This window comes from Sminthopsis crassicaudata, chromosome 3, assembly GCF_048593235.1.
Source record: "Sminthopsis crassicaudata isolate SCR6 chromosome 3, ASM4859323v1, whole genome shotgun sequence".
Classification (NCBI taxonomy): domain Eukaryota; kingdom Metazoa; phylum Chordata; class Mammalia; order Dasyuromorphia; family Dasyuridae; genus Sminthopsis; species Sminthopsis crassicaudata.
In genome coordinates, this window is record NC_133619.1 from 625,049,464 (window position 1) to 625,190,030 (window position 140,567).

The 140,567-nt window shown below is 46.1% G+C and overlaps 6 protein-coding genes across 13 annotated transcripts in view; 3 read left to right on the top strand and 3 right to left on the bottom strand.

Moving 5' to 3' along the window:
- Positions 1 to 9,090: 9,090 nt before the first annotated feature.
- On the bottom strand, positions 9,091 to 15,946 carry PHF13 (PHD finger protein 13). 2 transcript variants are annotated; one of them, XM_074306389.1, is made up of 4 exons: positions 15,573 to 15,946; positions 12,338 to 12,439; positions 10,346 to 10,880; positions 9,091 to 9,749 (listed from the first exon to the last, which is right to left on the bottom strand). In XM_074306389.1, exons 1-4 carry the CDS (start codon positions 15,609 to 15,611, stop codon positions 9,523 to 9,525), a joined length of 903 nt encoding a protein of 300 aa, XP_074162490.1. In that variant the 5' UTR covers positions 15,612 to 15,946; the 3' UTR covers positions 9,091 to 9,522. The 2 variants fall into 2 exon arrangements, with proteins under 2 accessions (XP_074162490.1, XP_074162489.1); XM_074306388.1 differs by lacking the exon at positions 15,573 to 15,946 and adding an exon at positions 14,487 to 14,897.
- An 812-nt stretch (positions 15,947 to 16,758) lies between these two features.
- On the top strand, positions 16,759 to 43,780 carry KLHL21 (kelch like family member 21). 2 transcript variants are annotated; one of them, XM_074306385.1, is made up of 5 exons: positions 16,759 to 16,845; positions 26,650 to 27,720; positions 31,345 to 31,750; positions 40,462 to 40,534; positions 41,298 to 43,780. In XM_074306385.1, exons 2-5 carry the CDS (start codon positions 26,700 to 26,702, stop codon positions 41,595 to 41,597), a joined length of 1,800 nt encoding a protein of 599 aa, XP_074162486.1. In that variant the 5' UTR covers positions 16,759 to 16,845; positions 26,650 to 26,699; the 3' UTR covers positions 41,598 to 43,780. The 2 variants fall into 2 exon arrangements, with proteins under 2 accessions (XP_074162486.1, XP_074162487.1); XM_074306386.1 differs by lacking the exon at positions 16,759 to 16,845 and adding an exon at positions 26,309 to 26,360.
- A 14,237-nt stretch (positions 43,781 to 58,017) lies between these two features.
- Positions 58,018 to 69,136, bottom strand: ZBTB48 (zinc finger and BTB domain containing 48). Of its 4 annotated transcripts, none has more exons than XM_074306394.1 (12): positions 69,000 to 69,132; positions 68,163 to 68,228; positions 65,429 to 66,115; positions 64,658 to 64,899; positions 63,343 to 63,454; positions 60,935 to 61,027; positions 60,632 to 60,718; positions 60,258 to 60,412; positions 59,139 to 59,275; positions 58,815 to 58,979; positions 58,461 to 58,549; positions 58,018 to 58,369 (listed from the first exon to the last, which is right to left on the bottom strand). In XM_074306394.1, exons 2-12 carry the CDS (start codon positions 68,214 to 68,216, stop codon positions 58,073 to 58,075), a joined length of 2,118 nt encoding a protein of 705 aa, XP_074162495.1. In that variant the 5' UTR covers positions 68,217 to 68,228; positions 69,000 to 69,132; the 3' UTR covers positions 58,018 to 58,072. The 4 variants fall into 4 exon arrangements, with proteins under 4 accessions (XP_074162495.1, XP_074162493.1, XP_074162494.1 ...); XM_074306392.1 differs by having other exon boundaries at positions 68,163 to 68,273; XM_074306393.1 differs by lacking the exon at positions 69,000 to 69,132 and adding an exon at positions 68,699 to 68,858 and having other exon boundaries at positions 68,163 to 68,273.
- A 1,189-nt stretch (positions 69,137 to 70,325) lies between these two features.
- Positions 70,326 to 82,715, bottom strand: TAS1R1 (taste 1 receptor member 1). 2 transcript variants are annotated; one of them, XM_074306391.1, is made up of 7 exons: positions 82,526 to 82,715; positions 79,972 to 80,097; positions 78,237 to 78,543; positions 75,322 to 76,080; positions 74,595 to 74,807; positions 74,145 to 74,265; positions 70,326 to 73,001 (listed from the first exon to the last, which is right to left on the bottom strand). In XM_074306391.1, exons 2-7 carry the CDS (start codon positions 80,061 to 80,063, stop codon positions 72,070 to 72,072), a joined length of 2,424 nt encoding a protein of 807 aa, XP_074162492.1. In that variant the 5' UTR covers positions 80,064 to 80,097; positions 82,526 to 82,715; the 3' UTR covers positions 70,326 to 72,069. The 2 variants fall into 2 exon arrangements, with proteins under 2 accessions (XP_074162492.1, XP_074162491.1); XM_074306390.1 differs by having other exon boundaries at positions 82,198 to 82,715.
- On the top strand, positions 82,184 to 106,012 carry NOL9 (nucleolar protein 9). Its single transcript, XM_074302570.1, has 13 exons — positions 82,184 to 82,258; positions 82,652 to 83,602; positions 85,779 to 85,998; positions 86,586 to 86,713; positions 91,399 to 91,540; positions 91,676 to 91,772; positions 93,878 to 93,975; positions 95,926 to 96,087; positions 96,225 to 96,513; positions 99,340 to 99,451; positions 100,610 to 100,787; positions 104,117 to 104,250; positions 104,642 to 106,012. The coding sequence occupies exons 1-13, from the start codon at positions 82,184 to 82,186 to the stop codon at positions 104,750 to 104,752; spliced, it is 2,697 nt and encodes an 898-aa protein (XP_074158671.1). The 3' UTR covers positions 104,753 to 106,012.
- A 7,360-nt stretch (positions 106,013 to 113,372) lies between these two features.
- The window catches only part of PLEKHG5 (pleckstrin homology and RhoGEF domain containing G5), a 123,861-nt gene continuing 96,666 nt past the window's right edge, over positions 113,373 to 140,567 (top strand). Inside the window, exon 1 of one of the 2 annotated variants that reach the window (XM_074306398.1) lies at positions 113,373 to 114,256. In XM_074306398.1, coding sequence (XP_074162499.1) covers positions 114,190 to 114,256 — 67 coding nt within the window. In that variant the 5' untranslated portion in view covers positions 113,373 to 114,189. The remainder of the gene's footprint in view (positions 114,257 to 140,567) is intronic. The other variant, XM_074306397.1, reaches the window with a different exon arrangement.

Below are 140,567 nucleotides of genomic sequence, written 5' to 3' on the forward strand. Positions count from 1 at the left end.
TAACTTAATTACTTTATGGACATTTTTTTTTTCATGTAAATCTCACCTCTGACATCAGTTATTGTTTCGTTTTACAATTTTTTCCTTAATTTTCAATAGTGCTTTATTTTTCCAAATACACGTAAAGATAGTTTTCAGTATTCATTTTTGTTAGACTTTGTATTCCAAATGTTTTCCCTTCTCCCTTATCTCCCTCTTCCCCAAGGCAGCAAGCAGGCTGACACAGGCTGAACATGTGCAAGTCTTCCAAACATTTCCATAGTTGTCATTTTGTGTGAGAAAAATCAGACCAAAAGGGGAAAAACCACAAGAAAAAAAAGGGGGGCTTTGGTCCACATTCAGGCCTCTTCGTTTTCTCTTTGGACCGAGATGGCGTTTTCCATCCGGGTCTGTTGGAACTGCCATCAATCACCACATTGTTGAGAAGCGCTAAGTCTGTCATAGAGGATCACTGCATAATCCTATTACTGAGTACAGTTTCTCCAGGTCCTGCTCCTTTCACTCAGCATCAGTTCATGTAAATCTCTCCAGGCCTTTCTGAAATCCTCCTGCTGATCATTTCTTACAGAACAATAATATTCCCTAACATTCAGATAGCACAATATATTCACCATTCTCCAGCTGATGGGCATCCCTCAATTTCCAGTTCCCTGCCACAAGCATTTGTGCACGTCTGGGTCCTTTTCCCTCTTTTATGATTTCCTTGGGACACAGGCCCAGGAGAGACACTGCTGGACCCAAGGATAAGGACCTAGTCCCAAAACGCTCTCCAGAATGGTTGGATCAGTTCACGACTCCCATGTGGACAATTCTCTTGTCTCCCTTTCCTGCTCCAGTCTTTCTACCAATCTTCAAATCCTGCCTCTGCCTTTCAGGTAACTGGAAGTCCAGACATCTTAAATTCAGTGCCTCCAAAGCAGACCTCGTTTCCTCCAAAACTCTCCCTTCCCCTCCTCATTTCTCTCTTATTGTAGAAAGCAATACGCCCTTCTAGTCACCTAGACTCCCCTCCTGGACCCCTCAGTGTCTCGACCACACACACATCGAAGCTGTTGCCAGAGCCTGTGGAGGTCACCTCTGCAGTATCTCTTCAACGTGCCCTCCTCCCTCTTAAGGCCTGCACCACTCTGGGGAGACCCTCAGCACCTCATACCTGGATTACTGCAGTGTCTGCCGGCCTCCAGCCTCTCCCCAATGCACTCCATCCTCCATTTAGCCAAAGGGATATTCCTAAAGTGCAGATCCAGTCAAGTCACACATACTCCTCCCCACCCACTCAGGAAACTCCAGTGGCTCAAACGCAAAATACTCTGGTTGGTATTCAATGCCCCCTCCTATTTTTCCAGGCTCTTTATACCTGACTCCCCAACTCATATTCTGTGATCCCAAGGACACCAGCATCCTGGCTGTTTTTCCAGCTGTCCCCCAGGCCTAGAATATTCTCCCTCCTCATCTCACTTCCAGACTTCCCAGGCTTTCTTTAAATCCCAACTATAATCTCTTCATTTACAGAAAGCTTTCTTCAATTCTTAAATTCTAGCGTCTTCCCCCTGCTACTTATTTCCTTTTTATCCTCCTTGTTTATCCATTCATTGCTTGTGGTTTCCTCCTTTAGCTTGTGAACTCCTTGAGGGCAGGGACTGATTTTTTTTCTGGATCTCCACCAATTAACATCTAGGAGCTTAATGTTTAATGATTGATTGATTGATCGACAATGCTAGCTTAGTAAAGGTACTAGAGTCAGATTCTGGCTCTGGGTGATGTGGGGCAAGTGACTCAGCTTCTCCTACCCTCGGTTTTCCACCTTGTAATGGGACATCAACCTAAATTTAAAGCTGGAAGGGACATTGGAGATCCTATCCCAAATCCCTCCGGGAACAAAGCAAGCATTTATTACCCATCTCCTCTATAGTTCCTGCCTTTACTCATCTTGGCTCTGCCTCTATGTAGGTCTCAGGCACCATGCTAAGCAGCTCTGTGGGACTGATGCCAGTGCGTGCGGCTGGGTCTGCGTGTGAGACTGGATGTGGCACCTTCCACGTGGACTGCTGAGCCTCCTAGCTGCCGCCTCAGTTTCCAAAGGAGTAAGCTGGGAGCCTAAGACAGGAAAGGTTCTTCTCCATCATGACCCTCTCATGTTAACCAACTCCTAGTTCCCAGTTATAAAAAGAAGGGCTTTGATCCTATTTCTTGGAATACCATATGTTAAATGAGATTTTTATTCAATATAAGAGAGGGTGAAAGCGGCTTCAATCCCTTGGCTAGAGGAATTCCCAGAAGCTTTTTATCCAAGGAGCACTTATTAAATACCTAAAATGGGCAAAACAAAAAAAGGGCAAGACCTTGGGGGATACAGAAGCAAAAAAACAGTAAATAAAGCTTCTTAAAATTGGTTCCTAACCTCAAGGAGTTGGCACTCTGTTCTGTTTTTTCTAATCTTTAGTGTCCAAAAAGAGATAGTTCCCTCCAGGCTGCTTAGATAAGGGAACTTTGATAGGTAAGCAGGGATTTTAAATATATTAATTAAAGCTGAAAAGTATTTCTTAGTCCTTATTAGACTCTTCAAAACTCATCTTCCTCCAGAAGCTTTTCCTGCTCTCCTCTCCCCCCATTGCTGGAGCTTTGCCTGAATCATTTTTGCATATTCTTCCATATGCATGGAATGTAAACTCTTTGAGGGCAGGAATGTTTCATTTTTTGTATTATCACCTTGCATTGAGCATAGATCATTTATAAACGCTTTATAAACGTGGGGTTGACTCTAGGTGCTTAATTCTTGGTTGCATTTTACTGCTGAACTTGAATGACCCTGTAGTCAGGGGGCGGGGAAGGTCAGCCAGCTAAGGCTCCTTGGCCTGGGGCTGCAGCTGTACCCTTCTTCCCGGGGAGAGCACATTCCTGTCCCGAGCAGGAAGGCCTCAGCTCCCAGCACTCCCCCTTGGCCCTGGAGCCGCACAGCCCTTCCTTTGTTGGGCTGGGGAGGCTTCTGAAATGCCATGCGGGGTGGTCTGCCAGTCGGGATGGGGAGGAATCGTCCAGCCCAAGATTTCAGCACGTGGCAAGAACACAGCCCCACCCCAGGGCTAACCTTTGCTGGGGCAGCAGCACCTCCACTCCCCCTCCCTAGACCTCACCTGCACTCTCTTTCCAGCCACACACAAGGAGGGTGACTCCCGGGGCCCTCGGGAAACTCCCTAAACTCGTTTCTCTGCCATGAATGTATTTCCACCCCATTCCCGTGACTGTGAACCCCCCCAACGGTCATTGTTCAAACCCTGGCCTTGACCCCTCCCCCCCCCATTTCTCTTATTCCTATCTGCCCAACCACCCTCCCCTGGGATCTCTACAAGGCCGGCTCCATGAGTAACCAATTTATCTTCAGGCCAGCCTCTCTCTAGCTTTCTCACTCCCTTAATCCCTCCCCCCAAGGACGGGCTTCCAGCTTCCCAGGCCACCTTTCCAGGCCAGCTGCCTTTCACTGCACGGCAGGGGACTGAGATTAGTCTTCCTCAAGGCCACTTTGGGGTCCCCCCACTTCCTATAAGGGTCATTCAGTCCTCATCTCCCTCCTAATCAGGATTCTGGGAGCAGCTGCCTACCCACCTCCAGGGCACTCTCCTTCCTTCCTCAGTGACTGGCCTTTTCCCTCCTACCTTCATACTAGGGTGCTTCCACATATCTATTGATATTCCTGTAACCCTGAGCCCCCCAATTTCTATTTACTCATTTGCCCACCAACCTACACTGAGGAGGGGAACTTGAATGTTGACATCACCCATAAAAGCTCACAAACTCTGAGAGTTCTTTATCGGATGCCAAACTGTTAGGATTCCACTTCTCCATCTGCATGGCCATTCACCCCGACCTCCAGTGCCCCTCCCACCCCTCAGGTCTTTCCCAGGCCATCACACCTGCTCAGTCTTGACACCTGGAGAACCAGTTAAACTCTGCCTTAGCCCCCTTCTCACAGATGCCCTTGGTCTCTCACCACTTAATCCCCAACCTTGCCCTTCCAAACCCCAAACCGGGATTATGTCCACAATGCACTGCCATTAGCTGCTTCTCACACTTTAGTGACCAAAACCTAGAAAAATGTCGTGAAACCATGCTGAATGAGTCTGCTTCAAGTTTGTTACATAATCTGATCATCCAAACCAGGCCCTGGCTAAGGCAAGGCCACATTTTTTACACCTGTTTCACTGATTCACCGTATTAATAGCCACAATGGCTTTTCCAAATCTTTTCATCCCTCCTTAAGTTTCACTGCAGCTCCCCCTGCCCCCGACACCCTCAGCTGTGTCTGGAGCCTCAAGTCACTGGAAAAATACATTTGCAGAGAGCTTCCATCTTCTGCCCCTCGTCTCACATTGCTGAGAAACTTTCTGTGCCTATCTCCTCCTTCACCTGCTCACACAGGCCAAAATCTCTTTCTCACACTCCTCAGAACAGATCTGGGGGCTCTCTTTTTATTTTTGTTTTCTAGATCATCAAACGAACCAGTAGGGCCAATGATGATGGTACTAGGGGAGTATTGCTATACTTCCTATACTATATCTATTTTACATATATATATACATATACACACATATAGTATAAACACACATGTATGTATATGTACACACATATAGTATGTGTATATATACACACAAATATGGTGAACATATATATACACACATATACTAGTATAAATATACATACACATAGTACATATTTGTATACACACATATAGTATATATATACACACACATATATATACTAGTATATATGTGTGTGTGAATACACACATATACATATACATATCAGCATATATATACATACTACATATATATGTACACATATAGTATATGTGTACACATACACACATACAAATTTGATATATATATACACACAAATAGTATATTTGCACACACACACATATACATACACACATAGTATATATAAACATACAGATATACTAGTATAAATATATACAAACACATAGTATATATATATATATATATGAATACACACACACATACACACATATACTAGTATATATATATAAACACACACATACTAGTATAAATATACACACACATAGTATATAACATATACACACATATATGAATACACATACACATATATACATAAACATATAGTAGAAACACACATATACTAATATGTATATACACACATATTTGTGCACACAAATATGATATATACATACAAATAAGTATATTTACACACACATATATACATACACACATAGTATATATAAACATACAGATATAAATATACAAACACATAGTATATATATATATGAATGCACACACATATACTAGTATATATATATATAAACACATACTACTATAAATATACACACAGAGATATATGAATACACATACATATATATACATAAACATAGTAGAAACACATATATACTAGTATGTATATACACATATTTGTGCACACACAAATATGATATATACATACAAATAAGTATATTTACACACACACATATATACATAGTATATACATAATACACATATAGTGTATATATAAACACACAGATATACTAGTATAAATACATAGTATATATCTATATATGAATACACACACATATACTAGTATATATATATATACATACATAGTATATATACACAAATATTGTATATACACACATAGTATATATATATATAAATACAGACACATATCTATGTACACACATATAGTAGTATATATACACATATACATACACCCATAGTATATATATGTGCACACACATAGTACATATAGTGTATAGACACACACAGTATAGTACATATGTACAGATACATATAGTATATACACATATAGTAGTATATATAGAGACACATATAGTACATACACACACATATAGCAATATATAGATACATATACACACATAGTAATATATGTACACACATACATATATACACATAGTATATGTATATACACACATAATACACACACACACATACACACACACACACACACATGACTGGTCTTCATGAAGCATGTTGCCAGGACTTGAATTGCCTTTCCAGGTTGGTAGAATTTGTCAAAGTTTATGGTCTTTGGGCACAAAACCTCAGAGAATCCAAAGGCACTTCTATAAGAAGTTATCAGAGAAAGATTTTAGGGATTCTGGATTGACTAGAGTGAAATTTTTACCAGAATAAGGAGAAACCTGAAAACTGCTTCTCTTGGGGTTTGTTTCTGAGAATTTAACTGCGAGGATGCAAAGGGGTGCTGTGGGCATTTTCTGTCCTGTTTAAGATGAAGCCAGAGCTCAGTTTTCCATGAAATAAAGTGAAGATTTAAATGTTTACTATGTACCAGGTAAGGTGCTGGCCCACAAGAATAGACACAAAGTTTACAGGCTACCAGAGGAAACATGTCTACAATTACTTTCTAGATCCGATGTTCTACTTCTTTGGCAGTCTAGTAGAATCTACAACCTTCTCAGAATAAGGTTTTAAAATCATTTCAGAAAATGTTAAATTTTATTTAGAAGACAGTGTGATTATTTTCCTCTATAAGTTGATGGACTCCAGAATTCTAGAACAGAGTGAAGTCTTTTGAGGCTGGGAAAACCAGTTTTGTTTACTAGCAATCACTTCAGAATTTTATGCCTGAGAGTCATTTCACCTCTTTCCATGGTTATAATAAAGTGAAATGGTTGAACTCAGATGATCTCAAACGTTCTGTTCCAGCCAAAATAAATACAAATCTTTTGGAGGAAGGAAGAAGTACCAAGATATGTGTGTGAAGCATTCACATTGGATCCTGAGACGGGAGGATCGGGGACCAACGGACAAGCCCAGGAGATGCAATGCCAGGTACGGAAGTACTCATCATCCTAAAATCATGACCCCCAAGTGCAAGTTTTTTCTTCAGTAGGAAACACACCTGAGACTTAATTTGAACTTCAAAGTATCAATATATTTATTTACAAAATATACAGTTTCACAGAAACAGCTTCTCTATACACATAAACTTTATAATTACACAGAACCATGTAAACGATGTTAAGTGTCTGGCCTGGCCAAAGCCCAAGAGGGGCCCCTAACTTCTGGAGACATCCTTCCCCTTCCCCTCAACTCCCATCGGCCACCTGCCAGGAGCCCCGAGAGGGGACACACCTAATTTGCATAAAATAAGCCGATTGCAGCTGCCCCAGCTCAATCTAACACAGCAACAAACTCGCCTGGCTTTTTAGGACGCTACCCACTGGGATAGGTCTGTGGAGGGAACAGACTTGGAACCCACTGGACAAAAATCACGAGATGAACATTGTAGGCCTTCCCAAGAGACACTTCCAGACAAGAAACCCCCACGACCCCCAGCCCCCAGGGCCGATGGCCACGGCTCTCTAACTGGGGACACCAACTTGAGCTACTCAAGGTTCGTTTTTGAGCACTCCTAACACTTTGTGGAATAAAAATGTCAAACAAACAAACGAAAAGAGGATTTTGAAACTTTGGTTATTTCTCTTGGTGCAGAAAGGGGGCAGATCTTTGGCAAATGCCTCTTGAGTGTCTGGTAGATGCCATGCCCTCGTGGAAGCTGGGCGGTTTCAAAATGCACTTTTAAAATTGTAACCTATGATTTAACTTCGCGCCCTTAGGATTCTTCATATCGAACCAGGTTTCAGGAACTCAATTTCTTCTTTTTTCTGCTCAAATGGTAAAATGAACTTAAAAAAAAAAAAAAAAAAAAAAAAGCCTGCTGGGCAAGGGTATCAAAGATGCCAGACCTAAAAAGGGGCTTGGATTCAACAAAATAGGACAGCTCTTCCTTGAGAAAAGAAACCTTGATCTCAAGCCCCTACCATTAATTTAAAAAAAACTAAAACAAAAACAAAAAAAAAAAAAAAACGCCACTATGAAAGCCCATAGCACCTCTGGGGGGGAGGTTGGCTGAGCCCATTTTGGGGGGTGGGGGTGGAAATAAAACTTCTAACTTCAATCCCACTTACCCCTTCCCACGCTTTCTGAAGAACAACATTCATTCATTTACAAGGGAGGAGGAGCTTTTTGCTATTTTTTTTAATTTTTTTTTTTTTTTTTTGTTTTTTTTGTTTTTTTGTTTTTTAAAACAAGGCCTTGAACAGCGGCTACATACAGTTATTTGTCAACTTAGTCATTAAGGAGAAAAAAAGTTCAGGTTCTTCTCTTGTTAACCAAGCAGCAGAATCAGCCAGTGGTTCTGCAGTGGGGGTGACCCTGGAGCAGAGCTCCACATCCCCCAGACCTCCCATAGCCAAACACAATCAGGATCTTCCTGCTGTGGATCACATCAGGAGTTTTAAAGCTACAGAGGCAGGGGAGTGGTTAACAACAGGACCTTGCACAAATGCCACAGAATACCTGAGTGCCAGTACTCAATCAGCTCTCACCAACTGGGCTTTTTAAGTTCTCCCCTTGCTCTGAGGACGCCCAAAGGCAGACTCCTCAATCTGCCATTAGGGAAACAGGCTTTGCTCAGGACATTTCTCACTAAAATAAGACCACGACTAATCTCCAGTGATAACTGCCTATATCATGGGGAGAGTTGGTACTCTTTGGGGGAAGAAATGAGGAGGGGACCAGCCTGCTCCCACTCACTCTAAAGAGACCGCCTCCACTTTGCAGCCCAACATGTCCCAAAGACAAAGGGGAAACCAGGCAGGGAAAAGGCCAAACTCAGTTTGGCTGGATTGTGCAAAAAAAAAAAAAAAAAGAAAGAAAAAAGAAAAAAAGAAAAGAAAAAGAAGCAAGAAATTTTTTAAAAGGAGAAAAAAAAAATTTTTTTTTAAACATCGTGCAAAATGGGAACTTGTATCAAGAACTCAGGCCCCTTCATCTAAAAGAGCATCCTGGCTCTGCCCCAACAGAAGCAGCCCTGTGCTATTCCTTTCAATCTACCAGGAGAGCAGCTGAGTCCTGGAGGGGCAGTCACTGGCCTGGTCTCCTCAAAGCAAGACTGACCTAGAATGACTGACCCCCCTTCTCAGGCAGAGGCAGCAGGCTGGGGAACTGTTTGCTAAGGAAAGAGCAACGTTAGGCTACCTATACAGACACTTATGGTAAAGACTTACACTCGGGAAGCTTAACACGTATGGCTGTTCACTTATTGAATCCTTGGAAACCAGAGAGATGTCTTCCTCCCTCTGGGGAGGACTGTCCCCATCCCCACCCTCACCCCCCCAGCCCCACCCCTGCGGTCCAAAGTGGGGAAAAGACTCACAACCACCACATACCCTCATTTTGAGCTCAACACAGCGGTGCCGAGTCCGCTCTGGCTGTGGAGCCCGGGGCCCCGGCAGCAGCTTTGGCCAACAAAGATTCTACGTCATCACCGGCTATGTACAGTTTGTATGTACCTCGGACAACCCGTCCTTCTGCTTAGGCACCTCGATGTCAGAAGGGCGAGGATGGCTACATCACGCGCTCTAACAGTTCCGTGCTCAGATTCGGAAAAAGTGACCCCAAAGAACACCGGCCCTTCTAATCCTTGCTTTGAAGTCGTGCCCCGAACCAGTCAGTCCAGAAAGAGCTTCCGGGAACCCATTCGGGAGCGGTTGGAGCGGCGGATGTCAAACTTGGAGTCCCGGCACTTTTGGCAAACAAACACTTCGGGGACGTTGGATTTCCGGATTTTTGCACAGGACAGGTGGATCCAGGTGTGGCACTCGTTACATTCAATCATTGGCCGCCCGGCAAAGGGTTTCATGCAGAAACAGGTGACGAGGTCCCAGGAATCATCATCTAGTTAAAAACAGAAATGGGTAAGTAAGGAGGGAAGGCAGGAAGAATGACAATCTCCCCACCTCCTTCACTAAGGAAACTGAATTCTGCTCCTTACAGGGGCCCAGACCACAGCTCTTCCCAAAGGAACTAAGCCATCCACGGAGCCTGGCAGGGACGGTTCCCTCTCGGCTTAGGGAAGAACAGGACGTGACACAGCTGTCCTGGCCGAGGTTCATTCTGTTTTTCTCAGATGAAAGCTCTCTAATTCTCACTCCCCAAGTCTTTCTCTTCCTCACAGGGTCTTATCAGGCACCCTCAGGCTCTGTCCCATCATTAATAACAGATAATATCTACGCTAAGGTTAAGGTTCAGGTTCGTCAAGAATGTTTACCTTTTCTCTCATTTTATCCTCACAACAGTCCTTGAAGGCCTCAGGGGAGAGATCTTATGGGTCCTCATTTTACAGATAAGGAAACTGAGACAGTCAGCAGGGACCCATGTGTCTGGAGAGAGATTTGAACCCCCAGCATGAAGCTCTCTGCCCCACCTCACTATCTGGGGGGTGCTTGTTTCCTCTCATAGCCAGAAAGGGCCTTGCTTTGAGGAGCACTTACCCGAGTCCACCATGATGTCCTCATCATTCCCAGTGCTATCTTCGTCCCGGAACACCACCTGCTTGCCCTGCCGTATGACAGTCCGTTTGCCTTCTGTCTGAATCTCTTTGACCTCTTCCGGGGTGGCCGCCGCACAGGAGCCGCTGGAACGGGTGTCAGAATCCCAGCCCGAGCAGGGATCGCTGCTGGCCGCCGGGATGTCCTGCAGGTCAGGGCTGGCCGTCCTCGGGGCGTAGGTGTCGGCCGGCTCCAGCTTCAGCAAGCCGCCCATGTATTCCTCCTCCATGGGCACCTCTGCATCCCTCCGCTTGCGCTTCTTCTTCTTCTTCAGCTTGTCAGTCTTCTTTCTGTCCATGAGGAAGTTGCTGGGCTTGGCTCGCTGCAGAAGGGAGGGCTGCAAGTGGCCAAAGCATCGGTCGGCGACGGGCAGGGCCACCGAGGAGGGCAGATCTGCAAAGCTGGCATCCCAGCTGTCGCTGTCGATGGTTCCGGCCGTGCTATTGGCAGGACTGGGGCTGCTTCTCAGAGGAGGCTCCTGCAAGAGAAGAACCAAGCCTAGCTGAGCAAACTCCCTGCCGGGACCGGGCCAGACCACTCCCTGAGGCAGGAACTGCTCTAGGGCCCCAAGTCACCCAAATTACCACTCGTCTCCTTGACAGCATGTACATTATGACCCCTATTGATTACAGTCTCAGATGTAAATGGTCCAACCCAGCCTGAAGATGTCTGGGGAGAGGGACCCCATCCTCAAGGCAACCCTTGCCACCAGACAGGCAGCCTAGGGCTTCAGAGCTCACCCATTTTCTGTTTTAAAATGGATTCCCTTAAATCCTCCTACTGTATGATTTTTAAGGCCCCCAGCTCTCCTTATCTTTTTTCACCTTATAATATATACATAAAACCATTTCTTGTGAATTAAAGATTAATTTTAATTAATTCCATTTTGGAACTTTTCTGTCGGCCCCTGAGAGAATTGGAGACATCCTGGAGTTTTAGCAGAACCAAAGCTATTTATATACATGACATGTTAGAGTCAGGAAGACCCGAGTTCAAATGTGACTAGCTGTGATTGTGAGCAAGTCACTTAACTCCGAGTGCCCTGATTCACTGGAGATGGAAACGGCCAAAAGGAAATGCTAAAAACAATCCTTCCGGGGTCACAGAGGAGTCAGATGTGACTGAACCACAAAAAGTTTTGTCTCCTTGGTTCCCCATTAGAGTAGAAGCTCCTGGTAGGGAGGACATTTCCCTTTTGCATCTTTGTCCCTAAGTGTAACAATCCTTGGCCTGGAGCAAGCTCCTAACCAAAGTTTGCTAACTGATGAAAACAGTGACCTGAGCTTTGTGGCTGCTCGAGACCAGTCAGGCCTAGTCTAAAGAGCAACATCTCATTGGAACAAACACCTCACAGCCTATGGGGGGAAGAAAAGCAGAGAGATGGACTTGGCCCGAATTGTAATCAGACATTTCCAATGCCCCCTCCACATAGTCCTGCTTTTTTAAAAGCTCAAGTGGAGAAAGAGTTTGCTCCCAACCCAAAAGGAGCAAGGGAGTGCTTGTGATGCCATAGAAAAAGTCCCAGGCTAGACTTCTAGCCACTCCCCTCCCACTGCGTTGTGGTCTTGGACAGGGGCCTTCACACAACTTCCACCTCTGTAAGAGAAGGTTGGACCAGAACACCTGAAAGGTGCCACTAGGATCACTTTTGCCAAACTCACAAGTTCCTAGAAACACAAAGTGCTACCTGTATGTGTACATATACAACGATATCTATGTGTACAAGCACCTTAAATATTATTATGTTCTGAAATCCTCCCAGCTTAAATAAAGTCCTTTAAATAAAGCTTCCTCAGGAGTTTGGGTCCCAGCTTTTTAATGGCTAGGACGCACCTTGAGACACTTAAGAGAGGAAAAGGAGAAACTATGGCTCAAAACCCCCCCCCAACTTTTTTAAGGGAGATTTCTGCAGTCAGGGAAAGGGCTAGAAATTACCTCTGTTGGATAAGGGATGTAACCAGCATATGCCAAGACAAAGGTACAAAACTTGTTGAAATCCTCCACAGTTCGCCTCCTCTTGTAACTGGGGGAGTATTCCTGTTAAGATAAGAAGGAAGCACAGTTAGAAACTGCAAACTTGAATTTAGAATAAGCAACTAACCCCTCCAGGCAGCAGAGTTAAGAGAAAAACTTTGATTTTCCAGCAGGCAATCTTTATTAGTTTGTCAATTAACCCTTCCGCCTCTGATTCCTCATCTACAAAATGGGACTAGCGAGCATTGAGGTCCCAGTCAAGCCTTGCCTTTGACCCTGACCAACCACATGACCTCGGACACATCTCCCCAGGTTCTCCAAGGCTCTGCTAGGCCGGGCAGGGGCTCTCCTGAATTGGGAGAGGAGTTTCTTCACCTGAGAACTTTCTAACCTGAAGAAGCCAATCAACCTTTATTTAGCACCTACTACTCTATGCCAGGCACTGTACTAAGTGCTATTTGGTAACTATCCCTACTACATATTACTCTGCAAAATCAAATGATAATAAAGTACATTGTACATCTTGGAAAGAACACATTTCATATATGTTGTATGTGCATTTGCATTTACACACACACAGAATAGTTTCTATTCCATTCTGAAATCCATCAAAGAATCAGGAGAAACCACGTCTAAGTCAAGAGAAAATAGTGTTTTCAGATAAAAATATCCAATTGAAAGGGGACCAGCATGTACAATATACTAGGAGAAATTAGTCAAGACACAGCATAGCACTCGCTGCTTGCAACTCTACCTAGAGCATTTAAAATGGGCTTAGCTCCTGATTTGGTCATTTTCCTCTTTAAATCCCTTTCCTTCACTCACTGCAGCAGCAGCTAATGCTCACATTGCTCTTTAGGGACTCAAAAAAGGCCATTTTTGAATCCTTCTGGTTTGTGGAGACTTTCCAGAGCCATCCCAACTTCTCCTCGCAGATTTAAAGCCAGGGAAGTAACTTGTGAGCACAGAACCGCCACCCCTCCATGCCTTCAGTGTGCTGGCCCAACGCTTTCCCCCCTTGGAAAAGAGGCAGATTTTTTACCGGGTAAAACTGTCTTTAGAAGGGGTTCATTCTGCAAAATGCCCCAGGGCTTTGCCCCAGTCATCCTCCCACTTCCCTCAAATTCTGGAAGGGTCAATTGCTCTTCCATCGCAAAAGTCGGGGGAGGGAGGGAGGGCTCCTCAGGGCTCCCGACTGCGGGGTGCCCGGCGTACAGTCTCTAGCATGTCCTCCTCCCCAGCCGGAAACAGCCGGGCGCTCGGGCGTTTGCGAGGTTTCCCCACAAGTCTCACCATCTACACCGTCCCCTCCCGCCCATCCCTCAGTTTTCCCAAGCTTCGGGGCAGGCCAGGCCATCACCTGCAGGGACTGGGAGCCAGCACTGCCCACCCCCAGAAAACGAGCCCGGGGCCGCCCTCACAACTGGAGGGATGCAAAAGCCTTCCAGTCCGGGGGAAATGGAAGAAAGTAGGTCAATAAGCAGGGAAAAGTGAGAAGCGCAGAGCCCGGGAGAAGTCAGGCAAAGGTGAAGCCGAGTGCCTGCCGCTCAATCAGCCCCGGGGCTCCCGGCCGGCCGAAGGGGGCTCCCCCACAGGGACTCGCTCCGCGGACGGAGCTCCCCAGCCCGCGCCGAAGCCGCCCCTGCGCAGGATCTCCCCGCTTCTGGCTGCTTCCCCAAAAGACGCTAAACCGACTCCTCCCGACGCCCCCCAACCCGGACTCGAGCAAATTTCTGCCCCTTTTCGCAACCCCTCCCCCCAACGCCCGCAGGCCAAAGCTTGGGAAGGGGGGGGGGGCAGAAGGAGGGAAGGAGTCTCCAGGCGGGGCCGACGGACTCCGGGCAACTGGGCTTTCCCCCAGCAGCCGGGGGAAGCGCGGGGGTCGGGGAGCTCCTCTGCGGGAGAAGGGGCACTGATACGGGGCGCCAAACAGCCCCAAAGGGGGAGAGCCCGGCGCGGCCTCGTTCCCCTCCCCCACCGCCCCGGCCGGCCCGAGGATCCCGGGACCCGCCCCCGGAGACCGAGGGGCGGGGAGCTGGGGGGGGGGCGCGAGAGGGACACCCGGGACTGGGGAGAGGGGGCTGGGAGATGGGGTTCCGAGGGGCCATACCCGCGGAAGGTGCGGGAAGCCGGACGACGAGGGAACTGAAGACCCAGCGAGCGGGCGGGAGGGCGGGAGAGAAAAGGGATCGGGTCCAGAGAGGGGAGGGGAGCAAGCGCTGGAGCCCCGGAGAAGGGGGAGCAGAGGCCGAAGGGAGGGGGCCGGGGCAGGTGATCGAATCTCACCGAAGGGGGAGGGGAGTCGAGAGGCAAAAAGGGATCCAATCCCACGAGTGGAGGGGGAGGGGAGCGGAGCTGGAGGGATCGAGGCCCCCTCCCTCCTTCGGGAGAGGCCCGCGAGTGGCAGGAGGGGATGGGGGTGTCGCCCAGAGTGGCAGAAGACGATGGGGGGGGGGCTGGTTCGCCACGAGTGGCAGGAAGGAATGGAGGGGGGGGGCTTCGGCATTAGAGACTGAAGAAGATTGAGCAAAGGGGGGGGGGCCACGAGAGGCAAGACGGCCGGGGGGGGGGACGACCACGAGGGGGAGGGAAGGGTCCACGAGAGGCAGGAGAGGATTGAGCCGGGGTGGGGAGGACGGAGAGAACGCCACGAGAGGCAGGAGGGGATCGAGCCGGGGGGAGGGGGACGCCGAGAGGCAGGAGGGGATCGAGCGAGGGGGGGCGGTTCGAGAGGCTGGAAGGGATCGAGTCCTGGGAGTGGGTGGGGGGCCCATGAGTGGGAGGTGGCGCAGGAGCCTCCGGAGTGCGGGGCGGGGACGCGATGGAAGCAGGCGATCGACTCCGCGGGTGGGGGAGGGGGGTGGATCCAGACTCCAAGGGGAGCCCTGGGGTGGGGACCAGCGCGAAGGTGGTCGCGGGGGACGGGGGGCGGGAATGGCAGGAGACCGATCGCCCCAGCAGAGATGCCCAGCCTTTAAGGGGGGCGGAGGGCACCGAGAGGAGGAAGAAAAGAGGAAGGGGGTGGGGACGCGGAGGGCCGGGATGGGGGGGCGCCCGCAGGCAGGCCCCCTGGGGCGGGGGCGCGGGTCAAAGGGGGTCGAGCTGAGAGGAGAGGCCGAAGACAGGGACGCGGTCCCGAAGGGGCACCGGGCGGGCGGGCCGGGGGCCCATTGCACCCGGCGGCCGCTGCACTCACCTCGGGGTGGAAGGCGGAGGCGCACGAGTCGGCGTCCATGTTCCTCGGGGGCCGGGGGCGGAGGAGGTCCTCGGCGCGACGACGGTAGTGGGGGCTCCGGTTCGGGCCCGGGGGCTCCGGGGTTGGGCTGGGGGGCGATCGGGGGTCCCGCCCTCGGCTGCCGGCGCCCGGCACCGCTGGGTGGGCTCTGGAGGCCGGCGAGGGGGGCGTTGCAGCCCCAGTCGAGACTCTCGGTCGGCGCGGCACGGCGGGCAGGGACGCTGCGGGTGAGAGGCGGCGGCGGCGGAGAGCGGAGAGCGGGGAGCGGGAACCGGACCGGCTCCCGACCTGACGCCCAGTTCGGCTCGTGTCTCGGGAGGGCGGGCGGGAGCGCCGCTTGACCTGTCGGGAAATGTAGTCTCGGGGGCGGTGGAGCGGCCGGGGACGGGGGGAGGGGGGCAAAAAAAGGCCGCGAAGGATTCTGGGAATCGTAGTTCCCTGTCGCGCGGGATCGGCGCACAAAATCCCGCCAGGAGACTCCAGCCCCCATGAAGCTATGCGGCGCTCGGCAGCGGCGGAGGTGGAGGCGGAGGGTCTTGACGAAGGCAGGCGTCTGGAGCTGGGGGAGGGGCACTCGGGAGCGGGGGAGGGGCGGGGGCTCGCGCCGCCGACTCGGCCTGTGGGGGAGGGGCGCCGCGCCGCGAGACCCCTCCTCAGAAGCCGGACTCGGGGCGCATTTGCCCCCGAGCGGCTGCGGGACGCCGAGCTTCCCACCTGTGCCTCGGAGGTCAGGATGGAGGCGGGGTCCCTCCTTTCCCTTTTTCTTTTCTGAGCCCATCTTGTCTCCTAGTGGAGCCGAGGTCCCTCTCAGTGACTGGGGGGACCGAGTCGCCAAAGGGGATGTGGTGGGGTGACGGGGTTGTTTGTCCCGCACCTAGGATTTGGGGGCGGGGGAGCTTTCTGGGGGGGCGTTCTCTCTGTTCCTCCTGCCGACAGGCTCCTCGACACACACCCCCTTTTTGGGGGGGAAAGGCGGGTCGCCCTCTCCTGTATCCCCCCCCTCGCTTTCTCTCCCCATCCCCCCTTTTCGGGGGGACTGAAGCCGTCCTCCCTCTCCCCCCCAGCCCGCTTCCCCAGGGTGTGGGTGGGGCTCCGAGTCTCCTCCCCGGGCGGGAGGGCGGGGGCGAGGGGCCGGCGTGCGGGGTGTCGAGCTCCCAGTGCCTCGCCCAGCCTCGGGTCCCAGTCCCGGTGGGTGCCGTCTGCCGGTTGCCTTCGTCTCTCCCCGCATTTCCTGGTGAAGTTGTCTTGTTGTTCATTCCTTTGATTGGCTCTGCTCCTTCTTCTTCCCCCCTCCCAGTTCTTCTATCTCTCGGTCTCCGCGTCTCTGGCCCATCCCCCCTTCTCTCCCTCTCTCCTTTTCTCCTATTTCTCTCTTTCCTTCTCTTCCTTCTTCACTCCTGTCTTTCCTCCTCTCTCCTCTCTTTTTCCGTTTTCTCTTGCTCATTCTTTCCTTTGCCTCCCTCTCTCCCTCACCCTCCATCACTTACTTTCTCCCTGGCTTCTGTTCTCCCTCCCTCTTTCTCTTTCTCCTCTCCTCTTTTCTCTGTTTTTCTTTTTCACTATTTTCCGCTCTCTATCTCTGTGATTATCTTCTATCTCCCCCCTTCCTCACTCCTATTCTTTTTTTTTTCCTCCTCCCTCCTGTAAAATGCTGTGTTGTTTTGTTGTTGTTAAAGATTGTTCTTCAGCGTGATATTATTTGAACAACGGTAAAGGCATTTTTTCCCTTCCTTTCCACAGTCACTTCAGGTGAACTGCTTATTATGTTTTTTAAGTTTGGGTCCTCTTCCAGGAAGATGTTTACTCAGTTTATATGTGGCCCTTTCTTTAAATCATGTATTTCATTATTGTAAACTTGTACTTGGTCTGTTCTACTCGCTGATGGAATGGTTTTCTGAAAATATTTCTAAAATTGCAAAAATTAAGGGTTGAAAGAACTGAATGGTATCTTGGGCTTATTGTTTTGGTAGTTAAATTGATTTTGTTTCCTCTGGTAAGATTCCAGTGTGCACTGTGGAGTATCTCAGGACATTTTACTTAATTTAAAACTGATCTGTCATGTTAGAAATGACTACTCTTGGGCTTTAGGTTTTAGAGCTGCAAGGAACCATAAAGACCCTCTTTGATTATTCAGAGGAGAGAATGAAGGCTCAAAGAAATGAAATAACTTGCCTCCAGGATGTAAGCAAGTAAGCCTGCTTGCTTAATATTTTAGTGATCATTTGATCGAAGATTGTAAAAACCTGTTTACACAGTTTACAAATGGCAAATATGGCTTTGTAGGGGGGGAAAAAATTTTTGTAACCTTCTGCGGAGAAATAATGTAAAAAGTCTGAAGAATCAGTGTAAATGGAATCTATGTTACTAAGAAGAGCCTAGACGTTAAATTCAGCCTCCAAAGCAGCTTTTCTGAAATACTATGTTTAAAAATACACACGCAACTAACTGAAGGGTGCAAATATTTTGAACTAGGAGTGAACAGTGGGTCCTATATTGGCCAAAAAAAAAGTATGATTTGGGGGGTGATAGTTCCCTCTCTCCGACGCCTGCTACTTTCCTATTATGGACAGGGCTGGCAAGTGATTATTAAATGCTGATGGACTTGGACTCACAGAGGATAGTTACAAGTTGTCAGCCCGGGTCCCTTCTCCAGCAGGGGGCCATTATGGGGAGGGAGGCCACGGGCTGTGATCATGCTCAGTACATTAAGTGAACAAACTTGGGCCTAGCTGATTTGTTCATTTCAGCTGTTGAAACAATGTGTCCAGAAACACTTCACAATTCCCCTCCAGCAAGGGAAGGGGCCCCAAGCCTGGAGGCCAGCAGGCAGCATTCATGCCATCCTGGGACCGGTTTACCAGCTGAAAGCATGGGAAGTAAGCATCTGCAGGAAGCAGAGCCAAAAGGCATGGGATGAGGTTCTGCCAGTATCTGAAAGGGAGAAACCCCCAGAGGAGTTCTTCAGTCCTCCTGTCTTGTTACTTCTGAGGTCTTTTTAGGACTTTAAACCCATGGCTGATGGGGTGCGTTCCTTGGTGTTTGCCTCACAGGGTCATTTTGAGCAAAAAAACTGCAAGTGGAGCAGTTAAGTGCCTACTATGTGCCAGACTGGACTGAATGCTGGGCTAAAAACACACAACGAGCTGTCTCTGACTTCAAGTATCATTTACATTCTGCTGGGGGAGAATACAGCATATTTTGCCAAAGTAAATACAAGACGTATAAAAATAAGTACAGGTATTAGGAGGGGGAGACCAAAGCTTATTCAAGGAGGCAGTCCCAGAAGGGAGCCTTGAAAGGAGGTAGAGAGTCCCAGAGAAGGTTTTCCAGGCATGGAAGGACAAGCAGGAGAGAGAGGGAATATCAAGTCTGCGGGAAGAAGTCAGAGCAGGGGATTATGGAAACATTAGACCCTCCAATATTCTAATGCAAAAGGGCCTTTTTTTTTTTTTTTTTTGTTTCATGGAACTTTTTCAGAGTAATGTTTATACATACATAAAATGTATATGATTATAAATAAAAAAAATTTAAACAAATTTCTGGACCCCAATTAAAACCTGCTCCACTGTGGTAAGGGCTATGGAGCTAATCCATTTATTCCAGCACGGAGAGTTACAGTTTTGGATCTGGAAGAGATCTCTGAGGTCACGCCTTCATTTTCAGCTAGTACTAAGTAGAGAAGCTAGTTTGAACCCAGGGCCTCTGATTTTCAACATCCTATTTAGTTTTCATACCCCTCTTCCTGTAAATTTGCCCTTGGGAATCAGAATCATCCCAGACATTAGAGCTAGCAATTCAAGCCCAAATCCCTGTTTTAAAGATGAAGAAACTGAGGCTCAGACAAGTTAAGTTAATCAATCCACAGATTATAAATTAGGTGCTCTCAGCAATTCTCTGGAATCTTACAAGCTTAGCTACAAGTTAGGAAATTCAATACTGGTTAGAAAAACTCATCAGAATGATTATGGAATTGTTTTTGTATTAGAGTAGTCATGGCTCATATTTTCATGGTCTTAGCATTTTCTTCATAAATAAATAGTGCCAAGAATTTGAGGCCCCATTTTTCAAATGAGGAAACCAATGTTTACAGATAATTAGCATAGACATATTCTACAGTCATAAATCTCAGCTTTGTGAAGGCCTTCAGACTCATGACAACAGACTTTGAGGACACATTAAGATTGGATGCATGATTATTGAGGGAATTTTGTTTGATTTTATTTTGACTATGCATTTTGAAATAGATTTGATTTTTTCCCCCCTTTCTTCATAGTGGGGGGGGGAGGGGAGCAGAGTTGGCTGTTCATTTGGAAAAAAAGTTTAGTTAGAAGAAAAAAAAACCTGTGATCCAGTAAGATTTGCAATTGAACATCTAAATTTCTCTCCTCTCACCAAAAAAGGGATCTCAGACCAAGTCTACTCATTCCTGGACAGGTGTTCTCTCTATAATATACCTAGTAGTTGCTTATTCAGCCTCTGCCTGAAAAGCTCCAAGGATATGGGAACTCATCTCTATTCTAAAACAGCTCTCATTACCAAAAGCGCTTCCCCTCACTTGGAACTGAAATCTATTTCTTGCCAACTCCTGCCCAAGCTCCCTAGGATTACAATCCGACTCCCAGTTCTTGCTCTATTTGCCCTTATTAGATTGTGAGCCCCTTGAGAGTAGAGCATGCATGTCTTTTCTACTGCAATCCCCGGTGCTTTGCACATAGCCAGTATCTTATGAATGCTTTATCCTTTATTTCACTCTCCACAACAAAGGGCTGCAACTGCTTTTTGGATATTCAGTATTCTAGTGTTAATTTTGCAAATGAAAAAACTGACCCCCTGCAGGTAATGTCTAGGCCATATGAGACTGCCCCGATTTCTTTCAGTGTTTATTATTTAAAGTAAAAGCAACAATAATAATAGTTGGCATTTCATGAAACACTTTAAGAGCATTACACTGTCTTCTCAACAACCTGTGAAGTTGATTATCCCATCGTTATTTCCATGTAAAAGACAGAAAAGCAAGGGCTTATCCAGATGCAGTAGATGGAGGGCACGAGGGCCTATGGACACTCCCCTCCCAAGACTGAGAGCTTTTTTCTAGAACAGCAGATTTGGACTAAGCTCATGATTTATTAGGGGAAATGACAATTCTGAATGTGGTTCCTATCTCCTGTCAACTTATTTTAACAAGGTGCATTACTAGAAGCTAGAATCTTGAGGTTTTTCAAACAGAGGAGACCAAATATTTGTTGTTTTTATCTTCCTGTCTCCCTTCCTTCCAGTTCCTCTCTCTCCCAGCAATAACAACAACAAAATGATACCTTAGGACTTTGGTCTGATCTTTCTGTGAACTCCCTCTGAAATGTAAAACTTAGGAATGAACCAAACCATCTTTGTAAGACTTCAGGAATTTTAAAATTGGAATGCAAGATGTCCTTGGAATTTCATTTTTTTTTCTTTTCTCTCTTTCATCACAGGTGACCTGGTATATATTTTTATTATCCATGTTTCTTCTGCAGACATTTTCTCTGACTTGTTCCTCATGTTGCCCCTAGACACAAGGGATGACTCTTCCCTTAACTGAATAACTTCTGCCATAATCCCAGATACCATTTCTTGGAGTTTATTTCTTTGCTGTTTTCATTTAAAAATCTTTACCCTCTTTCAATGCCTTTTTTTTTTTTTTGAACTTGTGTGGTGATATAGAAATAAATGGTTGTTCAGTCATTCCAGTTATGTTCCACTCTGTGACCCCATTTGGGTTTTTGTTGGTGAAGATATTGGAGTGGTTTGCCATTTTTTTTTCTCTAGCTCATTTTACAGATGAGGAAACTGAAGCAAACAGAGTGAAGTGACTCAACCAGGGTCACATTGCTAGGAAGTGTCTGAGGGTATATATTTGAACTCAGAACTTCCAGATTCCATACTCTCATTCTATCCATTGCCACTCCTAGCTGCCAGGAGGAATGATAAAAGAAAAAAGAAAAGAAAAAAAAAAGTATAAATCAGCTAAGAATAACACAGTTTCTTAACTATGTTATAAAAAATTATTTTTTTATTATATATCATATCATTTTATCTTCCTAAATCTTGACTGTCTCAGTATATCATTGGAAAATGTAGCTATCTACAATTCAGTTCATTAAAGTGCCACTTAAGGGCTTTCTTCGTTCTTGGCATTGGAAACAGGCTCTGCCCTCAAAAGCTTCCAATTTACTGGTATAAGGGAATGACTTATGTACAAATTAGTATCAAATCAGGAGCAATTTGATGGGGCAAAAGACAGACAAGTACAAAGAGTTCCAAGAAAATTGAAGGAGGAAGGGGATGGCTTCACCTGAGTGAAGCATGGTAGGTATCACAAAAAAACAGAGTTGAGCTGGGGATAAAGAGATAAGGGAATGTTCCCTAAATGGAAGAGGGACTGGAGATGGCATATGGAGTTCAGGAAACCTGAATGAATCCAATCTGGCTGAAATATAATGTGAAGCAAGGCTGGAAAGACAGACTGGACACACAAAAAAGTTCTGAAGAGGATAAAGGACAATTTTGTTCTTGTTAAAAAGGATGTACATTTTTAAAAAGCCATCTTGGAGAAGTTCACTTTTTCATATACAGTTCTTCCCTTCATTGTTCTTGTTTTTGGAAATATTTGTGCTGTTACTGTCAAATTCATAATTAAAAATAAGATGTAAAATAATTTGGGGTCATATTTGGCAGGCCTCGAATACCAGCAAAGGGTTTTTTTTATTTTATCCAGGAAATAATAAGAGGGCTCTGGACAGTTGTTGATAAGGAGTGACATGGTGACAGCTTATAAGTGAATGGAGAACAGATAGAACAGATAATTTAAATGAATAAATCTGGCAACCACTTGGATATGGAGGCTTTGGAGAGGGGAAAATTGAAGGTTTTGAGCATGGATAATAAAAGAGAGGAAGGCTTTAGTAATTATTTGCTTAGGATAATTTAAAAATTGTTAATAAACTGGTTTTAATGGCCATTAGAGTAGTCAGGTGCCCTGACCAGGAAATTACCAGATAGTCAAAGGTATAAAGGGGGCAGTACAATTCCTGAGGCAAAGCAAAACTCCAAATCTAACAGACTTGGAGCCATGCCCTGGGGGAAATCTGTGGGCCACTTGGATTGTTGGAGAAATCCCTGGACCTAGAAGAAGAGCTGAGTTCAAATCCAGCTGTGTGACTCTGGGCAAGTCTTTACCACTTTGCCTCAGTTTCCTCATCTGAAAAAATAGAGATCTACCTTCCAGGGTAGTTGTGAAGATCAGATAACATCCTAAATGTTAAAGTACTTTGTAAACCTAAAATGCTACATAAACAGCGTTACTATTATTACCATTCCTACTAATGTGTGGTTCTGACCCCATGTTGCTAATAGACTCAATTCTGTCTTTTCAAAGTAAGGCCTGATTTTACCACCTCAGCCTGTTGTCTTCTCTGTCTAGAACTAAGCTCACTCACAATGGAACCATACACATTTATCATACTTATAATTCTTTCAGACATATTGTAAACAAGTTAGTCATCCCCTTTTTTAAAAATTACTTTAGGGGAGGCAAATTTTTTTTTTATTTTAGCATTTTGTTTTGTTTGGTTTCTCAGCTGAATTACTTTCCCCAAATCCAAACATCTTCTCCATAAATAATCAGCAATTTGGCAGGGTATGCTTCTGGAACTTAACCCTTTTATCAACAGAGGGACTGTAATTGTCAGCACTCCGAGTCAAGGCAAGAGACAGGATACTACTATACTAGAAGTTTCCAAGATTTAATGAAAGGAGGAATTCCTTGCAACTCTGTGGGAATAGTGCCAAGCTCCAAGAAAGGCCTGTCTTTTTTTTCTAAAAGGAATTTTACTCAATTTTTGTTAGTTTTCTTATTATCATACCGATTATCTTTGGCCTTTGGAGGATTTTAAATCCCCTTCCCTTGATTATATTTATTAGACATGCTGATCACTTAGTCAATGGAGTGCTGGGGAATCTGGAAGGGGAAAGAGTTGACCAACATACTGATTCTGTGCTTATCAAATGGACCTGCACAAGAGATAGCATTCACAAGAGTTGCCATAGCATACGTCAATTCAAATACGTATTTGAAATTCCAGACACAGCTGATAGGATGAAAGGGTTACAGTTAGACCTACACTCTCAGCTACCCCCGTTTAATGTGTTTTGGTTTCAGTCCCTAGTCTCTTAATGATGTGGACTGTTAGTCATTCAGATTACTCAAGGAAGATGAGCTGTTAAACCATGCATTTCTAATCTAGCATGACTAGTGCTTTCCCCCTAAAAATATCCTACTTCCTGGCTTTCCCTAACGGCTTTTGCAAGTTCTTGGACAGCAGGGCTCCAAACTGCTGCTGCTGCTGCTGTGAATAGCTGTGAGTAGTCCATCTATGGGCAACCACAGATTGCGAGAGAGTATACCTGGCTCCTTTCTCTGTGTCAGTGCTACAGAGGAACTCCCACAGGACCTGATAGCAAAATAAATTCTCAGGCCAAGAGATCAGAAAAAGCTCATTAGGTAGAATGAGGCCACTTGTGTCCCTTATTTTAATCAGCAATAAATGCCCACACTTTTCTCCAAATGTTAGTTCAGAAGGAGCTGAGAAATGACAAAACATTGTCCGGGCCCATACTACATTAGAATGGAAGCTTCTCCGGGGCATGGATTATTTACTTTTTCCTGTTTCCCCAGTGCCTACGCCAACTGGGTACCTTCAGAAATGTTGACTGACAAATGACAGAATCTGTAAAAATCAAGGGAGTGGACTCAGTGACTTCTGAAAGTTCAGAGAGGATTAGATTTTTTTTTTTTTTCCTTTCCTATCTTCAGCTCCTATCACAGTAGCCCACAAGCAGCAGGTACTTAATACATGCTTGTGGATTAACTATCCAAGGGTAGTATAATATACTTTTAAGTGATGTTTTCAAGTAGAAAATGTGTTATTTGTAGATATGGATCATAGGGCAGGCTAGGCCCTCTTTGAGCTGTTAAGAGGGTAGATCAGCTGAGTGTAACTAGCTTTCTCCTGGTTTATGGTGAAAGGGTTCACCATGTAACCATATCTAGGCCCTTCTACTCAAGGGAAGCTGACCTGTAGGCCTCCTATTTCACCTCCCGGAAATCGGGATGCACAATTATTTTACAGTAGCAAAGGAAGGGTTTATTTCAGAGGAGATAGGTCAAAGAACTAAAGGTTTGGGAATATGGCAACTCTTGTTGAGCCACAGCAGAAACCTTAGAACTCTGTGTTAAATATTACAGCAAGAGATTAAATGGGGCAGTTCAGCTTGAGATACTTTAGGGGAAGGAGGTTTGATTTAGAAGATACTTTTTTAATACCTGTAATTGACATATAATGAAATTAAAGGTTCTGAGTTCAAATCCCACCTCAGATATTACCTGTGTGACTATAATTGAACTGGTCCTGTTTTTTCATTTGTAAAACAGGATTGTACTAAATGGAGACTATGGTCCTTACCAGCTGTAGAGTTATGATCCTAATTATAAATAAGGAGGGGGGAGGGGGAACCTATGGATAGGGATCATTCGAATAGAACTCTCAGAACTTTCTTAGCATGTCAGCACCTTTTTGTGTCTTTTTTTTTCTAGCTCAAATTCTTTATTTTACAAATGCAGTTTGTAAGATCAAGAAATACTATAGAATTTGTCCCAAGTTCCACAGATCACACGTGGCAGAACTGGGATTTAAATCTAGACTTTTTCGTGTCTTAATTTTAGTGCATTACTGGAATTTAAACCTAGACCTTTTTGTGACTTAATCTTAGTTGTTGAGAGGATTGAACCATCTCGAAAGTGCTCGCAGCTGTTATCAATGCGTTTTTCCCGCTTCCTCTTCCTTCCTCCCCGGGGTGGCCCCTAGATTTGCCCATGGTCATGTACTCAGAGTTGATTCTAGGGTGTATACGGCTTCCATTCATTACCTCCTTGGCTAGGACACACCTGGTAGCCCCGGGAAGGAGGAAGGAATCCCTACTTTGACGGGCTCCTCCCGGAAGGGCCGGCCTGCTGCCAAGTACCCGCTTGTAACCCGGAGGACCTTTTTCTAAACCTGGTTGTTACCCTCCCCCTCCTGGCGGCCTGGTTAAACTCCGCGGGACTCGGGGTCTGTGAAGGGAGGGGGAGTGCACTCAAAGACTTCAGACGCTCCCCCCTTCCATTTCGACCTCGACTTCTATGACTAAAGCTCCTCAGTCACGCAGTCAGAAGTTACTCAGGAGGAAGTTCAGTCGTGGGGTGGGGGTGGGGCGGCCCCCTGAGGGGAAAGCCGCGCCCCGACCAGATCTATCTAGGTGCTTAGCACTTGATAGTTTGTGTTTACCGAGGAGTGGGGGGCCTGGTGGGGGGCGGGGGTAAGGGGGGGAGAGGGAGGAGGGGGAAGGGAGTACTCCCTGCCGAGGCTGGCAAATGAGGCGTTTAATTCCCCACCGCGTTTGCCCGGGCTTGTGGTTCTCGGAGCTTAGCTTCCCGCGGTACAGTAGGTTCCCTCTTCCCTGCGGGCGGTAGATTTCTCGGGGGATGAACCACTGTCCTTGGCACTGTCAGCCCGAGTCGGGGTGGAGGGTGGGGGGGCCTAAGGGAGGAGTCGGCGGGGGAGCCAGTGGAGGGAGGGCTGGTGACTCAGGCGCGAAGAAGAGAGCCAGCGGGGACAGGCCGGCCCTGCCGCACAGTATTCCTGGCTCCTCCGTGAGCTCGGGAGGAAGGGAGAGGTTGCATCATTCGTCTCGGGTTACAGCGCAGGACCGGGAGGGGGGGACGGGAGTCTCGAATCCAGCCCGGGAAGACGGCGGGAGCGTCCCGGAGCGTCCGCGGCCCAGCGGGGAGAGGGTTAAGTGGGCGGGGGCCGCGGGCTGGAAGAGGGACTCTCCGCGGGGCCCTGACGGCCACGTGGGCTGGGCAGCTCGGCCGGGGGAGGGAAAGGAAGCAGGGAAGGTATTTATAGAGGCGGCGGCGGCGGCGCCGGGGCGAGCCGAGCTGAGCTGAGCGTCTCCCCCACAGGCACGGGCATCGGCGCTGTCAGCGGCGAGCAGACGAATTTCCTACGAGGTATGGAGAGGCCGGCGCCCCTGGCCGTGCTGCCCTTCTCGGACCCGGCGCACGCCCTGAGCCTGCTCCGGGGGCTGAGCCAGCTGCGCGCCGAGCGCAAGTTCCTGGACGTGACCCTGGAAGCGGCGGGCGGGCGCGACTTCCCCGCGCACCGGGCGGTGCTGGCGGCGGCCAGCCCCTACTTCCGGGCCATGTTCGCGGGCCAGCTGCGGGAGAGCCGTGCCGAGCGGGTGCGGCTGCACGGCGTGCCTCCCGACATGCTGCAGCTGCTGCTGGACTTCAGCTACACGGGCCGGGTGGCGGTGAGCGGCGACAACGCCGAGCCGCTGCTGCGCGCCGCCGACCTGCTGCAGTTCCCGGCCGTGAAGGAGGCGTGCGGGGCCTTCCTGCAGCAGCAGCTCGACCTGACCAACTGCCTGGACATGCAGGACTTCGCCGAGGCCTTCAGCTGCGCGGGGCTGGCGGGCGCGGCGCAGCGCTTCATCCTGCGCCACGTGGGCGAGCTGGGCGCCGAGCAGCTGGAGCGCTTGCCCCTGGCGCGCCTGCTGCGCTACCTGCGCGACGACGGGCTCTGCGTGCCCAAGGAGGAGGCCGCCTACCAGTTGGCGCTGCGCTGGGTGCGAGCGGACCTGCCGCGCCGCGCCGCGCACTGGCCGCAGCTGCTGGAGGCCGTGCGCCTGCCCTTCGTGCGCCGCTTCTACCTGCTGGCGCACGTGGAGGCCGAGCCGCTCGTGGCGCGCTGCCCGCCCTGCCTGCGCCTGCTGCGCGAGGCCCGCGACTTCCAGGCGGCGCGCTACGACCGCCACGACCGCGGGCCCTGCCCCCGCATGCGCCCGCGCCCCTCCACCGGCCTCGCCGAGATCCTCGTGCTCGTGGGCGGCTGCGACCAGGACTGCGACGAGCTGGTCACCGTGGATTGCTACAACCCGCAGACCGGCCAGTGGCGCTACCTAGCCGAGTTCCCCGATCACCTGGGCGGGGGCTACAGCATCGTGGCTCTGGGCAACGACATCTACGTCACGGGTGAGGACCGGGGGAGGGGGCGGGAGAAGCAGAGCCGGGCGGGACCTGAGGGTGGACTGGGTCCTTTCGAGACCTAATGCAAACCCTCATTTTACAAAGCCGAGATCCCATTGGTGCCCGGTCCCTGATTTGTCACGGTTAGAGAATGTGGGGGTGGCCACTCCTCCCGGGAGCCAGTGAGCCCCGGGCACTCCCCCTGCCCTTCCCCATAGGGAAAGGAGCCAGTTACCAAAAAGCAAAGCGCAGGGATGGATGTGTCTCGGTGGCGGAGGGGGGTCTGGAGAGCACCTCGTGCATCCCCTCGGGCCTTTCCTAACTTGTGTCTGGCCTGTTTCCCGAGGTTGAGACTGAATCTTTCCTGGGAGAATGGTTCCCCCAGGTCCCAGGCTCTAAGCTGGACTGACACAACTGGGCCACTCCGAGTCCCCTCTGCCCACGCCTTGCTAGCACCCCTATTGTTTCCCTAGTTAATAGAGATTGACACCCAGTGGGACTCTCCCTGGCTCTCCGGGGCGGCCTCTCCCGTTTTGGGCACTGACTGGTGCCCGGTACAGCTTCCCGCCCCCGGGGCTTTCTGCAGGAAATCTTTTTTCCAGTGGGCTTGAGTCAGTCATCGCTAATGCATTTGATATATGCTTCCAATCACATGGTGTTTAGGCTGTGGTACCTCTGTGATTGTAAACATAGTCACATGGTATCTGATTTTCTTCCAGTGAACTTGGCTGCCAACCCGAGGCAATGCAGAGTCACTCTGGGTGGGTCCCGGCCAGCCCGGCTCTTGGTTCCATTTCTTTGTGTTCACGGATCCTGTTTTCCGAAAGCAGGCTCTTTTTTATGAGGCTTTATTAGGCAAGGATCCCGTGGGCTGAGTTTTGTGTTTTTAAGGCCCTTGTCTCTGAGATCGCCCCAGCCTTCCCAGTAACATGGCTGAAACCTGCTTCAGCCATACTCGGCATCTGGGGAACCAGCTTCTCTCAGTCAAATTGGATTTCCCAGCTGTGGTGTCTGAAGGACCGGGTTTAACTTGGGAATGAGGGACCATGGGAGTTTCCTAATGGGTTGGCCTCTGGGACAGTGTGATGCCTTAACTTTTCACAGCAGTTTGCTTACTGAAAGTCTGATTTTTCTGCTGACTTTGCTTATTGATCTGAGAGGTTTTTGATGCAATATTGGAGTAGTTTGGTTCTCTCCCCCTCCCCCATGCCTAGGAGCCCCATCTTGTCTACATTTTGCTTAGTAAGTGGTTAATGACTGTTGCTAGATTGGGAGACTCCTTATTGAAAAGGTGAAACCGTCCTTGCTCGTAAAGGGTAGAGAGGGAGTAGAAGGGAGACTGTACCCTCCGATTCAGGCTTTGTCACTCCCTTGACTGTGACTTTGGAAAAGCCTCTCATTTTCTCCTCAGTTCAAAAAAAAAAAAAAAAAAAGTGAGGAGGGAGGGGATTGAATCAGAAAGCGTCTTGGATCTCTTCCAGTTCTGACAGTCTGTGTATTTTCGAAGCTTGGTCTGGGAGCTCTAGGAAAAGGACTGGGTGTTCCGGGCAAAGCCTGCCTGTGTCCTGGCGGGCTTCTGGTAGATCTCTCACTCCAAGGTGTAGCCCTGGATGCAGTCACCCCGAGGACACACAGGTCACGGGCAAGGTCGGCAGCCCTGGTGACCTCAGGCTCTGCCCCTTCTGTCTGTCCTTGGAGTAGAGAACTTCCCAGAGAGGTCCAAACAGACCCCATTCCTGCAGCCTCCTTCCCTAATATAACAGCTGAGCCAACTAATCCTCTTTGTTTAGACAACTGGCCCAGGCCTCTCAAGTACAGCTGCCTGGCCGGGGATTCCGGAGGAGCAAGAATGCCGACTTCCAGAATGTCTTTTGGAAACCATTCCCATTCAGAGAACAGTGGGCGAGTGTCTGAGTCTCGACAACTGTTCCCCCCGGGCTGGGGGACCGGGCAGTAGCCTTCTGTGGGAAGGTGAGGGGGGCCCTTCCACACAAAGAGGCTTTCTGGGACACTTGTCCCAGGAACCCAGCTAGGGCAACTTAGTGTTAAGGTCAGGTGAGGAGCTTGTCTCCTCTGATGGGAGGGAGAGTTGCCTGTAAAAAGAGCCTTGAGATTTTGTCGGTGAATCTGTCTAGACCTATTTTTAAAAGTTCTTTTCCGTTCACACTGCCTCTTAAGGTAACGGAGTTGTAGCAGCTTGCTCCCTCTCATTCCACGTGGGATGTCTGGCCTGCCTCCTGAATGTGCCTCTTGGAGATTTTTTTTGGGGGGAGGGGAAATCTACTAGAAGAATCCCCAGCATTCCTGTAGTGCTTGGGAAACGGCCATTCTCTCCCCTAAGGCTCCCGGTAACCCTGTGGGGTAGGTGCTGTAGGCCCCATGGGAGAGATCAGATCAGGGATTTCATTGGTCTCGATGGAAAACTCCTGGTGAAGGCCTGCTGCCCCAGCCCTTCTTAATTCCTGGGCCTCCTGGGCCCCCTGGTCTCTAGCACTCTTCTATCTCTCCTGACTGGTACTTGGCCCCATTTTACCTATGAGGAAATGGCCTGTGAGAAGTTAGGTGACCTAATCCTTACTCTCCACTGCCCCGCCGCTAAGTTTGGATTTGGGAATCGACCCCAGCTGCCTCCTTTTAAGCCGCACCTCCCATTGTACCCCACTGCCCTGGGCTCCCCAGGACTTGGCAGACAAGGTGATTGCTGCTGTCTTTAGCCTCTGCTCCTTCCTAGGAGACAGAGCAGATGATCTGGATGGGAAGGAGGCACAGCTTCCTGCCCCCAGAGCTGTGGACTGCTGACAAGGAGAGCCTGGGAGCTCGGAGAGGAGGTGTTTGCTGGGTGTGAGGATGCCAGTTATTTGTCTGGTCAGGACAGAGGCCTTGCTTGAAAACCCAGAGAGCTTTTCTTTGTTTAGGAAGAGAGGGTCCAGGCTCTGCTTTCTGAGGCTCTCCCATTGTGGACCAGGCCCAGGGAGCTGCTGGGAGCCCGTCCCTCCAAGGCCTGTGGCCTGCAGGCGTAGCGGGTGGATCTTGTACTGTGGAGTCCGGCTTCCCAGCCTCCATCATCCACTGACTGTCCTCATCGGGCAGAGGCAGGCTGGGGCCCGGGGACCTCTAAGTAACCTTCTGTCCCTTCCCAGCACCCACACACTTTGGAATCAGGTGATGTATTTACCTGAGTGACCTTGGCCACTGCTTTCCAACTCTGGGGGCCTCCCTTGGACCACATGGCCTCTAGGTCTAGGATTCTGGGACTTCCCTGGGCCTTGGCTTCCTTATGTGTGTCTGAGGCCCCTCCCGTCAGTGAGGGAATGAACACCGAATCCACACTTGCTATGAAAGTACCCCGGCATTGGAGGCAGGGGCAGGGGCTCGAGGCAAGTTCCTTTTCCTTCCTGGTCCTCTGAGGTCCCTGATGCAACGAGGATCAGAGAGCCACTTTATGGGGGAGGAGGCTGGCCCAGAGTAGCGTCCCTCGGGTCAGACAGTTGGGGCTGGCTTTGGGGAGGGAGGGCATGAAGGCTGGAAAGTTGGGAAATGCAGCCGGCGCTTGGGAAGGGTGCCGAGGGCAGGAGTCCTGCCTCCTCTCCCGCTGGAGCCGGCCTCACGGGCCCTCTCTTCTCCCTCCAGGAGGCTCTGATGGCTCACGACTCTACGACTGCGTCTGGAGGTACAACTCGAGCGTGAACGAGTGGACCGAGGTGTCGCCCATGCTGAAGGCCCGCGAGTACCACAGCTCCTCGGTGCTGGACGGGCTTCTGTACGTCGTGGCCTCGGACAGCACGGAGCGCTACGACCACACCAGCGACACCTGGGAGGCGCTGCAGCCCATGCCCTACCCCATGGACAACTGCTCCACCACCGCCTGCCGGGGCAAGCTCTTCGCCATCGGCTCGTTGGCCGGCAAGGAGACCATGGTGATCCAGTGCTACGACCCGGACTCGGACCTCTGGTCCCTGGTCAACTGTGGGCAGCTGCCGCCCTGGTCCTTTGCGCCCAAGACTGTGACCTTGAATGGGCTCATGTACTTTGTGAGGTGAGTCCCGCCTGAGGCCCTGGCCGTTGGGGGCGCCGGGCAGCCCTCAAGCACAGCCATTGTCGAGGCCCGTTTAGGCCTCTGGGCCTCCAGGCTGCCACTCTGGGATGGGAGTCTGCAGGGAATTGGGCCTCTGGGCAGCGGCCTTCCTGGGTCTGAAAGCGCCTGCGGGGCCAGCTGGCCAGGCTTGGTGCCTGAGGGGTAGACTTAGATACTGTCTCCCTCTCAAGGCACCTCCCATCTGAGGGCACAACAGGAGTGTCATTACCCAAGCCCTGGACAGACTCAGGCAAACACTGCAGGGTAGGCTAAGCATTAATTAGGGAGCTACTGTGTGCCGGCCACTGTGTTGAGTACCTTTATGACTGTACCAGGGAGCACTCTGTTAAGGTTTTCTTTCTTAAGTCAGAGGCGGCGTGTATTAGGCGCCTGCTGTGTGCAAGATGAGATTTTGTTTGATCCTTGCCACAATCCTAGGAAGACTTTTACGAGTCTTCATCTTATAGTTGAAACTGAGGCAGGCAGTGACTATGGGACTTGTCCAGAGTCTCAGAGCTGGTAAACGTCACTGACTCTGGAGTCGAGGTCCTGAATTCAAACTCCATCTCTGCTACTTTGTGTGTGGGTGACCTTGGACTCCTTAAACTCTCTGGGCCTCAGTGTCTTCATCTGTAAAATGAAGTGATTAGGGAAGCGAGTCTCTGGTGTCTCTTTCAGCTCTAGATATATTGTCAGCAAGCATTTTTTTAAATAATAGCTTTTTATTTTCTTTTTTTTCCTTTTTTAAAAAATTAATTAATTTAATTAATTTTTACAAAAATTTTATGCATAGGTAATTTTCTAGCATTGACAATTGCAAAACCTTTTGTTTTAACTTTTCCCCTCCTTCCCACTATCCTTTCCCCCAGATGGCAGGTTGACCAATACATGTTAAATGTATAAGTTAAATTCAATATATGTATACATAACCAAACAGTTGCTTTGCTGAACAAAAAGAATCGGACTTTGAGATAGTGTACAATTAGCCTGTGAACGAAGTCAAAAATGCAGGTGGACAAAGGTTGAGGGATTGGGAATTCTATGCAGTGGTTCATTGTCGTCTCCCAGAGTTCTTTCGCTGGGTGTAGCTGGTTCAGTTCATTACTGCTCAATTGGAACTGATTTGGTTCCTCTCATTGTTGGAGAGGGCCATGACCATGAGAATTGATCTTCATACAGTATTGTTGTTGAAATACACAACGATCTCCTGGTTCTGCTCATTTCATTCAGCATCAGTTCCTGTAAATCTCTCCAGGCCTTTCTGAAATCATCCTGCTGGTCATTTCTTACAGAACAGTAATATTCTAACACATTCATATACCACAATTTATTCAGTCATTGTCCAATTGATGAGCATCCATTCAGTGTCCAGTTTCTGGCCACTACAAAGAGGGCTGCCACAAACATTCTTGTACATACAGGTCCCGTTTCCTTCTTTAAGATCTCTTTGGGGGCGCAGTGGATGGAGCACCAGCCCTGAATTCAGGAGGACCCGAGTTCAAACCTGGTCTCAGACACTTAACACTTCCTAGCTGTGTGACCCTGGGCAAAGTCACTGAACCCCAGCCTCAGGGAAAAAACAACAACAAAAAGATTTCTTTGGAATATGAGCCCAGTAGTAGCGCTGCTGGGTCAAAGGGGATACACGGTTTGACAACTTTTTGAGCATAGTTCCAAATTGCTCCCCAGAATGGCTGGATGTATTCACAGTTCCACCAAATTAGCTTTTTGTTTTCAAAATACATATAAAGAAAGTTTTTAACATTCACCCTTGCCAAACCTTACGTTCCAGATTTTTTCTCCCTCCCTTCCCCTTACCCCCTGCAACAAACAATCCAGTATTTATTAAACATGTGCAGTTCTTCTCTATGCACTTCCCCAATTATCATGCTGCACAAGAAAAAATCAGATCAAAAAGGGGGAAAATGAGAAAGAAAACCAAATGCCAGCAACCCCCACCAGAGAGTGAGGAGGCTGTGCTGTGCTCCACCTTCGGTTCCCACAGGCAGCTCTCTCCGTCACAAACGCTCTGAACCGGGTCATTGCTGGAAAGAGCCACGTCCATCGCAGCTGATCATTGCTTGATCTTGTACAGTGTTCCCCTGGTTCTGCTCACTTCCCTTAGCATCTGTTCTTGTAAGTCTCTCCAAGCCTCTGAAGTCATCCTTCAGCAAGCACTTATTAAGCACTTGCTGTATTCAAGACACTGAGCTAAGCACTTAGAACTAAAATGGCGGGGGGCAGTGGGGCGGCTTGGGGGATGGAGTACCATCCCTGCAGTCAGGAGGTCCGGCTCAGACACTTAACACTTCCTAGCCATGGGACCCTGGTAGCCCCAACTGCCTCCCCATAAAGGGAGTCGAAGGAGCCCGTTCTCATGGGAAGTGGAGTCAGCAAGTTCAAACAAGTGCACCTTGAGGTGGGAGGGGGCGGAGGGGGAGAACCGCTCTGGGAGCAAAGGCGGCGGATGGAGAGTTCTGAGGCTAGACGCGGTGTTCTGTGTCCAGAGGACGTCTGATTCGGCTTTTTCTTTGATCGTAGCCAGGGAGCACTCAGTTGAGGCTTTCCTTTCTTAAATCAGAGGCAGCGTATATTAGGCACCTGCTGTGTGCGAGATGAGAAGCCCAAGCTTCCCTGACACAGCCGGTGTCCCCGAGGCCCTGTCAGCCTGCTCCCTGCTCTTTCCAGGTGCGGGAGCTGTGGGTCATTCCCTTAAGCATCCAATCCTATGACCACAGTCCAGGGCAGAGCGTTCCAGCGAGGGGCCTGGAGATTGCTCAAGCAGCCCGGGGCCTCACCCCTCCTGATAGCATCTGCCCCGTGTGGTCCTTCCTGCAGGGGACCAGGTGGAAAGGGGGCCCTCATTCGCTGACGTCCTCCCGGCATGCTCGGGGTGGCCAGGGGGAGAGGGCGGGGCTTGCAGCTGGGAGATGGTCATTTACTGCTGGTGTGGGCCTGGCCCAGACCCCTCCCTCCCCATCTCAGTGTGCACATCTGCGGAGTGGGCCTAATAGTGGGCTGTCCCGGCCGTACTGTAGTGAGGTGCCAGCTGTTGTTCCAGCCCGTAGGGAGCCTCTGCTGTGGCTGTGCCCTATGTGTTCTAGGGCCCGGGGAGTGGGGGCCAGGAGTCAGCCCAGGCTGCCGTTTACGCGGCCTTCAGGGCCTGGGAAGCGCTTACAGAGCTCTGGTCTCTGCTTCCAGCCATCTCGAGGGGATGGAGCCCCGCTTACTGTAGGAAACTGAGGCGGGGGGGTTGTGCCAGAGGGTGCTGGGCTGGGAGTGTCTGATTTGAACTCTGGGCTCCTGGCTCCAGGATGACTCCCCTCCCCCCACTGCAGAGTGAGAAGTGAGTCACATGCCGAGGAGGTCAGGAGTCAGGAATGGAGGAACGGGCTGGGGGGGAGAGGGGGCTGCGGGTGGCGCGCCCGGCCCGAGGGCCCGCTCAGGAGGGGCCCAGGTTCGGCTTGGCACGGGAGGGATGGGCGCACTGGCAGGAGCGGGCACCGTGGGCCCTGCCAGCCAGCCTTCCTGCGGGCGCCAGAGGCCAAAACAAAGCTCGATTGTGGCCCTTCTGGTTTTCCCACGTCATTTCCCCATACCTCCACTTCTTGCTGAACCTCCCTTGCAACACAAGGGGCCCCGTGGGCCGGCCGCAGGGGCAGCTCTGCGGGGGGGAGGGGGCTGCTGCCCTTATCAGCTCTCCAGGGCTGGGTCCAGCTCCACTTCCCTTTTTCCCCTCTCCCCTTTATCGGTTTGTGTTTGTTTGGGGGGCTTCTGGGGGAGAAGAGGAGGGGAGGTCGGAGTGGGGTTAGCAGCAGTTTGTCCCCCCTCACCCCCGAGTCTGCTGGGACACACGGGGCCCGGAGAGTGCCCTTGCCCAGGCACTCCGTACCCACCTTCGCGGGCACCCTGAGCCATCTGAGGAATGTCCTGAGGTGAAGCTGCTGGCCCCGGCCCCAAGCCTGGCTCGGGAGGGCTCCTCAAATAGAAAGCTGAAGCGCTATAAATAGGGCTTCTCAGAATGCTTCCGACTTCGGTTACAGCCCCCTTCTCTCTCCGAGGGGCCACCTTCGAGAATGTTCTGTCCTGCCCTGGCCGCCCCGGGGCAAGGAGGTCTCCCGGAGGCCCAGCTCCGGCCCAGAGCCGCCTGCAAAATGGGGTTTGTGTGAACACCCCGTGGGCTTGTGAGGACCCAGCGAAGGGACATTTGTGAAGGGCTCTGGGAACCTGAAAGCTGTGAATGTGTGTGTCCGTCCATCCACATTTATGCCCTTTGAGCTAAGGGAGCGAGAGGTCCAGTGTAAAGGAGAGGACAGTTACTCTGTGTTTGCTCTGTTCAGAATCAGACTGGGGGCGGGGCGGTGGGCTTCTGGTGTCGCCCAGGCCCGCGGCCCTGCCGGCACCGCCGTGTGGCGGGGAGGGAGGCGCCAGCTCGAGGGGAGCCGCTCTCCCCCGTTTCTCCCTCCGTGTGTAGACACTTGCATCCCGTGTGAGTGCACGTTGTCAGTGGTCCAGCGCAGAACGGAGGCTCGCGTGTGAAGCCTCGAGTTTCTGAGACGTTAGAGTCTGGCAGAGGGAGAAGGGCCGCCCGGATGTGTCTCCTGCCCGTGCCCCAGGCGGCCTCTTGTCCCTGGCAGGGCAGCCGAGGCCGCCCGCGTCCTTCACCCGCCACCCTCGTGACTGGAAAGGAGGTCAAGGAGTCTGCTGGGGGCAGGGGCCGGCCGCCCGGTGACCGCCCCCCCCCCCCCAGCTGCTGCTCTGCCACCGCATGGGACCTTGTAGGAGAGGGAGTCACCGATGGCCTCCTCTTGGCCCCCAGCCCTCGGATCTCTGGCTTCTCGGTCACCTGGAAGAGCGCAGTCACTCGGACTCTGTGCCCCATCTGGGCGTTCTTGGCGGAGATCCCAGAGGGGCTCCCCATTTCCTTCTCCAGCTCGTTTTACAGATGAGGAAACTGAGGCAGACAGGGTAAGTGACCTGGTCAGTCACACAGCTAGGAAGTGTCTGGGGCCAGATTTGAACTTGGGAAGCTTCCTGATTGTTTTCACTGTGCCGCCCCTCTGCCCAAAATTTGATTTCGGAAAAAGAAGAATAGAATGGGAGGGTGGGGGGAGAGCAGCATTTATTAAACTAGGGCTGTGCCAGGTAAAAATGGTGTCTCATTCGATGAAAGTACAGAGGAGGGCAGCCCCTCTGCAGTCCCCAGCAAGTGGATGCCTTTCTTTGGTCCCCACTTGGAGGTACTCTCCCCCAAAAGGATCATAGGATTTTAAGCTAAAAGGACCTTGGAGATCATTTAGTCCAACCCAGCCATTTTGTAGATGAGGAAATTGAGGTTTAGGGATGCGGGGAGAGTCTTGCCTAAGGTTACAGGGAGTACAGGACAGGTTGGATTTGCATTCAGGTTCTGTGACTCCCAAGTCGTTCAGTATCACGTACCCTGCTCCCTCGCAGTAAGAGCCACTGTCTGGGGGTGACTTAATCACGAGAAGTTTTTCCCCTGTGGAAGTAAAATCTGCTTCTTGTTCCTTTTTATCCCACTTGTAAAATGGGAGGCTTGAATTAAAAGGCTTCTTAGTTTTACTCTAGTCTCTTTCATGTTTCCTCATCCCTGGGACAAAAGCTTCTCATGAATCACCGCACACAGGGTCTCATAAAAATAACAATAGCATCTCTCACCTAAGGTGTGTTCAGCAGTCACGTGGCAGCTCCTACCTGCGGCTTCTGCAAATCTTAAAGGACCACGGGAAACACTAGCTGCCGATCTTACCGGTAGAGATTGTGATTCCTTGCGCCCTGGATGGTTTTCATTGATGCTTTGCTTTCTTTTGCACTGTTATCACTTCCTAGTACCTCCTGCCTTACAGCAGAGAAGAGGGATGTGGGCTTCTTGGATACTGCGAGGAAGCAGATCTTTTCTCCCCGCATCTGGTGTGATTGGGTCACAGTCCTCCTTGATGGAGAAATTTGGTTCCTTTGTATTTCCCTCTCAGCATATAGTATTGGGTCTTGATTTATAGACACTTTAGTGCTGGACTCATTGATGGATGCATGAGCAGAGCATTTATTGAGCCTGTATTGTGTGCAAAGCGCTCTGCTTTTGTTCAGTTGTCCTTAGGATCTGTGTCCCCTGTGAAAGAAATCCCAGTGTCCGAACTTGTAAAAGGAAGGATTTGGACTGGGGGACTTCTGAGAAGCTCTTCTGGCTCTAGCCGGAGGCAGTTAGTGGCTAGAACTCTGGACTCGGGAGGCAGGAAGAATCCTGTTTTTGTCTTTCCCTTTACATCATTGTGTTCATTACATATGGCTCGATGTCCTTGCCTCTGTCTCAGTTTAGACAGAGATCCTTTAAATTCTTGATGTAGTCCATCTCATAGTACTGTGGTCTGTCACATGCAGGCGATGGTTTTCTCAGTCATTCTTCAATACTTACTTAGCTTCTAGCTTTTTGTTCCCACAAAAAGTACCCTTTGTGACTATATTAGGGGCAGCTAGGGGTGCAGTGGGAGAGAGTGCCAGCCCTGCCATCAGGAAGTCCCGAGTTCAAATCTACCCTCGCTACTCCCTAGCTGGGCAAGTCACTTAACCAGAAGTTGGCCCCAGTTCCTCCTTTGTAAAGTGAGCTGGAGAAGGAAATGGCCAACCTCTCCTGGATCCTGCCCCCAAAAACCCAAATAGGGCCACGGAGAGCCAGAAGTGACCGAGCAGCAGCAGCAGTAGTGATAATGAGGACTATTGGGGGGATGTGGAATCTCTTCCCTTGTCTCCCTTTGGTGAGAGCGCCTGGATCAGGGTAAAGGGGAGGGGTGTGATGTCAGTGGGGTGTATGCGTCTCCATGTACATACGGTCCCTCGTGTGGAAAGAGAAGAGACAGTGATGAAAGATTGCCCTGGGCCTTACCTGTCTGACCGTGAGTTCCCTGAACCTTCCTGGGCCTCAGTTTACTCGTAAAGTGAGAAAAATTGTAAAACGAACTCCCTCCCACTTTAGAGCGAGGATCTTGAGAGAGAGTGACTTTGTTCTTTGTCTCCTAGAGGTCATCAGCCAGGGGGCAGGGGTAAGAAGTAAAGAAGGTAATTCAGGCTTAATATGAGGAAACACTGACAGGGACGGCTCCCTCCCAGCAGAAGTGGGGGGAGCTCCTGGCAGTGGCTGGACAGCCCCTTGTTGAGTATGCTCTAGGGGGGAGGGGTCTCTTTGGGTTATAGGTTGAATCGGGTACAGTGGTGGATTGGATCCAACTTTTTTTTTATTTTTATTTTCAACAGTATTTTATCTTTCCAAATGTCTGTAAAGATAGTTTTTTGAAAGATTTTTTTCCAAGTTTTTCTCCCTCCCCCAAACAGCCACAATCTGATATAGGTTAAATACACATTTCCATATGTATCATGCTATACAAGAAAAATCTGACCAAATCGGGGGGAAAAACCTGAGGGGGGGGGAAGTGGTGGAAACACTCTGCTGTGAGCCACATTCAGTCTCCATAGTCCTCTCTCGCTGCGAATGGCATTTTCCTTCCCAAATCGATTGGCTTTTCCCTTGAATCGTCACCTTGTGGAAGAGCCACGGCCACCCCATGATCTCGTCCGTGCACTGCGATCTCCGGCTCCTGCTCCCTTCACTCGGCCCCGGTGCCTGTGCGCCGACCCTCTGAGCTGGCTGGAGCTGAATCTTCAGTGTGGGCGTTTACATCCCAGAGACGGCAGGGCAGGAGCTGGAGATCGGGACTCGATTTATTGTCCTGTTCCTTGTCCGGACGTACGTGATGGGGAGAAGTGTCAGTGATGCGGAGCAAACGTGAACGCTCTTGTGGCATAGGACTTGTGGTTAAACATTTTCCATCCCCCTCTCCCAGCTTCCTGGTACTCTGTACGGTGAGACCCTCTGTGAGACGTTTAAGGAGGGCATTCTTTATTCCCCATCAGTGCTTCCTCTTTTTATTCTAATCACATTGCTCTTGTTTGTGCAGAAGCCAAATGATCAAACTTGTCTCTAAATTATTCAGTTTAAATTAACTTTGAATTTTAAACTGAATTATAAATATTGTCTACTTTTTCCTGTCATCGATCTGTATCCCTTATTTGGTCTAGGATGCCTCTTGCCTTACATCTTAGAATCCAGCTGGTTAGGATCACCCCCTTCCTGAGGTTAAGCACCTCAAATTTCCCTGAAGATTATCCAAGGAGCACAGAGTGGGCCCTCAGGAGCTGTCCATCGGTCTTCTAACTGAACAGGAATCCCTTCTTCAGCATCCCTGGCAAGCAAGAGGCCCGGTCACCGACCCTTCACCCACAAATGCCCCCACCTCCCATTGGGCGGCTACGAATGTGCCGTTCCCCGTGCCCCCAGAACCAAATGGAGCCCATTGGGCTTTGCTGCCCCCCAAGGCCCCGGAGCTCCATCCTCCAGCTCTTGGAGCTGATTCCCAGGTAGCCCTCCTCGGATGCTCTCGGCTGCTGGGGCTGTGTTGGTCACCATGGTAACAGCAGCATCCTGCTGGTCCTGAGGAGGCTGCCCTTCTGCCTCTCCTCGGGCGGTCCAGGGCCCTGTTGTTGTAGAGATGGAGCAGCGTGCCCAAGACCAAGGGCAGAACGCTCCACTGGGGACTGGGGGTCTTCTCTTAGTGGAGACTCCCGACTTGCACTAACCAGCCCCTTTTTGTCTCTGATAGAGATGATTCTGCCGAAGTCGATGTGTATGACCCCGTCAAGAACGAATGGGATAAGATCCCTTCTATGAACCAGGTAAATTTGGAGATGGGGATTCCCTGGGCACAAAGCCTGCTCCTGTTGTGCCCTTGGGTGGGGGTCTGGGGGTCTGGGGAGAGCAGGCTTGGGTGGGGTGGGGACCATGGAGTGCAGAGGTCTTGGGGAAGGGTTATTCTGTGAAAGATTTGAGAAACCTTTTCAAACTACCTTTGTTTTTTTTTTAAAAAGTGAATTTTTATTACTTAATTTTATTTATTACTTTATTATTTTTATTACTTGTCTGGAACTTTTATTTTTACATAAAGTTTCGTTATCTTTCATGAACGTCATTTATTTTTGGGAACAACCTCTTCTAGTCTCCAGAAAAATTCACTCATTGAACAAAAATAGTGAATCCTGTGACGGTGTACAACATTCTGCCCCGGCCTCCCTCCTCTCCCTCGGGTGTTCTTAGAATTCTTTGTCCCTGTGACATTTGGTCCTGGATTTTACGCACACAGAGGTCTTGGACCATAAATTAGCTGCCAACGAAGGCCAGTCTCTTCATTTTGCACATGAAGAACCTGAGACCCCCAGAGGTCACGCTGCTGGGACCCCAGAAAGTTCTTCCCCCCTCTCCGGGAGCCTCCCATTGTATCTCTCCAGGAGGAGGGAAGCTCCTTCGCTGATTTATCTCTTGTCTTTGCATCTGTATTGGATGGGGGGGGGGGGGGTGTCCAGATGTATCCTTGGGCCTCCCTGCCTCCAGTGAGTGGTTATTGGGGGCCCGACTTCACCTGGCTTCTCCCCCGCTCTGTAGGTCCACGTGGGAGGCAGCCTGGCAGTTCTGGGGGGCAAGCTCTACGTGTCGGGGGGCTACGACAACACATTCGAGCTCTCGGACGTGGTGGAGGCCTTTGACCCGGAGACACGAGCCTGGAGTGTGGTGGGGCGCCTCCCGGAGCCCACCTTCTGGCACGGCAGCGTCAGCATCTTCCGCCAGTTCATGCCTCAGACCACGTCAAACGGACATGGCTTTGACCTGGACAATGCCAGTGACTCAAATTGGAACCGGTCCCGGCAGCGCCTCCAGAACCAGAACCTAAATGAGCTCCATTAGCCCCGGCTGCCCCTGGGTCTCCCTGAGGGACATGGTGTGGGAGGGAGGGCCCCGTGATGGGCTTGGCAAGAGCACTGAGACCCTGTTGGGGGCGCTCGCCGGGGCCTGAGTAGAGGCTGCCCAAGCACCCTTCCCTTTGACCTGGGGGAGAGCCCCCCGCCTCCACATACACCACTGGCTTCTGAGCCCCGGATCCTTGTCCTTTGTGGCTCCTTCCCCCGGAGCCTCCACCCGCAGGCAGCTGCTGCAGATGCCAGCCCAGAGGCCTCTCCTGGGGGCTCCAAGGCTGGCGCTTTCTGCATGGGCCGCCCATGCTGGGAGGGGGGGGGCGTCTCTGTTCAACTTTCAGGGCAGTGAGGCTGGGGGCTTTTTGGGAGCCCTCTCCCCATTCCTTGGATGGACCAGGGACCCCCAAGTTTTGCTCCGTGGTGGTTTAGCTCCCAGCAAGTCTGGCCAAAGCTGTTTGTGAAGTGGCTCCTCAGTCCTGGTGGGTAAAAGCATCTTGTAAAGACCTGGCCCCCCACTGGGGCACTCGAGTGTGCTCCACTCAGGCTTAGAGTAGAGGAAGATGCTCTGGATGGGGCCTGGGCAGCCCCCTTCCTCTCACTGGGGGAGGAGCCAAGCTCCGGCCCTGGGGGCTCCTCTTTGGGTTTGGAAATGCTCAGAGTGGGGGGCCGCCTGCCCCAACACCCCCTTTGTATGTGGGTCAGGGGCCTCCAAGGCCCTTCCCACCCCACCAAGAGTATGGATTGACTCTTCCCATTGGATTTATTTCACGAGTGATGCTCCTGTGGAGAGCAGCATTGACCCCCACGTAATCTAAAAGTGAGGAGAGGCCTTGGGCACGGGGCTGGTCACAGAGCCCGCGAGGCCGGGGTCTCAGTCCCCCTCAGATTCCTGCGGGCCCTGCTCTCGCTGTGCCCAGGGCGGCCTGCCTGCTCTCGTCCCCAGGAGCTCAGATGATGATGATTTAAAACCCGAACTTTTCCTGGGTGTTTTTGCCTTGGGCAGGACCCGGCTTCGCCATGCCGCGCCCTGCAGAGAACACTCCTGAGATAGACAATCAGCCTTTGAGGTTAACCTGATTTTTTTTAAGTTAAGCTAGTTCACCCCAAGTCCTGAGCCCCTCTGAGGGGCTCAGTCAGCGCTCAGAGGGCAGTGCGCTGTGTTGTGTCTTGCACTACATTACCTGGCCAGTGCCTTTGGGGCCTGCTGCACAGGATCAATAGGGACTGGCCAAGATCCCCGGTGGAGAAGGCCCCTGAGAGGACCGTGACATTTGGAGGGGACGCTTGCCATCTGCAGAGCCTTCGGAGAAAGGGGGTGACCTTGTGGGATGGTGGGGGGCAAGATGCTTGAGTTGAAATCATGAAGGCCCCTAGTCCCAGCTTTGCCCAAGCTGGGGAAGTCACTTAAGTCCCCTGTGCCTCCACATTGCTTCTCTGAAGCCCCCTGCAGCTCGAGCCAGGATTCCCGGGTGACAGTAAACGCTTCTCCCCAGGAGCCAGTGTTCCCCCTCCCCCGCTTCTGGGCTCTGAGCCCCAAATTGGGACACGTCGGTCGCTTTTTGGTATTTCCTATGCGGAGAAGCATCCATTTGGGACCCCTCCAACTCAGCTCAGCTGTCTGAACTGTTCTGGACACCAACAGTCCTGAAAGAACCAGAGACATGAGAGGACGCCCCCCCCCCCCATCACCTGTATGAGGGCTTGGCGCCTTAAAACACTGGGCTGTTCCTGCCCTGGGGGGCCCTGTTACCCCCAGGGTCACCTCTCCCACTTTGCCCCCCGCCCAAGCCCCGGCTGTAGTCACACACTTGAACCCCGAGTTTCCCTGTAACCCCGACCTGCCTCTTTCCCTTCCTGGGATTAGCACTGATGATAAGCTGGTGGTTTGTGCCTGTCAAGTGTCCGTGTGTCTCTGTGTGTGTGTGTGTGTGTGTGGTGTCGGTACTGAACTGAACTTGCCTTACAGGACAAACGCCGAATGTCGGACTTACAGAAAGTCTCTATATTTATATGGATCCTCTAGACTTGCTCGCGCCCGTGTAAAATACCAGAACCAAGGGCTGAAGTGGATTTGTGTATTTATTTTGTTTACTGGGTCGGACGTCCATGGCCCGAGTCATGGGTGAGGGATCCTTCCCGAACTTTTTTGAAATAAAGACGTTTCCTATACGTTCAGACTCCTGGTATTTGTGCTTAATTTTCACAGTGGAAGTGGAGTATGGCTAAGGGAGATGTCAGTGGGGAGACCCCATGGACAAGGGGGTGAAGGTCGTGTGTGAGAGACTTGGAGGTCGGCTGCATCTTTGGGGACCCTCGGGAGTGAGACGTGACAGCTGGAAAGTTAGGAAGGGGCTCGTGGTGCCGGAGGACTTGGACGGGAGCCGCTGGAGTTGGAAGCAGAGAAGTAACGGGTCAAAGCTGGAGAGGAGCAAGGCAGGGAGGGAGGCGCTCTCAAACCCGAGTTCTTAGTGGTTGGGGGGAGCTGTCACAATTTCAGATTTAGAAATGTTTCCAATCCAAACCACGGGATATCCTGCACACGGGATGAGTAGCAGCCGGTCTCGGAAGGCCATCACCTCCCTTTGCACTAGACAAAGGGCTGAGGGGTGTGAGGCCCCTGGCACAAGGGCTTCCCTTGGTTTGGGGCTGCTCGTCCCTTTTCCTTCATTCTCTTACCGGGGACTCCCAGTAGCCTTGTCCGGGTAAGCCACAGGCCTCAAGCCCATCGGGGGTCCTCCCGTGTAACAGACCAAGGAGAAGGTTTGTCCCGGCAGTCACAAGGGTGGCTGAGGCAGGTGCCACGGGGCCCAGTCAGAGGCCACAGACCCAAAGGGCATCTCATACACCCGAACGGTCCTGCTGTGGGCTCTCATCCCCCTTTCTCGGGGGAAGTCTGAAGCAGACACCCTCATGAGCCCTTGGCTGCTGCAGCAACTGGAAAACAGCTTGGCAGAAACTGGCATAGACCAACATCTCGCACCACGTGCAAGATCAGGACAAGGGGCTGCACGGGCTGAGCAGCAGCAAGATTGTGTGAGGATCAGTTATGTAGGCCTGGCAGTTCCTATATACCTGGAATGGAATCCAGAGAGACCGAATGCACCTTTTCCTTTCACAATATTACAAATATAGATGTTTTTTGTTAATGTGATCATATATGAGTGACCTATATCAGATTACTTGTCTTGGAAAGTGGAGAAGGAAGGGAGGAAAGGAGAAAAAAATTGTAAAGCATCTTAGAATCTTAGAAACCAAAATGAATGTGGAAAACTCTTTCATGTGTAATTGGAAAAAGAAAATACTATTGAGGGAAAAAAGCATTCTTATTTTGAATCTTCTCACCTTCTGCTCTGCTGTGCATGTGGCAGTTTTTTTTCTAAAGTTTTAAATATCAATTTTTAAAAGTGAAACATGATTTAAACACAAAAAGGTGATATAAGCAAATTAGGGGAGCATGGAATAATTTCTGTTAGATTTATGGAAAAATAAAATGCTATTAGGGAAAAAAACAACATAATGTGAAGGGTTTATTATATAGACTTTCTTGAAATTGAAACTTATTGTTTCATATTTTGAATCCTCTCGTGTTCTGCTGTGGACATGACAATTTTTCTATTTTGCTCTAAAGTTTTAAATATTTTTTAAATGGATACATGATGAAACACAAGGGGTGATATAAGCAAATTAGGGGAGTATGGGATAATTTCTGTCAGATCTATGGATAAAGGAGGGGTTTTTAAATAATATTTTTTTTCTAACTACATTTAAAGACAAATTTTAACATTCATTTACAAATTTTGATTTCCAAGTTTTCTCCCTCCCTCACCTCCCCCCTCCAAGGGAGGAATTTAGTACCAAAGAGATAGAATTATAGGATTTAAAATGGACAATTTTAATTATAAAAAATTTAAAACATAATTCCCTTAATATTGATTTCCTTAAGGAGTTCATAGTCTAATGGAGGAAACAAGCAATTATATTTTTAAAAAAAACAAAAAACTGGACAGTATAAATAGGGAGTCACTAAGATTTTTTTTTTTTTTTTTTAAGGCTGGGGTTAAGTGACTTACCCAGGGTCACACAGCTAGGAAGTGTTAAGTATCTGAGACCAGATTTGAACTTGAGTCCTCCTGACTTCAGGGCTGTTGCTCTCTCCACTGCGCCACCTAGCTGCCCCCTGAGAGTCACTAAGATTAAGAGTGATCAGGAAAGTGTTCTTCCAGCAGATGAGATTTTAGTTTGGACTTGAGAAAAACCTGCTAAGTGAGATGAAATTATGACTCTGAATGTGAATGGGATGAACTCACTCATAAAACAAAGAAAGGATTAGAAATCAGAATTAGAGGTTGTTTACAAAAAATACATTTGAAAGAGACGCACAATTAAAATAAGTAAAAAAGGCAAGGGCAGTAATCATGATGTGAAACAAAGCAAAATCAAAAATATTAAATATTAATAATAAAATTATCATTAATGTTAAAAAGTAGAAACAGACAACTATATCTTGCTGAAAGGAACCACAGACAATAAAATAGTGTCAATTATATATATATGCCCCAAATGAAAGAGAATCTAAATTCTTCATGGAAAAATTAAATGAATTAAAGGTAGAAATAGACCTTCCCCTACAAAGTTAAATAAACCTACAATGAAATAAGTAATAAGTCAAGAAGATAAATAGAATCTTAGGAAAGTTAGATATGGTAGACCTCTGGAGAAAACTAGATAGGTATAGAAAAGAATATATCTTTAACTCAGCTGTATATGGCACCTTCAAAAAACTGACCACATATTAGGATATAAACACCTCACAAGCAAATACAGAAATATTAAAAGAACCCTTCTCTAATCGCAATGCAATAAAATTACATTTAATAAAGGACCATGGAAACATACCTTAAAAATCAATTAATTGGCACTACACCCAAAGGGTTATCAAATTGTGCATACCCTTTGATCCAGCAGGATCTCTACTGGGCTTGTATCCTAAAGAGATCTTAAAGGAGGGAAGGGACCCACATGTGCAAAAATATTTGTGGCAAGAAACTGGATGCCCATAAGTTGGAAAATGGCTGAATAAATTGTGGTATGTGAATGTTATGGAATATTATTGTTCTGTAAGAAATGATCAACAGGAAGATTTCAAAGAGGTCTGGAGAGACTTACATGAACTGATGCTGATTGAAAGGAGCAGAGCCAGTTGCCCACGACAACAAGATTATTAGATGATCAATTCTGATGGACCCATATGGATCTCTTCAACAATGAGATGATTCAGGCCAGTTCCAATGGAATTGTGATAGAGAAAACCATCTACACCTAGAAAGCCATCTACACACATCTCTGTGGGGACTAATGTGGATTACAACATAGCATTTTCACCTTTGTGGTGGTGGTGTTCTCATTTGCTTGTTTGTTTTTTTCCCCCTTCATTCCCCCCCCCCAGTTTTATCTGATTTTTCTTGTGCAACATGATAAATGTGGAAATATATTTAGAAGAATTGCACATGCTTAACCTATATTGGATTACTTGCTGTGTAGGGAAGGGAGGAAGAAAAATATGCAACACAAGGTTTTGAAAAGGTGAATGTTGAAAATTATCTTTGCATGTTATTTTGAAAAATAAAAAAGCTATTATAAAAAAAGTTAATTGTAAAGTAAACAATGTAATCCTAAAAAATGAATGGATCAAAAAACAAATCATAGAAATAATAAATGATTTCATTTAAGAAAATAGCATTCAAAGATTTGTGAGCTGAATCAAAAGCAGAACTTAGGAGAAATTTTATATCTCTAAATGCATACATTCATAAAAGAAAAAGCAGATCAATGAGTTGGGCATTCAATTAAAAATAAAAAATTAGAAAAATGACAATTTTAAATTTCCATTTAAATACCAAAATGTAATCCTGAAAATCAAAGGTGAAATTAATAAAATTGAATGTAAGAAACCATTGAACTAATAAAATTACAACCTGGTTTTTTGAAAAAAAAATTAGATAAGCCATTGGTTAATTTGATTTAAAAAAAGAAAGAAGAAAACCAAATAATCAGTATTAAAAATTAGAACGATGAATACACTACCAAAAAGATGAGACTAAAACAATATTAGGAGTTATTTTGCCTAATGTGCCAGTAAAACTAACAATACAAGTGAAATGGATGAATATCTACAAAAACTGTCCAGATTAACAAAAGAGGAAACAGAATACTTAAATAATCCTATATCCAAAAAAAAAAAAAAAAAAAATTGAACAAACTATCAGTGAGCTACCTAAGAAAAAATCCCCAAGACCAGAGACTTTCAACTGACTTCTATCAAACATTTAGGGAACAATTAATTCCAATACTATAAAAACTATTTGAAAAGAAAATAGGTGAATGAGATTTACCAAATTCCCTTTTTTGACACAAATATAATTTTGATAACTAAATTAGGGAAAGCAAAGAAAATCACAGACAATTTCTTTAATGAATACTGATGCAAATTTTTAAAATAAAATGCTGGAAAGAAGATTACATCAAAAAGTCATGACCATATATGATTTATACCAGGAATGTAGGGCTGGTTCGAAATTAGGAAAACTATCAGTATAACTGACCAAATGAATAACAAAAATTACACAGTAATTATATAAATAAATGCAAAAAAATTGAAAAAACACAATATCTATTCCCATTAAAAAACATTAGTAAGCATAGGAATCAGTGGAACCTTTCTTAAAATGATAAGCAATATCTATCTAAAACCAAGAGCAAACCTTATTTGTAATGGGGAGAAACTTGAAACCTTTCCAATAAGATCAAGAGTGAAACAAGGATATCCATTGTCACCACCATTATTTAATACTTTACCAGAAATGGTAGCTATAGCAATAAAACAAACAAACAAACAAACAAAAGCTGAATAAAAATAGGTAATGAGGAAACAAAGATATTACTTAGTGATATCCTCAGAGAATCCAGAAAATCAACTAAAATAACTAGATGCAATAATCAGAATTTCAGCAAAGTAGCAGGATATAAAATAAGCCTATATAAACTATCAGCATTTTTTAATACTGTCAACAAAACCTAGTAACAAGAGCTAGAAAGAGAAATTCCATTTAAAAATAATAAGACAAGGAGGCAGCTAGTTGGTGTACTGGATAGAGCACCAGCCCAGAAGTCAGGAGACCTGAATTCAAATCTGGTCTCACTTCCTAGTTGTGTGTCCCTGGGCAAGTCACTTAACCCCAATTGCCTCAACAAAAATAATAGCAATAATAATAATAAGACAATATAAAATACTTGAGAGTCAACTTGCCATATCAAAACCAGTAATTATTGGAACACATTTCACACAACTATAGATCCAAACAACCGGAAAAATATTAATTGCTCATGAGTAGGCCAAGATAAAATAATAAAAATGACAATTCTACCTAAATTAATTTACTTATTTAGTATCATAGCAATCAAACTATTAAAGAATTTTTTTTTTAATTTTTAAAATTAATTTTATAATTATAACATTTTTTGACAGTACATATGCATAGGTAAATGTTTTTTTTTTTTTTACATTATCCCTTGTACTCCCTTCTGTTCTGAGTTTTTCCCCTCCTTCTCTCCACCCCCTCCCCTAGATGGCAGGCATTCCCATACATATTAAATATCTTATAGTATATCCTAGGTACAATATATATGTGCAGAACCAAATTTTGTTGTTGTTGTTGCAAAGGAAGAATTGTATTCGGAAGGTAAAAATAACCTGGGAAGAAAAACAAAAAAAAAGCTCACAGTTTACACTCATTTCCCAGTGTTCCTTTTCTGGGTGTAGCTGATTCTATCCATCACTGATCAATTGGAATTGGATTAGCTCTTCTCTTTGTTGAAGATATTCACTTCCATCAGAATACATCCTCATACAGTATTGTTGTTGAAGTGTACAGTGATCTCCTAGTTCTGCTCGTTTCACTCAGCATCAGTTCCTGTAAGTCTCTCCAAGCCTCTCTGTATTTAAAGAATTCTTTTATAGAGATAGAAAAAATGAGTCGTTTGGAAGATCAGAAGGATAAGAATATCAAAAGAATGATTGAAAAGAAATGTTGAAGGAAGGTGATCTCAAACTGTACAAAGCAACAAGCATCAAAACAGTCTAGTGATGGCTAAGAAATAGAGTGGAGGATCAGGTTTTAGGCACACATTTCTTGGCAAAGATACTGGAGTGGTTGGCCATTTTCTTCTCCAGCTCATTTTACAGCAAAAAAAAAATTGAGGCAAAAAGGGTAAGCGACATGCCCAGGGACACACACCTAGTAAGTATATGAGATCAAATTTAAATTCAGGTCTTCCTGACTGCAGGCCAATTACTGATACTATCTACTGCGCTACCTAACCATAGTAATCTAGTATTTGATAAACCCAAAGATCCAAACTTTAGGATTAAGAACTCAACATCAGACAAAAATTGCTGGAACAACTAGAAAGCAATTTGGCAGAAACTAGGCATAGGTCAATAGGACATATCATACACCAAGATAACATTAAAATAAATACATGATTTAGACGTAAAGGGTAATACCATAAGCAAATTGGGGAACATGGAATAGTTTACCTGTCAGATTTATGGGTAAGAAAAGTCTTTATGACAAAACAAGCTAGAGCATCTCAGGACACACAATGAATAAATTTGATTATATAAAATTTAAAAAGCTTTTGCACAAATAAAACTAATGCAACCAAAATTAGAAGGAAACCAAAAGTGGGGGGGGGGGATTTCTCTGATAAAGGTCTCATTTCTCAAATATATAGAGAACTGAATCAAATTTATAAAAATAACCATTTCCCAATTAATAAATGGCTATCAAAAGACAGCCAGTTTTCAGAATAATAAATCAAAGTTATCAGTAGTCACAAGGAAAAAAAATCTTTAAATCCTTACTAATCAAAGAAATACAAATTTTAAAACTCTAAGATACCACTTCACACCTATCATATTGATAAATATGACCCCCAAGAAGAGGAAAATAACAATATTGGAGGAGATAATGGAAAAATTGGGACCGTAGAATGCATTGTTGGTGGAGTTGTGAACTAATCCACTAATTCTAGAAAACAACAATGCTATCCAACGGGCTATAAAACCATGCATATCTTTTACCCAGAAATGACACTACTAGATTTGTATTCCAAAAGCATCAAAGAAAATGGAAAGAGACTTACTTGTTTTTTGGGGGTTTTTTAAGCTTTTTATTTACAAAGCATATGCATGGGTAATTTTTCCAACATTGACCCTTGCATAACCTTTTGTTCCAAATTTTCTCCTCCTTCCCCCCACCCCCTCCCCTAGCTGGCAGATAGTGCAATACATGTTGAATATGTTGAAATACATGTTTGATCCAATATATATATATATATATATATATGTATATATATATATATATATACATATATATATATATATATACAAATATTTATACAATTATCTTGCTGCACAAGAAAAATTGGATCAAAGAAAAAAAAACTGAGAAAGAAAATAGTCTTGTTGACGTGTACAATTTTCTCCTGGTTCTGCTTATTTCACTTAACATCAGTTCATGTCGGTCTCTCCAAGACAAAAGAGATTTATTTGTATAAAAATATTTATAGTATCTCCTTTTGTGATGGCAAAGAATTGGAAATTGAGGAAATGCTCATCAGCTGGGGAACATCAGAACAAGTTGTGATATGTAACTGATAGAATACTGATGTGTTATAAGAAATGATGAGCATGATGACATAGGAATTATTTGAAGCCTGGAGAGCTTCTGTGGAACGGCCATATATATAGTAAGAGCAAATTAACTCAAAAGATGGGAGGGGAAAAGAAGGAAAGGGTAGCAGGTACCAAGAGCAAAGTGCAGGAGTAGTGCTGTACTAGAATTATATCTCTCTTTTCCACTCAAATATTGGCAATTTTTTTTTTTGAGACATTTGGGGTTAAGTGACTTACCCAAGGTCACACAGCTAGGAAGTCTCAAGTGTCTGAGGTCACATTTGAACTCAGGTTTTCCTGACTTCAGGGCTGGTGCTCTCTCCACAAATATTGGCAATCTTAAACAAAATAAATTCAAAATAACCTCCCTTGCTTCCTTGATTGCTCTTAAAGAGAGAGGGTAACTCCTAGATTAGACCACTCTGATTATACAAATAGAGAACAGGAGTAAACCCATTTATCTAAGCAAGGCAGCAAAAAAGAAATCAGATGAATAGATTAGAATATACCAAAGAACACGTGAGAGAATAAGCTCTTCAGCTGGGAGAGAAGGGCCTGAATTTACCCAAAAGAAATCATCCCGAGGGAGGTGTTCTGAAAATCAGAGACATGTTTGAAGAGTCAGCTTCCTTTGTACATCTCCATGTATATCTTTGAAGAATGGAGAAACTGGAACCAAATTAGCAAGTCCCTAATACATGTCAGTAATGTTGTGCTCCATATATATATCTATATATCTATATAGATATATATATGGAGCACATATATATATATATGTATATATATGTATATGTATAAAATGTAAAATATATATATATATAATATATATATATACATGTTATATATATATATATGTAAATATATATATATATATATATATATATATATATATATATATTTTTTTTTTTTTTTTTTTTTTTTTTTTTTTTTTTTTTGCTTTTTTTTTCTTCCCGGTGATTTTTCCCTTTTGATCTAATTCCTCTTTCACAACATGACTAATATGGAAATGTGTTCAACATGATTGCACATGTATAGCCTACGTAGGATTACTTGTTTTCTTGGGAAGAAGGAAGGGAGGAGAGAGAAAATTTTGGAACTCAAAAATCTAATAAAAATAAATTTTGAAAACTGTCTTTACATGTAATTGGGGGAAAACATACTAAGTGAAAAAAAAGTTGTAATCATTTGAAACGATGCTTAAAGGGTAATCAAACTCTGCATAGTCTTTGATCCAGTAATACTACTACAGGATCTGTATCCTGAAGAGATCAAAGAAAAAGGAAAAAGACTTATTTGTACAAAAATATTTATAGCAGCTCTTTTTGTGGTGGTAAAAAATTGGAAATTGAGGGGGCAGCTAGGTGGCGCAGTGGATAGAGCAACAGCTTGAAGTCAGGAGGACCTGAGTTTAAATTTAGCCTTGTGTGACCCTGGGCAAGTCATTTAACCCCAACTGCCTCAGCAAAAATTAAAAATAATATTAATTAATTAATCAAAAATTAATTAATTAAAATAAAATGAATAAAAATAAATTTGAAAATGTTAAAAAGAAAAGAAAAAGAGATGGAAATTGAGGAGATGCCCATCAACTAAGGAATGACTGAAAAAGTTGTTGAATATGATTATGAAGAAATATGATGCTAGAAGAAATGTTAAGCAAAATACTTTGATAAAAATATAGAAAGACTTCTATGAACTAATGTAAAGTCAAACGAGCAGAACCAGAACATTGACCATACAAATATCAATACTGTAGAGTGATCAGCTGTGAATGACTTAACTATTCTCAGCGATACAATAACCCAAGATAATTCTTGATGAAAACTGTTCTCCAACTTCACAAAAAGAATTGATGAAGTGTGCCTGTAGATTGAAGCATGCTGCCTTTCACTTTATTTTTTGTTTGTTTTTTCTTTTTCTTTTTTTTTTTTGGAGAGGGACTGTTTTTTTTTTATTTCACAATTTATTAATATAGAAATTTCTTTGAAATGATTGCACATGCATAATCTCTATCAAATTGTTTACAGTCTCAGGGAAAGATAAATGGAAGGAAAATTATTTTTATGTGTAATTGGGAAAAATATTTTAAAAAAATTAAAGCAAGCATTGTACCAAGTGGAGTTCTCTCCATCAGTCAGGAATACCTCCATATATACAATGCACTAAATGTCTCAGGCTATAGTGAAAGGTGGGCACACTTACATGTGTACATTACATTTCTAATAAAATGTAAGATTTTTGAATGTAAGATCTGATTTTTGTCCTTTTCTCCTCAGAAATTAACATTAACATACAAGAGCTCAATAAATTCCTGATAATTGAGTGATGTAGCCCAAGAGAAAGTTTGACCCTAGCAATATAATATGTCCTTTAGCAAATAACTCGATTTGATTTGAAGAATCAAAAATTACTTGGACATTAGAGGAGAAAAGCTTTCTCTGATCAAATTAACTTAAATATAAAGGTATTTTATATATATTATATATATAATATTTATATTTATAAAATAAAGGTTTATCTATTTTGTTGGTTATGAAAAAAACAGCTTAGTTTTATTAATTCAATATTTTTTTTACTTTTAATTTTATTAATCTCTCATTTTCAGAATTTCAAATTTGGTATTTACTTGGGGGCTATTTATTTGTTCTTTTTCTAGTATTTTTGCTTGCACTCCCAATTCATTGATCTTCTCTTTCTCTATTTAATGCAAATAAGCACCTAGAGATATAAAACTTCCCCTAAGAACTGGTTTGACTGCATGCCACAAATTTTGATATGTTGTCTCATTATTGTCATTCTTGGATGAAATTATCGATTGTGTCTATGATTTGTTATTTCATCCATTCATTCTTTAAGATCAGATTATTTAGTTTCCAGTTAATTTTTGGGTTTTTTTCCCCTGGCTCGTTATTACATGCGATTCTTATTGTAGCATGATCTGAAAACGATGCATTTACTATTTGTGCCGTTCTGTATTTGATTTTGAGGGTTTCGTGCCCAATTTTTATATAGGTTCCATGTACTTCCAGGAGAAAAGTATATGAGGAACAGCTTTTAAAGGAAAAAAAAATTTCAAGTCTCTGTAGACGCAATGCACCAGAGAGGTGGTCAATCCTTGAAGTTGAACTTCACCTAGTCTGAATGCTGGCAGATGCTGAAGGAGGGGTGGTACCGGGCCACCCGACAGTTATGGTCAGTTATTTGTAGGGACCTTGTGAACAGCAACCCATTATTGACTTAGGGTCTGAACTTTCATATTGTTGACCACATGATGGGGCTGTGTGATGTTCTGTTCTCTAAAATATAATCAATCGTTCTCTGGAAGCAGATTTCTTTCTTTCTTTCTTTTTTTTTTTTTTTTTTTTTTTGAGGCTGGGGTTAAGTGACTTGCCCAGGGTCACACAGCTAGGAGGTGTTAAGTGTCTGGGACCAGATTTGAACTCAGGGTCCTCCTGATTTAGGTCTGGTGCTCTATCCTCTGTGCCACCCTGATGCCCCTGGAAGCAGATTTCTTGAGGAGCTTCTGGAGGCATCCTTGGCTTCAGTTCAGTTTCAATAATCCCAAAATGCAGCCAGGGATTAAAGTCCAGATCCTTTATTGTGTCCTTCAAAATCCTGAATCTTTTCCTGGGCCCAGTTAGCTTTCTTAGAGGTCTATCTCTCTCTGGTTCCGAGTGTCTCCAGCCAGTACGAAGGTTGAAGTTAGAATGAATCTTGACTCTGAATCTCCAAGAGTGTGGGATTGTGGGTTTCTGCCTTGTGAATCTCCCAAAGTCCCTGAAGTTCTCCCTTGAAGTTCTCTTTGGCCCTGGATCTCCTAAAGTCCAAAAGCAGGCTTTTTCTTTCCTCCTTATATATCTTTGTAAAGGTGTGAAGTCTAATGTGTGAATCAATGAGTGAACTCCTTTAAAGGTGTAAACTCCTTTAAAGGTGTTACCTGGTTTCAAGTTCTGGCCCATGACATCTCCTTCTAGGATCAGATCAATCATACTGAACCATGCTAAATTAGATAATTATTGTCTCTATTCATTCCAGTGACTTAGCACCTTATAACAATCCTAACAGGGCTGAGTGTGTAAAAAAAGATGTATGAAAAGCCGTTTAAAAGAATAATCTAAGTATCAGCTACTATTACTGAGACAAAATTTCCCATTTTGTGGATGATCAAGTTGAGGCTCAGGGAAGTCTCTCAACAGTTTGCTGCTAATGTCCGTTGCCCCTGAAGACCTAGGCAGCACCAAATGGCACCCTAAGATCACAGATTCAGGCAACTATTCTGAGTCCCACATTTTTCAGATAAGGAAACTGAGGCTCCAAAAAGTAAGGTGCTGTCTCTCGGTCACTCTGGCAGAGCTAGTGGTTGGTGATCACAGCATTCGTTCCACCATGGGACTTTGCTCTTCTAATTCATAGGATGATAGAACAAGAGGGGACCTTCCGGGGTTGGGCAATCCAATCCACTCATTGCCTGCCCAAGGATCTGATTTGGATTTGAACTCCAACCCAGTTCTTTCCTTTCTAGGACACATGGTCCATGCTTAGGTCTGGTCCACCTTGCTTCCTTCTGCTTCTGGTACAGGCTTTCTTCTTTTGAGCTGTTTGACATGATTGGAGTTTCATCTGGGACACTTTTCCCAAGAAACCCTGTGGCCACTAATTCTTCATGAAAGGTCTTATTAGACTCCCCAGAAAAGCCTTCTCCCATCCCCAGGGCACCCAAGACCATGAGTGGCCTTGAGGGGGAAAGGGGGGTTCTCCCCCGAGCTTCTTGCCTCCAGATATTGCTGGGGTAGGAGGGGACTAGTGTTAGCTTCTTACTAAGTGCTAATGAGATAATGAGATATTAAGTTCTTACTAAGTGCTAAGTCGGTACTTGACAATTCTCTAGTTCCAGCCTTTCCTGGGGAAGAGCTTGCATGCTTAGGAGGAGCAAGCTCATTGGTTGAAGTACTTCTTCCCAGAAGCCCTTGCATTATCCCACACCCATTCTCTGGGAGGATAAAGAGGGCAGCTCTGGAAGAAAAAGTTAGTCAAGCCTAAAAAAAAGTTAGTCAAGCGGCTCTCTGCAGGAAGGGAAGTCACTTCTCTGGATGAGAGTTAATGGCAACTGTCTGGAGACAACAGCATGTTACAGACTAGGAGCAGGTTAGAAGCTAGAAGCTTGCCCACCTAAGACTCCTTATGAGGGTAGTATTACCCAAAGTAAGTGCTTTTTTTTTTTTTTTTTTTTAATAGCTTTTTATTTACAAGACATATGCATGGTAATTTGACCCTTGTGAAACCTTCTGTTCCCAAAGTAAATGCTTAAAAAACTGTAGGAGTTTGCAAGGCAATCCCAATAAACTTTGGTTAGAAACTGCCATCTGCATCCAGAAAAAGAACTGAATGTAAATCAACACACGCTATGTTCACTTATTTTTTAACTTTTTCCCTTTTGTTCTTTTTACCCCCCAACGTGATTCATAAAGAAATGTGTATTAAAAATAAAATTTAGAAAAAAAAAGGAAAAACCCGAAAACCTTTACCAGCTAACACCTTAATATTATCAGTGAAGATCTTGGAATTTAGAGATAGGGAGAGGAGAGCCAGCTTTGGCTAAAGGACACATGAGGTCGGAAGGAAAAGTCCAGGGCCTTGAAAAAAAGACCTGGTTTCAAATTGTGCTTTTGCATAAATACTTGCCATGTGACTTAAGCAAATCTTTTGTTGCTTTTTGCTCCTATTTCCTCTTCTGTAAAAAGAGTTCAGCCCAGCTGGACACAAAGGCCCACTCCAGCTCCTAACACCTCGAGATCCTGTGGGGGAGGGGGGGAGAAGCCTTGCCTGTCAAGGAAGGGGGACCTGGAAACATGCTGTCAAGGCAAAAGGTGCATGCACCCCAGTAGCTAAGCAGTGGGAAGATGAGGCGAGTTCTCAAAAGAATGTATTACAGAAGCTGCCCTTGCTGGTGGCTGCCTGACAAAAGCGCCGGGGACCCAAATGAAACCATTGTCGAGTTACAGCGTGTCCAACTGGAGCTAATCAGACCAATACGAGCTCGGAGCGCTCGGCCCCAGTCGGATACAAGGGTCCCTAGGAACATTTGGGGCTGCTCTAACTGCGCACCTCGTGTTCCTTCTGAGCTACTTCGGTTCCGTTTGGCACAGCCCCTTCTCGGATGAGGGCATGCCATACAAAGCCTTCCGTGCTAGTGTTTCCCATGTTATACGATTGATTTTGAAGTTCTTGTGCTCCCCCTCACAACTGCACGGACACACCCAGGAAGATTTGGGAGAGAGACAGTGAAGGAAGTGAGACCAGGAGACAGCAATGGCTACGCCGTGGGCAAAGGCCGCCCCCAAACAAACCAAGGTGGCCCAGAGGACTCTGGGTGGGCCCAGGCTGGGGCTGTGGCTGTGGAGAGGGGCCTGTGTTGGCAGCTTGGCCGACCTGGCGGTCAGGGAAGGGTTGGCAGGCTGGGATCCACAACTGGGGACAAGAAGACAAAAATCCACAAAACCTTTTTTAAAAGGGGAGTGGTCTGCACTGCAGGGGGGCTCTTCCCAAGGGGAGGCAGCCTGGCTCTCTGGGAGAGGCTCCATCCTAAGAGAAGGGAGGCGCCCCCCTGTATTGCTAGTGAGCCCCCTCCCCCAGCCCCATCAGGACAGATGGATGTGGGAAGATGGCAACCACAGAGTCCAAAGCAACATCTTTATTAGGGGGGTTCGGAGGGTTGTGGGAAAGGGGTGGGGCTATGTCTCGCAGTCCTCTGGGATGGTGGCAGTGATAATGAGTGACTGTTCAATGACATCGGAGCTAGAAAAATGCTCCTCTGCGCAGAGTCTCTGACCGGGGAGCTGGGGAGCCAGTCCTCCCTGCGTCAGGGACTCCACGATCACCTCGGCAGAGCCCATCTCCAGCTCCGGGGGAGGCTGTAGGGCCACCACGACCATCTTCTCGTCCTCGATGACCAGGTTCCGAAGCTTCCTCTGACGGGGATTGTAATTTTCTACTCGGTCATGGATCTCCATGTGCCGGCGCAGGTGTGCCTGGGGTACAAAGCAGGGCTCAGCGAGCCGCCTGGGGGGTGCCGGCACACAGAGTTGGGGAGCCGCGGCGGGAGCCCCTCCCAAGGCCTACCTGGCGGGTGAATTTATAGCCACACTCGGTGCACTCAAACTTCCGCACGCCCTTGTGTCTCCGCACGTGCACTCGCAGCTGTTCCACGGCTTGGGGGCAGGGGGAGAGACACAGTCCTCTGTATGAGTCCAGGGGCCAGAGCATAGGACCAAACCCTCCCAAGACAAAGGAGAGTGCCGAAGATGGGGGGCCAGAGGCGGAATCAGCCCCCAACAACTCAGGAGGACCCAGGAGATGGGCAGTCCCTGCGGCCAGACAAACCCCCCGGGAACCCCTCCTCTGACTCAAGCCCATCGGGCTCCCCACCTTCCCCCATAGGGGGTCCCCCTGGAAAGGCCTGAGGGGAGGGAGCACCTTTGAAGGTCTTCCCACAGATCTGGCAGAAGTGGGGACGGCCCTCCTGGTGGCGGCTGGCCACGTGTCTCAGCAGCGGCCCCTTCTCCGTGAAGCGCTGCTCGCAGAACTCACAGCTGAAGGGCCGCTCACCGGTGTGCGTCCGGTGGTGCTTGTCCAGGCTGGCTGCAATGGGAGCGGAGAGCAGGGAGGAAGCACGGTGCTCAGCTCATGGCCCGGGGGATCTTGGGACATCAGGGGCAGAAGGGAGGGCCAGACCAGAAACCAGGATCCCGAGGCTGGGAGGGCCTGCGGGGGCTCCCCTCCCCCCACCGTGGGGAGTACCTTGTGTGCGGAAGGTTTTGCCACAAAGATGGCACTGGAAGGGCTTCTCCCCGGTGTGAGTGCGCAGGTGCATGTTCAAGTTGGCTTTCTGCGTGAAAGCATGGCTGCAGAACTCACAGACGTACGGACGCTCGTTCCTGGGGAAAGGGCCGGGGGTCCGCTCAGGCCCCACCCAGACAAGGGTCGGGAGATGGGAGCAAACAGGGAACACAGGCCGAGCAAGGCCAGAAACGACCCCTAGACGAGACCCCAATGACCTAAGAGGGGACGTCTCTGTGGGCTCGGACTGGGGGTCAGTCAGGAGACTCAAACCCAACGAGGGGCTCCCCTAGGGAAGCAGAGGCCTCTGTGCCAGGAGACCCCAAGAATGGGGCAGAAGAAATCACCAAGGGAAGAGCACCGAAGGGATGAATGCTCAGATTCATTCGCTCCATTTAACAAGCAGTTATTAAGCAGCTACTATGTGCCTGGTGCTGGCGATCCCAAGACAAAACTAAGACCAGCTCCCATTGACGGATGGCCAGTCGAGAGGAGCAAAGAAAGCCACGTTTCTGGGGCTGCCACAGGGCTGGGAGGAAAGGCCTCAAGGGCCCCCGGGCCGCCATCTAGCGGCCTCTTCTTCTCCACACTCCTTCCAATTCCAACTCTTAAGGATGGTCAGAAAGTCCCAGGACCCCCAGAAACCCAATTCCTGAGAGCAACAAGGCCCAGGGACAGAGGAGGGGCCGTTGGTGGGAGAGGGAGGTTACAGCCTGTGACACCCTGCCCACACCAGGCTCGGGGGGCTCTCCCAAGCAAACACAATGATCAAAAACAAGGGGGACTCTTTTTAGAAAAGGCGGGTCCTAGAATTTTCTTTGGCTCTCCATCTGAAGGAGGCCAGAGGCTGCCTCCTTCCCATCCTCCACACGGACCAGAGCCCAGGGCATCTCCTACAGCCATCAATGTAAATAAACCTCCTGGCTTCTAGAGGCCTAGGGGTCTGGGTGCATCCTGGGAGCACACTGGGAGCCTCTAGGAGCATGCTGGGATCTCCCGGGAGCACGCTGGGAGCCTCTGGGAGCAGAAGGGCCCGCCTGGACTCCCCGGCGTGCCAGCCCAAGCAGGGAGGGCCCTTACCTGTGCTTCGCCTTGATGTGCATCTGGAGGCCGTTGCGGCTGGAGGCTCGGTGCCCGCACTCCTCACACACAAAGAGCTTCTCCCCTCGATGCTTGAAGGCTTCATGTAACTGAAGCTCTGTTCGAGACAGGAAGCATTTGGCGCAGGTGGGACACTGCAGGCAAGAGGGGCAGGGAAGTTCATGGCCCGCCCCCATGCCTCATGGCTGGGGGGCTCTGCCTGCAAACAAGTTCCTGGAGGGAAGTCCCCGGCCTAGGACTGAGGCCTCCGTCTCTGTGATCCCGGGCCTGCACAGGCTTAGGGGAAGGTTGACCTTCTCCCCAGGGGTGTCCCACGGGTCCCCAGCCCTGCTTCCCCCGCCACAAGTACTCACTGCGTGAGGTTTGGGGGCCCCGTGCAGCTTGATCATGTGACTCTGCAAGTCTTTTTTTTGCATGAATTGTTGTGAGCAGGACGAGCACTGAAAGAGAGGGTCCAGGGTCAAGGCCTGGAAGGCCCCAGTCAGACCCACCCCATGACAGTGCCACAGGCCCGTGTGGCCCTGTGAGGGCGGTTCTGAGGCAACGGTCAAGGGAAAAGGGAGGGGGGCAAGCCGAGGGGGCTTGGCAAGGACCACAGAGGTCAGCGGGAGTTGTGGGAGCTTTGAGTCAGGGCCCCACCCCTCCAGCCCCCTGACCTTGTAGGGCATTTCCCCAGTGTGGGACACCATGTGAACGCGCAGCTCCATCCTCCTCCGGAAGGTCTCCTGGCACACGGAGCAAGTAAACACCTGGAAGCATTAGGGGCCGGCATCAGGATGTGTGCTCTGGGTCCTGAGGCCGGGGAGCCCGGTCAGTCCTGGCCCTGTCTGAGCTTTAGTTCTAATCCTCAGCTGCTGTATACCTGGGGACTGAGGAGCCACGGAGGGGAGGAGGCCACGGGTGATGAGGGCAGCCCTGCCATCTGGCCCCTTGGGAGCCCTTGGGAACAGAAGGATTTGGGGCCGCGGGCCAGGACCTCAATGCCCACAGCACTAACACCTTTCCTTATTGGCAAACCTGCTACAGACCTGCTGGGCCCAAAGGCCACTGAGGTTCCCAGGATAAGCTATGTGACCAGGAGCAAATGCTTTAACTCTGACATCCCAGGTTCTAAGAGCCCTCCCAGCTCTGACATCCCGGGTTCTAAGGGCCCTCCCAGCTCTGACATCCAGGGTTCTAAGGGCCTTCCCAGCTCTGACCTCCTGGGTTCTAAGGGCCCTCCCAGCTCTGACCTCCTGGGTTCTAAGGGCCCTCCCAGCTCTGACCTCCTGGGTTCTAAGGCCCTCCCAGCTCTGACCTCCTGGGTTCTAAGGGCCCTCCCAGCTCTGACCTCCTGGGTTCTAAGGCCCTCCCAGCTCTGACCTCCTGGGTTCTAAGGGTCCTCCTAGCTCTGACCTCCTGGGTTCTAAGGGCCCTCCCAGCTCTGACCTCCTGGGTTCTAAGGGCCCTCCCAGCTCTGACCTCCTGTGTTCTAAGGGCCCTCCCAGCTCTGACCTCCTGGGTTCTAAGGGCCCTCCCAGCTCTGACCTCCTGTGTTCTAAGGGCCCTCCCAGCTCTGACCTCCTGGGTTCTAAGGGTTCTAAGGGCCCTCCCAGCTCTGACCTCCTGGGTTCTAAGGGTTCTAAGGGCCCTCCCAGCTCTGACCTCCTGGGTTCTAAGGGCCCTCCCAGCTCTGACCTCCTGTGTTCTAAGGCCCTCCCAGCTCTGACCTCCTGGGTTCTAAGGGCCCTCCCAGCTCTGACCTCCTGGGTTCTAAGGGCCCTCCCAGCTCTGACCTCCTGGGTTCTAAGGGCCCTCCCAGCTCTGACCTCCTGGTTCTAAGGGCCCTCCCAGCTCTGACATCCCGGGTTCTAAGGGCCCTCCCAGTTCTGACCTCCTGGGTTCTAAGGGCCCTCCCAGCTCTGACCTCCTGGGTTCTAAGGGCCCTCCCAGCTCTGACCTCCTGGGTTCTAAGGCCCTCCCAGCTCTGACCTCCTGGGTTCTAAGGGTCCTCCTAGCTCTGACCTCCTGTGTTCTAAGGGCCCTCCCAGCTCTGACCTCCTGTGTTCTAAGGGCCCTCCCAGCTCTGACCTCCTGTGTTCTAAGGGCCCTCCCAGCTCTGACCTCCTGGGTTCTAAGGGCCCTCCCAGCTCTGACCTCCTGGGTTCTAAGGCCCTCCCAGCTCTGACCTCCTGGGTTCTAAGGGCCCTCCCAGCTCTGACCTCCTGGGTTCTAAGGGCCCTCCCGGCTCTGACCTCCTGGGTTCTAAGGGTCCTCCCGGCTCTGACCTCCTGTGTTCTAAGGGCCCTCCCAGCTCTGACCTCCTGTGTTCTAAGGGCCCTCCCAGCTCTGACCTCCTGGGTTCTAAGGGCCCTCCCAGCTCTGACCTCCTGGGTTCTAAGGCCCTCCCAGCTCTGACATCCTGGGTTCTAAGGGCCCTCCCAGCTCTGATATCCCATGTTCTAAGGGCCCTCCCAGCTCTGACCTCCTGGGTTCTAAGGCCCTCCCAGCTCTGACATCCTGTGTTCTAAGGGCCCTCCCAGCTCTGACCTCCTGGGTTCTAAGGGCCCTCCCAGCTCTGACATCCTGGGTTCTAAGGGTCCTCCCAGCTCTGACCTCCTGGGTTCTAAGGGCCCTCCCAGCTCTGACATCCTGGGTTCTAAGGGCCCTCCCAGCTCTGACCTCCTGGGTTCTAAGGGTCCTCCCAGCTCTGACCTCCTGGGTTCTAAGGCCCTCCCAGCTCTGACCTCCTGGGTTCTAAGGGCCCTCCCAGCTCTGACCTCCTGGGTTCTAAGGGCCCTCCCAGCTCTGACCTCCTGGGTTCTAAGGGCCCTCCCAGCTCTGACCTCCTGGGTTCTTAGTTCCCTCCCAGCCCTGACATTCTATGTCCTAAGTTCCTTCCCAGGTTTGACATTCTGCTTTGTACAAGTTCTATCCTGGAATTAAATCTTGTTCAAACAGAGGTTGGAAGAGGTTCCCTTCTGAGATACAAAGATTCTAAGAAAGCCTTTTTCCTGGGGGCTTGAGCCCAGTCCCCAGATAGAGTGGGGGCAGTGGGGCAGGGCCTCAGGGACCCCAGTAATACCTGCTCTGAACGGTTCAAGCAATTCCGTGCTTCGTGCTCCAGGAGATTCTCTTTCCTAAAGTAGCACTTCCCACATTTGGGGCATTCAAAAGGCTTCTCCCCTGTGTGTTTCCTGGAAGGAATAGGACCCAAGAGGGATTTGGGTGCTAGAAAGACTTCCCAGCCTTCACAACGGACCCGCTTCCCACCTCCCTCAGCCCTCCCAGGGAGAAAACGAGGACAGCAGGGGAAACTATGTGCTGGGGGCAGCCGGCCAGCGAGAAGGCACAGGGAGCAGGCTCTGGCCCACCAGGATCTCGGGCTCACGACACTAGCCAGACCAGAGCCAACCCCTCCAACCTGCCCTGATGCCGGGAGGACCGCAGCCCATCCTCGCATGCACAAAGCCCGGGGTGTTCAGAGGCCGTTTAGTGCCTGACCGTGGAGCGAGCCTTCTCCCAGGGGCCGAGAGCAGACCTCCGAGCGTGGGCAGCCACGGGGATGCTGACGGAGGCTCTGGTCAGCTCCGACCTGCCTCTACCTCCGAGGCTCTGCTACGAGGCTGTCCACAGAGGTGACTTCACAACCATGTATTTGGGGCAAGGTTCAACCCTCCGCAAATCTTTCACTCGGAAGACAATGACGGATTCATTCCTAGTGTCTGAGCCACTCGAAGAGGGGAGGGGAGCCCACAGAGATGATACTAAGCAAAGGTTCATAAACTGTGGCCTTTGAACTTTTAAAATTATGCTGAGAAGTAGATTTCAATATCATTGCTTTTCTTAGAAATTAATCCTCTGTACTTTTTATTTTATGCATTAAAAACCAATATTCAAAGAAGAGCTCCTTAAGCCTCCCAGATAAGGCCAAAGGGGTCCTTAACACAAATAGCTTAAGATGCTTTGTCCTGAGAGGAAAAGCCTTGCCAGCTCCCACCGCGAACACCCCAGAGGCACCTCCTCTTCTGCCAGGGGGCACCTCCACCCCCTTGCCATGTTCAGTGAAGGAACATGAAGGTGAAATGGAAAAAACTTCTCAGGTTTTCTTCTATCACACATGAAGGCTTCTGAAGAGTTACTTTGCCCCCCGATTTACTCATCCTCTCCCGTGTCACATCCCTCTTTAGTCCCTAGCACCCACTCACTGCGAGGGCAGACTGGGCTAGAGGGCGCGAGGGGCCTGGCTGTGGCCTGGCTCCCTCCGAGACCATGGGAAGGGACGACGGGAAGGGAGAAAGGAGGGAGGGCCCTTTTCAGAACAGATAAATTGGCTCCCTGCTCTGGGTACAGAAAGGGCAGAGATGGGGAAGGGGAATTAAAAAAGAAAGAATCTTTACCTGTTGTGGACTTTTAGATAATATTTGCTGAGGAACTTTTTATGACATGTGGGGCATTCAACCGGCACAGCTGTACCTTTTCTGTTCCCGGGGGGCTCGGTGACTGGAGGCCCCAGGCTGAGGGCGGGCTCCAGAGCACCAGGCTTGGGGGCTGGGTCGGACTTCCTGGTGGTCCGCACAGTCTCTGTTTCAGAAACGTCACCTCCATCCGCGTCATCCTCGACTTGGACCACCACTTCCCACTACGGCAGAACAGGCAGGGCAAGGAGGCGACGTCACCAAAGGGAATCTGCCGGCCGGGGGCCGAGCCCAACGGGTAGCAGCAAGCCGCCCTCTCCCCGCTCCAAGGGACCTCCAGCCAGCCAGCCCTGGGACCCCCAGGGAGGAGCTAGTCCCTAGTGCGCCCTGGTGAGGGCGGCCCCTGGCCAGGGAGAAATGGCTGCGAGCCCCCGTGTCCGGAGGAGTCCGTCCCCCAGAGGCCGGCTGCTGGTCCCCCCACCTGAGTGCAGAGCCCGGCCTCAAGCCCATCTCTCTGTCTGTGGGAATCTGTCCCACCTTGTCCTCCGTCAGGGAGGCTCCTTCCAGATGGCCCCCAGGATCCTGACTAGGTGCAGCACCAGGGTGGGCCAGGGAAGGCTCATTTCTGGGCTGTGGTCTGGCAAGGCCAGCTGCTCCAACCCCAAGGACTGAAGGGCCTCTGCCACGGGGGTCCCCACCAGCTCCCTCCCTCTCCTATTCCCTGGGGGCACCCCCAGCACCCTCGGACAGCACCTCATTACTACCAGCCTGCAGCAGGACCCCTCCTGCCTTCAAGGGTCTCTGGGGGTCTTTACGGTCTTGAGGGTCCTTGTCCCCAGGACTGGGCGGGGCACTAGGCTTCAGAACTTGCTGGAGTCTCTCGTGGGGAGAGGAAGGGTTCTCCCTCGGACTAGGGGGGCTGGGCTTGGCCCCGGGAGGGCTCTGGGGAGAGCAGGGCTGCGCAGCACCAAGGCCCACATAGAACGCTCTGGCCACGTCCTCCTCCTCGGAGTCGAGGGGCCGCTTGAGGCGGCCGTTCCCGTCCCCAGGCACGGCCGTCTCCGGGCTGGCCGGCTCTCGCCCCCCCAGGTCCTTGAAGCTCTGGCACAGCTCCACCACCTCTGGCACCCGGAGCTCCCTCGCTGCCAGGAGCACCTTCTCCCGGTTTCCTGCCGTGAGCGCCAGGCGGCCGGTATAGAAGAAGTCCAGCAGCAGGCCAAAGATCTCAGCGAAGCCGGCAGGGAGGCTGACGCTGCCCACGGTGCCGTCCCCATAGAGGCTCTGGAAGAAGTGGCTGCAGCAGGCCAGGACGCTCCAGTGGGCCTTGAAGACCAGGCCGCCCACGTCCAGGGTGGCGTCACAGTACTGCCCCTTCTCCCGCTGCTTGTTGAGCTCCTGCAGCACCCGGACGCTGTGCTGGACAAAAGAGCCGTCCATCGTCTGCGGAGAGGAGGGAGGACATGGGGGTCAAGGGCCGGGCCCCCGACAGAGGCTGGGCCGGGCCAGGACTGGAAGGGGCTTCTCCAGTCACAGGCACCGAGCACCAGAGCTGACCGTCAATCATCACCCTCCCCAGGTCACCCACCCCAGAACCTGAGCCTCTGTCTGCCAGACCCTCCGGAGACCCTGCCTGGGGAGGCTCACAGGACTGAGGGCCTGGCCGTTACAAGGGCAGTGACGGCACCTTCTGGGGCGTGCGGCCGGCGGGAGACGCGTGATGGGGGAGGGTAGGGCTAGCCAGGAAAAGTCCTGCAGGCTCAGCTAACAAGAAGCTGCCCGGGGGCAGGCCGGGGGTGCCGGGGATGGAGCACCAGCCCTGAATTCAGGAGGACCCGAGTTCAAATCCGGCCTCAGACACTTAACATTTCCTGGCTGTGGGAATCTGGGCAAGTCACTTAACCCCAACTGCCTCCGCAAAAACAAACAAAAAGCAGCAGGATTAGGAGAGAATATGGTTGAGTGAACTATCAAATTTCTGCCATAAAGGTTTTGTATCCAAGATAAAGAAACAATTAACAAACACATTAATGATTAACAGCCATTCCCCAACAACAGATAACTGGTCAAAGGGTACGAACAGTTCCGAAAGAACTGCAAAGTATTCACGGGCACTTCAAAGAAGGCTGCGGATCACAATCACAAAAGAAAACAGACGCCGAAGTTTCCCCTCCACCTGTAAACGGGCCAAGGTGACAAAACAGACAACGATAAAGCCGGAGCGCTTGTGGGGGGCAGCGCGTTAGCAGCTGGGGGAGCTGCCAAACGGTGCAACCATTCCGGAAAAACCTGGAGCGAGGCAAATGGCGATTAAAAGCCCAAGTGGCTAAAGTGTCAACAACGAGCCGCTTATGCCAGAGGAGTCACGAGTGGCCGCGGCAAACCCACACAGCAGGACGGACTGAGGGCTGAGAGTCACCGGGGGTCGGGCATTTACTCGTCGGCCAAGCTCATTTCTTTCTCTTCTTTTGCCTTAAAGATGCTGTTCTATTATAGAAGGGTTGGAGGAGGGTTGGAAAGGGACACTGGAGAAAACTATGATGATGTAAAAAACGCCATAAAAACGTATGGATGGGAAAAAGCTCGAGGGTGACCTGGGAGAGACACTGCCCCAAATCCAGCCCGCGAGGGCGTTACTCGTCTGACAGGCTTTGGGCCTTGTCAACACGTTGGTGAGTTTTCTCCCTCCTTTCTTGTCTTTAAAAATGCTGTTACACAAAGCGGCTCTCTGGGAGGGCTGAGAGATTCTTCATAGAAAATTACGAAAACAGACGTCAACAAAGCCTTACAAAGGGTCAGCGGAGCGGCGAGTGAGGCTGAAGGAAATGACGGCAGGCACACGCCCGCTCACCGGGGAGGACAGCGCGCCAACCTGTAGGTACCGGCCATTCAGAGAGAATAATCGGGAGAGTCCGGAGGGAAAGGGGCCGGGAAAGAATGCCTAGAGAAGATGGAACTCAAGGGAAGTCACAGAAGGCAGAGGAGGGGAGCGAGCATTCCAGGCGTGAGTGACAAGCGGGGAGATGCTCCGGAGCAGGAGGGGGAGGCGGCGGCGCGGGGGTCAAAGCAGAAGCGGACAGGAGGGTCAGGCTCCGGAAGGCTGATCCCGGGGCGCTTACTGAATACAGCCTGGCACTGTCGGACGGAGGTCCGCTTTCACGCGAGACCAGGGAGACCGCCAGCAAGGGGCTCCTGAGACCCCCACAGAGCACAGGGCGGTGCGGGCGCGCGGTCGCTGTGTTTTGGGATGACTAAAAGCAGCAGGGGGGATGGCTGCTGACCGCTGACCTCTGGGGGAGGGAGGAAGGCCCGGGCCACTGCCCCCCGTTAGTGCTGGGAGGCAGGAGAGCGCCAGAGCCGGGAGGACGGAGCAGAGGGGGCGAGGCTGAGGACAAGGAGGATGGGGACGAGGAGAAGCTCTGGCCGGAAGGGGAGGGGGAGAAGCCCTGGAAGGTCTGCAGCGGGGGCAGATCGGGCCTCGGACACTTACTGGCGGGGCGGCCCCGGGCACGCCGCCCAGTCCCGTCTGCCTCTGGTTCCTCATCAGTAAAAGGAGCTGGAGAAAGAAAGTGCAGACTAGTCCGGCGTCTCTGCTGAGGGTCTGAGGGGAGACAGGCGTAGTCAGCAAGGAAGCGTGCGGAGAGGAGGACTAGACGTTACCGGGGCCCGGGGAGGGAGGGGACAACTAATGGGGGACACAACTGCGGGGCGCTGGGAGAGTTAACGGGGGGAGGGCCACCGGGACCCCCGGGAAGTGTGTCGGGGCACAACTATGGAGGGGGGCACTCCTGGGGAACGGGGGAGGGGCAGTTTGTGGGAGGAACAACTGGAGTGGGGGGAGCAGCGAGCAGAGGGCACAACTATTGGGGAACTGGAGTTCCTGAGGCGCAGGGCCCTCCCGGGTGCGCGGGGGACAGAACCACTGGGACACCGGAAGGGGCGGTTAGTGGGGGGCACCGCCGGCACGGCGGGCTCAAGGACCACGGCCGGGGGCTGATGGGCAACGGTGAATTCCGTTAACCGGACCCGGTAAAGGAGGAGTCCGCCATCAGAGCAGCTCAACAGTTAACGGGGAAAGACTACCAGGGCGGTTAACGAGCGCGGTTAACGCGCAGGGAGGTTCGGGGGCCCGGTTAATGGGGAGCGCGGCTAGCGGGACCCGGTTAACGGGGCGAGGCCGCGAGCCCCAGTGCCGCCGAGCCCCGCCCCCGCCCCGCCGCCGGCCCCTCTGCGCCTCGCGGCCCGGCTGCGCACAGCTCGACGCTCCCTAGACTGCGCGCCCCCGCGCCTCTCCGCCCCTCCCCGAGAGCGCGCCCCACCGCCTCACCTGCCCCGGGCCGGGCCCGCTCCGGAGACTCCCCAGTGCCTGCCAAGCTCCCACGGAGGAACTGCCAGAGCCGAACAGTGCGCAGGCGCACCGAGCAAAGCCTAGAGGCGCCGCCGGATGTGACGTGAGGGCGCACGAGACTGGGGCGGGACGACTCGCGGCTTCGGGGTCGGAATGGAGCTCGTAGCTGGAGCCAATGAAAAACCCGCAGAGGGTAAGGGTGGAAGGCTGGGGTTGTTGGCGACCGGATGTTGCTCGAACCCTCAGCCACTAAGAGAACTCCAGAGGCGGCCAATAGGTTCGCGCGAGGGGAATGCTCCGCCTCCCCGCCTCCCGTGTTGCTTAGGCAACGGCAGAGCGGCGAGCTTGGCCCCGCCTCCCAGGCAGGCAGTCTGGCTCCGTGCGAGGGGCTGGCTGCTAGGTCTCCGGGTCAGCTTTTCCCCGGCCGGAGGCGGGGCTCCCTAAGAAGCCGAAAGCAGAGTCCGAGTCAAGTTGTTTTTGGCATCCCTAGCTAGGCCGGGAGAAGCCGGCTCCGCTCCTCACCAGCTCGGGGACCGAGAGCTTCACCTCTCCCGTAAAAGTAGGTCGATTTGGACCAGCTGACCTCTCCTGGCCTCAGTTTCCTTGCCCGTAAAAGTGGGTCTCTGTTTCTCCCTCTGCAAAACGAACGGATTAGGCCCGATCATCTTTGATCTGGTTCTGAATGGGGGTAGCGGGGGTGGGGAGACACCTTTTCTGATCAGCACCGGCTGGTGCCCAGTGAGGCCCGGATTCAGATATTCAGTGACCTGTTTTCTCAGACTTAGCTTTGGGAAAGGTCCTTAGAAGTCACCTAATTGCAAGCCCCTCATTTTGGAAGGAAACCGGAAATGAATTTGCCCAAGAGCACACAGGTGATGAGAGGGAGGGCCAGGCTTTGAACCTGGATCCCAACTCCCAATTCATCTTTCTTTCCACTATCCCACTAGATCTGAGCCCATAATTCATATTTAATAAAGAATCAAAGACTTTTTTTTTTTTTTTTTAGAAATAGGGGTTCTCTGCTACTTAATACAAGATGACTTCAGATGTCTCTTTTCCTTTCTGTGACTTAATTTCCCCATCTGCAAAATGAAGAATTTGGAGTAGGCAGTCTAAAGTCCTCCTTGGTCTTAGATTCTATTACTTAAAGGGTAGCATAACTAGAAGTCAGAGAATCAGGCTTTGAATTCCTACTCTACCACGTAACTAACTTTGGACAAATAACTCTGGGCCTCAGTTTCCTCATTTGTAAAAATGATGGCCTACAAAATGGTTGTGGCAGTCCTCTTCGTAGTGGCCAGAAACTGGAAACTGAATGGATGCCCATCAATTGGAGAATGGTTGGGTAAATTGTGGTATATGAAGGTTATGGAATATTATTGCTCTGTAAGAAATGACCAGCAGGAGGAATACAGAGAGGCCTGGAGAGACTTAAATCAACTGATGCTGAGTGAAACGAGCAGAACCAGGAGATCATTATACACTTCAACAATGATACTGTATGAGTTTGTATTCTGATGGAAGTGGGTATCTTCAACATAGAGAAGAGCTAATTCAGTTGAAATTGATCAATGATGGACAGAATCAGCTACACTCAGAAGGAACACTGGGAAATGAGAGTGGATTGTAATGCTCTTTTTTCTCTTAATTGTAATTGTTCTCTTTGAACAGATCCTTTGGGGAGCTTCTGGAGGCAGCCTTATTTCAAAAGTTCAGTATAATCACTCCAAATGCAGCCAGGAGTTAAAGTCCAAATCCTTTATTGTCTCTTCCAAAATCTTATATCCTTCACTTGGGCTGGGCTAGTTTTCTGGAGGCCTTCCTCTCTCCTTGATTCCCGAGACCTCTTGTCAGAGGGTCTCCAGCCAGCATAAAGGTGGAAATGGGAATGAAATCTTCACTCTGAATCTCCAAGAGTGTGGGATTGTGGGTTTCCTTGTGAATCTCCCCAAGGTCCTCTCTCAGAAGTTCCCTCCTTGACTGAATCCTGACTCTGAATCTCCTCCCAGTGGGCTTGTCCTTTTATATGCTCTCTAAAGGTGTGAAGTCTAATATGTGAACCAATGAGTGAACTCCTTTAAAGATATGAACTAAGTACATAAGTACCTTGTTTCAAGTTCCGGCCCATAACATCTCCTTGTAGGATCAGGTCAATCATGCTGAATTAGATAATTATTGTCTCTATTCATTCCAGTGACTTAGCACCTTGTAAGAATTCTAACAGTAAATTGTTTGCATTTTTGGTTTTCTTCCCAGGTTATGTTTACCTTCTGAATCCAATTCTTCCGGTGCAACAAGAAATTCGGTTCTGCACACATATATTGTATCTAGGATATACTATAACATATTTAACATGTATGGGACTGCCTGCCATCTAGGGGAGGGGGCGGAGGGAGGGAAGGGAAAAATCAGAACAAAGGTGAGTGCAAGGGAGAATGTTGTAAAAGAAATTACCCATGCATATGTACTGTCAAAAAAAAGTTATAATTATAAAATAAAATGGGAAAGGGGGAAAAAAAAAATGATGGCATACTGGAAGATCTCTTGTCTTCCTGTTCTAAATCCATTTTGCTAACTCAAAGCCACCTTCCACCCAAGAATTCCAAGATCCCTTCCAGCTCTAAATCCTAAAGTCCTAAAATGGGTGGAAGTTGATAGAGATTTAGACTTAATGTCTGGCAAAACTTCCAAAGAATTAAAAGCTATTTAGAATTTAGAACAGGCTTTCTCTTCAGGCAAAGAGCTTTTTACATAAAACTGGGATGTCTTTAAGTAGAGATTGAAAAAAATGGATTGGATTTTATAGCTCTTGAGCTTCGATCTGATTTTTTTGAGCTGTGCTGGAGAGCTATGATTTGGACTAGCTTCTGAACTTCCTTCCAGCTCAGATTCTAGGAGTATAACTACCAAAGTACAGGAGAGAAGAATATGTCCAGTAGAGACTTCTCATTTTCTCACCCTATTCCTCAACCCAACAGGGTATCCATCCATGCATCCATCCATCCCATCCATCCATCCATCCATCCTCTTCCCTTCTAAGCAGCAGCCCTTAGGAGGAGCTGCAGCGTTGTGTGTAATCTTGGATAGAGGCCTGGAAATACTCCGTAGTGTTGAGGTCTGGGCGGCAGAGGATGACATAGCACTTGGGGAGGAAGTAGCCACTAAAAACACCGCTGAGACTGCCCATAATGACCAACGCGTTGATGGCTGGCAGGTATTTGCCCTGGTAGACACTGAAAGCGGTAGCCAGGCCGATCCAGGAAATAAAGTAGAGGAGCAGGCTGAAGGTGATGCATTTGGCCTCATTGTAGTTCTCAGGCAAATCCTTGCCCAGATAGCTGCAGGCGAAACAGCTGATGGAGAGCAGCCAGGTGTAGAGGATGCTCAGCATATAGCCGGGAGAGCCAACTCTGGAACACTCCAGCACCACCAGCTCGGGGAACCTGTTATATTCCTTGGTGGGCTGGGGGGTCCAGGCCACCAGCCACGTGATACATATGAGAAGCTGGATAGTCGAACTTATCACCACAAAGATGCCGGGTCCATGGTTCTGCACCCAGGAATGATAGAGAGTGGGCCTCTTAGCTGACAACTTGAAGATGAAGACCAGCTGGAAGGAGCGAATGGTTAAGCAAGATAGGAAAACGGCAAAGCCCAGAGCAAAGAGAGATTGCTGTAGCAGGCAGGTGAGTGCTGTGGGCTCCCCGAGGAAGCAGTAGGGGCTGCAGCCAGCGCCTGCCAAGGAGCCCAGCATGAGGAAGCACATCCTGCCCCCCGCCGATCTCACCACAGGAGTGTCCAGGTGCCAGGCAAACAGGCTGGCCACCCCTGCCAACAAGAGCAGCAGCAGTGTGTTAGCTCCCATGAGCACCAAGGAGACTGGATGGTTCCAGGGAAGGAACTCGACGGTGCGGTTGAAGCAGGTCTGGCTGCCTTCTGGGGACCATTCTTCTTTCTGGCATGGCTGGCAAGTGTATTGGTCTGGAAGGAAGGGGAAGAACCCTGAGCAGAACCCTTCATCCAAGTCCAAGACAGCAGGAAAGTTTACATGGGAGGCCAGAGGCCTGGAAAATGCAAGGCCTATCTCATAGCCTGAGGGTTTCCTGTGGAATAGCTTTGGCAGCCAGCTGCTGGGGATTTAGCTCTCAAGGCTTCCATTATTTAATTTATTAATTAATTTATTAATTTAATCTATTACTGGCTTGTGCAAAGCACTGGGCAGATTAGGGGAGAGATGGTAGAAATGGGATTCTATGCTTGGAATTGACTCAGCAGGCTCCCAGAGGAGATAAAAGCTCCCATATATCCTTTTCTATGACCTTCGTAGGGCCACACATACACACACATCATCCTACAGTACTAGGGCTATCTGCTGTCCTTCCTACTGAGCTCAGTTATTTTGTGGGCCCCAGTGTATCCCCCTTTTTTTCCTCCGAATGGCCAAATTCATTTTTACTACTTCAAAAAAGAAGATGATTTCCTTTTTCCTCTCCCAAGATTTTCATTAATCATACCTTTTTGACTTAGGATTCATTGGTTTCTCTGTGTCTGGGTATGTAAGAACAGAAAGGAATATGCAGCAAGAATATTCTGAGGAAAATATATGAAACTCCATCCTAAAACTGGGCTGGGAAGAATAAGGCACTTTAATTATCACTAGGATTATCAATATATGGTATACATTTAATAAATGCTTGTTGACTAATCTTGACTATGGTCTACTATATAAATCTTCTTTGAATAGTGTAGATCTGCCACAACTTTGTCTCTTGGGAGGATTTTATTTGTTCCTTGACAGAGGACAAAAATCTGCCTTTTGCAGGGTAGGCCAGAGAGTACGTAAATATGGCATCCTCAGGTGGTACGTTTCTAAAAGTAGAGCCTTTATGAAAGAATGGGAAAGGAAACCAATTTTAATGAAGTGGGAATGAGATAGAAGCTATAACTACACACAGCTTCTGTTCTGCCTTTTCTGATGAGAATAAATGCTTTGCAAACTACATAAATGTCTGTGGTTATTATACAGAGTGACCTAAAAGCCTGCTAAGATTTGGCTGTGTTGGTTTCTGGGACTGGGGGCAGAACTGTGAGGAAGCAGGCAGGTTTGGAAAGACAGACACTCACCACTTTGATTGAGGAAGGTCCCAGCTGTGCAGGGTATACATTCAAAGCAGCAGTGGTGCAGTCCCACTATCCTCCGGGCTGCTCCTGCTTGACACTCCTCAGAGCACACTGATTGAGGCACCTGGATCCAACCAGACACATCCCAAGTTCAGCCTGGAAGGGGCCACAGCCAAAGGAGGGGGGTGGGAAGGAGGCACCTTAAAAGGCTCAGGAAGCCAGGCCACAGGGACAGATGTTAGCACTGGATAATTCCCTTTGGATTTTCCCAGTAGAGGTAGAGAAGAGTTGTGTCCTCCAACCCCTCAAGATCTGGCATGCTGAGAATTTGCAAGTATAGTTCTCCTCCTGACATCCCTCCCAGTCACCCTTAAATTCTGGAAAATAACTGTTTTATCAGAGAGTGGCCTGGCCAACGGTTGTCCCATTGTGATTCCCAAAGGGGCTTGGTACCTGATTTTTTTCTTTGTGCCAGAGGATTTTAGTCCCATCTATTTCCAGGTGATCTGGGTACCACGTAGAAGCACCAATGACTTTGAAGGTCCAGTTAGGGCCATTCCAGTCCCATGTAATAATATCATATCCACTGACTGGATCTCCGTATTTATTAAAGGACACAGTGTTTCCGTGAAGTATGAAATTCACTTTCTTGATCTCCTCCAGCAGCTACAATATATAGCAACCATATGTCCCAACCACAGACTGTACAGAACTTCCCTTAAATACCCAACCTGAACAAAACCAAGGAATTCCAAGATAAGAGCTGTTTAAAATGAGAGGAAACAGGGCAGCTGGTGGGAGGAGGGAGGACTGTGGATAGAGCACTGGTCCTGGAGTCAGGAGGATCTGAGTTCAAATGTGGCTTCAGACACCGGCCTTGTGGCCCTGGACAAGTGCCTTCCTCCGACTGCCTCCTTAATTGAGTCCAGGTGCTATTTAGAGACAGCTATCTCTTTCCATGGGATCTTTACCCTTCCTAAGTAGGACAGGTTAGGTATAGGAGGCTCCTCTGTTGAGGCTTTTATCCCTGTATTTCACTTTCAGGCAGCCAGGGACATGACAAAGAAGAGAACAAGAAGCTGGAGGGAGATGAGAATTTTCCTAAGGGGATTTGCCTTTGAATCCCTAAATGATCGGAATAAATTTCCAGAATGGTGCTTTGTGGCAGCAAAGTCCTTACCTGCCAGGGGTAGATCCTGCCTGTGGCGCAGACTCCTGAAGGGCAGCCCAGGAGCTGGTGTAGCCCGTGGGCCACGGCATACACGGCGGTGTAGACACTGTAGGCTGTATTCATGGAAGATGAGCTCAGCTCAGTGGTGATATCTGCTGTGAAAGGCAGATGCTGATTGCAGATGTGATGGTCCCCATTCTGGGCAGGCTCAGCTGCTGACTCCAAGGCCTTCTTGGCCCGGATGTAGGCCTCTTCAAACTCCATTAAGCCGAGGATCTGCTGCTGCTGGATTGCGATGCCGATCACCGTCCCAATCCTTGAGATGCCGGGCACCTGGGTGATGTAAGTGGAGATGGACCAGGCTTCCGTGGCCAGCCACACTTTGTCGGTCACGTTCCTTAGCACCACAGCTTTAAAGAAGATGTGGGCCGGCCCTTTGTCGCAGAAGACCACCACCACCTTTGCGCCAGAGTTGGTGATGGAGAGCATCATATCCTGCATCATACTGTCATCTTCTTGGGCTGAAATGGGCACAAAATCCTTATAGGCGATGCAGATTCTCTGTTCGGTGGTCAGGTCCTCCAGCAACTGCAGCCCGAGCCAGCCATAGTCATTGTCGCTGCCAATCGCCGAGATCCAAGACCAGCCAAACTCCTTCAGCAGCATCACCATTGTGTGGACTTGGTGTTTGTCACTCGGGATGGTGCGCAGGAAGGAGGGGTACTTCCACTTGTCGCTGAACATCATGCTGGTCGCTCCATAGCTGATCTGTGGGGTGTAGCCCAGCCAATCAAGGAGCAAAGATTAAGCTCTGCACTAGCTTCCCAGAGCACCGAGACAGAAGTAAAACCAGTCTGTTCTCAGGTTTACCTCTGAGGTGGAGACTGTGGGGTTTTATATGTGGACACACGCTCACATATATACAAAACAGAACTATACAGAGTTAGGGGAAGGGAGAAATCAGGAAGGCTGGAAGGCCGCCAGACAGAGGCACAGAGGAGGGAGATGGAGAAGTAGAAGGTCGGTTTAATTGAACAGCTGAGTAGATGAAGAGCAGTATTACATAATAAATCTGGAAAGGTAAGTTGAACTCAGGCTGTAAAGGATTTTAAATGCCAAGCAAAGGAGTTAACATTTGAGCCAAAGGGTAATCAGAAACAGTGGTAGCTGGAACATAGGCCTGAGAGGAAGACTTTAGTTCAAATCCTACCTCAGACCCGTGAGCAGTGTGACCCTAAGCTAGTCATTTACTTCTGTATGCTTTCAGTTGCTTTTTTGTAAAGTGAGACTGGCCTCTAAGATCTCCTCCGCTTCTAAATCTGTGATTCCATGACCCTCTGAGGTCTAGGTTCAGCCCTTTGCTCTAGAAATATCACTGTAGTGGTTATATTTAGAAAGGGCTGGGCTGGGGAGAGTTGAGCCAGAGAGAAAAAAGAACAAGTTTGTGGAGTGATTCAGGCCTGCGCTAACATAATGACGAGACAGAAGGGAGCACGTGGGACAGTCAAGGCTGTGTGCATTTATGAAGTGCTTGCTCTATAACTTATGGAACAGTGCTCAGTATGGGGACATGATAAAAGGCAGAGTCAGTCCCTGATCAGAGGGTATTCACAATTTAATCCCGAAGGTAACCTGTTATGTTATGTACAAACAAGACAGTGACAGGATGAGTTGGAGCTATGCAACAGAGAGAAGGCCCTAATATTAAAGAGAATGAGAAAATCCTTCTTGTAGATGATAGAATTTTATCTGAGAATTGGAGGGAGCCAGAGAGGGATTGGAGATGGATAGCAGAGAGAGCATTTCATCAAAGATTGTCTTGTGGAAGGAACAACAGAGAGGCCAATGTCACTGGGTCCCAGAGTACAAAGGGTAAGAAGACTGACCAGGTTAAGAAAGGCTCTAAAAAAAAAAAAAAAGGAAAAGATGGGGATGAGTAGGAATACAATAAGTATTGTAGGTCTGGACCAAGTAAAAAATATAGAGCAATGGTCCTCAAACTTTTTAAATGGGGGCCAATTCACTGTCCCTCAGACTGTTGGAGGGCTGGACTATAGTAAAAACAAAAGTTCACCCTCTGTCTCCGCCCCTCAGCCCATTTGCCAAAACCCGGTGGGCTGCATAAACGTCCTCAGCTGCTGCATCTGGCCCACGGGCCGTAGTTTGAGAACCCCTGACATAGAGGAACACTGAAATTTGGAACCTGAGTTATTGGCAAGATAGCAGTAGTCTCAAGAGAATTATGAAAACTCAGAAGAAGGGCCCTTTGGAAGAAAGATATTCAGAAGGAAAGGGTGTCAAATGTTACAGAGAGGTCAAGAAGGATGACAACCGAGGAAAAAGTCCTTAGCCTTGGCAGTTAAGAGATCCACTGGTAGCTTAGAAGAGAATAGTTTCAGTTGAGTGAGGAGGTCGACCTTCAGGTCCCAAAGAGTATAGAAAAGAATGAAAGGAAGGAATAGAGGGGAGAAGTGTAGGCACCTTTTTTGGAGCAGGGTTTGGCTGAGAAAAGGAGAGATAGAGGATAATAGTTAGAGGAGATGTTTTTTGAAGATAGGTGCGACTACTTGGGCAGTTTTGTAGGCAGGAGGGAATGAGAAAAAAAGTTTGGGGGGCAACCTACTAGAGAAGATGAAATGGATGGGATTTAGGAGGCATGTAGAAGGGTTAGCATGGTCAAAGAGAAAGGCCATTTATTTATCAGACATTTACCTGTAAAGGAGAGGATAGGTAATGGTATCAAGATGACATGAAATATAAAGAAGGAAAAAGAGGAAGTTTGTGTAAAGCAGACAAAACCAAAAATCACCAGTCACTGGCTAAATCCCCAAATGACCCCAAAGTAGACTGGTGCACACTAATGGCACCTATAAATCCCTAACTTAGGGCTGGCCTGGACAGAGATCCAAAAGGTTCCAGCTTACCTGGGGGACCAAGAATGTGCTCAGTAAGGATGCAGACACAGAGGTCAGCTCGGTGTTATCTGGTCCGATCACTGCCACCGCCTTGGGGTAATAGTTGAAGAAGTTTTCAGGCATTTTGATGTGATTGCTTCTCTGCTGAGAGAGAAGGCTCAGTGTGGCGTACACATTCGCAGACTTTGAACATGCATCGTAGAGCTCGTAGCCCAGAGTGATATTGGGAAGCAGAGAGCTGGAGTTATTGATTTCCTCTATGGCGTACCTCATGGCCTGGAAGAGGTGGTAGCCATGTCGATTGAAGCTCTTGGACCTATTGGAAAAGCAGGGTCAGAGAATAAAAGAAGGTCATCAGCAACCCAAGACCCCTCAAGGGTGTCTCTTCCAACTGTAGTGTGGTCTTTGAACCTCCTCCTCTACAGAATGGGATATCTAATGCCTGTATATTATGTTGAGGTTTGCAAGGTGCTGTATGAGATTATCTCATCTGATTCAGGCTTTCATGTTTCCTTGAAGGTCTGTGATATGGATATGCTATTACCCCATTTTGCAGGTTTTCTTTCTTGAGGCTCAGGGAGGCCATGTAACTTGCCAGGAAGTGTCTGGGATAGGATTTGAACTTAGTTCTAACTCTAAGGAAAGTCTTCCATCCACAGCACCATCTTCTCTATAATCTTTGGGCAGTCAGCAACTGGCAAGAGTGACTCCCTAATTGTGAGAGTGCTTAGTCTATTGGAAGCAGAGGTTAAAGAGAAGGCTCATGGGAATCTGGAAGGCCTGGGTCCAAGTCTCAGCTCTGACACATGAATGGTGGGCAAGCCAATGAACCTCTCCATGCTCTAGACTTATGTTCTAAAACTTAGTGGCAAAGAAGGTATATCAGTAGAGGAAGTTTCCTCATGTGGGAGTTCCATAGATGAATGAGGGCATAAGTCTAGTCACTGCCTGTTATTCTGTTTCTATAAATTTGACTTTTACATCCTTTTGCAAAAAGGTGAATCTGGCCACGTGATGTCAAGAAAAGTTTTTGGACTAGAACTAGTCACAGATATGATGGGCTACTTTGGAAGTATAGTCCTTGTCCATGGATGTCTTTAAGAAGAGAATATTTGCTCGTAACCTGGAGTGGGCTTCCTTTTTGGGTATAGTTTGGATTAATTGGCTCCTGAGACCCTTCCCACTCTAAAATTCTGAGAGAAGGAGGAAAACAAGCATTTTTAAAGCACCTAGTGCTAGGCACTGTGCTAAGCTCTTTACTCTCACAACCACCCTGGCAGGTAGGGGCCATTATCTCCATTTTGCAAATGAGGAAACCGAGACAGATATTAAATGACCTGTCCAAGATCCAACTGAGACATCCTAAGTGTCTGAACCGGCATTTGATTTCAGGCTTCTCTTGAGTCTAATTAGGAAAGGCAAAAGATGTGGAGCCTAATCATAATTCAACAGAAAGAGGCCAGAATTAAATAATAAAATGAGTAAGGGCAGAGGGAAGAGAGTAAAAGATAGATGAGGATGGCTGAGCATCCCAAGAAAAGTTCCCCAAAATTCCCAAAAGCCTGTCTCAGTGGAGATCTTAGCAATAATGGCATAAAGGGAAGGCGCTTCAGATGGAGGTCCTTCCTAATCAGCAAAACTCCAGAGACAAGGAATTAGCAAACTGGTTTCTAGCTGAGTAGATGGCACTGTGGAAGCCATCAATGCTTAGCAGAAGACTTCCATGAGGTTGGGGTTCACTTACCGCTCACATAGGGTCACCTCAGGTTTGAGTCTGACTTCATCATAGACAGAGTGGATGGGGAACAGTCCTGCGATGATATGGTCGCCAGGCATCTTGAAGTCGGAAAGGGCCTTTATTTCTTGACAGCTGAAGAGGCAGGAAATGAAAAGAGGCAGGGAGAAAAAGTGAGATTTTAAAGGGATCATACTGCCCAAATGGAGAATCTCTTTTTTTCCTCTCCAGTGTCAGAGGGATTCCCTTTCTGGAAGCTCAGGACTACTGAATGAGGCAGAATCTGGAGCTCTCTCCTGGTCCTCCTCAATTTTATGCTTTGGGAAGGGGCGGGTTTTGGATATGATACAAAACCAGACACCAGCAGCTAAAATGTTTGAGTTGGACTTCCTGGCTTGCGGTTCTGCACAGGAACCCAAGGGATGCTCTTGGGGCAAATGAGGGGATGAATTTTCCTTGCCTCAAACAGGTGGCCTCCATTGCTTCTCATTTGACAATTGTGGATTTTAGATCAGGAAGGGTGTGGTAGAGTTTTTTTTGTACCATACTCTTGCTAAACCCTGGAAGGCCGCATTAAAGGAAGCCATTTGTATAATTTAGCTGTGGGAAGGTCTATCCTACTGCGTATTGGAACTAGAGCAACTGATCCCTCCCTGACCATCTTCCCAAGGCAGCTCTCCATTACTTTGTTCGGCACCTTGTGGGAATAAGGGAAGGAGCTTGGGGACATCTTGGAGTGACAAAGGCCGTATGTTATCATGGAGATGACAATGGACTTAAGGGAAGACTTGGGGTCAAATCTCAAACAAAGTCACTTCACTTCCCTGTCTCAGTTTTCTCATCTGTAAAAATCAAGGGGTTGGTTTCAGCCTCAAAGGTCCCTCACTCAGAGCTTTAAATCCATATTGTCTTTAGTGATTTCCAACTCTTGTTGACCCCATTTGGGGTTTTCTTGGCAGAGATCCTGGAGTGGTTGGCCATTTCCTTCTCCAGTTTATTTTACAGATGAGAGGAAACTGAGGCAAACAGGGTGAAGTGGCTGGCCATAGTCACACAGCAAATAAATAACTTGAGGCCGAATTTGACCTGAAATGAAGTTTCCCAACTCCAGGGCCCATACTCTGTACACTATGGCGCCACCTAGTCGCACAAGCTATATAATTCTTTGAATTACTGAATTCCTCAATCTGTGAACTAATTTTTTAAAGTTTTCATAACTATTTCAATATAACTAGTTTCTTTTGTAATCCTGTATAGTCTATTTTATGCATTTAAAAGCCTTATTCTAGGAGTCCACAGGCATTATCAGAAAAAGGGATCCATGACCTCCTCAAATGAAGAATCCCTGCCTTCCCCTATGTTACCCATGCAGCTTTTGGGGAAGCGCCTGAGTTAGGTTTGCCTGATTCCAAGATCAGTATGTCATCCACTAAAGCAGATGTCTGTCTGTATAAATCTGCGGCCGCTGAGGACGTTTATGAGCCCGCCGGGTTATGGCAAATGGGCTGAGGGGCCGAGACAGAGTGGGAGCTTTTGTTTTTACTCCAGTCCGGCCTCCCACAGTCCGAGGGACAGGGAACTGGCCCCTATTTAAAAAGTTTGAGGACCGCTGGTGTAAATTATCTGTCTGTGGGTCACACTCCCCTACTCTACTATACATTATCTTACCTAATATTATCCTCAAGTCCAAACTCAGTTCAACCTTGAATCAGTGACTAAATCCTACCCATCATCCATTCTATCTGCAGAACACAGGACCGATTTCTTCTTACTGACACTTCTTCACTCTCCGCTGCCTCCTTGACAAGCAGGGTGGGTCCCCTAAATGGTCTTTGGCTCCTTGGGGCATCAGATATATCCATCTTAGAGGTGACTGGGAAGGGGCAGCTAGGGGGCGCAGTGGATAGAGCACTAGCCCTGAATTCAGGAGGACCCGAGTTCAAATCTGGTCTCAGACACTTAACACTCCCTATCTGTGTGACCCTGGGCAAGTCACTGAACCCCAGCCTCAAAAAAAAAAAAAGAAAAAAAAGAGTTGACTGGGAAGCCAGGAAAAGATGTGGAGTACCCCTCCCCCCACTTCTACCCGGGAATTCTGGCACCGCGGTGACGCTGAGGGGGAGGGGAGTGGCCTTCGGGATAAAGCTTGATGATCTGGTAGCTGCTACCACTGAGGGCTCATTGTCTTATGGAGACGTTTGTTCTCGAAGCTGTGTGCGCTATGAGAATACCTACCTATGAGGTATTCATTCAATACATGGCGACGGGAAACGGGAAAAGTGCCGAAGAACTGTGGGTAAAAGTTCAGATTTGTGGAACCGGCTCCTTTGATCTCATTTGATTCTCATGCAAATCTTGGTAGTTAGGGAGGGAACTGATGTGAGGGTCCAAAGACCCACAATTTGTGACATCAACTGGACTCCTCTCGCCTGAAAAGCTGATTTAAAAGCACCCCTAAACTCTTAGTGGGGAAAGGCAATAAGCATTTATTGAGCACCTTCTATATGCCAAACTTTTTCCTCGTTTAATCCTCACAACTTTGGGAGGGGAGCGCTTTTATTACCCCCATTTACAGATGGAGAAAGTGAGGCAGGCGTCCGTCACATGCCCCTCCGGCAGGATTCGCACCGGTGACTCGGAAGCTCAATCCCGACGCAGGCGGGTTCGATGTCCGCCCCTGTTCTGACAGGCCCGGTTTCCTCTGGGAGCCTCCAAGCACACCCAGGCTCACCTGGGGGGCGGCAAATCCAGGTTTCCACGCTCGCCGCCCCGGGAGTCCCCCGGATTCCTCCTTAGGCTACAAGACAAATGTATGCAAACCGAGGCATGCAAAGGAGCTCCTGCTTGGGTTCGACCGGTTCGGGGGCGGGCGCCAGCGCCAGCGCCAGGTGGTGGACCCCTTCTGGAGGCGAGGGAGGGCCTGCGCAGCGCCAGCGGTCCGCGCGAGGGCGCTCGCGGGTCCCGACGCTTCCGTTCCCATGACGTCCTCGGGCGCGGAGGAGGAAGAAGCCCAGCCAGTTCTCGCGAGAGGCGCCAAGGGAACGGAGCGGCGGGAGCCGGCGGACGCGGCATGGCCGATGTGATGGTTTACAGCAAGGAGTGCAACAGCCGCCTAGGCTGGACGCGCCTCCGCCGGGCCCGTTCCCCGCTGGGCGTGGGCCGCCGGGCGCGGCGGCGGGCCCGCTCCTTAGCGGCCGGGAACCAGCGGCGGCTGCGGCTGCGACTGCAGCAGGCCGAGTCGAACGGCGTGGCCTGGCTCGGTGATGAGGACGCGGCGGACGCCGTGGTCGTGGGACCCGAGTGGAGCGCCCGGGACAAGAAGGCGAGGAGGAAGAAGGAGCGGCGGCGGGAGCGCGCCGAGCGGGAGCGGGAGCGCGAGAGCCGGGAGCGCGAGGAGCAGTGGCGAGAACGTGAGCGAGAGGAGCGTCAATGGAGGCAGCTGCAGCAGCTGCGGGAGCTACAAGCGCAGAGGGAGCGCGATGAGGCCGCGGAGGAGAGCGTGGCTCCCGCCCCCCCGCCGGGGCCGTTGGCGGGCGGCGAGAACGAGGGGCCCGAAGAACCCCCCCGGGCTCCCGGCCTGGGAGAGCCCTTTGTGGTGCGGAGCAGGACCGGCCTCCTGGTGCTGCTGAGCCACACGCAGGTCAGCTCCGAGGCTGGGGAAACTGAGGCCCGTGGGCGGGCGAGTCCGCCCCACCCACGGCCAGTTAGGGGGAGGTCGGTTCTAATTGACGTGACGGAAACAACTCCCTGCCCCCGACGTCAGCACCGCCCCTTCTCTCGGAAGGGAAACCGACCGGAGAAAGGAGACCCTCGGTCTTCCCCTTCCTCCTCTGGTCTCTCCCCCCACCCCCCAGTCCCGGGAGGTCGCGCGGGTCCGCGCCCCCTCCTCCCCTGCCCGGGCGCGTCGTCCGAGCCACGCCCCTTAGCTTAGAGATGACGGGTACGTGGAGCCCTTCTCCGCGCCCCTTCCTGAGCCTCCTCGGACTGCGCTGGCCGCCCCGGAGCTCTCGGAGGAGCCGAGGGAAACAAAGTTCTCACCCGCCTGAAATAGACGAGCTTTCACAAAGAAAACCGCCAGTAGAAGGGATACAAGTTGTAACCGCGAGCATTGTGGGAGCCCGAAGCCTGCGCTTGCACTTGCACGTGGTCTCTGCTGCTCTGTGCCCGCGGCTCCACCTCTCAGGGCTCCGGCAGCGTCCGAACTCTAGGGTTGAGTTCATGTAAACGGGGGAATCGCTGGCATATGGAGCCTTCCAAGCTGGGCTCTCTGTGCGTGGGGAATGATTGTTGGCAGGGAAAGGGGTTGGTCTCAGAGGTGAACCATCCCAGGTTTTAAGTTGGAGGGGATTTGGGCCCTACCGAGTTATAGAAACGAAAGCCAAAGACCCAGACAGACTCGAAGGGATTCTCTTGTTCAAGTTTATAGATTATTGCGGGGAGTCTAGAATTAAGGTCTTGGTCCAGACCTCTCTGTGTCACACCACGCTGGCTTCCAGAAGTGGGGGATCCTTTCTGATGCTCGAATGATGATCAAATCTGTGATCTGAAATCGAAGACCTACTTTTGACAAGTTTGTTTAGCTTTGGCAAGGGCGGCCCTACTTTAAACTAGTTTTTTAAAAGCTAGTGGCTAACTGAACTCCCCATTCATGTGGATGTTGCCTTTCCCTAGAGGATCAGTGAGTCTTTTGTTAGTGGCCACGTGAAAGATGTCTTCTCTGGATGTAGAGGCATAGTCTGGGAGATTTATGAAAGAGGGAGCGTCTTAGAGCAAAGCTTAGTCTACCTACTTAAATTTGCCTTACTTTCAGTCTAACTAATTTCCTTGATAACTCTGCATTTTGTGCATTTTGAAAGCAGCCTCTAGATTTCCAAAGGCATCTGTGTCACAGAAAAGAGAAGGAACACTGCCTTAGAGATTATAACAGGCAGCCCTTCCCTGGAAGGTCAGAGTGGAAAGAACCCCTCATTTAGAGTAAGAAGATTTGGAACCCAAAACCTAAATTTGCCTATCCACCATCTGTGACCTCGGACAGGGAATGGATGAGTCAGTGAATTAAAAGTTGTTAACTGAGCTGAGGCTACAAATAGGAAAATCAGGGATCTCCCTGCGCTCAGAGCTTTCCTCTTGAAAAAGCATGCTCAGGGGCTGATGGAAAGTCCAAGGGCATTAGGGTAGGGGAGCAGCAAGGCCAAAGACCCATTAAATTGAGATCTGGGCATAGTAGTAGCCCAGGGACCTTTTATTTTTTTGCAGGAAATGGAGTTGTTGACTCATCTCATTCAAGTCCTGTGAACAGTTCAGCAGGTGGGGAAAGGTGGTTTCTGGTCCATAGAAAGCCATTAATAAATGCTTGTTGGTGAGCTACTTTTCCTCCTCTTGCCTTCCTGCCCACTGGCCAACCAGAATGGATTCTGGGACGGCTTGGAGGAGGACACAAGAAGGAGAGAAAAGGGATGATTTCTCATGGTAACTTTTTGAGCCTAATTTCTCATCTTTATAATAAGGTGAGTAGAGTAGAGGAAGGATTCTTAATCCTGGAGTGGTCTAGAAAAGCTTATTCAACCTTTTTCTGGAGAATTTATAAAATAGAATACTTAGGATTCACAAAGGAAACCTATCCAAAAATTTTTTTTTAAGTTCACAGACTCTAGAGCAAAATGACCCCAAGTCCTTATTTTCTTGGTGTTTAGAAATTAACCCTTCCTTAGATGACATGATGGCAAATGAGTTCCTCAGAACTTTGTAATTATTTGATTATTGGTCTCCAAATATGTAAACTTTAATTTTTTTTTCGTTCTTTTCTTTCCCACTAGACTTTTACCTTCACTGGGAAGTGTCGGATGACCTGTCTTTATGGCCGAGTACAGGTGTTTGGTTTTATCATCAGCCAAGGCCAGCCAGCCTATGATCTTTATTCTCCCCTCACCAGCTGTGCCCTCACTATTGAAGCAATTAGCTACGTGCTGCCAGAGAAAACCCTGAAGGATATGAAACTGGAAGTCCGATCTTTGATCAAAGATCATCTTTTTTCAGGTAACTAAAAGATCTGGAGAACGATCACTATTCATTCCTCAAATTTGAGATGGGCACTTATATAGATAGATAGGGTTCTGGGCCCTGAAAAATCCAGAGTTAAGTAAGATAGAGCCTCTGCCCTCTTGGTCCTTAGCTTGGAGATGAGAGGCAGGGAGGGCACTGCAGATATGAGTGATAGGCCCTGTGATATGATAAATGCCTTGAAGTCTGGGACTTGGGTTCAGAGAGGGGAGAGATCTGAGGAGGTAGATCAGGGCTCCAGGCCATCATAGGTAAAGGAGACCTGTGAGGGAATAGGAGATGAGCAGCAAGCAGCTTGTAGACTGGGAAAGAGATGGCAGTCATACTTGGGAGTCCAAGGGAGCAGACTGGGCTAAGGAGGGGTGGATGAGTTAAAAGGAAGAGAAGGGTAGAAGGCTGGGCTGAAGGCTCTTATAATAGTCTATACATTAGGAGATATGGCAGGTGAGTTAGTTTTTCCCTCTAAGATGGGGGTGATCAAGTTTGGGAAATGGCACCATAGCAGTTTTCACCATGTGAATGAATTACAACTTCTGAAGTAATTTGCTTTGTTCTTTTTGTAGCTAACGCATTTAATGTGTTGAAACAGTTTTCTCCTATGTGTTCCATTGTTCTTCTCGAAAGTCTGGAGACCCGTGCTATAGACTTCATCCTGAGCTACTCACCTTTTTCTCACCTTTTCTCGGGAAAGGTAATATCCTTCATATTTTTGGTAGAAGTGGTCTGGTAGAGCCAGCCTCGCTCAGAAAGCTCTTGTCATCTGCTCCTGAGAGATGCTTATGAGCTGACTTTTGTGAAAAAGTGGGTGACTGGACTGATCTCAGTGACTCAGTAGAGTTGGGTGGACACGACATTGAATGGACAGGCTTTTAGAGGAGTTTGATCACTCTACCTGGCTTTTCTCCCTCTCTTCTTTGCTAGCTCTTTATATCTTAAACTTGGGGGATTCCAGGGCTTGGTCCTGAGCCAATTTCTTCTGGTCCTTTGTCCCCAAAGTTCTTCACCATTTGCCACAGACTCCTGTGACAGTCACTTTAGTAAAAAATTTGAACCCCTTCTCATAACACTGTTTTTAAATACATAAAATAAAATACAGAAGATTACAAATGAAGCCAATGATGTTTAGATGTAGTCATCAGAATATTCTAGGAATACCCGAGATGCTCAAGACATCTTGTTTTGTGCTCTCATCAGTTCAGTTGTCATTTCTGTGTTACTGGCATAGTCTTAGATTCTCTGAACTCACCTCACCTATGGCTATGGGATATTTTGAACAAAATTTCCCAACAACATTTCACTCAGTACAAAACTCATTTTATTTTGTCAAAAAATGACTTTTTTAGGGGGAGGAGTTATGTGTACATTCCCCCTCCCCCCACCCCCTATATTTCCTTACAGAACTCAGGTCTTTTTTTTTTTTTGGTGGATTTAAGAATATTCAAAGTTAATTTTTTTTAATGTGGCATATTTTAAAATAGCTTTTTATTTTTCAAAATACATGCAAAGATAGTTTTCAATGTTTCACCCTTGCAAATTCTTGTGTTCCATATTTTTTTCCTGCCCCTCCTCTCCTAGACAGTAAGTAATCTAACATAGATTAAATATGTGCAGTTTGTCTAAACATTTCTACATTTATCCTGCTGGGTAAGAAAAATCAGATTAAAAAAAAAAAAAAGCAAGCAAACAACAATAGTGATAAAAAGTGGAAATACTTTGTTGTGATCCACATTCAGTCCTGACAGTCCTTTCTGGATGCAGATGGCTCTCTTGATCACAAGAGATTACAATATTTAGCATTGGCCTGAATCTGTTGAAAAGAGCCATATCCATCAGAATTGATCATCATATAATCTTGTTGCTGTGAATAATGTTCTTTTGGTTCTATTCACTTCACTTAGCATCAGTTCATGTAAATCTCTCCAGGTCTCTCTGAAATCATCCTGATTGTTTCTTATACAGCATTTATATATCATAACTTACTCAGCCATTCTCCAGCTTTTGGGCATCCACTCAGTTTCCAGTTCCTTGCCATTACAAAAAGGGGTTCCACAAACATTTTTCACATGTGGCTCCTTTTCCCTTTTTAAGATATCTTTGGGGGCAGCTAGGTGGCCCAGTGGATAGAGCACCAGCCCTGAATTCAGGAGATCAGGAGTTCAAATCTAGTCTCAGATATTTAACACTTCCTAGCTGTGGGACCCTGGGGAAGTCACTTAACCCCAGCCTCAAAAGAAAAAAAAAAAAAAAAAAAGATATTTTTGAGATACAGGCCCAGTAGAGATAAAGGTATCTTATCAAAGGGTAAGCCCAGTTTTGTAGCCTTTGGGGAATAATTCCAAATTATTCTCCAGAATATTTGGATCACTTCACAACTCCACCAAGCAATGTTTTAGTGTCCCACTTTAATCCCATCTATTCCAATATTTATCCTCTCTTCCTGTCATCTGAGCCAATCTGAGAAGTATGTAATGGTACACTCAGAGTTCTCTTAATTTGCATTTCTCTAATCAGTAGTGATTTAGAGCATTTTTTTATATGACTAGAAATGGTTTTAAATCCTGTCCAAAACTTGTGCATATCCTTTAACAATTTATCAATTGGAGAAAGGCTTGCATTTTAAATTTGAATCTCTTTATGCATTTTAAAAATGAGGTCTTTATCAGAGCCCTGAGATGTAAAAAAATTTTTCTCAGTTTTCACCTTCCCTTCTAATTTTGGCTGCATTGGTTTTATTTGTAAAAAACCTTTTTAATTTAATATAATCAAAATTATTCATTTTGCTTTTCATAATATTATCTAGTTCTTCTTTGGTCATAAATTACTTCCTTCTCCAAAATCTGAGAGGTAAATGATTCTTTCTCCTGATTCGATTATAAATATCACCCTTTTACATCTTAAATCATGAACTCATTTCGACCTTATCTTGGTATAGGGTGTTAGATGTTGATCAATGCCTAGTTTCTGCCATATTGTTTTCTAGTTTTCCCACCAATTTTTGTCAAATTGTGGGCAGAACTCATTCTTTTTTTTTTTTAATCTTTTTATTTACAAAACATATGCATGGGTAATTTTTCAACCTTGACTCTTGCAAAATATGTTCCAAATTTTCCCCTCCTTTCCCCCATCCCCTCCCCTACATGGCAGATAGTCCAGTATATGTTAAATATTCAATGTATACATATTTATACAGTTATCTTGCTGCACAAGAAAAATCAGATCTAGAAAGAAAAAAACTTGAGAAAGAAAACAAAAATGCAAGCAAACAATAACAGAAAGAGTGAAAATGCTATGTTGTGGTCCACACTCGTTTCCCATAGTTCTCTCTCTGGATGTAGATCAGTGGTCCTCAAACTCTTTAAACAGGGGGCCAGTTCACTGTCCCTCAGACTGTTGGAGGGCCGGACTATAATAAAAACAAAAATTCACATTCTGTCTCCCCCCCCCCCCCAGCCCATTTGCCATAACCCAGCAGCGGACTGCATAAATGTCCTTAGCAGGCTGTATTTGACCCTCATCGGGCCGTAGTTTGAGAACCCCTGATATGGATGGTTCTCTTCATTAGTGAACAATTGAAACTGGTTTGAATCATCTTATTGTTGAGAAGAGCCAGAACCGATCATTATATAGTCTTGTTGCCACGTATAGTTATCTGCTTCTTCTCATTTCACTTAGCATCAGTTAATGGAACTGGCCTCTTGGAAATCGTTGGTTGTTTCTTATAGGACAATAATATTCCATAACATCCATATACCATAACTTATTCAGTCATTCTCCAATTGATGAGCATCCACTCAGTTTCCAGTTTCTTACACTACAAAAAGGGCTGCCACAGACATTTTTGCACATACAGGTCCTTTTTCCCCCTTTAAGAACTTCCTGGAATATAAGCCCAATAGAAACACTGCTGGGTCAAAGGATATGTGCAGTTTGATAACTTTTTGAGATAGTTTCATTGTGTCCTCAGCACTTCTCACAGTACAAATAGTTTCTGAGACTGGTTTGTTCATTTCTTCTTGGTCCTCTCTTATGTAGAAAGCTAGCATTGGAGCCGGGAAGTTTGTACTTCTCCTGTATAGCTCTGGCCAGTCACCTTACTGTCTGCCTTGGCAGAAAGGGAGCTTCTTCATCCAGGGGTGATGCCAGGCCAGGCCCTCTCTTTTGACTTTTTTTTTTTTTTCTTTTGTTTTCATTACCTCATTTTGTTCCTTTTGTTCCCTATATATTTGTTTTTTATTTCTCTTTGCTGTCTTCCCAAGTTTTTCATTGACAGGGTAGCTTTTTAGAATCTTCCTTTTTAGTACCTTTGGGTACTTGATCTCCAGTTAAAAGTTTAATGAGTAAAAAACCAACATCTGTGATGCTAAAGTTCTTGACTTTTTACAGTTCCTTTCCTAAAGGCCTCTGAAGGAGGCCAAGCCTAGCCCTTGATACTTTCTATTCTTCCCATTCTTACTGGTTAGCCTTCCTCTCTTCAGCTTCTATCTTGACTGTCCGTCAGAACACTTTTGTCATTCTGGGTCTGTGTCCACTACACCTTAGCATTTTAATGCTCCCTATGATTCGAATTCTTCCTGCAGAGGTTCCCCTGGCCACTTTTTCCTTATGGTTCTCATTGTTCTCCGTAGAGGATCTCTGCAAAGAACTGTCAGTCATGGAGCACCTGCGCTGTCCTGGGTGTTGCAAGTCCAAATGTAATCAATGAAGCAACCAGTAGCCGAAAGTTTGCATTTTAACATGACCTAGATAAGGATGTACAGAATAAATTTAAAGAAAATAAGTACATGTAAATACGAAGTAGTTGGTGGTAGGAGGAAGCATTCTTGGGAGCAGAGGGATGGTTGTGCTTGAAATGAAACTTGAAGGAAGAAAAGGAATGATTTTTAGTCATAGAAAGAAGCCAGCAAAGGTTGGTAAGTGATAATAAGACAATGCACATTTTCATTCTTTCCTCTGGGGGTAACTCTAAAGAGAAGAAATTTTGAGCCAGTGGAGGCTATATTTCATTTATAACAGTGATGCTTATGAGACCATTGGGCTTCTTATTAAGAGATTTTTTAATCTGAATTCTCTATTTTTGAGGCTTGTGATGTATAAAGATAGATATAGATACATACCATAGGCATATGTGCATTCGCATATGTATGTTTTTGTGTGTATTTAATTTGAGGAGATTAGGATTCCTAGAAAATGAATTTCACAGTCAGTAGGAACTCAAACTGATGTTGAGTAGAACTAGCAAGATTAGGGAGATGTGAGAAAGATGACAAGGAAAAAGCTAAGAAAGGTTGAGGATGCAAAGAGAAGTTACTTGTTTCTGTGACACTTGGCATTTTGCATTTCAGACTCTTTTTAAAAGTTGAAATTGTTCATCTTTAGAAACAGGAGATGACCTCCTCCTACAATCTGGAGCAGTTAACCATGTCTTCTATCGGGATTAAGAAACGTGAGGAGGAAAGTGGCTTTCACTTGTCTGAGAGTAGCAGTTCAGCCATAGAAGAGCTAATCTCTGCTTGTTGTGGTAAGGAGCTGACATCAACTACTTTTACTCTCTTCCTAAATTAAAGCTTGATTTTAGACCACCAGAGACTGCAGAAGACTCCTACGAAAAAGCTTGCCACATTGAGGAATTTGGTGTGTTTTGTTTCCCTTCCAGAGGAATTTGATGGCTGCCCTATCATCTTGGCTTGTGGGCCAAAGTGCATCGGCAAGTCCACCTTTAATAGATACCTGATTAACCAGCTGCTGAACTGGTGAGTGCATTCTTGGGCTTTGGTTTGCCACTCCTTCCCTCTTAGCTGTTCGTTTGACCCCCAAGTCGTCCTACCTGTGATATTTTGCTGAGGATTTAAAGTGCCTTTTTTCACCCCCCCTTGGAAACAATAGCGTTTGAGTATGAGGACCGATACATTTAGGTGATAGAGTAGGTTTGATGCTGTGAAAAAATGCTGAGTTGAAGTCCCTCCCCACTCCTCCCTCCCTTCCCCAACCCTTAGCTAGATGACCTTGGACAGACATTGCTCAGGCCTCCAGTAAAAAGTTGTACTGGGGACCTCTATAAAGTTCCTTTCTGACACTAAATCTATGGTTCTTTGTTACCCTAAATGTAGATTAAGGATGATTCTGTCTCACTGTTGGTTTTCCCATCCCCACTGGTCCTTGGAAGCAGAACTCTGTGTTTTATTTCTTCCCCCCAGCTCTTTGGCAGTTTCAGTGCATTTGGGTCCCCTGCTTTTTAGGGACTGGCTACTCTGGTGGAGTGTGGATTCCATTCACACCTTTTCTTTCTTGTTTCTTATGCCCTTATACAACTGAAAATCTGCTGTAGGACCCTGTCCTCAGCAGGGAGGGGGCTTCTCTTCAGTCTTGGAGACCAGGACTTTTGTTCCCCTGTTATGACTGGCCTAATAGGTTTTGCATTAATGAATGAAGACAGTAGGAATAAGTTTAGGGATGATCAGAGCTGCAAGATGATTGTGAGGGAGACTCAAACAATTCTTGTAATATAGGATTTTTACAATTCTAATGGGTGATGGGAGGGGAGGCAAAGGAGAGTGAACTAGGGCAAGCTGGACTTGATCTGGGAGCACTTTTGATCTTTAGAAGTATTACCCTCAATTCAGGGTAATTCCAATGGACTTGTGGTAGAGAAAGCCATTTTCACTCAGAGAAAAGTCAGACTGAGGGTGCATCAAAAGCGTTGTGTTTTCTTTTTTTGGGGGGGGGAGGGGTTAATGTTGGCTTGCTTGGTTTTTTCCTCTCATTTTTGCCCCTCTTTTGATCTGAGTTATTGGGCAATTTGATAAATGTGGAAATTTGTTTAGAAGTTGGTTGGTTGCCCTCATTCTTGAAGGGGACTAAAATGACATCACTATGAGAGTTGAGTTCCAGTGTGTCTGACTATGGCTGGTCAGACCAATACACGCTTGGAATGCTCTGCCACATATCCAACACAAATAGTCCTCATGAACATTTGGGGAGCTTCTCTAACTCTGCACACACCCCATGTTTCTTTTGGGCTAATTCAATTCTCCTTTTCTCATAGAGCCCAGCACCTTCTCTGATGAGGGCACGCCGTTCTGGGTGGTCCTGTGCCAGTGGTCTCCCATGTCAGACAAGAGATTCTAAAGTTCTTAAGAGAAACCTTGAGAGTGTCCTTGTATTGCTTTTTTGATCAATTGCTCTGTGTGTGTTCTCTAGTTTTTTTGTCAAGTGTACATTTGGCAGTTGAACTATATGGTCAACCCAATGGAGTTGTGGTCTCTGCAGTAGAGTTGGAATGCTTGGCAGTATAGTTTGAGAAAGGTCCTCAGTGAACATTATTTTATCCTACCACAGATAATCTTCCTAAGACAATTCAAGTGGAAGTGATTTGATTTCCTGGCATTTTGAAATTGAATGTTTAGAAAAATTACACATGTTTAACCTATATCGGACTGCTTGCTGTCTAGGGGGAAGGGAGGGAGAAAATTTTGTAATGTAAGGTTTTGCAAGGGTGAATGTTGAAAATTATCTTTGCACGTATTTTGAAAAATAAAAAATATTATTTTGCTAAGGCAATTGGAGTTAAGTAACTTGCCCAGGATCACACAGCTAGAAAGTATTAAGTATCTGAGGCAAGATTTGAACTCAGGTTCGTCTGACTTTAGGGCTGCTGTTCTATCTACTATATCAACCAGCTGTCCCCAAAACCTATTATTTAAGAAAATAATAATAATAATAAGTATTACACTGCTGTTGCTCTCAAAAGTCAGTCTTTGGCATGTGACACTGAGGAATTAATATGCTAAGTAGAATTAATAAGAATTGCATTGATCTTTTCAAAATGGTGATGATTTTCTCTTTTTTTTTCCCCTAGTATTCCCTGTGTCGACTTTTTGGATTGTGACTTAGGACAGACAGAATTCACTCCTCCTGGTTGTGTTTCTTTGTCTAATGTTACAGACCCTATTTTTGGTATGTATTTAAATACTCATTTAAGGGTTTCTTACTACCCTGACCCTCTCTGCATAGCTTCCTTCAGCGTCTGGCTCAAACTTCACCTCTGAAAAGGCCGTCTCTGGTGAAGCTGGCTCTTCACTGTCTTTTTCCTCTTCTTTCACTTAGCATTTAGACAGATATTTTATGTTCCACTGTTTTTGTATGTTCACATGTTGTTTTGTTACAGTCTTGGTTTTTTCAGGGATATGTCTTCAACATTTGGTGTGCACGCAAATCTCTGATCCCAGGTCTGTGTGTACGAGAGTTGCTTAATAAATAAAAGTGGAAAGAGTGAATGAAAATTTATTTTGGTTAGGAGTGGAGTTTAAGATCATGTCCCTAGGAGGTCAGCTAACATGCAGGTGCTTCTGTGCTTTTCACCTGTCCTTAGCACAGAGACAGGCCTATTCACATGTAGGGGATCACACAGCACACTCATCCCCATTGCATGCTCACAGACACACTTACTAGGGGGCATCTTAGAAGCCATCTAATCCACCCCTTGGTTATGTGGTATTCTAGGAAAAGAGTCATCTGATCTCTGGCAATTTCTTATCAGGAGCATTGACATATTTACCATTCTTGTCATTACATTTGCCTTTTTTGAAGAACATTAACAAAACTAGAGGCTGTATGGAGGAAAGAAGATTGGAACCAGCCAAACCGAAGGAACGGGGGTCATTATTCTGGAGAAGAGAAGTCTAAAGGGGATGGAATAGTGTCCTAAATCTCTGAAGGATTATTGTGGAACAGAGGGTTAGGCTTCCTTGTCGTGCTTAGTCCCCAATGAAGATGTAGGAATGCTGGGGAAACAGTGTGTTGCAGATGGCAGTTTATAGTTTAATATGTGGAAAGACTTGACAGTGTTGAGAGTTATCTGGAAGTGTAATGGGCTTTATCAGTCACAGGAACTTCCTTGGGGTGCTTCAGATAGCAGGAGCTGAGTGGCCATTTCTGTTAATTTTTGCCCAGTTATGTTTTGGACTAGAGGCCTTTTGTGATCATGTGGCAGAGCAGAAAGAAGCCTGAATTTTGGGGAATTCCTTGGCGTCCTAGCCCTGCTGCTTTTTATTTTTGTGATATGGGACTAATCTGATAAGGTCACTGAGCTCATCTAGGTTGTGCTCTCTGCATCTGTAAAGTAGGAAGGTTGGGCTGAATAATTCTTAAGAGCCTTCCTAGCTCCACATTTATGGGACTGTACAATGTCATGTTCTTTAGTGAACTATTAGATGTCTCATCCTGGCCTGAAGGTGATCCTTGGGTTCTGGCAGGCTGCACCAAGCTAGAAAGTCTTCCTATTGTCTACTGTCTATGTACTATGTCTATTGTACTGAATGTCTCTCATCTGAAGAGGAATGAAGCTCACGGACTCCAGATAATTGTGTGGACCACAGTAAATTGAGTCCTGGAGGGGGCTGTGATCTATGTCAGAGAAGGAACAGCCATCTTCTGAAATAAAAACAGACTGACAGGGAAATGAAAGGCCAAGACAGGTGTTCCTTTTGCTGCTGTAGCCCAAGGGTTGAATTTTTCCTGCGTGTACCTCTGTTATAAAAAGAAAGAAAGAAACCACCTTCAGTATCAGTTAATAGTTTTCTGACTAATAGAATGAATTTCAGTTGTTTTGATTAATTATATAAATTTGTCAACTTGAATAATAATTTAACATTTTTTCTTTAAAAAAAAAAAAAATCAACCCTACTGTATGTAGTCTGTGTAAGGCATGCAGTTGTCTGAATATCTTTGACCACATTGTTAAGGTAAATAGGAAATTATTGTGAGGTGAGTGAAGCTTTCTGCAAAAAACTGAAGACTTATACTTTAGGAAAGGGAGTTAGAAGTGTTCTTTTGGGGAGAATTTAAGACAAAAGTATTTTGTAGCAGAGAGCAAAGCTTTTGTAATCCTTATTTTCATTTTCTTAGGGTCACCCTTCACTCATCAAAGGAAAACTAGAAAAATGGCCTTTTATGGTGATTCTTCTTGTGAAGATGACTGTAAGAAGTACATTGAGATTGTGAAGTATGTGTTCAGTGCCTATCAGAGAGAAGCGCCTCTTATCATCAATACAATGGGCTGGGTGAAAGGTAGGTCTGACCACACGTGTCATGTTCTTGCTACAAAAACTACTTTGGAAGCCCACTTTTCTATGTCTGTATCGGAGTTGTATACCAAACAGCTCTTGCTTTGATTTAATGGAGTTGTTTTGTCCCCTTTCTTCCAGGTGATGGACTTTTGCTCCTCATTGACCTTATTCGAATACTGGCCCCTACTCACATTGTTCAGTTCAGTTCTGAACATTCCCACGATATGCCCCTGCTTACCCCAGAGTACATTGCTGGGAAGGCAGGTCTGCAGACAAAAGTCAAGACCAAAGTAAAAAACAAGCATTTGAACTGCACTGAATCTGAGAGTTCAGAGGATCCAGATGAAGGGAGCCAGTCCCACACACCGGGACACAAACTGCTTCTTGTACAGTCTGAATTTGCTGGCGCTGGCGTTGCTCAACTGACGTAAGAAAGATGTGGCATCTCAAACCTGGGAATTAGGTCTTTTCTGCAATATTTGAAATTTACTTCTTGAAGTGGTGTCCATCCTCCATAGTTACCAAGTTGCCTACTCCACAGTTTTACAAATTTAAGTAGTAGAAAAATCACCTCTTTTTCAAAGTAAAATTTTATTGCCATCTTGATTTTATATTCCCTTGGTTTCCCAATAAACTATTCCCAGATTACCTCCCAGAGAACTATCACTTACAAGAAGAACAAAAGAGGAAACAACATTTTTGTAAAACGAACCAGCATCTCTACCAAATCTGCCCTGATAATGCAGTGTTCTATGCTCATGGATTCCCCCTCTGTAAAGGAGGAGGTGTGCCTTTCTTTGGGGCCAAGCTTGGCTATTTTAATTTCACAGAATTCAACTTTGTTGGTTTACATTGTTGAAGTCATTGTCTATGGTTTTTTTCTGGTTCTGATTACTTTGTTTTGTATCCGTTTCTAGAAATCTTCCTGTACTTCCTTGTATTCTTCAAATACATTGTTTCTGGTACTAGAAGAATACCACAATTCATTTTTACCACTTCTAATCATTGGGCATCTACTTTGTTTCTAGCCCTTTGCCCCCTCAAAAAGTTTTGCTATATATGGAGACCTTTTTAGCATTGATTTCTTTTGGGCAATTGGCAAACAGTGGGATGAAAGGTCAGACCATTTTGCCGACTTTTCTAGCATAATTCCATATTGCTTTGGGAGTTAATAGATTGATTCATTGTTCCCCCGATGGTGTGCTTGTTATATCTCCTAATAATATCATCCACCATCTTTGTCTAATTGTCTGTGTCTAGTCAACAAGCATTTATTAAGTGCCTACCAGGTGCCAGGCCTTAATATACAGGAGATACAAAGAAAGGAGGCAAAAGATGGACGCCGCGCTCAAGGAGTTTGTAATTCCATTGGAGGGGAAAAAAATATTCAAAGAAGCAGATTGAGATGATGTAGGATAACTTAGAGATAATTATAGAGGGAAGAGTGAGGTAAAAGCTCAGTTATATATATATTTTTTTAACATCCTTTCATATGGTTGTCAGTTTGCCATTCTTTTGAAGCCCCTGGTGATAATTACAGGGCTAGACTTGGTGTGAAGGAGATTAGAGTTAAAATCCACCTTCAGCTTACTGACTTATTCAGCTATGAGACTCAAGGTAAATCACTTCATTTCTGCCTCTGTTTTTTGAACTGTGAAATGGAAATAATAGCAAACTGTTGTTGTAAGGATCAAATGAGATTATATTTATAAAGTACTTAGCACAGTATTTGGCACATGATAAGCACTTAATAAATGTTTTCATTTAATATAAAAGTGGTTTCTTCGAGCCCCTCCCTTTTTCTTTTTCTTACAATTTTAAAATTTTTTTTCTTTAATTAAAAAAAAAAAACTATTTTCTCCTCCTACTTCCTTCTATCTCATTAGAAAAAAACCAGAAAACAAAGCATCCTTGTAACAAATATATACATATAAATAAGTATACATGTATATTTAGAGAGAGTCAAGCAAAATCAGTGGCATTGGCGACATCCAAAAAATAATGTATATCTCAGTCTGCGCGCTGGTCTGTCAACTTTGTCAGGAAGTGGATAGCATATTTCTATAAAAGGTCCTTTGGTTGGTCATTATACAGTTGAAGTTTTTAAGTTTTTCAAAGTTGTTTGTCTCTATAGTTATTATTTTGTAGATTATTCTCCTGATTCTGGATCAGTTCATCACTTATTTCTAGGTTTCTCTGCAATCTTTCCCTTTATCATTTCTTCAAGAACTAAAAGTCCATCATATTCATATACACAGCTTGTTCAGGCATTTGTCAGTTGATAAGCATCCCCTGTTTGCATTTCTTTGCCATCAAGAAAAAGAACTATTCTAAATGTTTTTCTTCAAATGGGTTCTTTTCCTTTTAATGATATCTTTGAGTTACAAAACTGTCTCTGGGAACTACACCATTTCATAGTGAATTAATGTATTAGATTTCCCACAACTCTTACAACATTTCTCTTTTTGTTTTTTCCCTTCAACTTTGCCAGCCTAATGGGTGTAAGGTGAAAGTTCTCAGGTGCTTTAATTTACTTTAATTATTAGTCTTTTGTAGCATTTCTTCACATGGCACTAGATAGCTTAGATTTCTTCTCTTGAGAAGTACTTGTTTATGTCCTTTATCAACTGGATGATAGCTTTTCTTTTTATAAATTTGAATGAGTTTCCTCTGTATCTTGAAAATCTTTATTAGAGAAGCTTGATGCAGATTTTTTTCCTGTACTTGTTTCCCTTCTAACTTTAGCTATATTTGCATAAAAAATTTTAATTAAATAATCAGTATTGTTTCTTTTCTTCTGCTATCCTCTGTATTCTTTGTTTGCATGTGAGCCCTTAGCCCTATTCATATAAGGCTGAATGAAAGGTGATTACTTATTTTTTTTCTAATTTATTTATGGTATCACGCTTTATTTGTCATGTAGCTATGCTTTGGAATCTATTGTGATATATGGTGTGAGAAGGCTGCTGCTTAGGTGCATTAATTTGTTCCCTATAAAAATTAGCTTTTTTTCAAAGCCATAACTGTCCAAATGCAAAATCCAAAAATATTTGCTCCCTCAGTTGGATTGGAACCCTTTGGACTTATAAAAAAGGATTTTATTATTTTTTTTTAAGATTTCTGCTTCTATGATGGGAGTGGTGGAAACCTTAAAAATAATATACCTCAGAGAAATGTACTGTATATTTGATTACAAAAAGATTCTTGTGATAAAATTGTACTGTACTTAATTTGATTCTAATTTATTTTTTAGGCAATGGCATAGCCCTGTTCTTCGTGATATGGCCTTGTTAGGTTACCTTTCCCTGTTACAGCCACCACAGGCAAAAGCATTTCTTCCATTACACCATCTAGTCCCCTTTCAGGTAATTTGAGCATTTTTGGGAGAAATGTACATGGGAATCTTTATCCAAACGAGGTTCCATTTGGCAGGAGAATGTTTAATTGTTGTTAAGCCAATTGAAAATTATCTAAAATAAATACTTTTTGGAATTTTGGGTCACCTTGTTGAAAAGATGTGCTCTAGGATGTGGATTTAGCCGTTGGTCTTTATGATAGAGCCCTGCCAGGACTATGTTGCAGGCTCTTTCAGATTTGTCTTTGTAGGTTCAGCTCTTTGAGGAGATTTGGGGAAATCTGGAAAGTAGCTTCTTATTGCATATTTTTATTTTTCTTAAAACTTTGGTTTCTAAGGGGTGGTTTAGTTGGGGAATGATGTATGATGTTAAAACCAAGACTGAAATGCTCACAGCTGTTGAATCCTTGAACCTTTTAGGATTAGGGAGAGGGATTTTCTCCTTTTGAAATTTTAAGTATGAGAAGCTGCTCTAGTCACTTTTTTCTTTAAAAGTCTAGAATGTCCTTAAACCTAACTAGCATATTAAAAAGACAAAATTTCCTTTGGTATCTTAGGAACCTTAAGAGTTGTAAAATGGGGAACAGCTAGAGGGTGCAGGGGGTAGAACATTGGCCCTGGAATCAGGAAGACCTGAGTTCAAATTTGGCCTCAGACATTTACCAGCTGTGTGTGACCCCAAGCAAGTCACTTAACCCCAGTTGCCTAGCGTCCTTCACCCCCCCCCCAAAAAAAAAAAAAAAAAGTTGTAAAGTAGGAATGCATTCACTTTTGTTCTGGTCTTCTGATCTCATTGTGTTACTGTAGAAATGAGTGGGAGCTATTAAAAAATTTCATGTGGATATTGCTTTAGAAGAGTTTTAAGAGAGTTTTTACCAGTCTCTCAGTACTTTAACTAATTCACAGCACCCTCAGACTGCCATTTTGTTTTTCCTTCCTGCTGTAGTGCTGGTGTTCACTAACTTTATTAATTCTTTATGTTCCTCAGACTTAAACAACTAAATACTAACCAGAACAGTAGCTAGTGTTTGCAATTAATGTTTACAATAGTTTGCAGTTAATTATATAGCAAGGGTATTGGGGAAACTTATGAGTAGCCTTTAGGTTGATTTAAAAAAATTAAATTGCCATTTCAGGGTAGAACTAACAGAAGGGCTTTATTTTCCAGATCCCTTTCAGTTCTGTTGCTCTCCGGGTTATTCACACTGATGTTGCTCCTACTCATACCATGTATACAGTAAATGCCAGCTGGATTGGTCTTTGTAGAATACTAGATGATGTCAAGCAGAAAACCGATGGACCAGTTTTTCTTACAGACAATCCAGTCTGTGACTGTTTGGGGTTTGGTAAGTTCACAGAGGTATCTTTCTGCCTCTCATTGAAATGGTCTTGGTAAAATAAAATAACATGATCTTTTTTGCATGTGAAATGACAAAAACCTCTTAATTGAGACTGTACAAGTGGTTCCTAAGTCATATTTAGGGAAAGTTATATGTCTTTGAGTCATCAGATGACTCACTGAAAACCCAGAAAGTAAAGTTTATCATGACGTGTGCTTGCTTCTCCAACAGAACTTGTTTATATCGCTTCACTGGTAGACAAAAAAAAAAAATTGCATCTTTTTTGATAGTCGTTGAAGTTAGGTAATTAGAAATTAGTCATTTTAAAGTAGATATAGACTCTTCAATAAATAATTTACAGAATCACAAAATTAAGAGATTTGGAAGACTTCCCAGGTCGCCTAGGCTAATCTGCAAGTCGTAGAACCCTATGTCCCCCAGAACATTCTGTCTGCGTTTGAACACCTTTGAGGCAGGCTGCCTCATTTCTTGATAGGATGACGCTCCTTCCCCAATCTTTTGTGTGAGATCCTCCCTGACAACAGACTTAACATTTGCTTCTTTACAGTTTCTGCCTTTTTCTTCTGGTTGTGCTCTGAGTGACTAAATAGAACAAATTCAGTCCTTCCTCCCCGTGACATCTTTTCAGATGCTTGAAGACTCTTTGCTGTTCCCCTTGAGTCTTCTCTTCTCTGGTTTAAACCTCCCCAATGTTTCAACAGATCCTCCTGATGTGGACTTAAGGTACTCACCGTCCTGTTTAGATGTTCTCCACTTTGTTAGTGTCTTTAAACTTTGATGCCCAAAACTCATGAGATCAGATAAGGACATTCCTGGTGATCCCAAGGGCAGCTTCTTTTCTTTGGTTTCCATATTGATCCCACTGCTGAGTCACTTTGAGCTTGTAGTCCCTTGAAACTCACAGATTCTTTTAAGTACAGCTTCTGCCCATGTCTCTGCGTGCTTTATTTGTGAGATTAGTGTTTATGCTACTCAAGTGCAAGACTCTACATTTGTGTATATTGGAACTCATCTTATTATGTTCAGCCCGGTGTTCTAGACTGTCAAGACCCCTTTGGATCCTGGCTGTCATCCACTGTAGCAGCTAACCCTCAGCTCGGTGCTGCTTTGGATGCCCATGTCATCTTTACCTTTATCCAGGTAATTGATAAATCTGAAACGGCACAAGCCCCAACATAGATCCCTGGGGTCCTCCACTGAGGACCTCCTGACTCATTGAGATGAGTCCAGTCAGCTACCAGTTCTGAATTCTCTTACTTGCATCCTTTCTGATTGATTCATGTTGGTCTTTCCAGTGAATGCACTAGAAAAGTAAGAGATATTTGGTCAAAATCTTTGCTAAAATTTAAGTGAACTAAATCTGTCTCATTCCATTTAACCCTTTGAATAATCCTGAGGAAGTCAGGATAGTTTGATAACAACTTTTTTTTTTTTTTAATAGCTTTTTATTTTTCAAAATACATGCAAAGATAGTTTCAACATTCACCCTTGTAAAACCTTCCGTTCCATATTTTTCTCCCTCCTTTCCCACTTCTACCCACTCTTAACAAACAATCCAATATAGGTTAAACATATGTATTCTACATATATTTCTATCGTTATCATGCTGCACAAGAAAGATCAAATCAAAAAAGGAAAAAAAACAAGCAAAAAACTAATAAAAAGGTGAAAATACTATAAGGTGGTCCACATTCAGTCCCCGCAGTCCTCTCTCTGTATGCAGATGGCTCTTCCCATCCCAAATCTATAGAATTGGCCTGAATCACTTCATTGTTGAAAAGAGCCAAGTCCATCACAGTTGCTCATCACATAATCTTCTTGTTGCTGTGTACAATGTTCTCTTGGTTCTACTCCTCTTAGCATCAGTTCATGTAAGTTTCTCCAGGCCTCTCTGAAGTCGTCCTGGTGAATTTTTTTTTTTTTTAAATCTGTATGGTTTTTCTTTACTTGTATATTAACTTTTTAAATAATGCATTTCTTATGATCATGTTGGGAGAGAAAAATCAGAACAAAAGGGAAAAACCATGACAGAAGAGGGAAAAAAAAGTGAACATAGCCTGTGTTGATTTACATTCAATCTCCATAGTTGTCTCACCGCATGCAGAAGGGGTTTTCTATTCTCAAAGTTTATTGGGATTGTCTTGGATCACTGAACCACTGAGAAGAACTAAGTTTTTCATACTTGATCATTGCATATTCTGTTACTGTGTACAATATATTCCTGGTTCTACTTGTTTTGCTCAGCATTAGTTTGCGTAAATCTTTCCAGGCCTTTATAAAATTAGCTTGTTCATTTTTTATAGAACGATAAAACTTTCATTTACCATAACTTATTCAGCCATTTCCCAATTGATGAGCATCTATTCAGTTTCTAGTTCCTTGCCACCACAAAAAGAGCTGCTATAAACATTTTTGCACATTTGGATCCCTTTTCTTCTATTATGATTTCCTTGGGCTACAGACCCATAAATGATACTGTTGGATCAAAGGGTATGCACACTTTGATAGCCCTTTGGATGTAGTTCCAAATTGCTCTCCACAATTGTTGGACCAGTTCACAACTCCACCAACAAAATATTAGTGTCCCACTTTTCCCATATCTCCTCCAACATTTATCATTGTATTTTCCTTCCATCTTAGCCAAATCTGAGAGGTATGAAGACTAGAAATGGCTTTTATTTCTTTGAAAATTTGTTTATATGCATTTATCAGTTGGAGAAAAGCTTGCGCTTTAAAAAATTTGAGTCAATTCTCTATACATTTTGGAGAATGAGACCTTTATTAGAACCCTTGGATGTAAAATTTTTTGCCCCAATTTTCTACTTCCCTTCTAATCTTAACTGCATTGGTTTAGTTTGTACAAAAAAATTTTTAATTTAACACAATCGAAGTTATCTATTTTGTATTTTATAATATTTTCTAGCTCTTCTTTGGCCATAAATCTTTCTCCACAGATCTGAGAGTAGACTGTCCCTTGTTCTCCTAATTTGCTTTATGTTTAAATCATGAACCCATTTTGACTGTTTAGTCAAACGGGAATAGGATGTGAGGTGTTGGTCACTGCCTAGTTTTTGCCATACTGTTTTCTAATTTTCCCAGCAGTTTTTGTCAAACAGTGAGTTCTTATCCCAGAAGCTGGGATGGTCTTTGACTATAACACATTTTTCAGGGTGCTGGCTGACTCTGATGCTCAGGGCCTGTCAGAACCCTTTAATGATCTGCTCTACAGTATTCTCAGTCACTAGAGTCACGCGTGCTGTTTTTTGAATTGGATTATTTATCATTATTGTTGTTGTTATTTTATATATTTAAAGGAATTATCCGAGGGATCAGCATGGTGAAAAAAATGTACTACATTCTGACTCCTCTGTCTCCTGAAAAGTTAAGGCACGTGAATTGTCTGATGATTGGAAATATCACTGTTCCTCATTGCGTCTTGAAGTACCAGGTACAGTCCATGAAGGAGTTTGCTTATCTATATATAGCACAGCTCACCTGTTTTTCCCAGTTAAACCAGGTGAAAGGGGGAAAAGTGCTACAGATAATGTGAAGGGACTTGAGGGAGGTGGGAGTTCATACAAATTCGAATGTTCATTCTAAACTTTGTGTTGTAGCTTGTAGGGAGTGGGACTGCTGGGGAAGGCTGCCCAAAGGCCTCAGCGTGCTAAGTTCTGTGGCCTTGCCAGCTAGGGGCCCCTTCTGTTGGGGGAGCAGTCATTGGGAAAGATGGCTGCAGGAGACTCATCCCCTCTCCCAAATGCTGCCCTGCAGGGAGATGGACATATCCTGTATCTTGTGTGCATATATTCATCTTTTCTTTCTGTATCTTTGTGTTTCAGCCCAGGATTGTGGGGGACATCCCGTACGTTACTTCTGAATATAATTTTTCTATTTGGGGATCAGGAAAACTCAGAGTGAGAAAGCTTCTGCAAAGAAGAGAATACCTATAATCGCCAATGAACTTTTCACTGAAGAATTAGCCTGAAGCTCTTGGTTTAATGAGGGAGGGGGATGCAGAGGTGTCCAGTGGAGTGAGGTGAACAATTCTCCAGCCAAAATATTGTTTATAGTTTACGAGCGTTTTTGTATTAAAATATTTTCTCAAAATTCTTCTCAACATGATGTGATCTGAAATGCAAAAGGCATCCCCCAGGCACAGCCTTGGAACCCTGGGGAGTGAATGGCCCTAGACTCATGCCTCTTCCCTGGAGAAATTCAGGCTACGGCAGGCCATTTGATGTCCTGATTTGTGCCTCATCCATTCGATGATGATGTTGCAGCTCTTGATTTATAATGCACTTTAAAATTTTCAGAATACTTTCCTTACTACAATTCTGAGGAAAATTGTGTCAAGACCATTACCTCTTATTTTATAGTTAAGGAAATAGTCTTCAAGAAGGCTAAGCAATTTGTGGAAAGTCTCAGATCTGGCTGGATAGCACCTGAAAAACCAGATCTTATTTCTTATTCCTTGACCAATATTCTTATCCCATCCTACCTCCTCATACAGTTTCTTATTCAGTGGACTCCATAATTAAGTTAGGACATGAGATAAGGACCAAAAATAGGAGATTTGGGCCAGTAAAGAAAAAGAGGAGGAAGGATGAGTTGAATCAGACATCAAGAAATCTTGAGGGTTCTATGGCATAAAGCTAGAACCCTACCATCTTGTTTACTGTGATGGTTCATATATGCTAGCTACTTCTGTCGGGTCCAGCTGCTCATGTTCTGGATTGATGGAGCAAATACTCTTTCTTAATTATCTTTGACTACATTGTATTTAATTCCTGATGTCTTATATTTAAATAGTTGAAACAGTCAATCATTGTTAAAGATTTCAAGAATGGCACATCCTACCCCCATTATAAGCAGCAACTCTACTTTAGTAAATTGATGGTAATCATGTTACAGTAAACCAACACCTTGCAAAATAAGCTCTCCAGATTTAGGTAGTAACTGTGTGACAGACAGAATGTCTTGTGGGCCCATTTTATAGGACCTGTCTAATATGGTCCTTCATCATTGCCTTGGAGCCCAGGGCCATCCCGTGGAAGACATCCGAATTAGTATTTCTACGGAAGAAATTTGCTCTTGGTGTGGGTTTTTAAAGTCTGTGGTTGATAATGTATAACCTTTGAATAAATGTAATTATTGTCTTTTTCATGTTTTAGCAAAAATAGATGGAATAAATTGCTTCCCAATCTTTTTTTTAATCTTATAGTTTGGTGCTTGTCAGAAACAAGTCCAAATCCTGACAACTTCCAGGTATATATAAATACTGACTTTATAGAATGATCAAATTATTTCATTTAAAACCTATAAAAGTCAACCATAAAATTAATTGAAATAATTCAGCCAAGTTGCAGAATATGAAACAAATGCACACAAATCATCAGTATGCCTGTGTATGTTACCAGCAGAATCCAGTGAGAGTCCCATTGGAAATCACCAGAAGCTATAAAATGTTGGATGGGTAGTACATCTAGTAGCATACATCTAGGAATTCTATAAATCCAACTTTAAAAAGATTTGTTACAATAAATAATTGGAGAAATGTTAATTGCTCATGGGTAAATCAAGCCAGTATAAAAAATGATGCTCTTATCTAAATTAATTTCCTTATTTAGTGCTGTAACAAATAATTTACAGAGCTGGGGGGGGGGTGAGGGGAGGGAGAAGCAAACCTTATAGAGAAACAGAAGGCCAGGAAATCAAAGGTCTTAATGAAAGTAGAAAGAAAGGATACCTCTGCCTGATCTGGAGATGGCTGCAAGCAGTCATGAAAATGATTTGATTGGCCAATGAAACGGCTTATATGCAAACAGTGGTATTAATGTTGACCAGTCCAAAGACTGGTTCCCATAGTGAGGGCTCGGTATGTGACAAAATTTGGGAAACTGCAGCATGGCATGATGACTTATGCCCTATGCCCAGATACATGGCCTAAATTTAAAGGTCACATAAATTAGAGGAACAAGGAAGAAATTAGGTGTTGATAATGGGAAAAGTTAGTGAATAAGAACCAAGGTGGTCACAGAAGATGAACCATTTCAATTATTTAAAAATTAGAAAAATAGGTTTTTCTGGGAAAATATCCTTTATTCAAGATACAGTACACACAAATATATTGGTTCAGTTGTATAAAATAACTTAAGCTAGAAGTTGCTATAGTGCACAGAGCATTGGACCCAGAGTCAGGAAGATGAGTCCAACTCCTGACTCACTGTGTGACCCTGGACAAGTTGCTGCACCTCTGCCTCAGTTCCCTTTCCTGTAAAATAGGAAAGATAATGGTGTTTACCTCAGGATTGCTGTGAGAATCAAATGAAAGAAAATATGTGAAATACTTTGTGAATCTTCACATTATATGGTAATTTAATATTAAGACCCATTGCCCAGTAGAATAACCATATGATGGAAATTTATAAGAAAAGCAAAGTGAAGCAATTGAGATCCTACTTCATAGCGTTCTGACTGACCAAGATGATGAGCAAAGTGACAAATTTTGAAAGGTCTGTCAGGAAATGGGCACATTAGCTCAGTGCTGAGAGCTTTGAATTGATTCAGCTGTTTCAGAGGCTTACCAGGTTTTTGTTTAGCCCTTTGACTCAGTTAGCCCTAGTGGGTCTATACTATAAAGAGATCAAAGACAGGAGAAGGATCTATGTGTACAAAAAGGGAGAAGTTCTTTTTGTGGTGGCCCAAATGGGAATCTTTGGAGGTATTTTATTGGCTATATAAATTAAAGTATATTAATGTAGTGGAATTACTGTGCTGTAAGAAAGGACAAAATGGGGAGACCTTTGAACTGATGCAGAGTGAATTGAGCAGAAGTAGAAACATTTATGTGACAACATTGTTGAGAAAATCAATTTTGAAAGATTTCAGGACTGATTGATTCATCGGTAAACCCAGAGTCCAGAAGATTGAAGATGGAAGCTGCTATTGACCCGTTGTTAGAGCGGGGGTGAACTTGAAGTGCATCTAACATAGCCAATGTGAGCATGTGTCAGGCTGGACCAGGCACAGTTAGGATGAGTTTTTTGTTTTTTAAAGTCAATGGAAGGGGCAGAGGGAAGAAAAGATTATAAATGCATGCAAAAATAATTTTAATAAAATTAGAATGGGCAGATCATGAAGCACTGTTAAGCTTATTGGAATAAGGACACTATAGATACTTAACACTGGAAAAATTTTAGTTAAGTTTAGTTAAGCCTCTGGTCTTTGTGAATATTTAAAAAAAATTTTTTTTCATGTTTGGTATAATTACTATCAACAAATACGGGTCACTGGCTGGTCCTTACTGGACAATACATTAAGTAGTGTATAAGTTGTGTCTATTAAGTTATATGATTTTTTTTAAAAAACACATCAAAAGTATTGTGTTTACATCCTTGAAATCATCTAAAATGGGTGTCTCTTGATTACTGATGGTGAATCATCTATATTAGGGCATCAAGAACTTTCCTTCAAATTTTAACATTTTATTAATTTGCACAAAAATTGTTACATTTTACTGGCCTATTCCAGGAGAAATGTTGATAGATATAAAAGATAATGTGGTATCTAAAGGTCTACCTGGGACTAAAAATTGAGGGGGAGTTGCAAGTTGGAATCAGTGGAGAGTTCCTTACATGGATCAAAAGTGAAAAAACCCAGTCTTCGAGTCAGAAAACCAGGGTTTGAAATTGGGAGCTACGACTTGCAGGACTCAGGCTATGCTCGGTTTGTCCAAGATGCAATAGTTGGACCTAATTGTCCCCAAGATTGTTCCTTGGGTACTGGATGCTAGCTCACCGACCTTCTCATCTCTTCAAAAGGGTAGCAACTCATCCTTTGAGAGTAGATTTTTCAGCCTAAAGTTATTTAAACTCAAATCTGGTCAAATGACATTTTTTTCTTTATCATTCGTATTTCCAATGTGTTTGAAGTAGTGGCTTTGTGGTACAAAGTATGTATGTCAGACCTTGAGGGACGGCACTTCTGTAGATGCATTAGTTCTGATATCCTTGAGGGAAAAAAAGGTCATTATTGTATGGAAATAAAATGGAAATAATTTTTTTTTAATTATATATATATATATATATATATTTTATAATATTATCCCTTGTATTCATTTTTCCAAATTACCCCCCCTCCCTCTATTCCCTCCCCCCGACGACAGGCAATACCATACATTTTACATGTGTTACAATATAGTCTAGATATAATACATGTGTGTGAATATCATTTTCTTGTTGCACAATAAACATTAGAATCCGAAGGTACATGCAACCTGGGCAGACAGATATTAGTGCTAACAATTTTCATTCCCCTCCCAGTGTTTCTTCTCTGGGTGTAGCTACCTCTGTCCATCATTGATCAACTGGAAGTGAGTTGGATCTTCTTTATGTTGAAGATGGAAATAATTTTTTAAGCTTAAGGATTCTGAAATGTCCCAAGCAGAGTCCGGTCTTGGCGAGATCTTTAGTCCAACTGTAATTATTCCATTTTTACATTGATCATATTTTTAGAATCATAACATTCATCTTACTGAGAAATTTTATCAAATGATCGAGCAATTTTCTTTTACAAACAATTGCATAGCTTTCCATATCTGAATCTTAGCTATCACTGCCCAGTGGTCCGCATCGACAGGGGGCCCCACTTATGAAAATGGACAAAAACCACATTTGGTCACTAGAGGGAGCTGAGCCTTGGTGATTGCTAAGCATTTTTCACCTGGCCTCTTTACTCGGAGGAGACTTAATTGGAATTTCCAGAGGAGGTTCAAGAACTTGTTTATTGGCCCTAGTGAATGCTTTCAAGTCCTAGGTGTCTCCCAGATCTTCTCCCAGACAATCTTCGTGGTATTTTGTCAAGGGCCAAAAGGCCATTAATGTTCTACATTTCTGGAATTGATTATCAGTGTCTGAAATAAATGCAGTATTCTTTAAGGATGTAGCCGTTCAATGTTCATGTCAATTTGCTAATAAAGGGGAAGGAAAGGATTTTCCCATTGGATAATTCAAACTGGATTTCAAGCTGACTATGTCATAAATTGAATTCATTATCTTTTCCCCAAAAATCTTTCCCTTATCCCCATCATTACTGCCATCTGCCCAGTCACATTGGCTCAAAACCTAGGTATCAGTTCCTTTCAACTCCTCACTTTTTCCCACTTCTCCCTTAGGCTTGTTGATTCTACCTTCAAAACGTTTGTCTATACCTCCTGTATTCCCACCCTAGAGCAGGCCTTCATCACTTCATGCTTGTTGGGGAGTTGGGGAGGGGTCTGCCTGCCTCAAATTTGCCCTGACAGCCCATTCTCTACCCAGCCATCAAAATGATTTTCCTAAAAATACAGGTCAGGCTATATTGCCACTCCCACCCCCTTCTTCTCTGTTGCCCCTAAGATCAAAAAAAAAAAAGATCCTTGTTTGTCTTTGAAAGTCCTTCGTAATCTAACTCTTTCCTACCTTTCCAGTTTTCTTACACTTGCATGTATTTGCAGTCTTCTCAATTTTTCTGGAATAAGAAATTCCAAGTCGGAGCATTTTCACCCAGTATCCCCCATGCTTGGAATGTTCTATCTCCTTGCCTTCATTTCCTGGTTTCTCATTTCACCTTCCTCAAGAATCTTTTCCCAGCCTTCCTCCATCTTAGTATCTTCCCTTGATTAGCTTGAATTTATTCTGCATACATCTTATTTGTACGTTGTTTGCATGTTGTCTCCTTGGTTAGATTGTGAGTTTCTTGAGACCGAGAACTTTCTTTTGCCTTTGTATATGTTAGCATAGTACTGGTCACATAATAGACTCTCAGTAAATGCTTGTTGATTTGTCGACTTCCATCTACATTTTCCAAGATTTGTTCTAACCATCTGAGTGCTTTGAAACCAGTGTTCCAGTTGCTATTTTGAATGACGTCAATGGATCCATCTGTTTCTTTAAAGAAAAATCTTTCCAGATAGATTAGCATAGATCAAAAATCTGTTCCGGATAGATTAGCATAGATCAAAAACTTTCCTTAACTTGTATATTAGGACAAACCAGCTTCACCGAAAATTCTGGGGACTGAAGACGTACTCTCTGTGACTGACTAGTTGGAGGCAAGATGAAAAAGTGTTAAGGCAAGATATACTTATTAAGGATTTATTATGTGACAGGGCACAGGAGTAACAAGAAAGACAGTTCCTGCCCTCATGGAGCTTACATTCTAATGGGGAAGACAACACACCAAAAGGAGCTGGAAAGATGAAAGGAGAATGAAAGATGGTTGCTCCAGGTCCCAAGAAAGGCCACAGGAATGGATGATGTGACAGGTGGGCAGAGGAGAAGGCCATGGGAGCTGAGGATCCCCCAGGCAGCTGTGTTTGGAGCATCAGCAGCAGAGCTGGAAGAGGAAATGGGTGAGAAATAAGGAGGTGGGTGGAGCCGAGTTTGATGCCTTAAGACCAAGGTGACTGAGGTCATTTCCTTACCTGTCATCTCTCCAGCAAAAGGTCGATAACTCTCTGCGAGAAGTCTTCCACACCGTAAGGCTGAGCACAGTACTTTCCAACAGACAGAACTGGGACACTGAAGACTGGAAAGGACAGGTCATCTGGTCAGCTTTTTTTTTTTTTTAAGTTTTGTTTTCAGCAGACTGTCTGAACTATGATGTGGCCGTCAAAAAGGTCTTGGGAACCTTGCCAGGTGTTGTGCTAAGGTTACACAAAAAGAGGCAAAAGGCAGTCCCAGCCTTGGGGGAGCTTGTAGTCTAATGAGAGAAAAAGCCAACATATGTGTATGGCATAAAGGGGAAAAAAGACGGAAGGGACTAGAATTAAGAGGGGTCGGGAAAAGTTTCCTGCAAAAGGTGAGATTTTAGTTGCGACTTAAAGGAGGCCAGTAGGTAGAGGTGAGAAAAGGCATTCCGGTTTGGGGCTCAGCCAGAGAAAATGGCCGAGAGACAGTATCTTGTTTTTCGAGCAGCCAAAAGGCCAGAATCACAGCATCCTGGTGGGAAGTGAGGTGTAAAAAGGTGGGAAGATAGGAGAGAGCGAGGTTGTGAAAGGCATCGAAGGCCAAATAAAGGATGGTGGGTTTGTTCCCGGAGGAATTGGGAGTTCCTGCAGTTTGCTGACTAGGGGTCGGACCCACACTTTGATGGCTGAATGGAAGATGGAATGGAGGGAGGAGAGACAAGGCAGGTGAATCCATCCAGTCCAGCCATAGGCTTGATGAGGTGATGGCCATGTTGATGGGTAGACTTTGGCAACCACAGAATGGGTACGGGGTCGGTGAGAGAGGGAAGAGTTGAGAATGAGATCTAAGCGGCAATCCAGGGGACTGGAAGAGTGGAGGTGTCCCTACAATAATAGGGAGGGTTTGGGGGAAAGATAACGTTGAGTTTAAGACATCGATGACATCCAGTTTGAGATGTCTGTTAGGCAGTTGGAGATATAAGGAAAAGAGGTTGGGTTTGTTATCTACTTTTCAATGCCAAAGTTTATTCCTCTATTTACAGGGAAGTGTGCACCCTAAATTTTTCACGATTCCGGAAATCTATCATTTTAAAAGCTCTTTACCTCCCTCCCTCAGACTTAGGGCTCATCATTAGTAACCCATTCCAACTGGAAGAGAAATGAGTCCTCAGTTCTGAAAAGAAGGTGAATCAAATTTGGGGGCTAAGAGAAGACCCTCAAGATCTGGGGTCCCATTTCATAATTACACACAGGATATAAAGAGAGTGGCAGTGCAGTATAATGGATAGAGCACTAGATTTGGAGGCTGGAAGAACTGGTTTCCTGTGTGACTCTGGGCAGTCCACACAACTGCTCTGGGCCACGGTTTCCTCCTAGGTAAAACGCTGACCTGGATGGCCTCTGAATCGATGCCCTTAGGATCTTTTAAGTAGATACCGGTCCAGAACTAAGTCTAGGTTCTAAGAGTCCTCTGCTGGCCTCGGTATCAGTAAAGTGAAGAGATTTGGACTATCTTTTTCTCTTCAGTTCTGTTTTAGGGTCTCTATGGCCTTGTCCAGTTACAAGTCTGGGATGCCATTTCTGTGAGCCTCAGTTTCCTCCCCCATTAAGTGAGGGACCCTTGAGGTCCCTGCCAGCTCTCTTTGAAGCCCGTGGATGGCTTTTATGCTAATTTCCTGATAGACCCTCAGGAAGCTCCATGAGTTACCCGTGCCTGGTCCCTCTTGACGGCACATACGTAGATGTGCCCTCCCAAGCTTTTTTTTTTTTTTTTTTTAAATCCTGACTCATTTGAAAACAGACTGAAATCTGTGCCTCTAACCCTCCCTTTTAAAGAGTTAAAGCTTTAGCTAATCCAGTCTTAATTCTCCCCATATGGCTGGGCCTGGCAGCAGAGGAAAGAGTTGGCTGACAATTCAAGCCTGAACAGTGGCTAAGATAAATATGGGGGCCATCTGTGCAGCTAGGAAAAAAAAATTCATGTGAAGAACAGACAGACCCTGCTAAGTTAAACATATTTCTGAGACTCAGCTAGGGGAAAAAAGGAGGGGCCGAGTGGGTTGGGGTAGGGAGGAGGAGGAGGCTCGCAGAGCGGCCAGAAAAGAGGCAAAGTTGGTTGTCTCAAAGGCAAAGGCAAGGGGGTCTATTCCAAAAATTCCGGCGAACTGAATAATCAGACCTGGAGATGAGGAAGGGAGCTAGGGAGACAGTGATGTACCCAGGCGTTCCCACGGCAACCCGCCCCGCCACTGCCGTGATGCTCAGAACGCTGCGGTCTGGGTTTTTATAAAGGGCTGGAAAATCAGCTCGTGCCGTCTGCGAACATTTCTCCCAAGCAGGGGCCGAGTCCGGGAAGCTACAACCTTGAAGGACTTCCTCCTGGCTGAAGCCAGCGGCTGGCTGGCAGAGGAGGGGCTTGGAGCCGGCTCCTGAGACTAGAGAAAAGGGCTTTTCGCAGCTAGGGTCCTGGGTGCCTGAGTAGGGGCTTGGTCAGCGTTGGTCGGAGTGGACTGAACGGCCGAGCCCGCCAGCAGTGCAGAAAGGGAGCTTCACGGCTTCAGAGACTGGTAACGGACTCGCCCGAAGCAGGGACGGCAAGAGCCGGACCTTCAAATATACGGCACCCGAGGGGGTCCTCAACCTAGCGGGAGCCGAACGCCTCATATTCCTTTGGCACAAAGACAGACCAGCTGGAGAAATCAAGGGCAGGACTGAGTCTGAGAGGGGACCTCCATCTAGCATCCAGACTGCTCCCTGGCAAAGCCCGACCAGACCGGCCCCAGGTGCCGGCGAGTAGCCGGGCCCGGGATATCGGGGAGCAGTGCTGTCCTGATGCCATCTGGACCGGAGGGCTTTTAGCAGGCGGGATCGGTTGGCCGGCCCCCCAGTCTTGGGGCTCTCCTGGCTAGTGAGCCTTCACTCCCAGCCTCATACAGGAGCATGAGTTCAGTTCTGACAAAATACGGATCTCCACCACGCAGCTGGCTCAATCTTCGCTTGGGAACCAGTGAGTATATTTTTACCTTTTTCCCCCTTTGGCCCCAGTTCAATAGGAGGTAGGGCTGGGCAGAACGAGGGGTGTTGGGGAATGTGACTGGGTCTCGCCTTTCTGGATCAGCTGGGGAACAGGCAAGCGCTTTTAGTCACTTTGGTAATCTGGAAGCCTTTTTTCTGCAGTGAGATTAATGGGCAAGGTGCCAGGTTAAGGGCACCAGAGATAGAAAGCATCCCCACCGAGCAAGGGCAGAACAGTCAGGAATGGCTTCAAGAGCGGGGATAATGCCCTGTTCCAGAAGGAAGGACGCAGCCGATCACAGCTACTTTCTGGACCCCAGGGGAGCCATCTCTTGGGAAAAGCTCCCAGAGGTCTCCAGGGTCGGTGGCAGCAGGGCACGACTTTGGTGCAGCAGAATGTGTCAATGGCAGCGTGTCCTTGGAAGAACATTCTAGCTGCAGCTGACTCAGAACTTCTGGACTCTCCAGCAGGGAAGCCCACATTGAATCCCCCATTCTGGTTAGCTCAGTGTCTGCCCTGTGCCGTGGGGGGGACGTGGGATGTCGTGGAAGGCTCAAAAAGCAAACGTTTTGCTGATGCCTTTGTTATCCTTCCCATTGCTTTCATTTCCAAGGATCCCCTTCACCCTCAACAAAAGTTAGTTAAGCATGAAGCAAACAGCAACAAAACAGCCCCAAATCCCATCACTGGCCAGGTCACCATCATGAAATTCTCCACAAGATGGCTGGAATTCATTTTAATTCACTTTTTACAATAATATGTTCTGTAGCATTTGGGGGGGGGAGTGACATACATATACTGAAAATGGAGCCCTCTCTGACACCTCAACATTTCTCCAACCTGGGATTATGCCTGAGGACAAAATGGCCAAGTGGGCAAGTTTAGCTCCCTGGGGCCTCCACCCCCCTCCTGTTCGTTGCCTGCTCCCCCCACTGGCATGGGCAGCCACTTAGTGCCCACCCCCTAGCCACAGAACTCACTAGGTCCTTATCACTGCCTCTTAGCCAGGTCTCGCTTCTTTAGGAAGCTTGCCAGCTTTTCCTGGACCTTTTCTTCCTTTCTTTCCATCCCATTCTTCTCTGTGTCCCATCCAGGCCCCAAATCTAATCAAGGGAAAGGGAAGGGAATAAGCATCCAAATAATACCTACTCTCTGCCAGGGCTAAGTGCAGGGCGACAGCTATTATCTCATTTGATCCTTCGAGTCAAGGTGTGTGTTGTGATCTCCATTTTACAGATGATTAAACTGAGGCAAAAGGGGTTGAATGTTCGGGGTCACCCTAGGGGCCAGCTACGCTTCCAATAAGGAAAAAATCTGTGTTGATGTTATGAACCCCTTCTATCTGAGTCACGTGTGATCTCTAGCAGACGTCAGGACGCCTCATTCCGTTCCCATAGCCTGACACCTGCTTCTGAGGAGCTTCTGTCCAAGAAAGAGACCCTGGTTCTGTCCCCAGCTGACAGGTGGCTCACTGAGCCCAGACCTATGATGTGTCCTCATTGTCCTTGAGTGTCCTAAGTGGTTCCTGGGGGGTTGATTCCTCCCACCAGATTCCCATCTTGTCACAGGGGTCAGAAGATACCCTGAACTAGGTCCCCTACCTCAGGGACATGCCTTCTTCTCGTTCTGAGTCTGACTTAGACTTTCATTGACCTGAATTTAAAAAACAACAAAACTTCCCTAAATGCTCAACCGAAACCCCCATTGACGGGAAGCAGGAGGAAGCAGGAGGCCTTCCTGGATGGGGCCTTTTGGGCTTCTCTCAGAGGGTTAGCATTCGCTGCCTTGTGTCATGTGTGTGGGGAGCGGGTGCGAGGGAACCCTGTAATATTGCCCAGGGAAGATAATGATACTGAGAAGCTCATGGGGACTGATACCGGCTTCCGAAGGGCCCAGGACCTCATTGATTCATTGATTGTGAGGAAGGTCAAATGGAGACTCATTTACTTTTAGAGTTAAAAGATTTTATGGGTAAATAGGACCTTGAGATCTCATCTTAAGGTTCATGGACCTAAAAAAATATATATATTTTGATAATTATATTTCAACAAAATTCATTTCCTTTATAAACTTATTTTATTTACTTAAAAACTTAATTCAGAGAAGAGGTCTTTGACATAAAGGTTAAGAACTCATGACTCCTTTCATTTTACAGATCATGAAACTGAGGCAAACAGGGAGAAGTGAGTCATTCAGCTAATTAAAAACTCAGGTCTTCCTGACTCTAGACCCAGTGCTGCCTCAGTGATCCACCCAAAGGCACTGCTTGTAGATTGAAGGAACTGACCTGGAGGACCTCTAAGCCCATTTTATGATTCTAAAATGAGGAACTTGGGCCCTGAATTGGACCCAGAGGGCCTTAATATCTGGCAGCTACTACTGCCCCTGAAGTCAGATTGTCTGGCCAAGTGATTCTAATCCTGACCTCTGACCTATTGCCAAATAGGTCTCCCTGACAAATTATTGATCGGGAACTCTGGCAGTAGAAAAACAAAAAAATTTGGCATGCATGATCAATTTGTATATATTTATTAATTACATAATATACTACCACCCTAATAACTCCATAGATTAAAAAGCAGCTAAAATAGAAATAAAAGGGTTCAGATGAAGATGAATTGATATTTGATTCTAGAATTAATTAGGAGCCACTAGAGATTTTTGAGTTGGGGATGACGCAGTCAGACCTATTCTTTTGGAAAATCTCTGGCAGTTGGTGGAGAATGAATGGGGAGATTTCACTCAAGGAGATCAAATAGGAGACTACTGCCATAGTCCAGGGGAGAGGTCATGAGAGACTGGGGCAGCCGGGGAGTTGAGTGAGTAGAGAACGGTCCAATGTGAGAGACGTGGGGAAGGGAGAAACGACCAAACTTGGCAACTGATTGTATGTGTGGGGTGATGGAGAGTGAGGTTCCAGAAATGACAAGGGATTATGGGGCTGAGAGGCTGCAAACATGGTGGCGCCCTTAATGGAAACTGGGCCTTAGGAAGATCATTAAGTTTGAGAGGGGAAGATCATGTCATGAGATCTGTGACGCAGACGACAAGCAGCCTGTGCCGGCTCCTCTTATGAACTCCACCCGAAAGGAAAGAGGGGTCTGCTCTTAGTGTCACATTGCCTGGGTTCCAAGCGCCCGAGCTCTGAGGGGTGTGCCCAAAGCTGGTTGTCTTGGGGGACAGGGGCAAACATGTTCCAGCTGCTGCTGCTGCTGGGTACCTGGGCTGTTCTAACAGGGCTATGACCCACTCAGGAGGCCGAGAGTTTGGGCAGTGAAGAGGGAGGAGAATGAGGGAGGAGACACTACCCATTTCCCTGCTCTCTGACTAGCTCATTATATAATTCTCTGCATCCTGGCATGGCCCACTTTGGAGACGCCTCATTCGGTTCCCATAGCCTGACACCTGCTTCTGGAGCTTTTGTCCAAGGGAAGAGACCCTGGTTCTGTCCCCGGCTGGCTGGTGGCTCACTGAGCCCAGACATATGATGTGTCCTCATTGTCCTTGAGTGTCCTAAGTGGTTCTGGGGGGTTGGGCTTCAGGACAGCAGGCCCTGGTCTAAAGTAAATGAGGATTGTTGCTCCAGAACCTGAGGGTGAGATAGCAGGAATGGGCAGACCTTCCCAAGGATTAGAAGACATTAAGACCTTGAAGGAAGGAGAGCCAAGAGAATTCTCTGTCTCTGTCTCTGTCTCTCTGTCTCTCTTTGTCTCTGTGTCTCTGTGTCTCTCTCTATCTCTGTCTCTGTGTCTGTCTTTCTCTCTCTCTTTCTCTGTCTCTCTCTGTCTCTGTCTCTCTCTGTCTCTGTCTCTCTCTCTCTCTCTGTCTCTGTCTCTCTCTCTCTGTCTCTCTCTCTCTCTCTCTGTCTCTCTCTCTCTGTCTCTGTCTCTCTGTCTCTGTCTCTGTCTCTCTCTCTCTCTCTCTCTCTCTCTCTCTCTGTCTCTCTCTGTCTCTGTCTCTGTCTCTGTCTCTGTCTCTCTCTCTCTCTCTCTCTGAGTCTCTCTCTGTCTCTCTCTCTCTCTCTCTCTCTCTCTCTGAGTCTCTCTCTGTCTCTCTCTCTCTCTGAGTCTCTCTCTGTCTTTCTCTGTCTCTCTCTGTCTCTCTCTCTCTCTGTCTCTCTCTCTCTCTCTTTCTCTCTCTCTCTCTGTCTCTCTCTCTCTCTGTCTCTCTGTCTCTGTCCTCTGTCTCTCTCTCTCTGTCTCTCTCTCTCTCTGTCTCTCTGTCTCTGTCTCTGTCTCTCTCTCTCTCTCTCTCTGTCTCTCTCTCTCTCTCTCTCTCTCTGTCTCTCTCTCTGTCTCTCTCTCTGTCTCTCTCTCTCTCTCTCTGTCTCTCTCTCTCTCCCTCTCTGTCTCTCTGTCTCTCTGTCTCTCTGTCTCTCTGTCTCTCTCTCTCTCTCTCTCTCTCTGTCTCTCTCTGTCTCTCTCTCTCTCTCTGTCTCTCTCTCTCTCTCTGTCTCTCTCCTCTCTCTCTCTCTCTCTCTGTCTCTCTCTCTCTGTCTCTCTCTCTCTCTGTCTCTCTCTGTCTCTCTCTCTCTCTCTCTCTCTCTCTCTCTCCTCTCTCTCTCTCTCTCTCTCTCTCTCTCTCTCTCTCTCTCTCTCTCTCTCCTCTCTCTCTGTCTCTCTCTGTCTCTCTCTCTGTCTCGTCTCTCTCTCTCTCTCTCTCCTCTCTCTCTCTCTCTCTCTCTCTCTCTCTCCTCTCTCTCTCTCTCTCTCTCTCTCTCTCTCTCTCTCTCTCTCTCTCTCTCTCTGTCTCTGTCTCTGTCTGTCTCTCTCTCTCTCTCTCTCTCTCTCTCTCTCTCTCTCTGTCTCTCTCTCTCTCTCTGTCTCTCTCTCTCTCTCTCTCTCTCTCTGTCTTTATCTCTGTCTCTGTCTCTCTCTCTAGGTTTCCATACATTTAGAGATGGAAGAGACTTTAGGAGTAATCTAGTTCAATCTTTGAATTTTACAGGTGAGGAAATTGAGGATTAGAGATTTTAAGTGACAACCCGGTAGCTCAGTGGATAGAGCACTGAGTTCAAATGCAACCTCAGACACTCCCTGCAAGACCCTGGATATGTCACCTGACTTCTTTGTCCTTTAAAATGATGATATTAAGACCGACACCTATTTGTCAGGGATATTTTGAAGATTAAATGAGATGTTTATAAAGTGCTTAGCAGAGTGCCTGACACATAATAGGCAATTTCCTTCCTTCTCTTCCTCCCTTCTTCTCTCCCTCTCTCTCCCCCTCTCTGTGTCTCTCTGTCTCTCTCCCCACCCTCTCCCCTCATCACCCCCTCCCTTTTCCTCTCCCCTCCAACAAGCATTTATCGAAGGCCTCCCATGTGTGAGGCTCTGGGGGCTGCAGAGATGGAAGGGAAGCAGCTTCTGCCCTCAGTGTGTTCACATTTTGTGCATGGATAGGTAAGAACCAAACAGATTCAAAATGGCACCTTGGGGAGTTCTGACTTTGAAGTCAGGGTTATAGAGGGAGATCTGGGAAGCACCTCAGAGGCCATGTAGTCCAGTCCCCTCATTTTACAGATGAGGAAACTGAGGCCCAGATCAGTAAAGTCTCGTGGCTAGGATGGGCCAAAGGCAGGACTGGACACCGTGGTTCTGGGCTCCAACCTCAGTAATCTTTCCATTCTGCTGCCCTGACTCCTGGATCAGTTTCTGGCTTGTGAGTGCTTCCAGGGAGGGAGTTCGGCTCCTGGGCAACCTGCCTCGGTGACTCTGTGTCAGTCAGGGAGCATACCTGTGGCCGGACAGGAGCAGTGCCTATTCAACCTGGAAGAGTCTGGCCCATGAATCCAGTCGGATCCGTATTGAATAGCTCGCTGGGAATGGAGGGCTTGGGGTGTGGCCCAGCCCCCACAGCCACAGCGTTGCCCCCCAGTCCTGGAGGCGGGTTCCCATCTCTTGCTCCTTTGCTCCCTCCTCAGCCCTGTGAAATACCTGGCACCCAGAGGCTGCTGGAATAACTGGAGTAGAGGGCGTCTGCGTTCCTCCCTGTCTGACCATTAGAAACCACCTCCTCCTTCCTCCACGGCTGGAGACCGACTTGCCAGCCTCTCCGAACCACCAGGGACACACAGGAGAGAGGCCTGGCAAGGGGAACAAGGGAGGCCCCGGTGCAAGACTCGGGACCGGTGGCCTCCGAGGACTCCGCTGGCCATCACCACCTTATTCTGGGAGCTGAATCTTGGCCCTCTTGATGGAGCAGAAGAGCTAGAAGCTTGAAATACAAGAGGGGAAAGAAGGGAAACTTTGTGAGGGTTCCACACAATAGAGAAGCTGCTCATTGTCTAGCCTCTCTCTTAATTCCTCTGATCAGAGATAGGGGCCAATAGTAATAATGGCGAAGGAAGGAAGGAAGGAAAGGAACATGGAAAGGAAGGGATGGAAGGAAGAAAGAGAAAAAGGGAGGAAAGAAGGAGGAGATGGAGGGATGAAGGAAGGAAAGGAAGAAGAGAAGAAGAAAAGTAGGAAAGAAGGAAGGGAGGGAGGAAGAAAAGGAAGGAAGGAAAAGAGGGAGGGAGGAAGAAAAGGAGGAAAAGGGAGGGAGAGGAATTATCTGTTCATTTTCCAATGGGGCTTCCAGTGGGAGGGATCATGGACATCTTTGGGAAGGTCCTGATGTGTCTCTCCCTGGAATGCTGGACCTTGGTTCAGGAAATTCTCAAGTCCAGATCTGGCCTCAGACATTTACTAGTTGTGTGACCCTGGGCAAGTCATTTAACCTCAGTTTCCTCATCTGTGAAATGGGGATAATAACAGCACCTACTGGCTAGGATTATTCTGAGGACAAAATGAGATTTGCAAAATTGTATTCATTAGCTACTATAATTATAACTTTGGTCTCAGTTTTTGGAGTATGGTAGCAGCTCTAATATAGTAGATGGCAGAGCTGTTTACACATGTGTAAGGAGGATTTAAGAGCCATCTCTATATTAGATGTTGTGCTGGGTGAAATAGACACTGCATCAGAGGAGATAGCATACATATACAGACATTATTTATGTGTATATATGTGTAATATATATATTTAACGTACAATATGCATATATATATATATCGATCATATAATATAATTATATAATACATGATAAAATATAACACCATATTATAAAATAGAATGCCTATAAAAATAACACAAATAATATACACATGTGTATATTATATATACATGACATAGTACACACCTATTATAAACACTTATATGTATGTATGGTATACAAATATAAGATAAAATACCATATAATATAACCTATGGATTATATATTATATTATTTGAATACAATACACAATTTCATATTTTATAATATATTTTGTTTTTATGATATATTATTTTACTATTATATTTTATTAAATTTAATATGCAATGTAATGTGTATATGTATATAGAAAAGCATATGCATGCATACCTATCTATATGTACATACATATATAGTTTTTGAGAGGGTGTGGATTGAATCTATGATTTCATTGAGGCAAAGAGGATTTTCTGCTAAAGTAGATCAGCACCTTCTCTAAATCTTGAAGAGATTTAGCGTGTTGTCTGGGAAGATTGAGGGGCTAAGTAATTTGCCCTGGATCACCCAGACATTCTTTGTCAGAGACTGGACTTGAATCGACCAGTGTTTAACACAGTTCTCGACACATAGTAGGTGCTAAGAAATGCTTATGGGCTGACCGACTAGAGCAGGGTTCTCATACTTTTTCCATTTGTCACCTCTTTTTCTCCTGGGAAAATTTTACACACTCTTACTATGTAGTTATATAAAGTAGGTATGCAAGTCAAACATTTACTGATAATAAATCATAAAGAGATTAATTTTTTATTTTATTTTTTTACTTTTTTAATTAATTGACTTTTATTTATTTATTTATGATTTTTTTTTCACAGTATATATGCATGAGTAATTTTTTTATAATATTATCCCTTGTAATCATTTTTCCAAATTATCCCCTCCCTCCCTCTACTCCCTCCCCCCGATGGCAGGTAATCCCATACATTTTACATGTGTTACAATATAACCTAGATACAATATATGTGTGTAAATACCATTTTCTTGTTGCACATTAAGTATTCGATTTCGAAGGTATAAGAAGAGATTAATTTTAAAACAAATCTTTGGCATACATATAATTTTACCATTCGTTAAAGATAAAAAAAATTTGCTTTCTAATGAGATGATGTGCTTGTTTGCTTTTGCATAAATAATTAAATCTTGGTCAAATATTTGATAACTCACTTTTGCTAAATTTTTCCCCACATTCAGTTACAGGGGCCCATGTGGAGTCACAATCCACAGTTTAAGAAGCTTTTGGTCACATATAAGTCTGAAGGTATTCACATACACAGAAGAAATGTAAAGTAAACTGAGAGACTGAGATTTCCTTTAGAAAGCGGTGTTTGAACCGAGTTTTTAAATAAATTAGGGACATTAAGAGGCAGAGGCAAAAATGCAAAGATACAAAGATACAGAGCCCAGAGTTGCCATGTGTGGAGAAGAACATGTTGTCCAGTTTGGCCACGTGTTGGGGGAATGCAGGGTAATAATATAAGGTGGAAAGATTGATTGAAACCAGATTGTAAAGGACTTTTTGTTATTTGTTGTTGTTAAATCCAATATATGTACGCATACTTATACGCTTATCTTGCTGCACAAGAAAAATCAGATCAAAAAAGGAAAAAATGAGTAAGAAAACAAAATGCAAAGTAACAACAACAAAAAGAGTGAGAATGTTCCATACTCAGTTCCCACAGTTCTCTCTCTGGCTGTAGATGGCTCTCTTTGTCACTGAATAATTGGAACTGATTTGGTTCATCTCATTGTTGAAAGTGGCCACATCCATCAGAATTGATCATCATACAATATTGTTGTTGAAGTATATAATGATCTCCTGGTCCTGCTCATTTCACTCAGCATCAGTTCACGTAAGTCTCTCCAGGCCTTTCTGAAATCTTCCTGTTGGTCATTTCTTACAGAACAATAATATTCCATAACATTCATATACCACAATTTATTCATCCATTATCCCACTGATGGGCATCCACTCAGTTTCCATTTCTGGACACTACAAAGAGGGCTGCCACAAACATTTTTGCACATGTGGGTCCCTTTCCCTCCTTTACAGGAGGGAAATGCCTGTATCCATTTGTATTTGGTTTTAGAAATACTGTTTGGGGAGCCATTGCAATTTACTGAGCAAGGGAGGGAGTGACATGGTCGGCCCTGCACTGCCTCCTGGTTGGATGACAATAAAGGCTGTAAATAAGGAACTTTATATAGATGGAGCCTCAACGCAAACATTTTCAGGTTTTGGACCAGACCAATTTCGTTAGTAGATGAGATTTCCCTCTTTGGGAAAATTCTGCTTAACTTCCAGTTACCTTTGGGGGTGACCTGGGGCTCTTAAAGAGAACTAACTTGCCCAGAGCCAGTTCTCTATTCCCTATGTCTTTGCTGCCTCTCTAAATACTTAAAAAGCACCGACTGTGTGCACAGTGCTAGGAAAATTGAAAGAATAAAAGAGGGAAGCATTCATTAAGCACTTACTAAGTGCCAAGCACTGGGCTGGACAAAAAAATACAATCAAAAAAATTGAGTCTGCCTTCTCCAAGCTTATATTTTAAGAGGGAAAACAATAGACAAAAGGGAGCAGAGAAGGAGTGGAGGTGGAAATGAATATCAGAGAGTGATTTGGAAGGTTCACAGAGAATGAAGAGCAAATACTAGTAGTTGGATTGAGGCAGGAGGGAATCAAGGAAGGCTTCATGGGAGGTGTTGCCTTGACTGAGTTTGGAAGAAGAGGAAAAGTCTGGAAGGATGACTTGGCATTTAGGGATCTGCCCGTCCTTCTCTGTTTGCCAAATCTGGTCCCTGGGCTAGGGGCACCAGCCCAGCTGGGGGTAGTGAGGAATCCACCCCTGTCCTGCCCCTACAGCATGAAATTACTTCTGCTTTGAAGGTTACAGAGTTTTTAAATTAATATTCTATTCAATGCAACAAGCATGTATTAGGTACCCACTATGTATCAGGTACTCTATTAGTCTCTGAGAAGATAAAGGCAGTCACTTTAATAAGGTGGCTCAGTAGATACCGTACCGGGCCCACCTGGGTTCAAATTCAGCCTCAGCCACTTACTAGTTGTGTGGCCCTGGGTAAATCATTTTATTTCTGTCTGCCTCAGTTTTCTCAACAGCAAAAGGTCATAAGAACACTTTCCTCCCAGGGGTTTTGTAAACATCTGAGTTAATATTGGTAAAATACTTAGCATAGTGCCTAGCATTTCATTACTAGTATTTACTAATAGTATTAGTAGTAATACTAGTAATTACTAGTATTAAATACTAGTAAGTATTTAATAAACATGTGCTTCCTACTCTATCCTACTCTATCTAGGGGATAGGGAGGGAAAGAACAATATATAGGCACTTAAAATATATAAAGTAATGGAGAGAGTCAAATTACCAAATGAGTGATCAGGGAAAGGCCTAGGCTAGGGGATGCTGAGTGAACTAAGCTTAAAAGGGAGTTAAGGATTCCAAAAACTGGAAGAGAAAACTTCTCAGATATGAGGGAGAACCTATGCAAAACTGTGAAGGTGAGAATAGGAAGTGTGTGTAAATTTGTATATGAAACGAATATTGCATGTTTACCTCTGCATGCGTCTTAAAAATATGGTGGAATTGTGTTTTTTTAAAAAGAAGGTTAAAAAAAGTACCAAAACAAAATGTATTTTCTTTTTAACTGCAAAGTATTCATTCTGCCCACGTAGCAGAATTCTCCCCCTTCCTCTCCAGCTGCTTTGGTGACCACAAGCAAACACACACAACTGTTTAGAGGGAAGCCGGCCCCGGTCTTGGAGCGAGGGGGAGGCTGGAGGGACCCAGGGGCAGAGAGGCCCTTCTGTCCCCAACTGCCAATCTTGTGGTTAGCTGGAAAGGGGTTGAGGCCTGCAGCATACACCTCGTATGGATGTGGACTCTATTATATCAGCCTCCCCTTCCTCACTCCCTCCTCAGCCAAAGTCCTTCTTCTTTGGATCCTTTATACATGTGGCTTCTCTGCCTTTAAGAGCTTATTTGTTCATTCAATAAGCATTAATTAAGTACCTATCATCGTGCCAGACGCTGTGCTAGAGTCTGAGAAACAACATGTCTCTGGAAAAATCAGTATAAAAAATATAAAAAGTCAATAAAAATAATTTCAGAGTAGAATGCACTAGTCACTAAGGAGACTGCCTAATACTGGGTTCATGTCCCACCTGTGATGTTTACTATTTTGGGCAAGTCATTTTACTTTCCTGGGCCTTGATTTCCTCATCTGTCAAATGAAAATGTTCTCTTTTAGTTCCAGATGTGACTAGAACTCTTTCCACATAGGCTGCAGAACATAAGCTGAGCTTTTGATGGAACTTGAGATTCCAAGATCTTCCTTCGTGTTCATCTTTGTGAGCTCAGGCTTAGGAGCTTGTGTGCACTATCTCCTAGTGCTTAGCAGACCTCTGCTTTCAGTATCCTTGTAAGTCTGAGTCCTCAGAAGGAGGAAAAAGGATCTGGCTTACTCTTCTTGACCACAAGATGGTAGCCTCCCTGAGGGCCCTTGGTCATGATGAATTTCAGCAGTTGCAGGTAGAACAAAATCCTTATCCTCGGGGAGGGAGTATCTTCCTGAAGGGAAAGAAATAGCTGGAACCCAGCAGATGAACTGTAGGGAAATTGCCTGAGACTAGTGGAGCTGGAGGAGCACTGGGGTCATGGGCGGGGATTATGGGAGGCGTCATGGGTGGGGTCTTGTCCCTCAGCCCAACTACCTTTTGGACAAACCAAAAACAAACCAGAAGAACTATTTCAGGCATGTACTTAGGAGGGAAATCAACAGAGATGTTGATGAATGATCGGCTTGGATGCCATTCAGGTGGCTGGGTCCCATTTTTCCACAGCCTTCTTCCTAATCTAGGGACTTGCAGACAGCTCTGGGGCAAGATGGCTGTCCTCCAAGCAGATGTGTCTGGAGTTCAGCCTTTGGAAAATCTGTGGGGAAGAAAAAATAACCCTCGAGCTCACAACTCCACCACCCAATAGGGACCTTTAGTTGAGATTGGGCTTGCTCAGACTAACACCTGCAAGTGTTGGGGGGAGCAGATACAAATGGGATCCATGTTTGGTCGTCTTTTGCCTTTTAACAGGAAGGCAAACTGAATGAGGGGGATCAAAAACCATAGGATTCAATGAAAGCAACTGAGAATGCTCAATCTGGAAAAGGGAAGACGGTGGAGTTATCCGCTTGGAACAGCAAGGGATCTCGGAGCTCATCCAGCCTGATCCCCTCACCATACAGATGGTCCCACAGAAGTGGTGTGACTCATCAGTGCTGCTTTCCAGGACATGAAAGGAATCGGACTTGTTCTGTTCACATTCAAAGGACAGAACAAGGAGCAACTGGGACATAGAGAGGTCTATTTTAGCTCATAATAAGGAATTTCCTAGTAACTAGCAGCAGGCTCTGGGCACTGGGATGAATGCCGAGGACACCGACAAAAGCAGAAAATAAGTGTCGACCCCCAAGGAGCTTACAGTCTAGTAGGGGATTCAACATCTGCTTATGACAAGCATAAATTCAAATCAAATCATTAAGCATTTATTAAGTACTTACTGTGTGCCAGATACTGTGCTAAGCACTAAGGATACAAAGGCAAGCCAAAAATTGTCCTTTCCTCAAGGTGCTCACAGTCTAATTTTAATGAAGGATGATACATGTAAATAGTTAGGGACACACTATACATGAATACATAAAATATATACATATCTGTGTGTGTGAATACATGTGTATATATGTATATACATACACAGAATGAGACCAATTGGTGGAGAGAGAGAAGATGAAGAAAAAGAAAGAAGAAGAAAGAAGAGGAGGAGAAGGGAGAAAGAAGATGAGAGAGAGAAGGGGAAGAAGAGGAGGGAAAGAAAAGAGAAGAAGGAGAAGAAGAGAGAGAGAGAGAGAGAAGGAAGAAGAGAGAAAAGAAAGAAGAGAGAAAGAAGAGGGAGAAGAGAGGGGGAGGGAGGGAAGAAAAGAGAGACAGAGAGAGAGAGAGAAAGGGGGTAGAAATGAGAAAAATAGAGAATCAACTGGCTGGTTGGATAATATATACATATATATATATATATATATATATATATATATATATATAAATTTTTTTTTTTTCTTTTTCTGAGGCTGGGGGTAAGTGACTTGCCCAGGGTCACACAGCTAGGAAGTGTTAAGTGTCTGAGACCAGATTTGAACTTGGGTCCTCTTGAATTCAAGGCTGGTGCTCTATCCATTGCGCCACCTAGCTGCCTCTGATTGGGTCATATTGATCCAACCAATATTACCAATAGTATATTAATGTGTCTGTCTCTTCCCAACCTTGTCAGTATTGACCATTCCCATGTTTTGCCATGTTTGCCAATTTTCTGGCTGTGAGGTTACTCTGAGAGTCCCAGGAATGGCAGTCCCCACCAGACCACATGCCCTGCTTACAACCCGCCTCCTCAGCCTTCTTCTGGAAAATGGTTCAGGAAAAAAACAAGATTCTCCCCCTGGAAGTCCCTGACACCATCAAACAACTTCACTTAAGAAAGAGAGATGGTTTTGTTCATGGGACTCACTTAGGGCTGCTTGCTTGTGAATCCCCTGAGAGACTCAGGGCCCTTCCATGTAACCTGCAGACAGCTAGCCCTCCTCACCCCCCCAGCTAGACCATGAGCTCCTGGGAGAAGAACCTGTCATTAGTGTGTTTGCATTCCCAGCACTGACCCAGGGCTCCGCTCATTCCTTCAACTTCTCCTTTGATTTGAGGTCATCTTTGAAGGTCTGTCTCTAGGAGCTATGTGAGAGAGTGTGTGTGATTTTGTATGTGTGTGAATGTGATTGTGTGTGTGATTGTGAGTGTAAGTGTGTGATTGTGTGCATGTGTTAGTGTGTGTGTGTGAATGAGTGTGTGATTGTGTGTGATTGTGTGTGTATGAATGTGAGTGTGTGTGTGATTGGGTATGTGATTTTGTATGTGTGTGAATGTGTGTATGTGTGTGATTGTGAGTGTAAGTGTGTGATTGTGTGCATGTGTTAGAGTGTGTGATTGTGTGTGTGAGTGTGTGAGTGTGTGAGTGTGTGTGTGTGTGTGTGTGTGTGTATGTGTGATCACCAGCCTCTCCCAGTGGGTGTCTGGTGCTGGACCTGCAGTCAGGAAAGCCTGACTTAAAACCCTCCCTCAACCACTTCACAGCCAAGTAACCTGGGCAAACTACAGATGCTCTGCCTCAGTTTCTTGCTTTGTTAAGCGATAACCGCTAACCTCCAAGCTTGTTGTGGAAAACACCTTATACATCTTTCTCTAGAACCACTCTAACTTTCTCGAGGTGACCGACTAGTGAGTGACAGGCCAGAAGGAGCCCGCTCCTTGGATCTCCTTCCATTTGTGGCCCCTGGTCGGTGTTTTCCTGGGCCTGGGTCCCCAGCAGGGAGGAGGAGGAGGAGGGGAAGGGGGCACGGAGGGCACCAGAGTTAGCCGGAGCCCGGGGCCCTTGGGCCGATTAAGTAAGCAGAGCCCGTGTTTTTGGCTGCGGGGACTTGATTCATACCAGAGGGGAATTGTTGTCTGGCCTGAACCTGGGAGCTCTTAGGAAGCCGGGAGGCCTTGTCACGCGAAGCCCTTGGCGGCTGGCGGGGCCTCCTGGAAACAGCCAGCCCCTGCCAGCCCTGCCAGCCCTGCCCGCCCCCCGCCAGACACAGCTGGCTCTCTGCTATGAGCCCCGGGGGCCGCGCGAGTGGTACCGGCTGGCTTCTCCCGGAGGCTGGAAGCAGTCACCTGCTGGGGGGGGGATGCGGGGGGACCACAGGGGAAGCCGTTTTCGGGGGCGGGGGGAGTGGGGAGTCAACCCAGACTCAGAGACCAGGATACCAGGCTTCCCTCAGGGGGAGGGGATTGCTTCATCAAGGGGACATCCACGATGTGGTTCCTTCCCTCCCCCTCCTGCCCCCTTGTTTTTAACTCCGAGACTTACTGGTTGGGTGGCTCTGAGCCTCCTTTTTTAAAAGGCAAAATGGGAAGAGCCATACTTTCTCCACTTCCCTCCAGTTTTCCCATTTGCACTCAGGCGAGGCAATGACTTGTGGACAGAGTTGGACGTTAAAAAGACTGGGTTCAAATCCAGCCTCTTTGAAATGATGTGACTGCAAGGCAAATGGATTAGTCTTGTTGAGCCTCAGTTTCCCCACCTGCAAAATGGGAATGGTGATACTTGCTCTACTTAACTCCATTTTCTCCAAAAGTGAGGCAGTGGGGGGCAGCTAGGTGGCGCAGTGGATAGAGCCCCAGCCTTGAATTCAGGAGGACCCGAGTTCAAATCTGGTCTCAGACACTTAACACTTCCTCGCTGTGTGACCCTGAGCAAGTCACTTAACCCCAGCCTGGGGGGGGGGGGGGAAGTGAGGCAGTGGGTAGTAAAGTTTAGAGTCGGGAAGATGAGTTCAAATTCAACTTCTGATATTATGTGACTGCAAGGCAAATGGATTAATCTTGTTCAGCCTCACTTTCCCCATATGCAAAATTCACTTTCCTTATCTTAAAATAGGATTAACTGTAAAACTGTGGGTTTCTTGGAAGAAAGGCCTTTGTTAATCCTTCAGTAGCAGTGTGAGGAAGAGGAAAGTACAAGTCTTGGGATGGGGGTGGGGCTGGAAAGGGGAAAAGGCTTCTTTTTCAACTTTTGTCCTGCTGAGATTGTACCTTCCCTCTCTGGACTGTCCAGCCTGGGACTCCATCTCCCTACAGAATTCTCCTATCTAAATATGAGCTCTCTGTTACTAATCAGTGGATCATTTGGGGAAGAGGGAAGAGGACTGGTTGGGGGAGGGGGGAAGGGAGGACTGGTTGGGGGAGGGGGAAAGGGAGGACTAGTTGAGGGAGGGGGGAAGGAAGGACTGATTGGGGGAGGGGGAAAGGGAGAATTGGTTGGGAGAGGGGGAAAAGGGGAACTGGTTGGGAGAGGGGGAAAGGGAGGATTGGTTGGAAGAGGGGGAAAGGAAGGACTGATTGGGGGAGAGGGAAAGGAGAATGCTGGTTTGGGGGAGGGGAAACAGTCAGGATGACTCCCCCAGGGCCATCATCACCCTTCTTAGCCATTCTACAGAGCCTCTGGAGGAGGCCAGCTATTGGCTGCCCCGCTTGCTACCTCATAGTGCCGGGAGTCAGGCCCACCAGGCTTTTTGTGCTAAAATTGAAGAAATCAGATCTTGATTTCTTCTGGGTACACTCTGTTCCTCGACAGCCTCTCTTCCCTTCCTTGTTCTGAGCTTAGCAGGTGTTCTTTTTAAACAACATATGTCTTTTCCTTTGTGGAAGGAGTGTCTCTTTTTCCCTGGCCAGAGCCTTTGTGGGCTGCAGCAGCAAGCCAGGGATTCAGTCAGTGCTGAGTTCAAATGCTACCTCTTGGCTGTGTGATCCTGGACAAATCACTTAATCTCTCTGGCTTTAGTTAGCTCATCTGTAAAATTATGGGTCTGGACTAGTTGAGCTCTCCCTAAATCTGTGTATAACACACACACACACACACACACACACACACACACACACACACACACTATCTATGATCCTATATATTCCCTCCACTCCATGGGAGCACCTGTCCCTCATCTCTCCCCCTTCCCCTGTCACAATCATGGGTTTGTGGATTTCTAGAGAGGAGAGTCTTCAGAAGTCACAGAATCATAGATTTATAGCTCAAAGGAACCTTGCACTTCATCAAGTTCAGGTCTTCTTGAATGGTTTCCACTTGCGACTCCTTTTCCCCTGAGAAATTTTCATGTGACCCTGGGGTATATAGGTATATAAAATAGGTATACAAATGAAACATTTACTGATAAGAAATCATAATTTTTGTGACTCCCCCCACATTCGGTTATGAGATCACAATTCACAGTTCAAGAAGCTGGGATGTACCCCATCATTTTATAGATGTGAAATGGTAAGCCCCCCACCCCCACCCCCAGATTAGGGAAGAAATCTTTCCCCGTTCTAGCCATGGAGCAGAAGCTAGCCTCTTATTCTACATCATAAACTCTGCCAGACATTGCATTTCTCCTTTTTGCCCTCTTCTCCACAGCAGGATGCAATAAAAGTCAGCTTATCTTTTATTTGAAGATAAAACCCATTATAAAGATACAAATGGCAAATAAAGTTTTGAAAGAGCAGCAAATTCCAAAAGGAGAAGCAGTGCTGGTTTGTCAGACATTCATGTGTGAGTGAAAGGGGTGCGGAGAGAGAAGTAGAAAGTGGGTGAATTTGCCAGGTCCCCGAAATGCTCTAAGGCAGATCACAAATTCTGGCTCCGAAGATCCCTCCTAAAGCCTATCAGCAAGCCAGATGAAATTAAAATTTAGTAGTGATTATGGTTGATCCTGTGCTAGATCTGAGGTAGAAGAGCAATTAAGTGTCTCCCACATTTGGCATGCTTCTGGAGTCCCAAGTTCCTTTCCCATGAGCTCCAAACTTCCCAGCTCCCCTTTCTTTCATGGGTCCTCTCGAGATTTTTCCAGCTGAGAAAACTACACTTCCCAGCAATACCCTCCCCCCCCCCATATGACACTATGTTTACCTGACATTTTTCATGAGCTCTATGAGGCAGATGCTACAGATATTATCACTCCCTTTATCTTTGAAATTAAGGACAAGGTGGGGAAATGACTCTCTTAGGTTCACACAGTTAAGTGTCTGAAATGAATCTACTTCTCTACTCCCAGTTATAGTAAATGCTCGTTGGATTGAAGAGAAGTAAACTGAAGAGTGTGCAGTGGAAGGGGAAGGATACAAGAGATTTATTATGCAGCACAAAGGAATTTATATAGCCTCGTGGAGGGGGGGCGGGGAACAAGAACATATAAGTGAATAGATAATTTTTCTCCTTTTGGTCCAGAACTATTTCTTTGATATAATTTAATCCTAATATGGAAATTCTTTCTACCAATGCAAACTTAACAAGTTTTATCTCTTTTTTTTTTTTTTTTTTAATATTTTTATCTTGTTTTTTTAGCTCCTGTTTTTAATGTCTTTTTAACTTTCTAATATCTTTCCCTCTCCTCTATCTGGAGAGTCACCTCTTGCATCAAATAACAAAAAAGGAAAAAAAAAAACTATTATATGAATGTGAGCTATTAATTATCTATGGAAGACACCCTCCCTAAGGTGGTCCCTGTTGGTTGGTCCATTCTTGCCATTCTCATTTATTAAAAGAAAAAAAAAAAGTCAGTTTGGCAAAAACTAATTGCCATCTCAACCAATTAACAGTATATTCCATGTTCCACATCTTTAGCTACCCACTTTTTTTATAACTTACTACAAGAGCCAGTCTCCATTAGCCAATGTTGACTGTCACTTGACATTGCAAAGCAGATTATTCCCCCCTCTTTTCTTTCTATAAATATTCAGTTATGATAGAATAGAGGAGTATACAAAGTTTGATTAAGACACAGTCCTTTAGAAGGATAAGAACCATATCTGTTGTCTCCAATTCTTTATGATCCCATTTGGGTTTTTCTTGGCAAAGATACTGGAGGAGTATGCCATTTCCTTCTCTAGCACATTTTCCAGATGAGGAGACTGAGGAAAAAGCGTGAAATGACTTGCCCAGGGTCACACAGCTAGTTCCTGTCCAAGTTCAGATTCGAATTCAAGTTCTCTTGCCTCCAGGGCTGGTGCTCTTTCCACTGCACCAACTATCTGTCCAAGAAACAGATATCTACAAAGATTGGAACTGGACCTTTTCATTGATATAAAGAAATACCACGTGAGGAAACTATCATGGCATGGTACCTTTTCTCCACACAACTTTATTTTAGAATCTTAGAGGAGAGCCTGGATCACTGAGAAACTGAGAGATTTGCCCACAACCACACAGCCAGTGGATGTCATAGACAGAATTTGTTGAGTTATTTTTCTCAGTTGTTATTTTATTTTTCCAAATACCTGTAAAGATAGTTTTCAACATTTATTTTTGTAAGACTGTGTTCCAAATTTTTCTCCTTCCCTCCCTTCCCTCTTCCTCTCCAAGACAGCAAGTAATCTGATATAGGTTAAAGATGTACAATCCTTTTAAACTTATTTCCATATTTGTTATGTTGTACAAGAAAAATCAGATAAAAAGGGAAAAACTATGAGAAAGAAAAAGAAAATAAACAACAAAAAAGTGAAAATGCTGTCCTTCAATCCACATTCATTCTCCATGGTTCTTTCTCTGGATGCAGATGGGTATTTCCTACCCAAATCTGGTGGAATTGTCTTGTATCACCAATTTGCTGAAAAAGGGTCAAAACCAGCACATTTGATCATCACATGATCTTGCTATTACTGTGTTTGATGTTTTCCTGCTTACTTCACTCATCACCAGTTCATCTAAGTCTTTCCGGGCTTGTCTGAAATCAGCCTGCTCATCATTTCTTATAGAACAATCATATTCCATTCCATTTATATACCATAACTTATAATTATTCATATACCATAACTGATGGGCATCCACTCAATTTCCAATTTCTTGCCTCTACAAAAAGGGCTCCTACAAACATTTTTGCCCCAGTGGACCCTTTTCCCTTTTTTATGATCTCTTTGGGATACAGGATCAAAGGGGATGTACAGCTATAGCCCTTGGCATGATTCCAAATTACTCAGAGACAGAATTTGGTTTTGTTTCCCTTTTATTAAAGCTTTTTATTTTTCAAAATATATCCGTCGACAATTCTTCAACATTAGCCCTTGCAAAATGCTGTGCTCCAGTTTCCCCCTTGTCCTCCATCCCCTCCCTTAGATGGCAAGTAGTCCAATGTATATTAAACATGGTAAAAATATATGTTAAATTCAATATACGCATGCATATTTATCCAATTATCTTGCCACACAAGAAAAATCAAATCAAACCAGAAAAAAGAGAAACAAAATAAAAAGCAAGCAAACAAACAACAAAAAGAGTGAGAATGCTATATTGTGTTCCATATACAGTTCGCACAGTTCTCTGGGTGTAGATGGCTCTCTTCATCACTAAACAATTGGAACTGGTCTGTATCATCTCAGAGACAGAATTTGAACCCAGCTCTATACCTCCTATACCACACTACCTCTCAGTGATGACTACAATCATCAGTATAAAGATGTTTGTTGATTTAGACTTCAATAAGGTGAAGGAAAATAAGGGATGGAGACATTGAAAGGTCAGTGCGAAAGCCTTTCAGGTCTTAGGAAATGTGAGCCTTGAAGAACTCAATTTGCACGTGGGCTTGGACTGCTCCAGTATTTTTGTCCCCAGTGAGTCACGTCTGCACAATGCTCAGCAGGATTCTGGGAAGTGTAACTGGCCACATTATCCTCAGTAAGGTGTGGTACCTGATTTAGGGGAGCCACTTCTGAATCAGGAAGGATTATAAGAAAAAAGAGGCTGGGGTCTGTCTGTCTCCTGCCTGGAAATACCAAATATTGGAACCAAGCCTTAAAAGGAGAGGGTTCTTCCAGTTCTGATCTGAGGATCCTTGCCCTTGCTAAAGCCGAGCCGGGGACCGAAGGTGGTGAAAGATCATAGCTGCTTGCTGGAGACAGAACTGGGGAGTCCAGCTGAGAGAGGCGCGGGGCTTTGTGTTCCTTGGCCATGTTTGTTTTTCAGAAGGCAAGATGCTATTAGAAGAATGAGCCCAGGGGGAAATGGCTGTGCTTGGTAAATGAATTAGAGAAATGCCAAAGCAAATCCTACCTGAGGTTCAAGGAGGGGGAAGATCATTCTGACAGTGGTAATCTAGGAAGGCTTCATGGAAAAAAATGGCTTTGAAAAAAAAAAAGAAAAAAATGGCTTTGACAGATAGAGATTCAAAGGTGAAAAGAAGAAAGGATGTTCCAGTCATCAGTATGCAAAGAAAATGGGATTTACACACATATATTGTATCTGGGTTATACTGTAACACATGTAAAATGTGTGGGATTGCCTGTCATAGGGGGGAGGGAGGGGAAAATTTGGAAAAATGAATACAAGGGATAATGTTATAAAAAAAATTACTCATGCATATATACTGTCAAAAATGTATAATTATAGAATTAATTAAAAAAAAAAAAAGAATAGTGTATGCAGAGATTCTGAGGCAGGAAAATAGACCCTGCTGAGGGGACAGAGAAAAGAGGAGTTTGACTGGGATAGTTTTTATTGGAGAGAAAAATGCCAAAGATAGGGGGTGACCATTTGGGGAAGGCCTGGAATTCTAGGCAAAGGAAACTGAACTTTATTTCAGCTTCTCAGTCCTGTTTTAATAAGTGTCTACCAACAGGAGGCATTGTGTTGAGGCTCCCGGAGTACAGACAAAAACTTAAAAGCTTCTGCCCTCAAAATGCTAGTTTTTTTGGGGGTTAACAGCTCCAACCCAGATAAATGCAAAGCCCATGCAAAACAGAGGCGTTTCAGCAGTGAGGAAAACTAGTTAGTTAAGGAAGCTATAATGTGGGAGGTAGCACTTGATTTAAGTCTCCCCAAAGGAAGAGATAAAAGGAAAAGGCATCTGCACCAGTTGGACAATGGCTGAATAAGTTATGGTATATGAATGTTATGGAATATTATTGCTCTGTAAGAAACGATCAGCAGGATGAATACAGAGAGGCTTGGAGAGACTTACAGGAACTGAGGCTGAGTGAAATGAGCAGGACCAGGAGATGATTGTACAGGGCAATAATAAGATTATAAGATGATCAATTCTGACGGACGTGGCTCTCTTCAACAACGAGAAGATTCAAACCAATTCCAGTGGTCTCGTGATGGAGAGAGCCATCTGCCCCAGAGAGAGGACTGTGGGAACCGAGTGTGGATTGTAATATAGTGTTTTTACTTTTTGTTGTTATTTGCTTGCATTTTGTTTTCTTTTTCATTTTTTTCCCTTTTTGATCTGATTTTTCTTGTTCAGCAAGATAACTGTGGAAATATGTATAGAAGAATTGCACATGTTTAACATATATTGGATTGCTTGCTATCTAGGGGTGGGGGGCAGAGAGGGAGAAAAAAAATTGAAACACAAAGTTTTGCAAGAGTTAATAGTAGAGGGCTGGAACTCTGGAGAAGTATACTTGAGAACCCCTGCAACAGCGACTGTGCTTTCCAGGCAGAGAAGTATACTTGAAACAAGGTGTTAACTCAGTGTGATTAATGAGATGATGGTTCTCTAGTTCACATATACGCAGTACGTAGCATGATGATGTAATGGTTCTCTAAGTTCACACATGCTCAGTGTGCTGTAGTGATGTAATTACAATAAGGTATATAAGGGCTAAGAAGGACCGGAAAGGAGACATTCCATCTTTGACCAGCCTTGTGGTGGCTCTCATGCCTCCTGCACTAAGATCAAGACTGGTCCCGAGGTCCTCCAGAAAGCTAGCCTGAACATTACAGTAAATGTTGAAAATTATCTACTTGAAAATAAAAAGCTTTAATAAAAAATATAGAATGATCACACTTTAAAAAAAAAAAAAAAAAAAAAAAGGAAAGGAAAAGGCATCCGGGACAAGAACACCAGGCAATACAAAGGCATATGGATGGGCAACGAGAAATGGGAGATGGATGTCAATTAGGCAGCTTGTCTGGGATATGGAGAAAGGAGCAGGGGGGAAAAAGCATCATATGTAACCCTCCTGAGGAGATGGCTGAAGACATATTGTGGAGGGTTTTACATTCTCTCCAGAAAAATTTATATTTTATCCCACTTGCTTCCTGAGTAAGGGAATGTCCTGATCCGATCTGCATGCAAGAAGTATTATTATGAAAGCAGTCTGAGTAATGGGTTGGAGAGGGCAGAGACCTACAAGAAAAGTAGACTGGTGGTCCTGGATCTTGGTTGTCTGTCCTTCTCAAATGTTCATGACAAAAGGTTTTTTCCAAAGTTTATTTCAAAGTAATATGATGTTGAAAGTAATCCAAATTATATCTTCCATTCATGTGACTTTAAAAGTTTTTTAATATCTAAATATCTTATGGATCAGGACCATGATTAAGAAATGAATGTGAAGCTGATTTAGGGTTATGTATCTCCAGTTCTGGTTTCTCACCTCAAGAGAAAAAATCTGAACATCCTCTTCCTCCTTTTAATTTTATTGAAGTCCAAGGAGTTTTCTTTTTTTTTTTCCTTCTGAGGCTGGGGTTAAGTGACTTGCCCAGGGTCACACAGCTAGGAAGTGTTAAGTGTCTGAGACCAGATTTGAACTCGGGTCCTCCTGAATTCAAGGCTGGTGCTCTAACCACTGCACCACCTAGCTGCCCCCTGAGGAGTTTTCAAAATAATAGTTGACTTCTTTTGTTTCCACATCATGTTTATTTCCAAGTATAACCTTCTTCCATCCCTCTACATTGAACCAACTTTTGCATTAAAAAGAGAAAAAAACCCACTTCTACAAAAATAATCCATCATGCATCATGGCTTTACCCATAGTCCCCCACCTCTTCATTGAAGGTGTATTTTTCTCTTCTCTTCTTCAATAAAAAGTAACTTTTATTGAATCCAAGTAATTTGTGCCTGAGTGGGTATTATTTAGCAATTTAATTAAATAAACATTTATTAAGCACTGTCTGACCGTGTGGCATAGTGGAGGAAGTATGGTCTTGGGGTCAGGAAGACTAGTAGCTATGACCCTGGACAAAGCATTTCATCCCTCGGTGCCCCGAGTAATTTATAAATTAATTTATAAATTTATAAATTAAGAAATATATTAATATTATAATAAAGAGTGGTAGCAAGCATCCACGACCTCAGATGGCACTGCTTGCTACCACTCTTTATTATAATATTAACATATTTCTTAATTAATAAATTAATAAATCAGTCCACCATTCTCATGCCTGGATGGACAAAAATCTTGAACAATTTAGGCAGGCTGAATCCCTTGGCCTTGGGAACAGAGGCCATAGTGTATGTGTGGGGCTGGGGCTTGGATGCCTTCTTCTCTCCCCAAGGCTCTTACTGCACCAGAAGATAGACAAATAAATATGAGACACTTTACTTTGGAAAAGACTTGAAGTTTGTTTATGGAAGTAGGGGATGGGACGGTGGGAGCTTGTGAAGTGGTTCAGTTTTCTATTCACTGTTTCTCTTGAGGAAATCTTGAATAAGCAAACTGGAAATTCTTCTGATAATCAAATTGTTCCCTAATGTATTCTTTCAGTTGGAACAAATTTGCATTTTCAGAACAAGCATTAGAGCAGAACAGACTGTATATTGTTCATGAGCCCCCATCGGGTGTGTTCCCCAATATAATTTGACCAGTTAATAGTTTCCCAGTATCAACTAGCCAATGAACACAAATTAACTTTGACAAAAGAATATTTACTGAAAAGATATAGCAAGGAAGGAAATAAAAAAATTAAAAACCCCTGAACTAGGGTTCATGCTCCCCTGCAAACATTCAGTCCCTGAAGAGAGTAGATTCAAATTTAAAGTATTTTACTACCAAATGTTTCCCTCCTTCCAACCTGGGGGCAAGGCACATTTTGGCCTTTGTAGAATCCCCACCCTGTTGACTTCGGGGTGTTGCATGGCAAATGGACAAGTTATGGCCTTGCCTGAAGGTGTTTCCTCTGCTAGGCTGAATCAAGCAGAGCACTTCTTAGGACTAGCTCCTGACTGGATCTGGCTACTGCTGCTACTGGCTCTGGTGGATGAGGAGACTTCTGGTGATTCTTCCGATGTTTTAAACTTTTCAGTAGCCTAACTTGGTCTATCCCTCTATGATTAAGAAAGAATGACCTCCGGGGCAGCTAGGTGGTGCAGTGGTTAGAGCACCAGCCCTGAAGTCAGGAGGAACTGAGTTCAAATCTGGTGTCAGATACTTTACCACTTTCTAGTTGTATGACCCTGGGCAAGTCACTTAACCCCAATTGCCTCAATAAAAAAAAAAAAGAATAAGGGAAAAGCTCCTTCCAAGGAAAATGGCATTTGTAGGGTAATGATCCCCCCCCCCCCCATACACACACACAAAGGAAACATATAATTAGCCTCCACTGGTGCACAGAACGGGAAGGCTTCCAGCTTAGCCAGCCAGCATTCCTGCTGAAATAGCACTGACCCAAGTCTCTCTGGAATGTCTCTTGCGATGACCAATGGAATGGGGATGCTGGTGGCCACTGGCTTGGCCCGGTCCTCGGGCCCACGGGCCTTCCTTCTCACCCGTGTTTTCTAGGCCAGCCCGGGCTGCTTGGGGCGAAGGAGCCAGTCCAGGGAGGGGGTGAGAGGAAAGGGGTGGAAGAAGCTCTCCAAAGTGCTCACGGGGAGGGAGAAGCACCAATGGGACCCCCATCCTCCCCCTCCAATCCGAGAGGGATCAAAGAGGTCTGGGGCCTCCGCAGCAGCCAACCCAGGTAATGGAAAATGTGGTTGAATGCAGACAAATCTGAAATAATAAGTCTGGGGCTTTGAGCCAGGGGGATAGAATGCAGATGAAACAGGCCAGCCAGAGAATGGGGCTGCCCTGGGAAGAGAGCCCGGCACCGGCTTTAGCTGAAAACCTCTGGAGACTTTGAGGCGAGAGTCTGGGTCTCCTACAGGTCGGGGGAAGAAGCCCAAGGGACCCAGCGCCATGATAACGGAGAGAAAGGCGTCCCCTTCGTTGTTTCGGAGGCCGGAGAGCCACAGTGGGCCCAGGAGAAGCCTTGGCTCACCCTAGTCAGAAACAGCTTTCAAGAGATTGTCCTTCCCTTTATCCTTCCGAGACAGAACCCCAAAGTTACTGCCCTGGCTCTGGAAAGATGGCCTGAAGAGGCAGAGAAGGGTCCCACATCCTGAGGAAAAACAGGGTGGGATCCAGGTAAGGGAGATGACATCTGTCACGTTCTGTTCACTGAGACTTAGTGAGTTAGGAAGATCCAGGTTCAAATCCAGCCTCAGGTACTCACTACTTGTGTGACCTTGGGCACTGTTTGCCTCAATTTCCTCATCTGTAAAATGGGAATCATAGCAGCACTTACCTAGCAGAGGATCAAATCTGGTAATAATTGCAAAGTGTTTAACACCACTTAGCATATAGTGTTAGATACATGTTAGCTAAAGAAAAAAAGAGATATATATTTAAAAAAGGATAGACTTGAATTCAATCCCACCTCCGACCTTTACCAGCTTCGAAATTCTGGGCAGGTCACTCAATCTTTGTCAGCCTCAGTTTCCTCGTCTGCTTCCCAGGCTCCTTGTGAAGATCGAATGAAATAATGTGTGTGAAGCACTTTTGCAAAATTTAAATCGATACTATATCAGTGTGCGAGATTGTTTTTATTA

Bases quoted from the DNA above. Each gene is read 5' to 3' on its own strand.
- PHF13 (XM_074306388.1), bottom strand. From the start codon at position 14,882: ATGCCGAAGCCCCCCCCCTCCATTCCTTCCTGCCACTCGTGGCGAACC. The intron at 12,440-14,486 runs GTATGGCCCCTC...TTATCTTAACAG, and splicing joins GCTTCCCGCACCTTCCGCGG to GAATACTCCCCCAGTTACAA. The intron at 10,881-12,337 runs GTAATTTCTAGC...CTTCTCTTGCAG, and splicing joins ACATCCCTTATCCAACAGAG to GAGCCTCCTCTGAGAAGCAG.
- KLHL21 (XM_074306385.1), top strand. From the start codon at position 26,700: ATGGAGAGGCCGGCGCCCCTGGCCGTGCTGCCCTTCTCGGACCCGGCG. The intron at 27,721-31,344 runs GTGAGGACCGGG...TTCTCCCTCCAG, and splicing joins CAACGACATCTACGTCACGG to GAGGCTCTGATGGCTCACGA. The intron at 31,751-40,461 runs GTGAGTCCCGCC...TGTCTCTGATAG, and splicing joins GGGCTCATGTACTTTGTGAG to AGATGATTCTGCCGAAGTCG.
- ZBTB48 (XM_074306394.1), bottom strand. From the start codon at position 68,216: ATGAGGAACCAGAGGCAGACGGGACTGGGCGGCGTGCCCGGGGCCGCC. The intron at 60,413-60,631 runs GTGAGTACTTGT...TCTTGCCTGCAG, and splicing joins GGGCCCCCAAACCTCACGCA to TGTCCCACCTGCGCCAAATG. The intron at 58,550-58,814 runs GTGCTCCCTCCC...CCTGCCCCCAAG, and splicing joins CTGTGGGAAGACCTTCAAAG to CCGTGGAACAGCTGCGAGTG.
- TAS1R1 (XM_074306391.1), bottom strand. From the start codon at position 80,063: ATGCCTGGCGACCATATCATCGCAGGACTGTTCCCCATCCACTCTGTC. The intron at 78,544-79,971 runs GTAAGTGAACCC...CTTTTCCAATAG, and splicing joins GAGGTGACCCTATGTGAGCG to GTCCAAGAGCTTCAATCGAC. The intron at 73,002-74,144 runs GTGAGTGTCTGT...CCTTCCTTCCAG, and splicing joins GACCTTCCTCAATCAAAGTG to ACCAATACACTTGCCAGCCA.
- NOL9 (XM_074302570.1), top strand. From the start codon at position 82,184: ATGAGAATACCTACCTATGAGGTATTCATTCAATACATGGCGACGGGA. The intron at 82,259-82,651 runs GTAAAAGTTCAG...CTGTTCTGACAG, and splicing joins AAAGTGCCGAAGAACTGTGG to GCCCGGTTTCCTCTGGGAGC. The intron at 96,514-99,339 runs GTAAGAAAGATG...TTTATTTTTTAG, and splicing joins GCTGGCGTTGCTCAACTGAC to GCAATGGCATAGCCCTGTTC.